Source organism: Panthera tigris, chromosome C2 (assembly GCF_018350195.1).
Source record: "Panthera tigris isolate Pti1 chromosome C2, P.tigris_Pti1_mat1.1, whole genome shotgun sequence".
Classification (NCBI taxonomy): Eukaryota; Metazoa; Chordata; class Mammalia; order Carnivora; family Felidae; genus Panthera; species Panthera tigris.
In genome coordinates, this window is record NC_056668.1 from 3,133,693 (window position 1) to 3,273,317 (window position 139,625).

The 139,625-nt window shown below is 54.6% G+C and overlaps 3 protein-coding genes across 12 annotated transcripts in view; 1 reads left to right on the forward strand and 2 right to left on the reverse strand.

Annotated features, from left to right (window-relative positions):
• Positions 1 to 9,186: 9,186 nt before the first annotated feature.
• PKNOX1 (PBX/knotted 1 homeobox 1) lies at positions 9,187 to 67,663 on the reverse strand. Of its 4 annotated transcripts, none has more exons than XM_042998704.1 (12): positions 67,560 to 67,663; positions 43,046 to 43,113; positions 41,304 to 41,411; positions 38,037 to 38,164; positions 35,122 to 35,293; positions 33,185 to 33,355; positions 28,834 to 28,930; positions 27,788 to 27,885; positions 21,048 to 21,176; positions 16,206 to 16,282; positions 13,598 to 13,770; positions 9,187 to 11,380 (listed from the first exon to the last, which is right to left on the reverse strand). In XM_042998704.1, the coding sequence occupies exons 3-12, from the start codon at positions 41,352 to 41,354 to the stop codon at positions 11,169 to 11,171; spliced, it is 1,308 nt and encodes a 435-aa protein (XP_042854638.1). In that variant the 5' UTR covers positions 41,355 to 41,411; positions 43,046 to 43,113; positions 67,560 to 67,663; the 3' UTR covers positions 9,187 to 11,168. The 4 variants fall into 4 exon arrangements, with proteins under 4 accessions (XP_042854638.1, XP_042854635.1, XP_042854636.1 ...); XM_042998701.1 differs by having other exon boundaries at positions 28,834 to 28,933; XM_042998702.1 differs by lacking the exon at positions 67,560 to 67,663 and adding an exon at positions 45,391 to 45,408 and having other exon boundaries at positions 28,834 to 28,933.
• Positions 67,664 to 96,090: 28,427 nt separating this feature from the next.
• Positions 96,091 to 108,170, reverse strand: NDUFV3 (NADH:ubiquinone oxidoreductase subunit V3). 3 transcript variants are annotated; one of them, XM_042956571.1, is made up of 4 exons: positions 108,062 to 108,170; positions 106,515 to 106,635; positions 98,326 to 99,411; positions 96,091 to 96,320 (listed from the first exon to the last, which is right to left on the reverse strand). In XM_042956571.1, exons 1-4 carry the CDS (start codon positions 108,107 to 108,109, stop codon positions 96,157 to 96,159), a joined length of 1,419 nt encoding a protein of 472 aa, XP_042812505.1. In that variant the 5' UTR covers positions 108,110 to 108,170; the 3' UTR covers positions 96,091 to 96,156. The 3 variants fall into 3 exon arrangements, with proteins under 3 accessions (XP_042812505.1, XP_042812506.1, XP_042812507.1); XM_042956572.1 differs by having other exon boundaries at positions 107,992 to 108,077; XM_042956573.1 differs by lacking the exon at positions 98,326 to 99,411.
• Positions 108,171 to 121,179: 13,009 nt separating this feature from the next.
• Positions 121,180 to 139,625, forward strand: part of WDR4 (WD repeat domain 4) — a 22,811-nt gene continuing 4,365 nt past the window's right edge. Inside the window, exons 1-9 of one of the 5 annotated variants that reach the window (XM_042956406.1) lie at positions 121,180 to 121,244; positions 123,292 to 123,357; positions 124,494 to 124,585; positions 128,976 to 129,247; positions 129,905 to 130,017; positions 132,812 to 132,872; positions 136,430 to 136,528; positions 138,132 to 138,196; positions 138,933 to 139,116. In XM_042956406.1, the coding sequence (XP_042812340.1) occupies positions 129,233 to 129,247; positions 129,905 to 130,017; positions 132,812 to 132,872; positions 136,430 to 136,528; positions 138,132 to 138,196; positions 138,933 to 139,116 (537 nt within the window). In that variant the 5' untranslated portion in view covers positions 121,180 to 121,244; positions 123,292 to 123,357; positions 124,494 to 124,585; positions 128,976 to 129,232. Of the gene's footprint in view, positions 121,245 to 121,381; positions 121,517 to 123,291; positions 123,358 to 124,493; positions 124,638 to 128,014; positions 128,156 to 128,975; positions 129,248 to 129,904; positions 130,018 to 132,811; positions 132,873 to 136,429; positions 136,529 to 138,131; positions 138,197 to 138,932; positions 139,117 to 139,625 lie in introns of those variants that run through there. The other 4 variants (XM_042956404.1, XM_042956403.1, XM_042956405.1 and 1 more) reach the window with 4 other exon arrangements.

The window sequence follows — 139,625 nt, forward strand, 5'->3', positions numbered from 1 at the left end:
TTACGGTACTAGACTGTGGAGAAACATCCACGCGTGAGTGGCTCTGCGCAGTTTAAGCCTGTGTCCACGGGTCGGCTGTGGAAGAAATTCAATCACAGTGCAGGATGCAACTAAGCTAGGAGGGAAGGCGGCTTAACTAAGGTCATGAAGGCCTGAACATCGATCTGTGCAGAAGTTACAAACTACATAGAAAGGACAGTTGTACTGGGGGGCAGGGCACGTAAGCTTCACCTTCCGATGTCACCAGTTAAATGAGCAGCACCATGAAGGCTTTGGAAATCCGCGGGCAGATCCCACGAGCGGCCGCTGGAGGCACCGAACCTCTGGGTGGCCAGGAAGGCTCTGGGAGCCGCTCTTTTCGTTCTAAGTCATCACCTAGAACTGTTTGACTCGTATCGGTGCATAACTGGTTAAAAAAAATAATCTTTTTACACAAAGCTGGTAAATCCAGTTTCTGGACCACAGGGAAAATATCTTGCTCGTATTTCTGAAACTCAACAGTGGCCGTATTAGGCCTCTGTGGGCCAAGGAGCGGGAGGAGAAGACAGCCCTGTCCGGTGGCCCGTTCTGAAGGATCACAAGATTCCCAGACGGGCCGGTTTACTTTCCCCCCAACAGTGCTGGTATTGTTCCCTTTCATAGCCTGGTCCCCTACACCACGGAGCGGACCGTATGCCGATGCTCGGCGTGGAGCCCAGAGCCTCCCCTCCGCCGTCCGCCCCAGCCCGGGCCTGACTCGGGGTCTGCACCGGAAGGCTGGTGGGAATAAACGTCCCTGGGGGCCCCTCCACCTTGTCAGGAGCCCGCCTACCCCTGCTGCCTACTCGGTGGCAAAAGACTGTGGCCCCAAGGGGCCTGCTCCCTCCCTCCTTCCCAGCCCCAGGAGCAGACCCGGTGGGCAGTGCCCGTGGCCGCAGGCGGTGGTTTTGGGGTGACTTCATGAGCTTCCCAGCTGGGCAGGGCCGTGGCGTAAGCAGCAGGCGTGGGCTCAGGAGCTCCCGCCAGCATGTCCCTGGCCGTCCCCGCTGTCACCTTCAGACGCTGCTCCTCTGGGGCCGTCCCCCGTGGAGCAGCGGGCCTTCCACAACAAGCCTCCGGTTGGCTGGCATGCTTCCCCCCGCCGCCCCCATCCCCACAGCCTCTGGCACAGAGCAGCCCGGGTGCCGCTGGACACAGTTCCCTTGTCGTCCACACCTTGTCTCTAAGAGGAAGGCTCCTACCTGCAACCCTGGGCCTGGGCAGGGAGGGGCCACGCTCAGCGGGGCTGTGGCAGGAAGCCCCTCGCGCCGGGCACGGCCGGCAGGGGTCAGCACAGGCGGCTGCCGTGCCGACTGGACCAGACGCGGGCACGGCCACGCCTGGCTGCAGGGAAGCTGGCGTATGGGGTCTGTAGTCGGCCGCGGGCCCAGCTTAAAATGGCAGTGGGGGCGGCTAGTCCTAAGGAGAAAGAAAAATCAAACGTGAATGCTGACCCCCCCCTCCCCCCCCCCGAGGGCTCGCTTTCTGCTGGAACCCCCGAAGTGACAGACGTGCCTCGGACACTAGTGTCCCGGCGAGCGAGCCGATGGAGCTCCTCGGGTCCAAACCCGGGATCCGCCCCGCACGGCCGGCAGGCCCCTTCCTCCCACGGTCACTCCGGGCCGTGCCCAGCAGGCGTGGTTCGCCTGGTCTCTGGTGTCTCTCCCGGTGGGAGACAGAGGCCGCCTTCCGAGCTGCAGACCAGGGAGCACCGATCGCTCTCCTGTAGCCGCTTTGCCGCCACATGTGGGCACCTGGCGAGCTCGGCATCGGACGCACCACCCGGAGCCCCTGCAGGACCTGGGCCGGTGCGTGGGGGCAGCGCAGCCACGTCCACGGGTGGGGGCGGCCGAGCGCCTTCCGCCCCCTTCCTGGTGCGACCAGCTGTGGACTGGCGGCCAGCCTGAGCCGGGTCCTCTGGCTTCGGCACCCCCGGAGTCTGGCCTTCCTGGCAGTTTCCTTCTTGCTGAATGAGCCACGACTGCGTCTCTTCCAGCAAGAAGCCCGGAGAGGGGACGTTTCCCCCACGGCCGCCTGGGGGTGGCCGTATTCTCGGCCCTTCTGTCACAGCTGGGTGCACGCTGGATTCCCGGAGCCCAGCCTGTGGGAGGAGGGGCCGGCTGTCCTCCACGATGGCCCGGCAGGTGCTGGAAGTAGCCTCTTCCTGGGTTTTGTCGCCTTGGCTTAAGATACCATCAGTGACACTTCACTCCTCGGGAGGCTGGCCTGACAGCTTGCCTTCTCATGTTCTCAGGAACACAGGCCAAAAGCAAGCTTCTTCCTGATCTACTGGATTAGTGACCATCAGGGGGAGAAAAGGCCCACGGTGGGGGGTGCTGGCCACCGCTGACCCCTAAGTGGGCAGGTATCTCCCCCTGTCCCGGGCATGGGCCTCTGCCACTCCCGGCAGGGGGACGTCGGAGCAGCCTTGGGGGGGGGGGGAGGGGGCAGCCTGACAGCACAGAGACACTAACAGCTCGTTCTGCGCCCAGCAGACGTTACCAAGCACCCCTTCACGCCAGACACGGCTCCAGGCCCAGGAATCACAAAGGCCTCCACACCGGACCCCCTGGTGGGTGGGATCAAGGACCGACTCCTGCTGCCGAGAAATTGGCGGGTGAAACGAGTGCGGTTTATCCACGTGGCGGAATATCACCCAGCCTTAAGAGGGAAGGACCTTCTGACACACGATATGGGGACGAACCTTGAGGACATTGTGCTCCATGAAGTAAACCAGTCACGGAAGTCACACTCACAGAGGCACCTAGAAGGGTCAGACCCATAAACACGAAAAGTAGAACGGGGGCCATCAGGGGCCAAGGGAGACGGATGGCGAGCGGGCGTATTTAATGGGGACTGGGTTTCAGTTTGGGGAAAACGGAAAGTTCTGGAGATGGACGGTGGGGATGGGTTGCACAACAATGTGAACATACCTAACGCCACAGAACGGTACGCTTAAAAATTTAGTTAAGACGGTGTATTTATGTTATGTGTATTTTACTACAATGACAGAAAAGAAAAAGCAGGAAAAGGGTTGCAGAGAGCGGAGAAGCAGGCTGAGCTGATGCCCACCGAAAGGGGACATTTGAGACTAGAAAGTTGTATGAGGCTGCCTAGCAGCGGATGGCAGGGAAGAATCCTATTTAGGCTTCAGGCACAGCCAGTGCAAAGGCCCCGGGGCAGAAATGTGCCGACAAAGTCACGACAGGCCCAAGGGACCAGGATGAGCAGGGGAGAACGTTCCAGAGCCGAGCCAAGGAGCTGCCCCTCATTTTGGGCTTGGTGCCTGTCTGATGCAGGAACACTTTTGCCTGGTCACGGACAGACCGCCTCCCCAGAGCAGCGCCCTCACCACAGGCCGGCTTTGGTTATTCGGGTCAGCTCGCTGGTCTGGAGGTCACGCGTGACAAGTCCCACCCACAGACACATGTGCGCTAATGCTCTGCACTGGGTGAGTCCCCGGCTTCCAAGGTCCCGGAGACGGTGTCCGGGCTGCTGGCTCTTACAGCAGAGGCCACGGGGTCAGGAGAACAGAGGAGCTTTAGAAGCCAGCGGGCACGGCCAGGGTAGCCTGTCGATCCCTCTTAACCCTTTACCGGAACCACCGGGAGAGCGGGGAGAGGAAGGAGGCCTGGCCCGCTGACCGGGCAGGGTGAGGCAGACGCCAGCAGACGATGCCCCATCAGGGCACCACCCACCCTGGCGCCCGCTGGGGTCCCCGAAAGCTGGCCTTACGGCGGGAGGCCCGCTCTGGCTGCGCGGCGTGTCCCCCGGCTACCCGGGCAGGGTGCTCGTGGGCGCTCCACCAGGGCACACGCTCACCGGTGAGCAGGGACCCTGCGTGCTGCCTGGTGGGCGAGCTCGGCGGGCAGTGTGTTTGCAAGCTGATGGCCTCAGGATCGTTTGAGCCGTCTAGATTTTTTAAATTTAAAATTAAGTGAGAATTTAACGTACAGTAACAAATACGTGCCAGGTATTTCTAATTTAGTGAATAAAATCAAAAGTTGCATTAAAAAAATTTTTTTTAACATTTATTCATTTTTGAGAAAGAGACAGCATGAGCGGGGGAGGGGCAGAGAGAGAGGGAGACACAGCATCCGAAACCGGCTCCAGGCTCCGAGCTGTCAGCACAGAGCCCGACGCGGGGCTCGAACCCACCATCAGTGAGATCCTGACCGGAGCCGAAGTCGGACACCTAACTGAGCCACCGAGGCGACCCAAAAGTTGCATTTCTAAACAGGTATTTACTCCACTAAAAGCTTACACCTTTAAGCAAAGGCAAAGGCAGATGAACCACGTGTGACGACCCTGAGAGACCGTCCAAGGCCACTGACAAGACGGGAGGGCCGGGGGGCACAGGGACGGGAGGGCTGCTGGAAACCGCGGAGGCCGCGGTCAGACAACTCTGGGTGACCCAGTTCTGACGTCACGGCGGGAACAAAACCTGGCCCAGGCTCAGAAGGGTCTCACTCAACGGCCAACGGCCCAGGAGGGCACGCGGGGCTGGAAATACCGCCGAGGCCACTGGGGAAAACTGTAAGCAGCCACCAGGCCCCGACACTGCAGAAAACGAACACTCCCGGGCAAAGATTCAGGATCCAAACGGTTACAGGACGTCCACTCGACGGGCAGCGAACCGTGAAACAACCTCTCCAATCCCAAGTGACGATGGTTTGCAAGCCGCGTTTTCCCCTTCCGGATCCCGGCGTTAACTGCTGGGCCTCCCGAGAGCTGGCGACGGACCACACACACGGGGTTCGGACAAGGCCCCGCGTCCCCGGCTTGGGACGTGCGTGTCCTGACAGGCCTGCCTCTGCCTCCCCCCCCTCCCCCCCGACCTGTCTTCCAACCTCACTGTCCATCCTGTTGCCACCCTGCTCCCACTCCAGGCGGAGAGGCCCCGAGAACGTCGGCCTGACAGCACGGGCGGCGGGTAACCCACTGCATCCTACGTCTCCTCGCGCTCGGGGCTGCGGCTGTGGGGCTACCCGGTGACTGGATCCAAAGAGGGACAAACCCCTTCGGGGCGGCCCCCCTTCAGCAGAGCACCGGGAGGGGAAAGACGAAACCCGGACGTTAGGGGCCCGCCCCCCCGGGAGGCCGTGTTCGCTCACAGGGGTGCTGGGGGGCAGGGCGGGGCCCGGGGAGACCCCCACCCGCCAGCCCGACCCTTCCCTCACAGGGAGCAAAGGCCCTAATCCACGAGGGGAGGAGCCACCGCGCCCCCTGCAGGCCCTACTTCTGGCCCGAGGCCCCCTGCCTCCCAAGACCGTTCCCCGACGGAAGGCGACCTGCCGCAGAGGCGCGAGCGGGCAGGGCTGAGAAGGGGGGCCCTGCGCCCCGGGACGTGCCCGCAGCAGAGGCTGAACCCGGAGGACCCGGACCTCCACCTCTGGCCTCGCCCGGGCTGGTGCTGGGGGCAGGGGCAGGGCCTCGCCGGCTGGAGGGACGTGGGGGTAAAAGGCTGCCGCGGAACTGGACTCCCCCTGCCCTGCACGGACGACCCGACAGAGGGGGAGGCCCATTCCCGGGCCCCGAGGACGACCGCCCTGGTCCCCCTGCCCCTCCACCGCCACGCGGCCTTCCGTCCGAGTCAGGAGGCCCGACCCCCTCGTCAACCGAGCCAGACCCGAGAACACCTGCTTGCCACGCGCACCTGGCTCATCCGCCTACAGCCCTGCACCCACCACCCCTCACCTCTCCCCGGCCCGGGCGCCCAGGATGTCTCCGCAGAGGCCCTCAGGGGACCCTGTCGCGGCCCCCCGGCCGGGCCTATGGGACGGCGCACACCGGGAGGACCCCGCGACGGCGGTCCCGGTGAGGGGGGTCCTACCCCCAGGCCACAGGCCCCCATTTCCGAGACGGAGCAGCTTCAAGCCCTAGATCCCTGACTATGGTGAGCCACCGGCGGGCTGGGCAGTGTTCACACTGGCCCTTCGGGGACCTGCCCACGACGTCCCCTGCCCTGCTCTGGGTTGCCAGGCCTCTTCGTTTTGGCTTGCAGGACTCTCCCCTCAAACGTAAACGCGGACTCCCCGTTGGTTGTCGATGTTAGAAAAGAAAAACGCTTCTCTCAGATTCCCACCTGCTCAGTGCACAGCGTCCTTCCCTGACACAAACGCTTCCTCTGGATCCGGCCAAACCCACTGGGCCATTTACGTGTCTGGGGTCTTAAAAGGCTTCCCACGAGGTGAGAAAGACGCCCCTCATCATGTCCCACCGACCCAGCGCCGTCCCCCCGCGGCCCCCGGACCGCTGGCGTCGGCCCTCCCCCCACTTCTCTCCACCTGCCCTGATCAGCGACCTCCTGGGGGCCCAGCCCGTCGTCCTCCACACGCTCAACTTCTCCTTCTAGAAACACTCCTTCCGTGGCTGCTCTGCCTCCAGCTCCAGCCGTGTCTAACAGAACTCTGGTCTCGAGAGCTCGGGTCTACACTGGCAGCGAGCGTAAACGGTTACAGGCCTCACCGCTTCTTTCTGACATGACCGCCGTGTTAGTATCAGAGGAAACTGAGGTGACGTAAAGCAAAATATTTTAAAACGTACCTGATTTCTTTCTACACGCCATTCTCTAAAAACGTCTAAGCAACTAAAGCCATCGACATCTTTAACACGTGCCTTTTCAACCACACTGCAACTTAAGAATTCCTCGTTCATATTAAAGTCACCACCGGCTTTTGCAGGCTGACGTCCTGGGTTCGTTTAAATGACGATGCGGGACACGGAACCACCTGTGCGAGATCCTGCCTCCTACATGCCGTCTGCGTGGAAAATACCGGTCGGTCCAGTGCGCCACCCCAGGCAGGCCTTAGCTGAGAGCAGGCGGGCCACCTCCTTGGGCGGCTGGGCCTGGGCCTGGGGACAGGGGGCGGGACCAGGCCGGTGGGCACCCCAGAAGGCAGCCCCGGGCCCGCCGCCTGCCTGGGGTCCTCTGTCTCCCGGTCCCACGTGCCTCGACGGCTCTGCTCTGCAGCTTTGCAAACTCGAGCGTAAAAACGGTTCGGAGATCTTAGGCCTTAGTGAGGACGGCAGGGCCTGTTGTAAAAGGGCAAAAGTAATTGCCGCTGAGAACTGCTTCTCAGAACGTCTAGAGCACAGCACTCGGGCCAAACACCATGCGCAGAACGTAATGACCTCTGCAGAGAATAACCGAATGCAAACATTGATCCAAACAGGTTTCTTATTTTCAGGATTCGCCACGTCACCACTCACTTACTCATCTCTCCAGACAGACGGATAGGATTTTATTAGTTACAACATTTTCGACAGGAGGGGAGGTGGGTGGGCGGAGGGGCTAGATGGGTGACGGGCGTTAAGGAGGCACCTGTTGGCACGAGCACCGGGTTTCGTATGGAAGTGAAGAACCACTGGGTTCTCTTCCTGAAGCCAAGACTGCAGAGTATGTTAACTAACTTGGATTTAAATAAAACCTCGGAGGAAAATAAATGTTAATTTTTGAGCTAGAATAAACCTTATAAACCAATCTCTTCCTTTTACCAACGAAGCCCTTGAACCCTCAAGGCGTCAAGGACGGGGCCAAGGTCTCACCTGGTTAACAATTCATGTCCGCCTCTCACCTCTGACCTAGTGGAGCCGGAGAGAGCACACAGGGGCTCGACTTGCCATCAAATTGCTCAGAACGTTTCCTAAAACGACAGACTTCAGAGCCGGCTCGTCGAGTCACCCGCAAGGCTTGCGATGAGATGCACTTTTTAAAAATACTTGAGTCTGCTGACCTTAGCCTCTAAGCATAAACAGTGTGGGGGGAGTTCAAACACACTGGCCTACGAAGAAGAAACCTTGCTGAAAAGGCTTTAATGTGGCGCTTCGACGTGTCCAGGAGCGGCCGTGGGTCATTCCACAACACGCGCTACGTCACCGACGAAGCATTTTCCCATTACCGTCAAAATAATTACATTTATGATAAACCACAGCAAAAAACAAACAAAAGCTTTCCAATTCTTTCCCGGAACGCCAACAACTAATGGAACTGAGCAGTTGAAGAAGATTCCAGAAAATGCAAATGGCCCTGAGTGCTCCAGTGCAATCCTCCTTTTCCAACAACGTGCAGGGGTCACTACGAGCCCCGCGTCACCAGCAAAACCTGTCAACAATTTGAATGTTTTCCTTAAAATGGAAAAACAGCTCACGGTGACCCCAGCTTTACAAAATAACACATCCACGAAGCATGTTTCTATTTTTAATTTTTTTGCTTTGATAAATCAATTGCTTCACAAAAATCCCCTTTCGAGACAACAATCCAAGAAAACATATTGTTACAGTATTCACATTTTAAAGATTGTCAGTTCGTAGACCGAACACAACTAAAACAAAGGCAGATTGCTGGGTTATTTCCGTCCCTAACCGCCGGAGGTGGGCCTCGCCCACCGTCCAGGTAGGGTCGAGTTTGTCTAAAAGGCAAGGGCCCCGAGCCGGCTCACACAGGTAAGGGCCGCACAGAAAAGGCCGCCGCGACCCGCAGGTGCGCTCTGGTACCACCTGCCGCCCCACCGTGCGTCCCGGACAGAGACTGAAACGGACGTCACTACCTGCAGCCAGAAAACGGCAAGCCGGGTCCGGCGGCGGCGGCGGCTCGTCTGGGGACGGCGAAGCCGCGGGACGGGTAACGACATTCTTACTCTGGGTCTGGGGACACATCCGGAGCGTCCTTCTGGCGGGAAGTCAGGATCGAATCTGCTCCGTGAAAATGAACGCTCGAGGGAGTCCCATTTTCAAAGGTTCTCTTGAAGGTCCGAGGGCTGGAAGATGGGGGTTTATAAAATGCAAACCGACGACAGACACGCCGGGCAGCGGTTTTATGAACCGAAACGGCTTGCCACGCCAAGGTTGTCTCCGAGCACCTCGGTTATTTGAGGGGAGAGTAGGGGGGGAAGCTCGGGCCTGTCCACGAGCGCCCTGTCTCTGGACGGCTTATCCTAGTCCTCCGAACCCGGTAAGAACTTCGAGCCTGAGGAAACCGGCTTCAGCCGCAGGGAGCGCGGTGCGTCACCGGGCACGGAAGGCCGATCTCAGGCCAGCGAGGGCAGCGGGACCCCGCACGGCCCCCGTCTGTCTCCGGACGGGCAGTCTGTGCAGCCCTCGACTAACAGGCTCCCGCAGCTCAGTGAACGTGACCCCTGGGGCGGCGGGGGGGGGGGGGGGGGGGGGGGGGGCAGTGACCTGCCTGTGAGTCCACATGCACCCAAAGAGCGGGCAACTAGAGGGACTGTGGGGGGGAGGAAGGTGGCTGGCTGGTGTCCACAGCTCCTGGTTTCAAGAAGTCCAACCAAGTTCGATTTAGGTCAAGTTAAAATGATCTACGAAACTTGTGTAGGCTTACTGAAAATGTTACAAATTGTTTATAAATAAGGAACGCAACTGTTGCTTAAAAGTGTTGTTCTCACTGCAAAAGAGTTTACTCTGCTTTTTCTTTTAAAGCTCCTGAAGTATTTTTCAAAGAAAATTCTATGTATTTCTTACCGCCTCCTAAGTTACCTAGGAAATAAGTCTTCTGTGATTAACTGTAATTAACCAATTTGGGGGGGGGGGGGGGATCAGTTCCAGAAAAAATCTGCCCCAGCTCCAGATATCCTGCAATGTAACCTTGGTCCGTAACTAATGACGGCTGTTGAATCTCCAGAACTGGCGACCTTCCCAAACACCAAACCACCTTTTAGAAACACGAACACTGGGCGTCCCCTTTAAGACGACACAAAGGCTTGATGAGACAAGGTGGCTTGTCTTCTGAGCAAAAGCCCCACTTGCAAATAAATGAAAACAAAGGCAACAAAACCCAGTCTACTCTTTTGGTCTGCCTTGTCGCCGGGAAACGGAAGTCCTAAAATTACCCCAAACCTCATGTGATCAAGTCGGGGTTGGGGGTGGGGGTGGGGGTGGGGGCCCGGGAATCCCAAAGCGACGACGTACAGGGAGAAAATACTGACCCCGGGACCGACGGCAGACGCGTGTGAGCTGAGGCCGGAGAGCCCGCCCGGGGAGCTGTGTCGCTTTGGGGACGTGTTAATTGCGTAACAGCGCGGGTGCTGGTTACCGGGTCTCACTCTGGGCCGGTGGCACAGAGAACATCTTATATTAGTTTATAATAAACATTCTATGCATAACATAGGGCTGACTAAAAACTTCTAAAACAATACACAGCTAACTGGCGCAGTAACCATTTAACTGTAGTCGAGTTTAAATTAGACTGACGTGTGTGGTCACAGCTTCGGACTACTGGTTACCACCTCACTTAACTCACCTAAGTCCTATTTAGCAAACACCTTTAGATACAGGTTCAGATCAAGTGTGAAAGGCAATCTGAGCTTTTACACATACACTGAAGTCTGGAGGCGTCAAAATTTCATTAGACACTTGTTTCTTCTATGGTGCTACATGTCAATCACTCCCCCGGGACGGTGGAGAACCGTGGAATGCTAGCTACCTTTGGGCAGGTTCACTAAATTTGGTCAGTTCAGAACATTCCAAATTGAAATAGTAAGCACGTGTGTTTCTTCTCTAGAAATTTTATCCTCAATATAGTCATAATCCAATTCATAGCGAATTTATAAAAATAGCTTTTTATCCAATAATTCCAGCAAGGTAAAAATAGGAGTTTCTTTTCATATATAGCAAATGAAACAGGCTCACCAAGTCCGTGGGGACCTCGGCGTATGTCCACCAGAGCACGCTCACCACGGGCCACACGCACTTTGTTGCCGTGGGCGTCTACCTCGCACTGGCAGTTTTAAGGTGCAGAAGCTTCTCTCCAATCCGTGGGCGACACAAATCAATCAGCCCACTGGGACCTGCTTCAACCACAGAACGAAATTAAAACTGCATAATTTTCTAGAAAATGGCAGCACTATTCCTTAACTAATTAGGGGCTCACGGGGGTGTCTGTCATTCATCACATTTTTAGCGTTAAACCTTTAAAGAATCTCCTTAAAAACCCGCGCACGCACACACGCACACACACGCACACCGGAAAGTCGCCGCGCCCGCGAGGGCGCTCTCGAAGCTCACTATGAAATACAAAAGTGCATTCTTCTCCATCTACGTATAAAACATGTCAGAAATAAAAGTGTGTAAAATGTTTGCTGTGCAAACTGTAAAAAGTCAGGCCCGCCCCGCGGTTCTGGGCTGTGCCGGCCCTACTGCAGGGAGTCACTGTTCTCCAGGACCAGCCCGCTGATGTGGGTGGGGGCGAGCGCGGCCCCGCTGTCCCCCGTGCTGTCCACAGACTCGTCCTCGCTCTGCTCCGCCATCATGACCTGCTGTACCGCCAGGGTGGCGCCGTCCGAGGACAGAGACTGCAGGCTGTCCACGTTCATGCTCACGGGCGTGGTGATCGTCACGACGGCTCCTGCGGCAGAACGTTCAGATTAGCGCCCGCCCAGGGAGACGCTTCGTGACCCAGCCGGGTGCCCTTCGCTCCTCTGACCTCGTGTCGGGGCCCCCACGCGAGTCTCTGGGACGATCGCCAGGGGTTAGGAGACGTCACACCCTCCTCCGCTAATACGCGGCGCAAGTTCCTGGTCTGCAGGCGGTCCGTAAGGGGCTATACGGACGCGGGTGTGCAGGGCAGAAGCAGGAGCCGCAAGGGAACAGGAGACCAGGACGCAGGACAAGGGACAAGACGAGGAGCAAGAAGACAAAGGCAAGGGGCCAGGGTCGCAGTCGGGGAGACCGTGTGACAAGGGGAACAAGGAGGACCCTGGGACACGCTGGTCCCCAGCAGCCCAGGGGGCTCACACGCTCGTCCCTGAAGGTCTCCAGGAGCAGCGACAAGTGACGACGGCAGCGGGAGACAGTGTCGGGCGGTAGAATGTGGGAAACGCTTTTAAAGAGATTCACTCATCCGTCCTTGCCCCCCGCACAGTACGTCACGTCATGTCACAGATGCGCTGGGAGCATATACGGGAGACTGGTGATAAGGACGCTTTCTGGAGAAGATCAGAAGCCAAGACGGGGCAGAAACTTACTGGTCACTGGCAAGTCTTGCTTGAACTTCTCCCCCAATACACAGGCACTGCCTTTTCCAAGGCCGGAAGGAGGGAGCGAAACCTAATACTAATCCTAAGTAATTTGGATTAAAAGACAAAACAAGAACTGGAAATATAAATTACTTAAACCTAAGGCCACCGCATATCAAAACCCAAACGATGAAGCTTCAAATGCACACACCGGCCCTCAAGGAACAGAACGAAGCGCGATGCACAGCCCGCTGCGAGGGGCCCGTCCCAACCGCGAGGCCGGCACATCTGTGGACAGCCGGCTCGTCCGTTCGGTGGAGGGAGGTCCGCACGGGCGGCCGGAGACAATCAAGCCCCGGGGAAGAACCAGCTGGAAAGATCGGAAGACGATGCCCAGGCCGGGCGGGTGGAGGGGCGTGGGGGTGGGGTGCCACCCGAGGTCCGGCCTTGGTTGCGGGGGGTCTGCCCAGGACTGAGCACCGCTGGTCACCAAACGAGGGCCGATCACCGAGCAGGGCACGAGAGGGTCCCTTCAGGGCTGGAACAGAGCTCGGGAGCCTTGCCCCCGTGCAAAAGCACCCGCCCCAGCAAGGTGGCATTCACAAGGCCCGCCATCCAGTCCAGGATCACCAGGCAGGAAAACCACCCACAGTGAGCAGAAAACCGGGTCACCGGAAACCAGCCTGGGGCTGATAGATGTTAGAACCAGCAGAGGAGGCCATCAAAGCGGTTGTTGTGACTGTATGCTACGAAGGAGAGCCACGAGCGCCGCCAAAGACTGTCCCGAACTTCCGGAAACGCGCACTAGGATGTCTACCTTGAGACACGCCCGTGGTGGGACCGGTGGCAGCTTAACCACGGGAGAAAAGGTTAGCGAAGCCCCAACACAGACGTGGAAACTATCAAAACGGAAACGAGAGACGGAATCCCAAACCCTAGAAAGAACAGCAGGACAGACGGGGACCTGGGGGCCCGGAGGGGGCGGGGCGGGGGGGGGGGGGGGGCGTCAGAAAGTGTTTGAAGACGTAACGGCCGCGAACTTTCCTCGGGAACAGCAAACTGCTGAGAAAAACAGGAAGAACGAGACAGTGGGGACGGGCTGGGAACACCACCTACACACCGAGAACCAGACACACCCAGACAGTCCACACCTGGGCAAGGCGTGCCCACGGAAAGGTGCTTATGGAGCATGCGGGGACGGGGGCCTGTGATGAGGGAGAGGGACACCGTCAGAGGGGACCAGCCACGGGGGCTCACGGGGAAAAGGGGTGAGATGCCAGGTGGTGGGGCTGGCAGAGCTCCATCCTGAGCTCCGAGCTCCCAGGGACAAGAAACACGAAAAGGGGCAAAAGGACAGAACGCACAGGAAACCGGGCCTCCCAGACGCACCACGCTCCGTACGCGATGCCTCCCTCACGCGTCACGCGCGAAACACGGCAGCCGCCGCGACCCAAGGCTCAAGGCTGCCACCGCAGTCAAGGCCGTCCCTGCCCACACCCCTGCTGCCCCCAAGCAGCCAGGCCCTCCCCCAGCCTCTGGGCCCCCCCCCCCACGGCCCCCCTCCCCATCCCTGTCCCCACCGCCCCCCCAGCCCCCGCGAGGCCCACCTTCCGACATGGCCAGCTCGCTGGGCGGCGGCTGTGCAGCTCCCGAGGCGATGGAGTCGGGCCAAAACCTCTGGACCGGTCTGTTCTGAGCTGTCTTCTTCTTAGTTTTTGGGGTTTCTGAGCAACTGGAATCCAACATGGGCTGAAGAATCCGTCTTCTGGCGTTGATGAACCTGGGTGTGGAGGGCGACACCAGAAGCGGTCACTGGGACAGCAAACGCCCCTACAGGGGAGGCGTCAGAGCCAGCCTGGACCTCAGGTGGCCCGCGCACCTCTCCCCCGGCCCAGCGCACGTGGATGGCAGGTGGGGCGCCGGTGTCCCCGGGGAGGGGCCCGGAGAGCGGCCACACTGCACACCCGGGGGTCCTGTCCCGCCCGGACCTCGTGGTCACCTCTAAGCACGGCTCCGGGGCCAGACCTGCGACCCTGCACGCCGCTCACGACGGGCTAGTCCCAGAGGAACTAAGTTCCTAGGTCACTAACCGCCCCCACCACGAGGCAGCTCAGAAGCGACTCACCACCCCCGCGGGGACCCGACCCCTGACCCCGCACGCGCACAACCACTGCTGCGGGAGCCTGAGGTCGGCAGGGCAGGCGGCTCGTAAGCGTGTGGACGGAAAGCCTGCACCCCTGCCGGCACCTGGGAGGGGGCTCTGTCTCCCCGCGCCCCCCCCACCTGCCGTGACCGCAGCCTGCGGGACGCCCACGGCCGCTGGCGAGCTCGGACCGCACGCTCCGACCGGGCCACAGCTGCACTGGCCGGGCCTCCTCCAGGAGGACAGCGACAGGGGCTCACCTCTCGCCGCAGCCCAGCCCGCTAACCCCCGCAGCGGGACCCTGACAGCAAGAGAAAGCCAAGCACCAGCGGACACGCGGGCTCTACTTCTGTCCCGGTGCTGTGCCACCACACGCTGCTCTCGGTGCCCCCGACACAGAGCAGAGCTGGGCCCGGACCAGTGACAAGGTCACTTAGCGTTAAAATCCTAACGGTCCTGGGTGCCTGGCTGGCCCGCTCGTGATCTCAGGTCGTGAATTTGAACCCCACGTTGGGGGCAGAGATTACTCCAATACAGTTTAAAAAATATAACCCTCGCGTTCAAAACCATCTACAATTGCAGGAAGATACGCTCTAAAAACAGAAACAAGCAGGAGCGCCTGGGTGGCTCAGTCGGTTGAGCATCCGACTTCGGCTCAGGTCACAATCTCACGGTTCGTGGGTTCGAGCCCCGTGTCGGGCTCTGTGCTGACGGCTCGGAGCCTGGAGCCTGCTTCGGATTCTGTCTGTCTGTCTGTCTCTCTCTCTCTGCCCCTCCCCTGCTCGTGCTCTGTTTCTCTCTCAAAAACAAACATTAACCAAAATTTAAAAAAAAAAAAAAAGTTGAGGTCAAACCTTCTAGACAAGACAATTCTGCTAACAGAGCTCAAGGAAGTCAACCCTGAAGAAAAGTGGGAAGGCCGGGCAGCGGCAAAAGCATCACAATGTGCAAACAAGTGTCTCTAACATTCACCCCCAACGGATCGACCACTGGTAGGACCGAACCGAGACAGGACGTGTCACACGAGGGGACAGGAGGAAACGGAGCGTGTCCTAGGCCGTCACGAACGTCACAGCGACAACACGTGTGAAACCTCCGTTTCTGCTAACGGCATTTCAAGATTCCACAGGAGACAGTTCGAGGACTATGGTCTATCACCGGCTCCCAAAACCGCAACAATGGCCCACGGCAGGATACCGGAGATGTTTGGTGCGGTACCTGAGCACACGTCCCGCACAGACGACTGCGTATGCCGGGAGACCCCGTCACGTACCCCGGAGCCCACCTGACCTTCAGGTGTAAGCTCTAACGGTATTTCCGACTGATAGCACGTGTGCTCTCTTCTCTTCTACACGGGCCCGTTCTGTAAGCTGGACTCGCGTCCACACGTGCGCGCGTGAACACAAAGGACACAAGTGACAGGCGCACAGAACGGAAGCGCGCCCCTGGAGCCCAGCGCCATTGCTGACGGGAGCAGCCCTGATTTCCGGGACATGCGGTCAGGGCTCAGGCGTCCATGACAGTACGCGACACCGGGGTTAGAACAGGAGGACGTGTCATCAACGAAGTCGACCTGTCCCAGGCGTGTCCCTTGTAGGGCCCCGAGGTCCCCACAGGACCCCGCTGCGGGTGGGACCACCACCTGGACCCCCACTCAGAGCTGAACAAAGTGGCACAAGGCTCCCAAAGGTGGGAGAGCCACGGGGGGTGCCCCCGAGGTCAGGATGCCTCGTGGCGGCCGTCACCACCCGGAGGAGGTTACCCACGAAAACAGGCCATCGGCACTGAGTGTGGGGGCTCGGGGCGAGAAACACGGCGGGGACACGCGAGTCTCACTGCACAAGCAGCGTGTGGGCAGAGGGTCCACTGCGAGGGCCACTGATCCCCGAAAGCTGAGAGCGTGCGCTGATCTCTTCCCAAGCCTCCCGCCACCGATCCCAGTCCTGACGACAGCGCTGCTGGTCACGAGAACTCAGGAACCTTCAGCCAAATTCCGCTATTCATTAGCGTCCGTACTTTCAAGGGTTCTATCGCGCCGACTGGCACGACCCCGGGGAGCGGGCGCATCTTACCAGTTGTTAACTTGGAGTAGTGTCAAATTTGTCTGAGCAGCGATCTGTTTTTTCTCATCTTCTGTCGGGTAGGGGTGCTACGAACAAGAAGAAAAGTTACCGTGAACCTCGGTGTTTACACAGGAAGTCCGGCTTCTCTGGGTAGCCGAGAAACGCGTGAACAGTCCTTAGTAAGACCGCTAAGTAGTGAGGCGCCTGGGCGGGCGGGTCAGTGGGTTCAGCGTCCAACTCCCCCCGATTTTGGCTCAGGTCGTGATCTCACGGTTTGTGAGCCTGAGCCCCGAGTCAGGCTGACGGTGTGGAGCCCGCTTGCAATTCTCTCCCTGTCCCTCCCTCTCTGCCCCTCCCCCTGCGTGCGTGCTCTCTCTCTCTCTCTCTGTCTCTCTCTCTCTGAAAATGAATAAACATTAACGAAACGACTGGTGAGCAGCGACAGTGTTCTGCTAAAACGCCTTCAGCCTCACAAACTTGTCTTAGAAACGTCCCGCACAGAATGCAGCGTCTCCCAGAGCCGCTCAGCGCCAACGCGGCGGTTGGGGCACAAAGGCGGGCTGCGACAGCCGGAGGCTCACAGACGGCACGGGTGGCGCCCCCACCGCCAGGAGCTGCGGCCACCGCGGGGGTCACTGTCCCAACCACGTGATACGGCCGCTAATTTAGGGACCGCCCCGCCGAGGGTACGTTAGGAGCACACGCGCGGACACAGGCTTGAGCTCTGACCCGGCCAGGCGGCACGGACATCAGGCTGCACGTCCTACAGAAAACCGCTTTCCTCGGTCACTTCTGAGACACGGCGGTCATCCCCATTCTACAGACGAGGAAACTGAGGCAGGAGGGCACACGCGCTCCCCATCCGACGGCTGGGTAAACGGGAGGGCGCGGGGAAGGGGCAGGGCAGGCTGTTCCAGGCCCGTCCCGCGGGGTGACACGTTTCTGTCACAGGTGTCGTGAGGAGACACCGACAAGGGGCCGCGCGGACGGCTTTTCGGGAGCCGCCCCGCTAGGTCAGCGTGTGCGGTCAGCGGACCGAGCCACCGCTGGGGATGCGCGGGTCTGCTACGTCACTCCTTCCCTTGTGATTAGTACCTTTCGCTTAAAAAAAAACAGCATTAAAGCAGAAGTACCTACCAAAAGTCACAGAGGTCCCAAGGGAAGGTAATTCCCACCTACGGCACAAACGGTTTCTCCAGGACTGATTACCGTCTGCACGCAGAAACCGTGAAGACGTCTACTCTCAGACCTACGCGCACCCACGTCCCTTGTGGACGCCCCGGGGCCCCGGAGAGCACACGGGGGGCAGAGGCTCCCGTGAGTGTCACTCGGTGGGCGGGAGTCACGCCGGTGGGGCGCCACGCTCACCCCCACGGCGGGCCTGCTCCCTCAGACGACGGCGGTTCGATCGGTCGGCCCACGGCACACGGCCGGAGGCAGAGGCCGTGCAAATGCAAACACCGTACTTGCGGGGCGCCTGGGGGGTTCGGTGAGTTAAAGGCGCGACTCTTGATTTCGGCTCGGGTCATGATCTCAGGGTTCGTGGGTTCGGGTCCCGCGCTGGGCTCTGAGCTAAAAGAGCAGGGCCTGCTGGGGTCTCTCTCTCTCTCTCTCTCTCTCTCTCTCTCTCTCTCTCTCTCTCTCTGCCTTTCCCTCATTCTCTCTCTCTCTCTCTCTCTCTCTCTGTCTCTGCCTTTCCCTCATTCTCTCTCTCCCTCTCTCTCTCTCTCTGCCTTTCCCTCATTCTCTCTCTCTCTCTCTCTCTCTCTGCCTTTCCCTCATTCTCTCTCTCTCTCTCTCTCTGCCTTTCCCTCATTCTCTCTCTCTCTCTCTCTCTCTCTCTCCCTCTCTCCCTCTCTCTCTCTCTCCCTCTCTCCCTCTCTCTCTCTCTCTCTCTCTGCCTTTCCCTCATTCTCTCTCTCTCTCTCTCTCTCTCTGCCTTTCCCTCATTCTCTCTCTCCCTCTCTCTCTCTCTCTGCCTTTCCCTCATTCTCTCTCTCTCTCTCTCTGCCTTTCCCTCATTCTCTCTCTCTCTCTCTCTCTCTCTCTGCCTTTCCCTCATTCTCTCTCTCTCTCTCTCTCTCTCTGCCTTTCCCTCTTTCTCTCTCTCTCTCTCTCTCTCTCTGCCTTTCCCTCTTTCTCTCTCTCTCTCTCTCTCTGCCTTTCCCTCTTTCTCTCTCTCTCTCTCTCTCTCTCTCTCTCTGCCTTTCCCTCATTCTCTCTCTCCCTCTCTCTCTCTCTCTGCCTTTCCCTCATTCTCTCTCTCTCTCTCTCTCTCTCTGCCTTTCCCTCATTCTCTCTCTCTCTCTCTCTCTCTCTCTCTGCCTTTCCCTCTTTCTCTCTCTCTCTCTCTCTCTGCCTTTCCCTCTTTCTCTCTCTCTCTCTCTCTCTCTGCCTTTCCCTCTTTCTCTCTCTCTCTCTCTCTCTCTCTCTGCCTTTCCCTCATTCTCTCTCTCTCTCTCTCTCTCTCTGCCTTTCCCTCTTTCTCTCTCTCTCTCTCTCTCTCTCTCTGCCTTTCCCTCTTTCTCTCTCTCTCTCTCTCTCTCTCTCTGCCTTTCCCTCTTTCTCTCTCTCTCTCTCTCTCTCTCTGCCTTTCCCTCTTTCTCTCTCTCTCTCTCTCTCTCTCTCTGCCTTTCCCTCTTTCTCTCTCTCTCTCTCTCTGCCTTTCCCTCATTCTCTCTCTTTCTCTCTCTCAAAATAAATAAACTTAAAAAAATAATAAATAGAAGCTGATAAAATCAAAGGGGGCAGGAAACCTAAGTGCTTTCACCAAAAACAAAAGAAAAGACAAAGAAAGCCATCACACAGCAGAAAACGCTATCCTAGCGTATTGGGAACACCACCGGAGAGGATGCGATTTCCGAGACATGAGGGCAAGAGAGACAGAAAATGCTTCATGGGGGGGAAACAGAGGAACATTTCACTTCAACCTTATCACAGGGTTTACTGTTGCACAAATCATTACGACGTTAAAGGAAACTTAAAAGAAAAACACCGATTCTACCACCCGTCTGTAGCGTGACGACCATGCATCGGCTGTGAGATCACAGTGGGCTCAGACGTGGGTACGTCCCGCCCTCAGTCCCTGCCACCTGCCCGAACCTTCCTGGCGCCCCAGCCCTCGCTGCCGACTCGACCAGCTGTGTAACGGTCCGGCAGACGGGTGTGTCCTAAACCCCACGCCCAGTCTTCGCGTCCGGATACCCAACATCGCTGTGCCCGTCATCCATAAAGCCTCTCCTCTTGACGTGAAACCTTTCGGGACACGTTTCCAGGTGTGGCCACGCCGCTCAGAGACAGCACTGTCCTCTCTGACACGTGTTGCCGTGTCCTGCAGGCGGGGGTGGCCAGCGGAGAACAGGACAGCAGAGCAGGAGGGAAGCGGGGGCCCGGCTCCCTCAGGGCCTTCCCTCCAGGAAAGGGAGAGGGGTCCTGCCCCCCTCCCCGCCCCGACTGCTCAGCGACATCACATGCCGGTTCAAAGCCTCGAGCCGGCTGCTACTTTGGACCGTCACCTCCCGGGTAGGGAGCCTGACGCCAGTCAGAGAAAAGGGGGTGCCACCCGGCCGCGGCAAGGGCCAAACCCCAGAAGACGCGGGATGACCGAGATGGACGCTGGCCTCGTGGCTCACAGCCGGGGTGAGGACGGAGACCGGTCCCGGAAACAAACGCAGGCCGCGGGCCCAGGCAGCGGGCTTCCCGAACGGTGGATGCAGGGAAAGGGCGCGAGGAGCCCTGGGTCCGACAGGCACCTCGCTGACAAGCACGGCGCGCTGGGACGCGGACGGGGAGCGCGGGGCAGGGAGGAAGAGGCCGGGCAACCAAAGGCACGAGCAGGCGCCCATGGCAGCGACGGAGAGGGGCAGAGCCAGCCCACGGCCACGGCGATCGGGGGCGCGGGCGCTCCGTGCGGTCGCGTGGAGGCCGGGGCCGCGCGGGCAGGGGGCGCGTGCACCAGAGAAAACAAGCCGGGATGAAGGCACCCGGCCGCGAAGCTGGTTCCCGAGGCTTCCGGGCAGCTCCCTGCTGGACCTCCCGACCTCCCGTCCCTCCTCACTACACAAAGGCCCCTCCTTCCGCCGGACGTGGCTGTAACGCAGCACGTGGTGTCCACTTTCCCACCTCGGTCTCGCCACACGCTCCCCCGAAAGCCAACCTGGTCGCTCCCGGTCCCGGCCAGCAGGCTGGGCGCTCACTCCTGGAAGCTGCTCCGGGCCACACGCCTCCCGCAGGCTCAGGGGCACGCGGGCTGAGGGTGTCCCCCGCTGAACGGAGCAGCGAGTACGTGCTTCCCGGGAGGGGCCACCTTGCGGAGACGACGCGGCCGTGACCCAGGGGAGGAAACAGGCGCGCGCACACAACGTGGATGGGCGGGTGCTGTCTGTGGGCCCCACTCTGTGTCACGTGCGCCCCCCCCCCCCGTCCACATCGCCATCTTCGACCTTCCCACCTCTTCCTTCCAAGTCCAATACGTGCGACATCGCGCCGCCTGCCCGGGTGTTGCCCCGACCCAGCCTCTGCCTGCCCGCCTCCCTAACTGACCTCACCCCACCTCACCCCGTCATCACTCACGGGGAGCTGGCTCTCACGCACGCACGGGACTGACGTGAGCTGAAGGGATTCCCTTTTCACCGGGGGTGCCCTCCTGTTTACGTCACTCGAGGGGGGGACCTCCGGGTTTTGGTAACCCTCCTTCCGTCCCGTACTCCACCCCGACGTCTAGACGGTCGACAAAAGACCGACACTTCACGCCGGGCCTGCTCGCGCCGACCCGCACATCTTTCCCGGGAAGCGCGCCAGAAAGCGAGCAGCTCGGGGCGCGGCTAGCGGTGCGGCCACTTGCGTTCTTACCCCTATGTGCTGGAAGAGCCAAGACCTCATCACGTTGGTGGCATGCTTCGGCAAAACGCCCCTTTTATTCTTGGACGAGCCGTCATCTTGATGCAAGATGCTGAGGTCTTGGTTCAACTGTAACTGGAGCTTTTAAACAATTGAAAAGAAAATGTTAGAAAGCACAGAAAATCGTGACACGTCCAACTGGCCCAGGACCTCGGATGGAGACCACAGCCAAAGATCTACGGGTAAACGACTTGTCGATAGCAGGGGCACGTGCACTGGGGCGGGTGCAGGCTATTCGGGGCGGGAGGAGGATCCCGGGGCATTGCGGCCACGGGCACGGCTGTCTCGCTGTCAGCGGCCCCTCATCTGGCGAGGCAGGTGACACGGGCACCGGCAGGTCCCCGGGGTCGCTCCCCTGTCGACACGCCAACCCCACGGCCCTCTCATCCACTGCCCGTTTTCGCCTTGCGTCCTCTGGTAAGGGACGTGACAGAACCCCGCTCGCCCAGCCGAGAGAGCTGTCAGGCAATCGACGAGAACGGGCAGGAAGGCCTGGGGCTGGAGATGGCCCGTCGGCCGAGCAGGGGGCAAAGGCACACACAGGAGCAGACAGAAGCATCACAGAGCGAGGGACGAGGGACCGCCGGCGGCCCAGACGGCTCCACAGCCACGACAGATGCTCCCACCCCCCGCGGAGAGCAGGGAACACGCTCTGTCCGTTGCCTTTCAAAAGGAAGGACGGGCAGGGCTCCGCGAATGTCCTGCACACAAACGAAAGAGAGATCTGATGTCTGTAAGGACAGGCCTCAGGCCCCGGCAGGTCCCAGGCGCCGCACCTGATGCCCAGCACGCCCGTGCGGACGCTGTCATCAGTGCTCACGACACGGGCAGGGGACGAAAGCGATCACCACTCACCAGGGCCTCACACACACACAGCAGAGACCTCTCTACTGTTGCACTTGAATTTAGAACTTATGTATGAAACGGACTCCACAAGAAAACGAACATCAACTTCAATGTGATGCATTCATAGACACCGTTGATTCACCATGACCTGAGCCGAAGTTAGATGCTTAACTGACTGGGGCACCCGGGTGCCCCCACAGACACAGTTTAAAGGATTTGGAACTCGGGGCGCCTGGGTGGCTCAGTCGGTTAAGCGTCCAACTTCGGCTCAAATCATGATCTCACTGTTCGTGAGTTCCAGCCCCGCGTCGGGCTCTGTGCTGACAGCTCAGAGCCGGGAGCCTGCTTTGCATTCTATGTCTCCCTCTCTGTCTCTGCTCTTGCTCTGCTCGTGCTCTCTCTCTCTCTCTCTCTCTCTCAAATATAAACATTAAAAATTTTTGAAAAAAAAGAAAGGATCTGGAACTTTACTTTGGAGAGGTCACCGTATTATCTGTGCTTCCTCTGGATTTATATCACTTTGGATACATTCTTTAAAAGCCTCAACAATATCATCTAAACAGAATTTATGACTTAAAGGAGACGTTAAGACACTGACTGTACCTAAAATATCTTAAAACCAAAGACTGTTATCCAGGGCCTAAGAGTTTTCGGAAACAGGTTTCCTAGTCGGAGGCTGAAAGCGGGTGGTGTCGAGCGCCCTCTCCGTGCTCCTACGCGGGCACAGGGAAGAGCGGGAAGTGACCTTCCAGCAGGAGTTCCCAAGCACCAGGGGCCACACTTCAGCTTGTCGCCTTATTGGTCTCAATTAACGTGTCATGTCCCTCATGAAGCTTGACGTGGGCTCAGTGTCGCTTTTCTTGTGCAGGGCTGAAGCAACCGTGGGCTCAAAAATAGGCCCAGTGACGGCTGGCCGTGTGACCGGACCCCACGGATGGCGTCAACGGGGTCTGAGAGGGCCGGCGAGGCTGCGTGAGGAAGCAGACCGAGGGCCTCGGAACAGAGCAGCCGCCGGCCCTGCGGGGCTCCGGCAAGGCCAGGGACTGGACGGGAGGGGGGTGAAAAGCCTAGGAAACCGGCCGGAAGTTTGCTCAGGAAGCAGAGAGAGCCCCGGACCCTCCCCGTCATTCTCCGCAGATGACCCATCTGTCCCCCGGCCCGCAGGAGACGGAGGACGTGTTGAGCGCAGCTGGACGGTGGGAGCGAGGGGCAAGGAAAGCCTCCACGCGACACGGGAGACCCCAGCCCGTCCCCGCCCCTGCCGCCAGGCCTGTGCCCCGAGCGAGAAATCTGAGAGTCCTTCTCTGGAGTCTTCTTCCCGAGTGAAGAAGACGCTCCGAGGCCGGCCAACGGAGAGGCCCGCTTGCCGCGGCCCACGCCCCACGCGCACCCAGTGGCTTCCCAGCGGCTCAGGTTCCGGGGACAGGCAACTGTCCCCAAATATCCGAAATCCTCCATCTCATGGAACCGGACAGGGCTGTGCTGACAAAATTATTCGGGCAGAGAAAGACAGACATCATATGACCTCACCCGTATGAGGACTTTAAGAGACAAAACAGGTGAACCGAAGGGAAGCCAGAATAACATAAAAATAGGAAGGGGGACAAAACAGAAGAGACTCTTAAATACAGAGGACAGACAGAGGGCTGCTGGAGGGGCTGTGGGAGGGGCGATGGGCTAAATGGGGGAGGGCGCATTAGGGAATCTCCTCCTGAAATCACTGGCGCACCACATGCTAACTAACTTGGATGTAAATTAAACGTAAAATAATATTGATAATAATTTAAAACATAAGTGAAAGTCTCCATCACAAAAAGCAGACACCAGCGTGAACGAACGTTGAGGCGCAGAGGAAGAGCGAGAACACAGAAGCTAAAGACAACTGCCGCCACCCTTGGGCCAAAAACGGGAGCTTCGACGCAGAGCACAGAGGCCGAGGAAGGGTCTGGAAAATCCCTGCTCTGCTGAACACTTTGAACTTCGAGGACGGGCGGAAGGCGGTGGGGGGAGGGGGCGCGGAGAGAAAAGTCAGTCTCTGAGAACGAGACAATGGGAGCACAAACACACAGAAGTCCAGAGACTCTGTTCGGAGGGTCCGATGCTCAGTTAGCAAAGGCTCTAGAAAGAGACTGTGCGTGCCGGGGAGGGGGCAGGGCCGTCTCGGGAGACTCCGAGCACACGTCCCCGACTCAAGGACACGAGGTTTCGGGAAGGCGCTGCAGCAGCACGGAGGAGAGAAGCATCCGACGGGAGACAGAAGACGCTGGCCTCCTCCCCAGGCGATGTGGCCACGAGGGCACAGAGACGCCGTGGCCTCCAGCCCCGGTGACAGTCACCTGCATCTCGGAACTGCACTTGGACACAGATTGCATCACGAGACGGAAATATAGTCATTCTCAGGTTTGCAAAGTCTCAACAAAATGTACCTCCCAGCATATTTCCTCTGGACGTTTTCAAAGTGGGGAATAAAGCTAAGAAAGCAGAGGGTATACGCTGCAAGAGAGGGGACTCCTGAAGGTGATGCCAAAGGAAAGTTCAAGAACATGCCCTGTGCCTGGCCCAGAGAGAGAGGCGAGCCCCTGCGAGCAGGAGACGGAGAGCTTCTGGGGGCACACAGCTCCGATGTGCCTTCTGGAAGGCAGGGCGTAGGGGGATCAGCACGAGGGTGTCAGCCACGGCCCCACGAGCACTCGGCCGGGGACTCAGCAATGCAGCGGTTCGCTCGGGCAGAAGCAAACACATGACCCAGAAAAGTGCTGTGATCACAGTTACACACTCAGCTCGGCACAGACCCGTATTTACACAGTCAGGGTAACATTAACACCGAGCAGGGGTGCGGCCACAAGGCCAAACACACAGGGAAGATGGGGGAAAGCCAGAGCGAGCAGGGGCCCCTGCCACGACAGCGAGCCCAAAGCAGGTGTGGAAGGGGTGACTTAGTGTTTAGAAACGGGGAGGAAGACAGCAGAAGGAACGACTGTAAGATCAGGAAGCAGGTGCCTGACACGAGAGGTGGGAACAGCGGGCGGGAAAGGCGGCGGTTTGCTCCAAGCCTCTCAGCACCCTTGACGCTGAGCTGGGCACGCAGCTCGATATCAACTTGATTTTTATATCAAAGCAAAGTGAGTTAGAGAGTAGAATGGAGGCAAAAAACCTTGTCACAGGCCAACCAATAGCAAAACCCTAAAATATACAAATAACGATCGTACAAATAGACTCTCCCAGGAAAGGAGAGGAGATCAATGAAATCCCCTGGTTACTTCTCTTTTCTCAAAAAAATGTTTTTAGGGGCGCCTGGGTGGCTCAGTCGGCAGGGTGTCAGACTTCGGCTCAGGTCATGATCTCGTGGTCTGTGAGTTCAAGCCCCGCATCGGGCTCTGTGCTGACAGCTCGGAGCCTGGAGCCTGCTTCGGATTCTGTGTCTCCCTCTCTCTGCCCCTCCCCTGTTCACTCTCTCTGTGTCTCTCAAAAATAAATTTTAAAAATGTTAGGGGCGCCTGGGTGGCTCAGTCGGTTGGGTGTCGGACTTCGGCTCAGGTCGTGATCTCGCGGTCTGTGAGTTCGAGCCCTGTGCTGACAGGGCCTCTGTGCTGACAGCTCGGAGTCTGGACCTGCTTCGGATTCCGTGTCTCCCTCTCTCTCTGCCCCTCCCCCACTCACACTCTGTCTCTCTCTGTCTCTCAAAAACAAATAAATGTTAAAAAAATTAAAAAAAAAAAAAACACTTTTAGAAGTATAAACACCTTTCCATAGAGACGCCCTACGAAGAGGGCAAATCCCACCTCCTGACGGGCACTAAGTCAGAATGCGGCCCATGGTGGCGGACTCTCTCCTGGGCGAGTGTGGCCGTGTTAAAATCCCCCGTGTGTGCACCCGAGACCCAGACAGACACCGGGCAGGACGGGGCGTAGGGGGCAGCACGGGGGCGAGCGTTACGAGGGCTCAGCCGTGACGGCCACCGCACTGCCGCTGAGATTCACCTGGGGGTCATACTGGCCAGAGCAACCACATGAGCCGTGACAGTGACCGAACGAACCGTGACAGTTTCCGACACAAGAACAGACCCCGTCATCGGTAAGTTGTCACCCTGATTATCTGCAGCCCAGAAAGAACCAGCCCCACCCCCAAAAAAGGAAAAAGAAAGAAAAGAGCCCAGAGCAGCCCAAATAGCTACAAAAAGAAAATCGTATGCACCACCTCATCCAAAGCACCTGCACCCAAGCCCTCGGTCAATCTGGTCACTCTTCTGTCAGAAACCCGGGCAGCCCGTGTCTCTGGCCTCCCAGCCCTGCTGACCTAGAAGCCATACATGGAGGAGGGGGACGGGGAGGGGACAGGCGCACGGTGGGCTGCAGGGCCACGAGGACCGGAACAGAAACAGCTCACAGGCAGCAAGAAAGGGGGCTGCGTTCGCCAGCCCGCCTCATGGGGCTGGGGGCGTCACAGGCGAGAGTCTGTGTGAGAAGGGGTTGCGCTGAAACACACATTTGCTAGTTAAACTAGTCCTGTGTGTGTCTAAGAAAATTCAGTTAAGCAGCAACTTCCTTCTTAAGCATCAGGACAAATAAACCTCTACTCCAGAAGGAAGGCAGCGGACTCTAAGGTGTCTTTCTCTGAGAGCGGTTCACGCTGGCACTGGGACGCGCTCTGCCGACCAGGTGCCGCCCGTGTTCACGGCTGTGGCACATGGGGAGCTCCAGGGACAGCGGGCTGGATGGGGAGCCCAGGGACAATGCTGCTGGGGTCTAGCTCCTCCTCTACCCCTCGCGGGCCCAGATGACAAGGCCCCCAAGCCCAGCCCAGCTCAGCTCTGCCCGTGAAGCGAGAGGCGGCAAGTCCCGGATGGGCCGGGCCAGCCCCCGCCGCCCAGGCCCTCTCGCATCTGCTACCTGATTAAGGGAAACACGAACGTGTCCAAGGCTGGGCTGCCAGCTGTCAGTAAGGCTGCAGGAAACATCCGTGCTTCCAGGAAACAACGAATCTACGTTCTTAGTGTGAGCTGCTAACAGAAATGTGGTCTTTCTGATTTAAACCGAGCTGCGTGTAAATGACAAGACTGTACGTGTGTGTGTGTGTGTGTGTGTGTGTGTGTGTGTGTGTGTGTGTCTCCACAACTTAAAGGGGGCGGGCAGTCCACCAAGTTCAGCCTCCCCTACCACAAAGGCACGGAGGGCGTAGGTCGACTGCAAGGTCACAGCGCGGAACAGCATTTCCACCTGCTGCTTCTGCCCCTGAGGCGGCCTCCTGTGCTCTCGAAGCTGGTGTTCCCCAGGAGGCGGGGGGCCAAGTGGGGGGCGGTGCCTCACTGGGCGCCTTGGAGCGGGGGAGGGGCAGCCCCGGCTCAGCTCTCCCCTCCGGTGGGTGGGCGGATGTGAAGCGCGCACCCCGGCCACCCCACCGGCCACCCCACCGGCCACCGGCCACCGGAGGGCGAGCCTGAAGCGGTGCTCTGGCCCATCAGGTGCTCAGCAGGAAGGCCTCCGCAGGGTCTGAAAGACCTGCCTGCTGGGTCAGCTGTGGACCTCCACGGGGGCGGGAAGAGTGCGTCTACACTGCCTCAAGTCTCCGGATCCAGAGACAACTACACCACCCGATGCTAAACTGGACAACGGGGTTGCTTCGCGGAAGGGGTTATGGAGGACCTTTCTGCCGCTTCTTCGGACTTTCTGGACTCCGCAACTTTCTTACGGTAAAGGAAACGGGGAGTAAAACAAGAAACGGGGCTGACACTGAGCTGAACTGGGGACCGGCACGGTCTTCAGGCAGAGGAACACCCACGCCTGGCTCTCCCGTGCCCGCACGGCCCCGCTCGCCCCCAAGCCCTCCCCCCGGAATGGCACACGCACCTGGGAGTTCTGGATCCTGATGGTGCCGGGCGACAGGGCTTGTGTCACCACCTGGCCTTGAGGAGTGACAACCGTGACAGGCTGATAGACCGTGCCACCTCAGGAAGGAAGAGATCAAAACGCTCTTGAGTCTCAGTGATATAAAACCACATTCTCCATACACTCAACGTACATCACGAAAGGAAAACAAATCTGTGGTGTGACGAGGTTTTTAAGCCATGTCGAACGATCAATACCCCGCTGGCGGACTTGTCACCATAAACTATTAAAACGACCGTCCCGGATGAGCCGCGCCCCGGGAGGGGGGCGGGGGGCGGGGCACCGGGCAAGGGGCAGCGAGGCGTCCCATCGCCACGGCGCTGTCAGCCGCTGTCAGCCGGGGCGGATGCTGCAATTCCCTTTCTTTTGCTCCATTTCCCCCACAACCAGCACATGTGAAAGGACTTGGCCAAGGGGGCGAAGGAGTTTTCATCACAGTATTTTGTTGCTCGAACGTGCTTCCATCCTCCTTTGGAAGCTTCCCTTCGCACTATCCTGCGAGGGTTTCTCCCCGCCCTGCGTGCCCCGACTCCGTCCTCACGATGGCTTTGTATCTGCGATGCTGGAGACGCGCCAGGGACCTGCAGACTCTGTCCCCTCCCCGTGATGATTTCTGCCGTGCAAGTAACACCAAGGCTGAGAGGGAGTTTTGTTTGTTTGTCAAACATTAAGGGCACGACTTAAGGTTTCCCAGATGCTGCCAAGAGTACAATTAAAAACTAGGTTATCTGCAAATCACAACTCAGTTTTTGCTATGTATTTTCAACTCCCATATAAAACCCTTCTTCCCCGAAGTTTTTGGTAGGGACGCACAAGTTGCATAAAATATCTGTTACTGAGAATGAAAACAAGAGACGGGCCTTCAATTCTAAGGGGTCTAGTTTTGCCACCCCTGTCTCAGGAACTGGCGTTAATCAGCAATTGCACTGACGGGCTTCTCCGTTCTCATATAAAGGACTTTTGCACAAAAGCTCAAGGAAAGAGTGTCCTTTTCTCTGTCAGCATACCTGCCACTGTTGCCATGGTGACGTTCCCCTGCTGCAGCGCGGATGCGGGCACCACGATTCCTTGGGGGCTGAGGGTGCCTGAGATGGCACTCTGAATCTGCTGTGAGTCAAAAACACACGGTGAGCAGTGAGCGGAAACACAAAAGCCACGTTTAAAACTTTAAACCAAGTGGCATGGTGCCACCACCAGAGAAGGCCAGGTGCTCGGGACAGAGACGCAGAGGACAAGCCTTCCGGAAGGCGCGCCTTCCTTATCTGCAAACCAAGAGACCCCAGACTGAACCGCTATTAAATACGACCGTCAGCACCGAGATTCCAGCTTCGACCTGGCTCCCAAACGGTCATCTTTCGTCTCATCATATTAGACTCGCCTCGAAGCCCTGGAGGCGTGACGAGGAAGGCCGGGAGGACCTAAGGTCATCGCACAGCCTTCCCACTCCGTTGGCTCACTCTAGAGCTTTCCAAGAACCAGAGTCCCCCTATAAAGGACGCCACAGGCTCAGGAGGCTCCACGTGGTGCCAGAGAGTCACCTGCGGCCGTGGCCAGCTCTGTCCCCTCACCAGAGCACGGAGCACATCGGCTCCCCCCCCCCCCCCCCCGCTCTCCCCGCCCCCGCCTCGGGTGTTCAGGTCCGTAGAGTGCTAGGTCTGGGCCTGGTCTGCAGCCGGTTGCACAGAAAGAGCGTAAGACCACATCGAGATCCCAGCCATCCCAAGTCAGGTACAAATGGGCTGTGACGGCTGGGGCAGGTGGCCGGGAAGGGGGCTCTGTGCCGGGCGTCTAGGCACAGGGTCTGGCACGCCACCGGCACGCAGGTATTTGAGCAATTAGATGGCATCGGTGCGAAAACCCGAAGACGATTACTCTGCAGGCTGCCGCACCGATCCGAGTGCGTGTCCGAGCTTTGGTAGGGACACACAGCATCTGCCACATGAACTTGGTTAGAATAAAAATTAATTCATCCTAGAAGAAGAGGGACAAAATGAAACCAAAGCAAGCAGAAAGAAGGGAGTAATAAAGATCAAAGCAGAAATCGATGAAACTGAAAACAGAAAAACAACAGAGAACAACCAATGGAAAAAAGAGCCGGTTCCCTGAAAAGATCAAAATACTGACAAACCTGCTAAGACAGGAAAAAAGAGAGGTGACAAGTTGCCAGCACCAGGAAGGGGACGGGGGGGGGGGGGGGGCGCCACAGGCCCTGCAGACGCCGACGGCAGGAGGGGCTCTGGCGACAACTGGGCACACACACATGTGACGTCTAGACAGAAGCCAACACGAAACACACCATCCCAACAGCCCGGTAACTGTTACAGACGCGGAATTTGTAGCTCGAAAACTCAAAAAAGAAACCTCCAGGTCCAAGTACCGTCACTGGAGAATTCTATCAAACACGTAACGAAGAATTCACACCAATTCTACATAATCACTTCCAGAGAACAGAAAAGGAGGGAATACTCTTCATCTCATTTTGTAAAGTCGTATTATTCTGATACGAAACCTTGGCAAAGACTGTAACAAAAAAGAAACCACAATCAGTATGGACACGCAAACGTCTCACAACATACAGCAAACAGAATTCGGGAACCTATATAAAAAGAATTAATGTGCTGCGACCAAGTGGTATTTAGTCCAGGAATGTGAGGCTTGTTCGATATTCGAAAAATCAAGTAACGTGATCTACCTCCATGTTAACAGAAGAAAGGAGGAAAATCACATAATCACATCAATTCATGCAGGGAAAGCATTTGAAAAAATTCAACATAATAAAAAAAAAACTCTCCGGAAAAAAAAAAAACAACAGGAATAGAGGGGAAGTTCCTCAACTTGATGAAAAGCATCAAGAAAAAACCTTCCAGTAAAATTATAATTAACAGTGAAAGGCGGGGGCACCTGAGTGGCTCAGTCGGTTGAGTGTCCGACTTCAGCTCAGGTCATGATCTCATGGTTCGTGGGTTCAAGGCCCACATCAGGCTCTGTGCTGACAGCTCAGAGCCAGAGCCTGGAGCCTGCTTCAGAGTCTGTGTCTCCCTCTCTCTCTGCCCCTCCCTCACCCGCACTCTGTCTCTCAAAAATGAATAAATGTTAAAAAAAAAAAAAAACAATTAAAAAAAAACACCAAACATCGGAAGGCAGAATGCTTTCCCCCTAAGACTGGGAACAGGGCAGGACGTCCACTCCCACCAACTGTATTCAAGATAGCACTGGATGTTCTAGACAATGCAGCAAGGTAAGACAAGGAAATAAAAAGCATACAGATCAAGAAGGAAGGAACGGACTATTCCTATCTGCAGATGATTCAACTTAACAAGTAGGAAATCCTAAGGAATCTCTGAGAAGGACCTCCTAGAACTAACAAGTGAGTTCCGCAAGGTCGCAGGATACGAGTCAGACACACAAAAATCAACTGTGTTTCTAAATACTGGCCGGGACACTGAAGTCGAAGCTAGAATGCCATCTATGACTGCTCAAAAAAATACTCAGGTGTAATTCTAAAAACACACGTGTAGGACTTATAAGGCAAACTTACAAAACGCTGATGAAAAAATCACAGAAGAGTAAATAAATGGAGAGACATATCATGTCTGCGGACCAGAAGAGCCAACACAGGAAAGATGTCGATTTGCCCCGAAACGATACACGGGCTTATTGCCATTCCTGTCAAAATCTCAGTAACGTTGTTTTGTAGATACAGACAAGATCACCTCAAAATTTACACGGAGAGGAACTAGAATAACTGAAACCATTTTGAGAAAGAAGAATAAAGTGGGACGATACAGTCTACCCAGATCTGAGACTTACTAAATAGCTCCAGGAACCACGGCTACACGGTGGGAATACATCCAGCAGCGTGACAACAGAGGGGACAGAAACAGACACAAACAGACCGACATTGTGACAGTGTCACAAAAGCAACTCAATGGAGGAACTTCCAGAAGCAGCCTCCACCTAAACCCTCACGCTTCGTACAAGAGTTAACTCAAGATGGGTCGTGGACCCAAATGTGAAACACACCACTTGCAGAAAAAGGACTGGAGAAAATCTTGGGGCTCCAGGGCTCGGCAGAGTTCTCAGACTTACCACCAAAAGCACAGCTCATCAAAGGAAGAGCTGATATGTGGGACTTGATCAAAATTTAAAACGTTTGTTCTGCAAAAGACCCTGTGAAGAGGATGAAAAGATCAGCCACGGACTTGGGAGAAAATATTTACAAACCACACAGCCAATAAGAGACTCGTTATCTAGAATACTCTCAAAATAACAGTTAAAAAAAATCTAGAAAACGGGCAGAAGACACGAACAGACGTTCTACCAGAGAGGATCTCCAGATGGCAACTAAGCCCACGGAAAGATGTCGGCGCCGTCAGCCATCAGGGAAGTGCAGGTTACAAGCACACGGACCACCGCCTGCCGCCAGAACGGCTCAAGGGCACCAGTGCTTCCTGTGGGTGGACCTTGAGGCCACTACGCTCCGCAAAATACGCCAAACACAGAAGACAACTACTGTAGGATTCCCCTTACATCAGGTACCCAGACGAATCAGGTTCATAGACACAGAAAGTAGAAAGGTGGGAGCCAGGGACTGCGGAGGGGAGAAGGGGGACTTAGTAGTTAACAGGGACAGGCTTTCAGTGTGAGAACGTGGGAAGTTCTGGAGACGGAGGGCGGGGACGGTGCCACGACAGTGTGGACGTGCTTCAGCCACGGACCTGTGCACGTAAAAACGGTTAAGATGAGGGGCACCTGGGGGGCTCAGCCGGTTGAGGGCCGACTTCGGCTCAGGTCGTGAGCTCGCGGTTCACGAGTTCGAGCCCCGCGTCGGGCTCTGTGCTGACAGCTCGGAGCCTGGAGCCTGGAGCCTGCTTGGGATTCTGCGTCTCCCTCTCTCTCTCTCTGCCCCTCCCCCACTCATACTCTGTCTCTGTCTCAAAAATAAATTAAAACGTTTAAAACAAATTTTTAAATGGTTAACATGGTACATTTATGACACGTGTACCTTACCACACTTTTAAGAAATAATGAACAAAAAACATATTTTAAAAAAGAAGGAAAGAAGTGAACGGTACTCTATCCCCAGAAGGATGGGATCCGGGGCACGGTACACAGACCGAGGCCTCACTTCAGTGGCTGCGTGATGTCCGGAGGGACTGTCTTTCGGGCTTGAGGGAATTCACTGCCAGCCCAGGCCAGGCTCAGAGATCTAGAAACCTCTCTGGGCAGGACGGCCGTAGACGGCCCAGACGTTCTGAAAGGGCTGTCGGTCTCCGGACTGACGGCGACGAGCAGCCGTCCCCTTGCGGACAGGACGGTAACCGAGGAGCAGAGCGGGGCCCAAACATATGTAAATACCTGGGACTGGACGGGGGAGTACGGGCTTCCAGGCTCCCCGCTCAGAAGGGTCTCACTGTTCATTTTCGTCTTTAGACAAGCAATATAGCGACTGCAGAAGTCTTTGCAGAGCTCGTTAACCTTTTCCAGCTCAAGAAGATGAATGCGCAAAACCTGGATTGCTTTCACCATCTAGAAGCAGAGACAACGAAGGCTCTCAGACAAGCAGGCAGGAGCACAGCGGCCCGTTGGTGCCACCAGCACGGGACCGCTCCCTGACTGGCCCGAGCCGCGTCACCACGACCGTCTGCACCGCTGGGGACACAAGGGGAGTGACGTCAGAAATCAGGCCAAACAGTAAGTCACCCCAGCGCCGCTGACCTTTCGTACTTCGGCTGCATCCGGTGTGTGGGGACCCAGATGGTCCCAGGGCCGCCCTCGGGGAGTCGCTGCAGCGGGAGACAGCAGGGCCTCGGCCCGGCCCCACGGCCGACCCGCATCACAACCAGCGAGGTGCTTACCTCCCGCTTCTTCGTCTGCAAATGGGGAGGAGTCCGTGCCCACCGCATAGGCAGCTCTTCATTTGGACAAAAGTCCAGTTAACCGACTCTGCCCTTTACGGATTGTGCTTTCGGTGTCGAGCCCGAGAACTCCCCGCCCAGTGCCAGATGCGGGCTTTTACGATTTTCCCAAAAGTTTTACAGTGACTATGTCAAGTCACTAAGTTCTGGAGTCACCTGCCCCACAGCGGTAGATAGCGGTCTCGGATAGAAACCACCACTTGCCGTGAATCCACAAGCCGGACCCAGCCCCTCCCCCTGTGACCTGGGTGGCAGCAATTCACATGTATTTGTGGACCGAGAGTGACCACGAACCAAACTCTGCCAGGCCCTGTGCTCGAACACCGGTCAGGAGAGCCCGGGGCCACTCTGGCTGTACCCGCGGCCCACGCACTGATGGCTGTATGACAGAGATTCAGAGGCGGAGAGAGCTTCTGAGTCTCACCCCAAGAGGGCGGGTGCTGCTAGTCCCATTTCAAAGATGAGGAGACTTACTCAAGGTCGGACAACTCATTACAAAATCCACTAGGCAGTGAGGGCTGAATGTATAATGAGAACCTTAAAGAGCAACAAAGATCCGGGCAATTTATTCAGGGAAAAGTTTTCTAAAGATGCTTTTCTGCTGCTAAGGGCCCTGACTAGGGCTCGGGGCTGGGAGTCAGCGTGCTCTAAGGAAACCCGGTGAAGGAGCAGGCCCCCGGCCACAGGCTAACGGTTCTCCACCAGCACAGACAGGCCCCGCTCCCTTCGGGTCCGGCACTGACGTTCACTCCAACAAAGTGTCCGCTCCCTTGAGAAAGCACACACAACCCTGAACCTCGGGGCCGGAGCTGGAAGGAGGGCGCCAAGGTGAGACCAACTGGCTTCGAGCAGAAAGGCCGAGGGAAGCAGCGGGGAGCCTGGGAGCCCTTTGGTAAGCCTGCCTCGCTCCGTTCGCGGGCCTCCCCGAGCGCACGTACAGCCCTGCCTCCCGCCGCAAATACCAGCCTCAAGACGGAGCATGAGGTCCGTCTGTCTCGGAGAAGAAGGTCGTGTGTCCGTGACCAGGGAGAGGCCAAGAACTGAAGCGGGGCCCGGACATGCTGCCCGAGCAGAGCCCGGCGCGTGAGCACGCCGACTCCGGCGGACGTTACAAACGTTGAGGAGAGAAGTGGATCCCCGGCCCCTTGCGATGCAGGCTCAGGTCCTCTCCTTGGGTTCTTACATAAGGTCACTGGAGAAGCTGGACGACGTGGGGACACTGAGGTCACACACACAGGAAGCGATTTCTCGAACTGTGCGATGCTCCCCTTTAGCAGAACCACGTTCTCAAGTTCTAATTGGAAGCTTAACATTTATTGGTCAGATTTGAAACTGGGAAGCAAGAAGACGTAAGAATAAAACGTTTCTTTTACTTACTAAATTGTCGGTTTCCGGGTCTTCGCAAAAGAAGGGTTTTCCTTCTTTCTCTTGCTTTCTTACAAAATTTTCAATATCTACATCAAAACTGGCAGAGGTCGTGCCTTCTGAGCCCTGGGTAGATTGTTCGCATTTTTCGAACAACAAAGCTAGTAGTGGAAATAGTGGATGCCTGGGGGGAGAAAAGTTTTAAACGTATGTTCCACATTTTCAGGAGAATATTTTAGTATGTACGTATGCACTGGCTTATATAACAGCGTGGCTGAGAGACAGTTTCTGCACGAAACAACATCCACTCTAAAGTGGACAATTCAGTGGTGTTTACTATACTCACCACCAAGGCAATTTTACAACATTCTCATCGTCCCCCAAGAAACCCTATTGCCATTAGCAGCCACTCTCTGTTTTCCCCCAAACCCCAGTCCCAAGCCGCTGCTAATCTACTGTCTGTCTCTACGGATTTGTCAGTTCTGGACATTTCGTATAAAAAGAATCATGGATGGGAAAGCAAGCTGGTGCAGCCACTCTGGAAAACAGTGTGGAGGTTCCTCAAAAAACTAAAAACAGAACTACCCTACGACCCAGCAATTGCACTACTAGGCATTTATCCCCGGGATACAGGTGTGCTGTTTCGAAGGGACACAGGCACCCCCATGTATAGCAGCACTATTGACAATAGCCAAAGGATGGAAAGAGCCCAAATGTCCATCGAGGGATGAACGGATAAAGAAGATGTGGTATATATACACGATGGAGTATTACTCGGCAATCAAAAAAGAATGAAATCTTGTCATTTGCAACTATGTTGATGGAACTGGAGGGTATTATGCTAAGCGAAATTAGTCAGAGAAAGACAAAAATCATATGACTTCACTCCTATGAGGACCTTTAAGAGACAAAACAGATGAACATAAGGGAAGGGAAGCAAAAATAATACAAAAACAGGGAGGGGGACAAAACAGAAGAGACTCATAAATATGGAGAACAAACCGAGGGTTGATGGAGGGGTTGTGGGAGGGGGGATGGGCTAGATGGGGAAAGGGCTTAAGGAATCTACTCCTGAAATCATTGCTGCACTATATGCTAATTTGGATGTAAACTTTAAAAAATAAAAAATTAAATAAACAGATAGATAGATAGATAGATAAAAGGAATCACAGGATACGTGCCCTTTGGCCTCTAGCCTCCTTCACTTAGTGACACCGTTTTCAAGGACCATCAGTGCTGTACCGCGTATCGGTACGTCATTCCTTTTTATGGCTGCATGATACTCCACTGTGTGGAGAGACCAGTTCTACAGTTGCAAGTTTTACCCTGAGATCTATGCTCCATCTTGAGTCAACTTCTGTATAAAACGTGAGATGAGGTCGAGGGTCTTCTTCCAGCAGGTGAACGTCTGACTGTTCCAACACCGTTTGTTGGAGAGGCTACCTCCACTCCACCAAACTGTGTTGGCACCTTTGCAAAGGTCACATAAATCATGTTTTTGCACACCTACTTCTGGACTATCCGTGACGCTGATCCTAGCCCTTCACCAGCATCACGACATCGTCATTACCGTAACACCCGAGTCAGCCTTGAAGCCCGACTGTAGTCTTCCTCTTCAACACTGTCTCAGCTGGTCTAGTTCCTTCATCTGCCATGTCAAATTTAGAACTGGCTTATCTATATGTACAAAAATATCCCACTGACACCTTAATCGCAATTGTGCTAAACCTGCAGATGGATTTCAGGGGAAATGACGTCGGTGCTGTGCTGACTCTTGCAATCCATGAACATGGTATGCCCCACCACCTAGGTTCTCTCTGATTGCTTGCGTCAGCATTTACAGCTTTCAGCATCAAGTGTCTGTGTTTTGTTAGATTTACACCTGTTTTGGTGCTCTTGTAAATGGTATTGTCTTTCTAATTTCCGTTTCCAATTGTATATTACCGGTATAGAAATAGGATCTGTTTCTGTGTGTTGCCCTTGTAACCTGTAACCTTATTAAACTCAGTTCTGGGAATTTTTTGGTGGAGTCTTTGGGATGTTTGATGTAGACGATCGTGTGGTTGGTGCACAAAGCCAGTTTTATCTCTTCCTTTCTAAGCTGGATGCCTTTTCTTCCTTTTTCTTGCCTTACCGCACTGGCTATGACTTCCATTACAGTACTGAACAGGGGGAGGCCAAGTGGACATCTCTGCCTTATTCCCAGTCTTACAGAAAACAGTCTTTGGCCACTAAACATAATGAGAACTATAGATTTTTGGAGGTTGCCCTTCATCAGGTTAGGAAAGTTTCCCTCTATTACCACTTTGCTGACAGCTCTTAACCATAATTAGCTGTTGACTTTTCTGTGTCAACCGATACGAGCGTGTTGTGGGTCTCACTGGTTGAACTTTGACTAGTGAATCAGTCTTGAGTTCCTGGGATAAACTCTACTTGGTCACTGCAGGTTACTCTTTTTATATGTCACTGAATTTGATTTGTTAATACTGGATTAACTATTTTTACGTGTAAGTTCGTGAGGCACACTGGTGTGTACTTTTCCTTTCTGTATTGTCTTTGGCTTTAGTATCACAGTGATGCTCAATTCATAAGCTGAGTTGGAAAGCCTCCCCTCTTCCTTTTTCTGGAAGAGACTGTGTAGACTTGCTGTTTTTTTCTTCTTTATTTTTGGTAGGATTCCCCAGTAGAATTGTCTGGGCTCGAAGATTTCTTCTTGCAGGGTTGACTAAAATATAGATTTAGATTCCAAAACTTTTTTTTTAAGGTAGTAGGAATAACATCTTAATTCGAGAAACTGCTCACCCTAGTGGTTATCACACCATACCTAATGCTCTGCCTAGCTGCCAGCTCCAGCATATTCCATTTAACAAGTTTCTCTGCTCCTCTTACCCCTACTAAAACCCACGCGCATCACATCTCATCGCTACCTATAAATGGCCTGCTTGTCTGCGTCCATTGGTGTCTGGGAGCCCGCCGGGGGAGGGCTCACTCCTTCCACATCCGGTTCAGAGCAGTTGGGATCTTGCTCCGTTTTTAACTCTGTTACTACTTGCATCTGTGAAAGGAGGAGGAGAGTTTTTGTTACTAAACACAAAGTAAACTGCTACTAAGTATTCTCTTCTCAAGCAGAAACAAGGGGACTGGTAAAGTGGGAGACAGTTGGATGGCTGGCCAGAATCCATCAAAATTACCACCAACAAAACTCCTTTGAGTCTGATACGTTTTGCAAATGGCTAAAACAACGGTTGAGTTTCCAAATCATCTTGAAAACTGAGGGCCGATATCTGTGAACTGTGTGCGATTTTCAAAAAATGTGCCACCTCCAGAGTGCCGAGGGGATTAAGTCACCTTACTGTGTGTGTCTCTTCCTGCCCTAAACCCTCACACTGAGCAACATCACAGCTTGAGAGGTAGAAACAAACAGTCCAAACTCTTCCTATCTTGTCACGAAAACAAACGTAGTCATGGCAGGGCTGAAACTCTCCCCTATCTATTCTTAAATTTCAGGAATACGTCATCTATAAACACTTTGAAAAAAAAGTCACTGTATTTAGAAAGTAAAGACTGGCGGTGTTTAAAGAAATAGCATCTAGGTATTATCATTTAAATTGCTTTAAACTAAGGGGCGCCTGGGTGGCTCAACTGTTTGAGCCTCCAACTTTGGCTCAGGTCGTGATCCCACGGTTCGTGAGTTCGAGCCCCGCGTCGGGCTCTGTGCTGACGGCTCGGAGCCTGGACCCTGCTTCGGATTCCGTGTCTCCTTCTCTCTCTGCCCCTCCCCACTTGCACTGTCTCTTTCTGTCTCTCAAAAGTAAATAAATAAATGTAAATTGCTTTAAACTAGCTATTTTGGTTTGTAACTTAGGTGAAAAGTCTTTAAATCCTTAAACATAAAGAATTCAGTTTACAGAAAAAAAATTCCAACTTGCTGGGGGGCTCTGGGGGGCTCGGTCAGTTAAGCATCCGACTCTTGCTTTCGGCTCAGGTCATGATCTCAGTTGTTAGATGGAGTCCCAAGCCCGACTCTGTGCTGACAGCACGGAGCCTGCTTAGGATTCTCTCCGTCTCTCTCCCTCTCTGCTCCTCCCCCGTCTCCCACCCCCACCCCGTCTCCCCCCAACCCTGTCTCCCCACCCCCGCCACCCCGCACCATGCACTCACTTGTTCTCAAAATAAATATTTTAAAAAACTTAAAAAAAAAAACCTTAAATTGCTGCAGTAAACTTGTAATTATCCAGGAGCAGATTACCAGTGCCCTCAGCTGCTTCAGGACCGGAACCCACCTGCCCTGCCGCCAGCTGCCATGACTCTGCGCCCCGGGGAAGCAGCTGGTGGGGACACTCGGGGAAGGGGCTCGTCCCCAGGCAGGGAGAGAGCCTGCTCCCTGCCATGCGACCCCCCTGACAGCTGGGGGTAGTCGCCCACCCGGCGAGGGAGCCCCTGTCCTGCGGTGCAGGCTCTAGTCTGTCAGCCCAGATGTGCAGGGAGACCCGTGTCCCACTGCCTTCAGATGGCGCAGCGCGCCTGGGAAATTGTTTCTCTCTTGAAAACACGAAGCGCTAAAGCAACTAACAAGCCCAATCGAACACAACCTTTCTGGAGGGAAATCCGACCGTATTATAAACAAGCATCAAAAGATGTATTTCAGGTCTTCGGGTTTGTTTGTTTCTTTCTTTAATGGTCGTGAAGGAAGGGAAAGCTCGCTGTCCAAGTGTGGAGGGGAGGCAGAGCCACACCGTGGGACAGTCAACGCGTAACATAACGTTCACGAGTTTTGCGTGTCGTGGGAAAGAGCTTGGCTGTTAAAAGCGAGGCTCTGTCCCTCCCCGTGCCTGGCACTGCACAGGAAACGACCCCATCAGGGCACCAGGACACCCGCCTGCCCTGCGGGGGGAGGGGACTCGGAACAGGATCTGCCAGCAGGTGATCAGTGCCACAAAGGAGAACCAGGTGCAAGCAGGGAGGGAGCAGGGAGCAGGCTTGGGGTGGGGGGGGTGCCGGGCGGGCAGGGGAGTCTTCCCAGGAAGGATTTGCGCAAAGATCTGCCAGACAGGAAGGCACTGCCCCCCCTGCTGCTTGAGGAAGAGCCAGGGCCAGGCCCAGGGCCACAGGGCAGGGATGCGTGGGAAAGAGGGGTGTCCCCCCCCCCCCCCCGCCGGGCAGCGTTCAGCACAGGGAGAGTAAGGGACAACCTCAGCTTGATGTTTTAGAAACAAAATCACTTGGAAACATCGCGGGGCTTCCGGATGCAGAGAGCAGGCTGAAAGGGACCCCCCAACTCAATTCCTGTAAGAAGCTCAGACCCTGAGACATTTTTCAAAAGCCCACAAAAACCAAGTCTGTGCCACAGGAACCAAGCCAGGAAGGGCACGAGACCGGCCACCCAGGAGAGACATGAGGGAGGCCACCTCAGGTCCTGGGCGCCCACCTGGAGCCTCACTGAGGCGGGGCTGTGACCTCATCTGGGGGAGGCCACCGAGCCTGATCAGTTGGTCGGGCCCACTAACTAGGATCTTCAAGTAGGGAGAAAAGAGAGCCTCTGGGCATCCCCGCAACGCCTCCTGAGCGCAGGAAGCAGGGACAAAGGCAGGCTGGGAGGCCTTCGCTGCACGGAGCTCCAGGGAGACGGGGGTGGCCCCCACCCCCACCATCAGCAGAGGCCCCCACCCCCTCCTCCCGAGCGCTTCGGGGCACACAACACAAAACCCGGCCTTCCCGCAGCTGCAGCTGCGAAGGCAAGCCAAGGCCACGGACAGTGGGAGGGCGGTCAGGACACCACCCACACGGTGTCAGAGACAGCCGTCCGGGCACAGCCGTGCGACGTGAGCAGACGGCAGGGCATCCGCGCCGCGCCGTCCATCGGGACGGTGCCCTCTGCCGCCCACACCACGCCTCCCGCTGAGCTCAGCAACCTGGGGCCCGGCTTTTGGCAACGGCACCCCGCTTTTCTTTGAAGGCAGCGAGCCTCGCTAACACAGACACTAACAGGGCACGTCCCCGCGAAACCGTGACTTGGGGACTCAAAAGCACTGGCGGCCTGGTGTCCCCGGGGGAAGCGACGCGAACGGTTCCACGGCTGGCCTCTCCGGGCAGCAACACGTACGAAGCGCAGGGTGCACTTGACATTGGACCTGCAGCTCGATGGAACCGAAATGTAACTAACTGAGAAAGCAGAATAAAGCCCCAGCGCTCACTTGTTGCCCGTCTTGGTAGCTGTCTATGCTTAGTGTCTGTGTAGCCATCATGGTTAATGGGCTTTATAGGAAAACATCAAATCATCTTGAGTCAAAAGCAAATGGCGTCTGGGGAAACAAAAGCAGAAAAGCGTCAGTTAGTAACTGCAGGGCACTCTGGGCCCCCCCTTCCACGGCACCCGGGTACTTCTCAAAAACACGTACTTGCGCACGGAGAGGGAAACCCCACCCTGGCGTTGCCGTGAGCCGACCCCCCTCAGCACCACCCCACTCACTTAGCGGTCACGTGTTTGTACTTGCCCCGGGCCCGGACTGGCTTTCAGGTTTTAGCCACCTGGGTTCATTCATCCACTCAGCCAACAAGCATCTAGTAACCGTCTACACACGCAGGACAGCGCTGTGGGCCCTGGGGCACCACAGCGAGTTGGTGAGGCTCGGCTTTCCTGGGGCAGCCAAGGCCGCAGGGGTGTGGGGCGGGGGGGGGGGGGGGGGGCGGTGGCCACAAATACAGGGAATGTCAGAGAGCACACGTGCAGCGGGGGGCAGGATGCAGGGCCAGCTCTCCCAGCCGGGTGATGGGGCGCCCTTCTGGCCACGCGCCCTGGACACAGAGCCCAGCGACCGGGGGTCCGGAGACCGGACCTCAGACGGGAGCGGTGGAGGGCACGCCCCTCACACAGGTGTGATACACAGGTGGAAAGACGGTTCATTTACTTGAGGACAACGCAAAGTGACTCGTTACAGCGGCAGGGGTAGGGGTGGGGGTGGGGGGCTAGGAGCACCTGCACTGTGGCATGGGAACCGGTAACGTCCTGGGGCGGCCAGAGAGGCTCCGACAGCCCAGGCCGTGTGGACAAGGTCACGAGGTCAAGGGCAGTCATTCCACTTGCTCTGCCCTGGCTCGGCCACCGAAGGTCACCGGGGGAAGCGACGCTCTGGGAGACTGTGCTCACTGGAAAAAATCCAGTCGAAGACCAGCAAGCCGGGGGCGGAGTGAGAAGCGTGTCCCGAGGCCCAGCCAGAAGGAGCAGGGTGTCCAGCCCACGGCCCGCCCCAGGGGAGGCTCTCCTGGGGGGCCGTGCTACCCCGAGGAGCCCGAGTAACAGGGCCTCCCCCCTGCCCAGGGAGCCGGCATGAGGTGGGGGGCTCACGACGTGACCTCATGAAAAGCCAAGGGGCAAACGAGGTTACCCTCCTTCCTTCAGCAAAGGCTCCTGTCTCAAGCCCTGTCCTGTGCACTGGCGGAGCGTGGGTCCGGGGCAGACAGGCACAAACCGGTCACCGTGCACACAGGTTCGGGTAGGGGAGCCGGGGGGATGGGCACACAAAGCAGTCACCGTGCACACAGGTCGTGGGGGAGAAGGCGGAAGGCACAAAGCAGTCACCGTGCACACGGGCGTCAGGAGGCGAAGAGGTGAGGGCGACCAGGCAGGGACACGGAATACGTGGGGCAGGACTGCTACAAGTGCCCGTGGGAGACACCCAGAGGCAGGGGGACGGGAAGGAGCCGGGTGCAGTGTGTCTGGAGGACAGCTAGCGTGGCTGGGCAGCGTGACAAAGGAGAAGGGGAAGGCAAGGGAGCGGGAGGCACAGGACCAGGTCCCACACACCCTCGTGGGTCACAGTCCCCCGCGTCAGGGGGACAGGGACCCACGGGAAGGTCTGAGCAGCAGGGTGACGACACAGGGGCACAAGGACAGGTGTGCAGCCACAGACAGGCTGGGGGCCGTGGGGATGCCCACCTGAGCAACTGGCCGAGCAGAGCCACATGTCCCGGACTCAGCAGTTGGATCAGAGCAGGTTCTGTGGCCTGGGAGGAGAGAGCAAGAGTCGGGACGTTTTAGGTCCTACAGGTTCTCAATAAATGAGTCTGTGCCAGAAACGCAGACTTGGTGGGGCGCCTGGGGGGCTCAGTCGGTTGAGCCTCCGACTTCGGCTCAGGTCACGATCTCGCGGTCTGTGAGTTCGAGCCCCGCGTCGGGCTCCGTGCTGATGGCTCGGAGCCTGGAGCCTGTTTCAGATCCTGTGTCTCCCTCTCTCTCTGCCCCTCCCCCGCTCATGCTCTGTCTCTCTCTCTCAGAAATAAACATTAAAAAAAAGAAAAAAAAAAAAGGAAATGCAGACTTAGTGACCATCAAGCATGGCTGGTGCATGTAGGGGCTGAACAGCGTCCTCCAGGAGATGGCCAAATCCTAGCCCCTGGGCCCTGCGAATGGGACCTTCTCTAGGAAATAGGGTCCTTATGTATGGAATTATGTGAAGGATCTTGAGATGAGATCATCCCGGATTTAGGGGAGCCCTAAATCCAGTGACTGGTGTCCTTTAAGGGTGGGAGTGGGGAGAACAAGACCCAGGGCCTACAGAGGGGACGCCATGTGAAGACAGGGTGACACTGGAGGGACACGGCCACAAGCCAAGAACGCCTGGGGCCACCAGGAGCTGAAAGAGGCAGGAGGGACCCTCCCCTGGAGCCTTCAGATTGCAGGTTGATTTCGGAGCTGCAAGAAAATCCGTTTCCGTGGCTTTCATCTACCCGGGTGGTGGGACTTTGTGTCGGCAGGACACCGAGACAGTCTGGAGAGCCCCCAGATTGGCTGAGTCCACCCAGGGGGGACGGGGTGGGAATGTGGGGCACCAGCCCAGAATGGGAGCCGCGGCCAGCGGGACAAGAGCAGAACCAAGTGGTGCCGCTGAAACGGTGCAGGAGGCGGGTGGGGTAAGGGGCGTTGGCCATGTCAACTCGGCGGCTGAGCACGGCCACCGGGACCTGCAGGGGTGTGTCCGTGGGCCGGGGAGGGCAGGAGAGAAGGGCGGGAAGTGGCAAGCCCACGGCTCGACTAGGAACTCCTATGAAGCCGCCGCTGAAGTTGCCCTCTGTGCCCCTGGCACCCCCGATCCTGAGACGCGGGCACACCTGTCACTGAGCGCCTCCCAACCGTCTGTGCCTTGACCAAAGGCTGGCCCTCCTCCTGGGCTCCCCCTCCACCCCCGGCCGCCGGCCCCAACCTTGATCACCGGCAGGGCTCGGGTGAACCTCGGGCCTTCCCCCTCCTCCCCTCCAGAGTCCACCTTTCAGAAACGCAGTCCTGGCGAAAACCCCCCTGCAGGGCAAGTCCCTGGCCAGCCGTCCCCTACTCGGAGCTGTGTCCACGTCAGGGAGCACCCGCCTCGTCCTCAGGCCGCACGGTGCTCCCCCTGCGCTCCGTCCTCCTGGGGGCCTGGCCGGCACCCGCACGCGCCCCGTCACCACGTCACCGTCCCCAGGCGGCCCTGCCAGTGCCTCGCCCTCGCCTGCCGTGCGCAGCTCTCCGGGGACCCGCCGTCCACCCCGGGCTCGGCCCCGCGGCGCCTCAGGGTTTCTCCCGCTACACGGTAAGGGCCGGCGAGGGCCCCGTCCTGCCGCGTCCCCCACGACCGGCACGGCGTCTGGCCCCGCCCCGAAGCGCTCACCGTTGACGGGGCGCGCGTTGGACACGCGAGTCACCCCAGCTCCGCGGGCCCCGACACCCACGTGTCCTCGCTGTGCTTTTGAGCCCTTCCTCCTGTCACCGTTACTTCCGTGGCCGCCGGAACGAGAGCAGCTCACGGCGCTGCTCCGACGGGGGCTCAAAGAACAGCTCTGGGGGGGGGTCCACGTCCTCAGCGCACTTCCCGCCAGACAGACAGTCGACGCCAGAGCCACCCTCCCTAGGGAACACCTGCAGGACGGGGCAGACGTTGCGAGTAACCCCCCGGTCACACGGCTTCACCCTCCCGGCCGCGGAGACATCGGGTGAGGCCGTGCGGAAACGCGCGTCCGTGTCGGGGCCTCCTCCACGCCTGTGGTTTCACGCAACCCCACACGCACGCGGCGAGGGGGCGCAGGCGTCGCCTCACAGACGAGCCGACCGAGACCAGGAGACTCGGCCGGCGGGTGTCGGGGCCAGCACGGGCCCGGCCCGGGTCCCCGGGGGCCCGTCTTCTCGGAGCTGCGCAGCCACAGCGGGGAGGGAGGCAGCCCCCCCTTCCCCCAGCCATCTGGACGTCTGACCGCTATTCACGGCGGAGAAGGAGTGGTCCGCAAACGTCCGTCTAAAGAATAGCTAACCTGAAAGCGACACCACCCTCCTCTCCGCGGACGCGTCGCCCCCCAGGCCGGGCCGGCCGCGAGGCTGAGCCGGGAGCGGCCTCCGTCAAACGTCACCGAGGCACGTCCGCCAGGACGCGGTCCGGCGCCGAGCTTGGCCGACAGCGCGCAGCCCTCCATCACGGTCCGGGGCCAGCCGTGTCGGGAGGCCTGCACGTACGCTCCACGGGACGGCGTCAGAACGGCCCCTGGCTCTTATGCAGGTACACCGTACTCCCAAAAGAGGGTGCGGGGCCCCGCGTGGGCTCCCAGCTCCGTCGGAGGGTCCTCCCCTGGGCGAGCCCCGCCGCGCGTGCAGGTGAACACGTGGCCCTCGGTGCGCCGCCCGCGGGGACTCGGGCACAGGAAGTGGCACCGATCCGAGGCCCTGCGTCCCTGCGCCGGCCCGCTCCTCTGGAACAGACGGGACGTTCGGCGGCGGCGAGGACGCGGGGCGGCCCTGCTTCCACCCGCGGCGCTCCCCGCACAGGCCGGCGGCGCCCTGCCCTCAGCTCTGGAAGCGCCCTCCCTCACTGGGCCAGGAGGAGGCCGCCCCCCCTCGGGCACGGACCCACGGACCCACGACACAGCGGATGGACGAGCCTCTTCCTGCAACACCCCACTGACTTCCTGACTTAAAAGGTACACTTCCTTGGGTTTGATAAACAGGCAGATGCTTTGTGAGACTGGGAAGACACACGGATACACGGGGAATAAGCACAGGACAGTCAGTGACAGAGAAGGGGCCCCAAACACAGACAGGGAACGGCTCGGGGGGACCGCGCCCTGCTGGAAGGGAAGTGGAGCTGTCGGTGTGAGTTCCTGTGCGTTCAACACACACACACACACACACACACACACACACGTGTGCACCTGCTTCAGCCCTGTCTCCCGAGAGGGTGGAGAAGCAGCGACACCCGGTACCACCCAGACCCTGGGTGATAAATGTCACTCCCCAGAACGAAGAATCGGGGCTCCGGAGAGCAGTGGCTGACGTGATCCCAGGGCTGGGGCAGGGAAGGCACAAGGTGACCCGGAGCCTGTGCTCAAAAATTACGGGGACACGCCAGAAGGAGTCAAAGCAGCTTGCAGAAGCTCTCACGGGCCAAACGTGGGACAACGGGCAACGGGTATGACAGTACTCGAGAGAAAAACAACAATCGGTGAGTCCAATGAGGTACTCAGGAATCAACCTAAGCAAAGAGGCGAAAGGCCTGACTCTGAAAACTAGAGGAAGCTTTCGCAGGAAATCGGAGGGGACTCAAAGAAGCAGGAAGACCTTCCGTGCTCACGCGCTGCAAGAACAAGCACTGTGAGAACGTCGACGCTGCCCAAAGCCGTCCGTGGTGATACGCGCACAGAAACGAAGGACAAAGTGGGGGAAGGCACAGCTCTGAATTATGGCGCGGTCCATCCAGTAGGCAGGGGCGGATGCAATGCCGTCGGGCTGGCGACAGGCACAGTAACCCGAGCCTCGGGCGGGACTCCTCGGGGAGGCCCGCACGAGGCCCCGAAGAGGAAACGCACCTGATGTCAGCACACCTGCCCTAACGTACCACTGATTACACGGGAAAACGGTAGCTTCCCAGCGAAGACACCCGGCAGGCAACACGTAACCAAACGGTGAACATTCCGATAATCAGTAAGGAGACAAAGGAACATCACAGCCCTCCCGAGAAGGACGCCGAAGACTTGGGAGGAGTCCTGCCCGATCCCGAGGCTGCGCTCACCGTCCGAAACTGAGGGGCAATCTACGAAGTGACTGGCCCGTAAGCTTCCAAAGCGGGAAGGTGCAAGAGGCCGATAGACTTCTCCAGTAAGTGAAGCCACAGGTGTGTGTGGTCCTCAACGGGGGCCTGGGCCCCCCAAATGCTCTTTCCTTTTTGCCGGTAGCGAGACAGTAGCTCATTCGTGAGACAACCGGCAAAGTTTACACAAAGTCAGAGAAGGTAAGAGTATTTTACCAGTCACTTTCCTGATTTTGATAACTGTGCTGTGGTTAATGAAGACAGTATCCTCGCTTTGGGACGCATACGGAAACACTGGGGGGCATCACATCTACAACTTACTCTCTCAAATGTACGCACACACATACGTGTGTGTGTGTATATGCGCACATGTGCACGCACACACAGTGAGAGAGAGAGATGAGAGACCGGGCATACGTTTGGTAAAATGGGAACCCTGGGGAAGGTACGTGGCAAGTCGGTACAGTTTTTGCAACGTCTCTGCAAGACTGAGATTCAAAGTAAGAAGTTTTTAAGTTTAACACTTGTAGGGGCGCCCGGGTGGCTCAGTGAGTTAAGCGTCCAACTTCAACTCAGGTCATGATCTCACAGTTTGTGGGTTTGGGCCCCGCGTCGGGCTCCGTGCTGACAGCTCGGAGCCTGGAGCCTGCTTCCGATTCTGTGTCTCCCTCTCTCTGCCCCTCCCCCACTCGTGCTGTGTCTCTGTCTCAAAAATAAATAAACATTAAAAAAAATTTCGTCTTTCAGTTTAACACTTGTAGGCTTATAAAAAGGATGAGGGACTGTTCCGGGCTCAAAGAGCCCGAAGGGGCGACAGCCAAATGAACACATGACGAACGCCGTGAGAGGCGACGGAGGGGCTCTGGGGGGCCACACGGAGCGGACAGGAGCCGACCCTGGAGACAGGGCTGCTGCCCACGTGGCAGTGCTGCTCCTTCCCAGGAAGCACCTGTCAGCAAGGGCTGCGACGTTTAGGGGTGTGGCCACGAGACGCGCACCTTTGAATGGTCACCAGGCGCTCCCATGCGGCCAAACACGCTGTGGCCGGAGTCAACAGCTGATGAATCCAGGTGGCGAGGGACCCCCCCTGCCACTCGTTCAGCCCTTTGGTTTCAAAACAGGGGCACCGGGGCGGCTCAGTCGGTTAAGCGTCGGGAGTCTTGAGCTCAGCTCAGCTCTTGATCTCAGGGTCATCGAGTTCGAGCCCCGTGTTGGGCTCTGCGCTGGGTCTGGAGCCTAGTCGGTTAAAAAAAATGAAAAAACGTCCATAACAAATACTGGGGGAAAGTCAGAATTCTATTTCAAAACCATCTAGACTTACAGTCCTTCTATCAGACCTTGTTAAGACTACAACGTCTGATGTAAGTAGCACAGCCAGTCTAAAGGGAAAATTGGGAATTTGTGCCACAAGCTTTGAAAATATGTGCTCTACAATAGAATACTATGCAAGGAACTTTTTTTAATTTCTTCATTTTGAGAGAAAGAGAGAGGGAGGGAGAGCATGAACAAGCGGGGCAGGGGGCAGCGAGGGAGGGGGCAGAGAGAGAGGGGCAGAGAGAGAGGGGGAGGGAGAATCCCAAGCAGGCTGCGTACTGTGCTCGAGGAGCCTGATGCAGGCCCCGAACCCACAAACCGTGAGATCCCGACCTGGGCCGAGATCATGATGGGACGCTTCACCGACCGAGCCCCCCAGGCGCCCCTACGCAAGGAGTTGTTCACAAAGGGTCACTCTCTCCGACTGACACACTGCTGGGTGAAACCAGGGGCGGGCGGGGCAGAGTAGCAAGGTCACCCACAGGTCACCCACGGGACAGGATACCACAGGGTCGCAGGAAGGTGCCAGCAGGTGGCGCCATTTGCCCAAGAGGTTGAAAGCGGCCTCGGACACGGGGCGGGAGCCTCGTGCCAACGTGTTGCTCATAACTTTTGGAGCCCCCTTCCAAATTCCACTGCCCAGCAAAATGCCCCACCACCCCCGGGCGGCGGGGCCGACTGGCACCTGCACGCGGGCAGGCCAACAGCCCCAGCAGAGTTCAGGCCTCGGTGGTTCAGGAGGGGGCAGTCTGCTGGCTGCAAGCCGGCTCTGCGGCCCGCCAGGCCGCGCCAGGCCCAGGACGGAGTCTGAGTGCCCAAGTGAAAGCTGTCATTACCCGCGAAATAACTACAGCATCCAACCCCAGGACGGACAGTCAGCAAGGCTCCTTTTTACCAAAAGCTGGTTTTGCTAGGCATTTTGTAGAAACCAAGGCTAGCCGGAGATTTAGAAACAATCAACGAATCCCTATTTCTTCCCTCCATTACACAGAAAGGGAAGTTCCTATCAGGTTCACACTCAACACCGCCTTAACTTCTTAACGCACAGAGCTCCAAAATCCAAGTTGAAGAATGGCCAGCCCAACGTACGTATGATATCGTGGCGCTGAGCCGTTGGAATAGCTTTGCCTGGTTTATTTCTGGAAATTTCATCCCATAAAAAAAGGGCACGTCACGCACTGAAGCTGTCACTTTGGTGCCCGCTCAAGAGATCTGGCCGGACTAAGACAAGTGAGGAAAACACAGCCTTCTGATTCTCACGTACAGAAATATTACAACTCACTAGTCACGAAAGAGATACAATCTCTCAACGGATAATCCTTTCTCATCTAGCGATTTAAATTTAAAACAAGAGTGCTACACTATGTTGGCAAAGATGGATGAAACCCGGGGCCCAAAGGGGTCCTGAGCCTCCCGAGCCGTGTGACTGGTGTGCAGAGAAACCTGACCACGTGCACAGTTGGCCACAGAACACGGTACACTCCTCTCAACGCAGTGTAAATGCTGCACAACACTCAACGTGGCCCAAATCCACAGGCAGGCATTTTCGTGTTTGCAAACATTCCCATCCAGGCTGACGGGATGCAGGGTTTAGTCTTTCAGAAAAGAACAGGTATAAACAGATTCGTTGAATCCCACCGAGCATTGAAGTCCTCTGTGGATGGGTCTGGGAAGGGTCCTGCGGGCTGGGAGGTCTGCAGAGGCCACAAGCGAAGGCCGGGGGTCGGGGGCAGAGGGCAGGCCCTAACAGGGCCGTAGCCTGTCCCCTGGCATCCAAGCCACAAACCCCCCCTTTCCCCCCCCGCCGATGTGGGTCCCACAGGGGAGCACCTGCCAGGCTGGGAGACTCAGTTACTGCCAGGGAGGTGGCTGTGAGGCCTGTGGAAGATTTAGATTCGAATACTTTTATGTTAAGTCTCAGAATAAGCTATGTATTTGACCTTTAGGGTGTTTGTAGTATTTAAGAAAATTTGGCAAATTAATGTTACATATTAGCCGGGACTCCAATATAAATGTATAATTAAGCTTCTAATTTTAGACACGATTTTTTTTTTTTTACTTTACTGAAAAGGTATAAAAGAGACATTTATAGAGATTATCAACATTCTTTAATATTTTTTAACATTTATTTATTTTTGAAGGAGAGACTGAACAGGGGAGGGGCAGAGAGAGAGAGGGAGACACAAAATCCCAAGCAGGCTCCAGGCTCTGAGCTGTCATCACAGAGCCCGACGTGGGGCTCGAACTCACGACCTGCGAGATCATGACCTGAGCCACCCGGGCGCCCCGAGAACATTCTTGATCTACGCAAGCACAGGGATTGCTGGGCACTCTCGTAGCCACTGGGAATACAGCAGGGAGCAGAGCCAAGTTCCTCACCCCACAAAGGTCACTTCCGGACAGCCAGGTTTGGAAAGAACTTGACATTCACCACGTAGGTAATTTTAAATTACTAGACCTACCTGAGAAAGTTTTACTTGTTTGGCCAGATGTTCCCCGTGCCTAAAATGACAATTAAATCCAGTACACTTAACACCATAGGGGCGCCTGGGAGGCTCAGTCGGTTGAGCACCTCGACTTCAGCTCCGATCATGATCTCAGGGTCTGTGGGACTGAGCCTTGCGTTGGGCTCCGCATTGGGTGTGGAGACTGCTTAAGAATCTCTCTCTCTCTCTCTCTCTCTCTCTCTCTCTCTCTGTCTCTCTCTCTCCCTCCCTCCCTCTGCCCCTCCCCTGCTTTCTTTCTCTCTCTCAAATAAATAAGCTTAAAAAAAAAAAAAAGAAGGAAAACTATGGCTCAGAATGTATAAGGGAAGTTAAAGTCTCAGTCAGGTTAAGCATCCAACTTTGGCTCAGGTCATGATCCCATGGTTCATGAGTTCGAGCCTCTGTGCTGACAGTGCAGAGCCTGCTTGGGATTCTCCTCTCTCTCTGCCCCTCCCCTGCTCATGCTTTTTCGCTTTCAAAATAAATAAATAAAAACTTAAAAAAATTAACCTCAAATAATCTTTTCTATGCTGAAAAGCCTCATTTCAAAGGGCATTCAAAACTTACAGCAAGAAATGCTAGATGCTGACAATGTTTTTAAGCCACCTTAATAAAAAATGGAAACACTGGGAATGCAAGCTGGTGCAGCCACTCTGGGTGCAGTACAGAGGTTCCTCTAAAAACTAAAACTAGATCTACCCTACGACCCAGCAATTGCACTACTAGGCATTTATCCCCGGGATACAGGTGTGCTGTTTCGAAGGGACACATACACCCCCATGTTTATAGCAGCACTATCAACAATAGCCAGAGTATGGAAAGAGCCCAAATGTCCATCGATCGATGGATGAATGGATAAAGATGTGGTATATATACACAATGGAGTATTACTCAGCAATCAAAAAGAACGAAATCTTGCCGTTTGCAACTACGTGGATGGAACTGGAGGGTATTATGCTAAGCGAAATTAGTCAGAGAAAGACAAATATCATATGACTTCACTCATATGAGGACTTTAAGGGACAAAACAGGTGAACATAAGGGAAGGGAAACAAAAATAATATAAAAACAGGGAGGGGGACAAAACAGAAGAGACTGAAATACAGAGAACAAACTGAGGGTGGCTGGAGGGGCTGTGGGAGGGGGACGGGCTGAATGGGCAAGGGACATCAAGGAGGACACTTGTTGGGATGAGCACCGGGTGTTATACGTAGGGGATGAATCACTGGAATCTACTCCTGAAATCATTGTTGCACTAGATGCTGACTAACTTGGATGTAAATTTTAAAAAGTTAAAAATAAAATTAAAAACAAAAATGGAAACAGAACCTTCATGTCCTCCCCAAGGGATGGTGACATCAACTACAGTCACCCGTCATCGATCATCGACAGGATGGTTGCATCCCAGAGCAGCCTGGAAAGGGCTCCCAGCAACCCGTCCGACGGGAAGGCAGGGCACACGTTTGCTGTGCACCTGACCGTGCCCTTCCTTCCGTCCGCAAATATTTCCCGGAGCTCTTCTCGGTGCCAGGCTCTGCTCTGAGTGCTGGGGGTGGAAGGTCCTGGCTGTCAAGAAACCACCTGATAACTGTGTCAAGCGGGTATCTACGGGTCAACGTGGGGAGAAGAGACGTCTCTCAAGCACCGGGTCACCCCACCCAGGAGCACCTCTCTTACGATGTTTGACGGTCTCTGTGGAGGTCTTCTGGACTCTTGGGGAGACTGACTCCTAAGTAGCTCACGTCTTCCTCTCGCTGCCCAAAGTACCTCATTGTCCTTGTGCCTCCGGGCGGGCCGCTGGACGGGAAGGAAGCACGCCCGGGGTGCGCAGGCCAACCTTGCAGCCGCCCACTTGGCCAGCGGCTTTGCTTCCAGCAGCTCGCGGAGAGTCTGCTCACTGTTCTCGGAACACGTCAGTATCCCAGCCAAGATCCGCGGTGCCTTTCAGAAACTCAAGGGACCTGTTCTCACACGCGTGCAGAATGAAAGTCCGCGAGTAGCCGTACTACCCTTAAAAGGTCTAAGAAACAGCGACGTCGGAATACCCCACTCGGCCACAGCAACAGCAGAACGGGCAAACACGCAGGCCAGCGGAACAGAAGAAGTAAGACACCAGACTTGCCAGGGCCCGAAGGAAAAGCACCCCCCAAAAGGCACAGAGCTTTGCGGCTTTGACGCTTTTACAAACATCCCGCAACTCGCTCAAGTCCTGCAAGGCGCTGGTGAAAGGGGCCACCGTCCAGGCGCCCGTGCACACGCACAGGGCGCACGCCAGCGGCACGTGGCCCCTTGACGACCGAGCCGGTCGCCGCAGAAGCACCGCAAGAGCAACTCTGCACACGGCTCTGCAAGAACGGGGCTCGAGCCTCCGCGCGACGGTCCTACTCGTGCAGCCCGTGCCAGCGCACACACGCGCGGAGAACTCGTTCTCAGACGCTCGCCACTCATTTTGTGCAAGGATGACAAGGGAAACCGAGAGGAGAAACGTCATCTAGAGTCTGCTCTGCGTTGCGGCCTATGTGAGGCACTGTTTTATTTTTTAATGTTTGTTTATCTTTGAGGGAGAGACAGAATGTGAGCGGGGGAGGGGCAGAGAGAGAGGGAGACACAGAATCGGAAGCAGGCTCCAGGCTCGGAGCTGTCGGCACAGAGCCCGACGCGGGGCTTGAACCCACGGACCGAGAGATCGTGACCACGAGAGCCAAAGTTGGACACTTAACCGACTGAGCCACTGGAGCCCCTAGACCTATGTGAGGCACTTTTTTTTTTTTAATGTTTATTTATTTTTTACAGAGAGACAGTGCGCACAGGGAAGGGGTAGACAGAGAGGGAGACGCAGAATCCAAAGCAGGCTCCAGCCTCCTAACTGTCAGCACAGAGCCCGACACGGGGCTCAAACCCATGAGCCGTGAGATCGTGACCTGAGCCGAAGTCTGACGCTTCACCGACCCAGCCACCCAGGTGCCCCTACGTGAGGCCCTTTTAAAACACATCCCCAAATTCGCTGATTCCTCCCGATGAGTGTGGGGTTCTGTCCCCTGCTCTTGAATCTGGGCTGACCTTAGTGACTCACTTGGAACCCCGAGAAGGCAGTAGAAATGCTTTGAGGAAACTCCCCAAGACTCCAGCCCTCAGCCATCATGCCGCCACCGGCCTGGGTCATCCTAGCTGAGGACCCCAACGCTGTGGGACGGAGACAGGCCGTTTCCGCTGGACCCTTTCCAAATTCCCGACCCACGCAGCCGCGGGCGTAACCAAATGGTTGTTTTGCCCCCACCGACAGGGCGATCGGCTTCACGCTAGTCGTTAACCAGAACGCTCTCGCAGATCATTCGTAGCAGGGTCCTCAGAGGTTGCCTACTTCCCTGAGGTCGGTCTCTGTGGCTCCGAAGCCCCGCTGTGTCGTTGACATGTTATCTCTGAGAACACAGTGACCCTGCGTCTAACACAGATGTAGAACCCGCAGGGAAATCGGTACAGGAGCGGGCAATCTTACAACTTGGATGCAACAATGTGAATGTTAATTCATTAATGCCGTGAATTCAATCTATGAATTATGGTGTCAGTCAAAATGGGAAACACGGAGAGCGGATGAAGGTGGCGGTCCGTGGGCAAACAGGGGTGCCTTTCAGTGACAAGCAAGGATGTCACGCGGGATGCTGCACACCCATGTAGCTGCTCCGTGAACACGAACCAGAGTCCAAAGGAGAGGAGGGCTCAGGTGCAGAAGCCACGTCTCCCACAGTGCAGGCGTGAGAGTCCGCCAGCCCCAAAATACCACAACGCCAATGACTACAGAGGACAGAACTCCTACCTCGTGTTTCATCAGCACATGGAAGAAATACACAAAGTAGCAAATGCACGTGGATAGCACGTGAAGGATTCTGGGTACTACTCACGAGCACGTGAGGGTTAAACTGTGGGGTGTCACAGACTCCAGCTGCAGCCATGAAGATCATTCTCCAGAATTTCACTTTGGAGAAGAATCATCTAGCGTGTATTCACCAAGTTGACAGGAACGATCACCTCACGGAAGAGGGGGCGAAGGACCCCCCTCAAGTCTCCATTTCCTGACCTCCAGCCACGCCTCCAGATCTTTGTCCCAGGGCCACTCTTCCCAAGCCCCACACCAAAGCCCATTCTCCTCCCCGCAACCCCGGTGATGGGCTTCCTTAAGGCTTGCTTCTTTCCCTCTGGTTGCCAATTTTCAGAATGATGTGCTGCTTCCCCGGTGGTTTCCACCGGTGACCAGTGAGGCTGTTTGCAGCACATTACGATCTCGGTGGTTTGAACAGGCAGAGTGAGTACAATTTTACATAAACGTATCTATGTTTTCATGTTACAAATGACCCCATCTTTGGCCAATGCAAGCCCCTTTAGTAACCTCCTAGAGCCCTTAACACACCCTACGAATTCTCGACAGCTCTTTGCTTTCAGGTAAAACAAGCTACTCCAGGCTCATCTTGTCCATTTTCGGCACCAGACTCTGACTTTGCCATTCGTTCGAGGGGCTCTGATTCCTTTCGGTGAGAAATGATACGTAGAGACCACAATCCAGGTGCTATGGGTGCTCACTGCTCCTGGGTGCTCACTGTGTCCAGGCCTCTGCAGGAGACACAGGAGATGTTTTCCCATTAAAAATTTTTCAGGGGTGCCTGGGGGGCTCAGTTGTTTAAGCATCCGATTTTGGCTCAGCTCATGATCTCACGGTTCGTGGGTTCGAGCCCCGCGTCAGGCTCCACACTGACAGCTCGGAGCCTGGAGCCTGCTTCAGCTTCTCTCAACTCGCTCTCTCTCTGCCTCTCCCCTGCTTGCACATATGTGCACACACTCTCCCTCCCTCTCTCTCAAAAATAAACATTTAAAAAAAAAAAAAAGACAATCTTAAAAAATTTTTTTTTTCAAAACAAGTTAACACTGATATCTACAATTCAAATTTGGGATTACAGGGTATTTACCTAACAGCTTTAATTTCATATTTGTGTATCTTTTATTTGCCCTGAAAACCTTCACCATGTGACATAATAACATACAAATTTTTGTTTCACTAATGGTTGCTACAATTTAAACACAAACTTTGATCTAACTCACACGGTGGTTCCTAGTGCCTTTTAAACAGATACATCATTGGCTACTTTCTCAACTTCATCTAAAGTTGCTGGTCTGTACAGGTTTTCTACCTCCAAGGTCCATTCTGGTCTCTTATACCTTCTTCATAAGCCATCCACAGTTCTTCAAACTTATTGCCATCAAATTGTACGCGGCGTATTCTTATTTAGAGATCTTCATACGTGCTGTTATATCCCTTTTGGAAGTACTGTGCTCTCATTTCTTTTTAATCAGATTTGCAAAACGCAAAAATAGATTTGCCTCTATTGTCTTTGACTTATCTTATTCTCCTGGTTTCTTGAGTTGAAAGCTGCATTCGTTTACTTCTCTTGTTCTCTAACACATTTAGGTCATACATTTTCTTTCTCCCGAGAACTGTTTTTCCTGATCCTAGGATTTTGGCATGTAGCCCCCTCTGCCATTCCCTTACAGAGAGTCTGAAAGGAGTTTCTGATCTCCTCTTTAACCCAAGGGATACAATGAGGGGGGTCTTAACATTCTCAGGGAAACGTTCTTAGCTACCCTTTCACTCTTAAGCTCTAACTAGGTTGCATTATGGTCTGAGAATCTGGCCTACAGGATTTACTTTTTTTTTTTTTTTTAATTTTTTTTTTTGACATTTATTTATTTTTGAGAGACGAAGTGAGACAGAGCACAAGCGGGGGAGGGGCAGAGAGAGAAGGAGACACAGAATCCGAAGCAGGCTCCAAGCAAGTGTTCAGCATCGAGCCCGACGCGGGGCTCGAACCCACGAACCGTGAGATCATGACCTGAGCTGAAGTCGGTCACTTAACCGACTGAGCCACCCAGGCGCCCCCAGGATTTACTTTTTGAACACTTGGGATTTTTCTTTGTGGCCTGTATGTAGCCAGTTTTGTTAAATGTTCCACATAAAGGAAGAAAATCTGTGTTTTGTGGCACCTGGGTGGCTCCGTGGGTCGAGCGTCTGCCTCTTGGTTTCGGCTCAGGTCACGACTCCGGGGTCGTGGGACTGAGCCCCGTGTTGTGTGTGGAGCCTGCCTAAGATTCTCTCTCGGGGCGCCTGGGTGGCTCAGTTAGTTGTCTGACTCTTTATTTCGGCTCAGGTCACGATCTCACGGTTCGTGGGTTGGAGCCCCGTGTCGGGCTCTGTGCTGCTGGTGCGGAGCCTGCTTGGGATTCTCTCTCCGTCTGTCTCCGCTCTATCCCTGCTCATGCCCTCTGGCTCTCTCACCCTCAAAAATAAACTTTATTTTTTAAATTTTTATTTATTTTTGAGAAAGAGCGGAGGAGGGGGCAGAGAGAGAGAGGGACAGAGGATTCAAAGTGGGCTCTGTGCTGACAGCAGACAGCCCGACGTGGGGCTCGAACTCACAAACCACAAGATCACGACCTGAGCCAAAGTCCGTTCTTTGTTTAACCAACTGAGCCACCCAGGCTCCCCTCAACATTTTTTTTTTTAATTTTTATTTATTTTTGAGACAGAGAGAGACAGAGCATGAGCAGGGGAGGGGCAGAGAAAGGGAGACACAGAATCTGAAGCGGGCTCCAGGCTCTGAGCTGTCAGCACGGAGCCTGATGCGGGGCTCCAACTCATGAACCGCGAGATCATGACCTGAGCTGAAGCCGGACACTTAACCGACTGAGCCACCCAGGCACCCCAACATTTTGTTTTTAAAGATTGTCTCTCCCCCTCTACCACTCGCACACTCTGTCTCTAAAATAAAAAGGAAAAGAAAAAAGGAGAATCTATATTTTACGTTTGTTGGGCGCAAATTCCTGTACACATCCGGTGACCACATCATTTATATCCTTTATAGCAGCGGCTCTCAACTGGGGATGCTTTGGGTCCCCAGGGACACTTGGCAAAGTCCAGAACTCTGGCTATCACAAGGAGGAGGATGGGTGGCCACTGGCGTCTAGTAAGTGCAGGCCAGGGCTTCTGTGAAATACCCTACAGTGCACAGGTGGCAAAGAATGATCTGGCCCCAAACGTCACCGGGACCAGGTTAAGAGCCCCCTCCACACCCTTTCTTCTTCCTGGGTCCTTGGCTGGCAACTTGCAGTCCCTTTACAGCCACCCTTCCCCTGTACACGTAGAATGGTCTGCTTCTCCGGTTTTGGAGAGTATGACTCTGTCTCACTGTCACATTAAGTGTGCGATCATTAACCGTGCCTTTGAGTGACAAGACGTGCTCAGAGCTCCGTAACTTGAGCCTAACTATGTCTGGTTCAAAGTTACTAAACCTGCTTTCTTTCTGTTAGGACTCATATACATTCCCATCCCTGTTTCCTACCTTCTTGTGTTCTGGGTGTATCACTTACATACAGTATTTTTTTAATGTTTATTTTTGAGAGAGACAGAGCAGGGGAGAAGCAGAGAGGGGGAGACACAGAATCGGAAGTAGGCTCCAGGCTCCGAGCCGTCAGCACAGAGCCCGACGCGGGGCTTGAACTCACAGACCACGAGATCATGACCTGAGCCAAAGTCACATGCTTAACCGACTAAGCCACCCAGATGCCCCTATTTCTTTTATTAAAAAGAATTTACCTTAATAAGAATAAGGCATACTATATATGGTCATCCTAAAAACTATTTAAAAATTTTTGTTTTATGTTAATTTATTTTTGACAGAGAGAGACAGAGCATGAGCGGGGGAGGGGCACAGAGAGAGGGAGACCCAGAATCGGAAGCAGGCTCCAGGCTCCGAGCTGTCAGCACAGAGCCCGACGTGGGGCTCAAACTCATGGACCACAAGGTCACGACCTGAGCCAAAGTCGGACGCTCAAGTGACTGAGCCACCCAGGCGCCCCTAAAAAATATTTCTAAAAAATGTTCAATGTTTTTTTATTTTTGAAGTTAAGAAAGAGTGTGAGCAGGGGAGGGGCACAGAGAGAGGGAGACCCAGAATCGGAAGCAGGCTCCAGGCTCCGAGCTGTCAGCACAGAGCCCGACGCGGGGCTCGAACTCACGGATCGTGAGATCACGACCGGAGCCGAAGTCAGACGCTTAATCGACTGAGCCCCCCAGGAGCCTTCACTTATATGCAGCATGTAGCTGGATCTCCACTTTTCTCCTAAATCTGGAGTCATCATCACGTGGGAGGTCTAAACCCACTGACATGAACCGCAGTTACGGACACGTCCAGACTTCCTCACGCCAGCTCGTGTCCGTTGTTTCTTAACCAAGTAAGCTTCCTTGTCGTCATCTTCTTTTTCCCACGCTCCTGTCTTTAAGTACACCCGACGTGGGGCTCTAACTCACCACCCTGAGATCAAAAACCACACGTTCCAGCAACTGAGCCGGCCAGGCGCCCCTCTTTCCTCTCCGTTGAGCGAAGCTCTCCCTCTGGCGCTTTGGGAATTACACCCCTACCTCAGGCCTCTGCTTCCCCACCCCTTCCTCCGATCGGCACTAACCCACAGGCCCCGCTTCTCCAACAGCCCTCATTCCACCAAGGATGGAAGCGCCCGCTCCCCGGACGCCCACACCGGAATCTGCCCTCGGGACCGGCAGGGACTGTGACTCTTTGTCCTTCGAGACTCAGGGCTGGTTGCGCACACACGACAGTCTGGGAAGGCAAACGCACCCAGGATCAGCTTACAGTGTTTAGCCCCTTAAGAGGAATTCCAGGGCATTTAACGGTTAAACTTTATGGTGGGTGTGTTCCTGTTGGCTGTAAATGCTTCATTCCCAGTTAACGCCACATAAGCTGTATTACACCACGTTTACACTGACAGTTAGTACTCTGCACACTCATTAGTACCACGATGCCCCCGTTTAATGAGGAACCACATCACACATCGCAGAGCACAGTTCAGTACCTACTTTTCAACACCTGATTGTCCTGACTAGTCTGGACAGATTTCAGATCATTTTAATGACACCCTGCCGAGAATACACAAAGGGAAAATATTTAAATGTTTTATTTGCACCGTAATCATCGCTTTTGGTATTATTCCCTACACGGAAAAAAAATCACATTAGGAAAACATTCTCTTAAGCTTGGAAGACAGAGATACCGGGAACGTTCCGCTATGTGCATTGCACTCCATGCAAATTCTATGAACTGAATTATCCACTTGGAGAACAGCTCACATAGAATAATTTTTTAGGGGCGCCTGGGGGGCTCAGTCGGCTGAGCGTCCGACTTCAGCTCAGGTCATGATCTCACAGTTCGTGGGTTCGAGCCCCACGTCGGGCTCTGTGCCCACAGCTCAGAGCCTGGAGCCCGCTTCGGATTCTGTGCCTCCCTCTCTCTCTGCCCCTCCCTTGCTCGCACTCTGCCTCTCTCTCAAAAATAAACATTAAAAAAATCTTTTTTAAAAAAAAAGTAACTTTTTAAAACAGGGAAAATAACAGACACAACGAGAGAGATTTTTAAAGTTCAAAACAGTTACAGGGAACGTGAGGACGTCCTGGGCTGAGGCGACAACTGAAACAGAAACCCAAACTCGAAATAACAACAGGGCAGGTGTACCCTCAGGCAGGCTGACCTCAGGGTATCCAGAGGATCAAACGGTCCAGGAGAAAAACAACCGTCTTAAAAGAGGTGAGGATCATTCAGTCCCTTTTCTTATTCCTTTTACGAAAGAAGAAACCCTGAAAGAGATGTGGAGACAAAAAAGCAGGCGGAGATTCTAGGAGGAAAACAGGAGCCCCTACAGCCCGAAGGGAGGGCGCCCGGGTCCAGGCCCCGGCCCCCTGCCCTCGGCCCCCTCGCCTGGTGCTCCGGAGCCCGGCGGGCCGTCGCCGGGAGCGCCGCCCCACCAGGGAGCCTTCCTTGCTCCCCCAGGGGCATCAGGGGTCTCGGAACAAGCGCTCCTGGGCCAGGCGGCCGCGGCCGGCAGGAGAGAGAATCCGACACCGTCTCTGACTTCATCAGCGACGCGAGGTTCCCCAGGGCTCAGATGCCAAGGAGAGAAAAACAAGGGAGCCCAGAAGCGACAGGAACTCGTCCTGAAAGCAGGCTTCTAGATTTAGCTCCCAGCGCGTGGTCACGTGGAGGCCTCCGCGATTCTAATTCTGGCCGGGGAGCTATTTACACAGGCCGGGTTTTCACAGGGTGACGTCGCAGACCGGCCCCAGCAGGGCCCAGTCCCCCGCGGAGCTAGCCCGCCCCCTCCCTTTCCTCGCTCGTCTTTCCCCGACGGTTATGCAACCCGATCGCCTGCACCCAGACCGGCCTCCACGCGGTCCGGCCGTGAACTGAGGGAGGTCAGCAAACGTGTTCCGCGGGGGCCACGTGGTGCTCCCTCGGCTTTGCGGGCGACCCACCTTCTCTATCACACAGTCTCCTTTCTTCTCGTGTGACCCTCAAAATGCAGAGCGCGCGGCCCCAGGGCCGGGCGAGGGCGGCCCGCGGGGGGACTTGGCCAGCGGCCTGTCGTTTGCCAGCCCTGGCCTAAGGCCCAGCTGTCCGAAGAGACACATGTGACGCTTCAGAGATCGAGCCGTCCTCTTTGTGACCCGTCTAAAAGCGGCGAGCGCGGCCTGGGGGGACATCAAGTGTTCTGCGTTTTCCGGTTAATCCGCAAACAGGCCTGTGGCAGGAGCCGCCACCGCCACCCCGTCCCCCCACCCCGGCTCCCACGCGTCCTACAGGGTCCACTCTCCCGGCCGGACAGGTGCGCCCGCTGCAACTAACGACCACGAGGAACACGATCGAGTCCACCGACAGAGACCAGACGTTCTAGGGGGACCTTAGCTTTGTTGTCTCCGGGAGCGACGGTCACAAAGCCAGAGACACTCGCAAACTACGAGTCCCTTTTGCTCGTTTTTCTGCTTACTACTATTTTCCAGAAACGTGTCACTGAGGATCCCCTTTCAAACCAAACCTATTTATTCAGAAAGCTCAGAAAGCTCTCAAGGAATCCGAGACAACTGTCAGATCTTTTCCCAGATCTCTTTCAGGAAACTAACTGTATGTCGCTCCAATTCAAGGCATCTTAATTTTGTGTGTGGGGGGGAGGGGGGGTCTTCAGGGACCGCGGCTCGGCCACCTGTCCACGTCCACGCCACACTGGCTCACATCCCCCCCACCCCCACCCCCGGGAGGTATTCAGTCAATAACTCATTCTGAAGAAAACATCTGTCAAGAGATCACTTTATTTTTCACACAAGTTTTGGGGAGATACCTCTTTAACATTCAAATAAAATCAGGGGCGCCTGGGTGGCTCAGTCGGTTAAGTGTCCAACTTGAGCTCAGGTCATGATCTCACACTCCGTGAGTTCGAGCCCCGCACCCCGCGTCGGCGCTGCACTGACAGCTCGGAGCCCGGAGCCCGCTTCGGATTCTGTGTCTCCCTCGCTCTCTGCCCCTCCCCCGCTCGCTCTCTCAAAAATGAATGTTAAAAAAAAATTTTTTTAAAGAGTTAATGTTTTATGAAAAGTAAGAACCCCAGCTGTTCAAGGCCAGGACCCTTTCACATGGACAAGCCTTTTCCCGGGGCACCGTATGCTCCAGGACAGAGCACCGCAGAAAGGGACCCAGGGGCGTTACCCCTCCTACTCAGTGCCCTGCCATCTGGCTAGCACTGAGCTTAGTAGGCCAGAGGATGACGGAAGAAACACAGAGGAAATATCAAAACCTAAATGCTCAAAGGCTCCGCAACACCAGCCACAGCCATAAAGCAATACACGGAAAAAAAAAAAAACAAAACAAAAAAAAAAAAAAACGAGAACTGGGGGCTCCTGGGTGGCTCAGTGGGTTAAGCGTCCCACCCGGGATTTTAAATCAGGTCATGATCTCACGGGTCATGAGTCCGAGCCCCAAGTCGGGTTCTATGCCGGCAGCCTGGAGCCTGCTTGGGATTCTCTCTCTCTCCCTCTCTCTTTGCCCCTCCCCTGCTCTCTATCAAAATAAATAAACTTTAAAGAAAAAAACCAGAATCACAAAACTGTGTGAAGATGTTAGCTAAATATTTTAAGTGAAAAATATGTGAGTTATGTAGGTAGAAACATACATAATAATACCGACGAAAACTCAACCACAAAATAACTGACTAATACATGAAAATGGACACACAGCCCATTAAGCTCAAGTTCCACAATATACATTTTGGGGAATGCCGTTTTAGATCAGTTCTCACCCAGGGGTGACTTTTGTCCACATTTGTGACTTCTGTGACATTGGCAGTATCTGCAGACATTTTTGGTTGTCACAGCTGGGAGTGGGGGTCCCAGTGGCATCCAGTGTGTAGAGACCAGGAATGCTGCTGACAGCCTACCGTGCACAGGACAGCCTCCACGATACAGAAGTGCCCGGCCCCGAGGGTCAACAGTCCCGCAGTGTCACAGAACTGTCTGTGCTTGTGCTGCAAGAAATTCTGCCGAAGTACATCCTGGGGGGTTGGGGGGAGGTATCCATAAACACACACTTTAGAAGAACACAAAGCTGGGTGCCTGGGCGGGGGGATCAGTCTGCTAAGCGTCCGACTTCGGCTCAGGTCATGATCTCCCGGGTTTGTGGGTTCAAGCCCCACATGGGGCTCTGTGCTGACAGCTCAGAGCCTGGAACCTGCTTCAGATTCTGGGTCTCCCTCTCTCTCCGCCCCTCCCCCACTTGCACTCTGTCTCTCCCTTTTTCTCAAAAATAAATATTTAAAAAAAATTTAAACATGCAAAGCTAAATTTGTAAATTTTTTAATGCAAAAAAAAAAAAAAAAAAACAAACAAACCTTGATCAACTATCTCAGACAACATAAAACAAGGTATATTGAGAACTTACCAAGCTCTCATTAAGGCAATTATTTTTGCAAAAGTCTGGCCAGACTGTTCTGAGTGGAATCTGCATCACAGTACCTACCAGTTCATGGTCCCTTTAGAGGGACCCGGCCCCACTGCAGTTGTGGGAAGGCAAGAGCCCAGCCCTCCCAAGGACGGGGTGGTGAGGGGCAGCACCCAGCCCGTGGGGCAGCGCCTGGAAGGTGGCGGAGGGAAAGAGCCCAGTCACTCTCCCCGTGTACCCTGGGGAACAGGAAGAGCACGAGGCGGGTAGGCTGTGGGGAGAGAACTTGCAATCAACAGTGTGCAGGGCCGGCAGACAGTGGGGAGCGACAGTCTAGCTGAACCGAGAAAGGCCCAGACTCGCGCCCAGAGTTCAAGCTGTACTTCTGTGAGCCCCAAAGCCCGGCACTAGAGCTTCCTGGGGTCCCGCCAGGTTCCTCTTTTCCTTATTCCTGTGTAACCCCCTAAGCCCCCCGGGCTTGGGGGCAGCCCGGTCCCTGCCACCTGGGGACCCGACCAAAACAGCTACTCATTCTGGGTCAGTCACAGCTGGCAAACAGTTACAGCACCTGCAGCGAGCGTGCCCTGCGGCCTCTCACCTGCACAGGGGTGCTCATTCGGCCACAGAGGGCACAGAGGGCACATGCCTGCCGGCTGACGGGGAATCACACCCTCCCCCCAGACGCACCAGCGCCCCGTGCTGAGCAGCTGACCGTGCAGGCAGAGAAGGCAGGGCAGGCCGTGGCGGCTGACCTGGCGGACGGCTGGGTCCTATCATTTAAAGGGAAGACTCGCGACCCTAAGATGAGTGCGAAATTTTACTCCCAGGCTCTCAGGCGTGCAACCTGGGAGCTCAGCTGCTTTCAAGATTTTTGAAAACACCGTAGAACCTTCTCCCTACAGAATCCAGCACAGAACGAAGAAGCTGTTGTGTCCCCTCAACGCCTGCCCCCGCCTCCCACAGAACCACCGGGCTTTGGAGCCACTGGTTTCCAACTACCTTGCCAGACAGCACGTTTGCTGTGACACCACACAGCCTTCTGTGCACGAACTTTCCAGAAACAGCGGTGGGGCTGACACGCCACAAGGGGCGGCTGTTACTATGGCAGGGGCGGCCTCACGTTCCCGGCTTTGCAGCCAGGCCTTTCCAGCAAACGACCGGGCTTCCCGGCCCTTCAGCGTTGATTCTAACAATTTCCAGGCTGAACTCTCCCTACACGGTGCTTCCACCGTCCGAGACAAAACGGTAACTTATCACAGTTGCGAGCCCTCCCAACCCGTGTAGGCGGCACTCCCCACGTGGCCGCTGCAGCTCCCGGCCCGTGGGATGCCCCCCGCCCCCAGACGGCTAAGCCTGGCGTCCCCTTCCCGCACCCTTACTTCCTCACCCCCTTTGCCAACAGTGCAGCCACTTCAGGAAGGAAAACAAGGACACGTGCGTAGTCCTACTATGGGTGGGTCTAGGGTAAACTGACTTCTAGTGCACCGGTTCTGACCTTGGTCTGTGAACCTGAGTGAGAAAATGCATCACATCTTCGTTTGCAGTACCCTCTGGCTGAAATTTAGCCCCCACTCAATTATGAAGAGAGACAAGAAATCCCGGGGGTTTAGCACCACCTGTGTCTTTTCCACCAACAGAAACTACAGATATGCTCACAAAGCACCAGAATTGCTACAGAAATGCCAGACTGCTCCGAAAGTCACTAACGCCAGGGCCCCACCTGGTACCAAGTGAGGCAACGAAGGGCACATCGGCAAGTCAAGCATCAATTTGTTTCAATACCTTGGTAACTATTTCAATATGATATATGGGCTCCGTTCTGGGTCCTCTTTTCTCTAGGAGGAGCCCGGGGGGAAGCCCAGAAAAGGCCCCAGGACACATTCTCCCCCCCCCCCACCCCCCTCCAGTGGCTTCAGGGTTTCTTCTCAACAGTTTCAAATGCTTCAACAATTTGCAACAAAAGTGAAAGTCACAGCTACAATGTTACTATTCAAATGCAGAGTTCTTATGTTGTTACTTTGGGGAAAGTTACAATGTGCTACACACAAATGCAAATGTGTGGAAACCAGTGGTCAAGATCCAACAAAATGTGTCTGTATTCCTATCTTTAACCACCCCGCTGACACTGAAATCTTAAACGCTGAATGTTAATCTTTCAAATCCGTTTTCACCCACACATCTCATCAATTCCAATTTCCACTTTTAAATCTCTGAGGCGGGAAGCATCCTACTTCTGCCTAAGAATGCGCCCGGTTAAGTGACGTCCTGCAATGGTGCACTGTGGACTCAATCAAATATTCTAGATGATCCCCAGATCGCTCTCCACCTCAATAAACTAAAGACATGAAAGGCAGATTTGAGGCCGGCGGCCACCCTCCAAATAATTTGCCCACAACTACCTTTGAGTGCATCACCGATCACTGCACTGGCAAACGGTTCCCTTTCGCTTCAATTCTCCCTGAGAATATTTAGAATGTACCATACAAAGCATTATATAATTTGCCAAAGAGGATGTGTTACATAAATGTATTAAATATTTCCTTTTTCAGAATACGCCAGAAAAAAATCATAAACTCACGCCCAACTAAAACTCAGGATTTTATTCACCCCGAAGTGGAACGTACTCCCTTCCTAAGGGGAAAAAAAACACAACCCAGTAGCTGTTACAGAAAGCGAACTCTTACAGTGCAAGTAACTACTTTCCCCTTATCCACGCCGACCACATCCCGGTGCTTTCGAGTCTGCGATCCAAGCCACAGACGCACGTGTGCTGGTGCACAGGTCCCCCCCCCCCCGCCCCCCAGCCACGCGGAGCCGGCTCCAGACGCGACAGCACGCACGCGGGCCGCACTGGTGGGGTCTGGGGACCACCGACAGAACGGGGCACTCCAACAGCCACGGCGATGAAATAAGGCAGACTCAACTTTTCCTAATTCCTCTCCAGTGACTCACGATCTCTGGCTGAAGGAATGTGAGCGCCAGCGAGCGGCCTCACCGTGCCCCGCACCTCCAGGCATCCACTTCCCCCCCGTCCGACCACTACCAGCCACACATCTGGAGCACCCTGCCCTGGGGCAGGAGGGCGCCCGCCCCGGCTGCCCCCGACGTCCGCCTCCAGGGGGCTCCAGGGGGCTCCAGGGGGCTCGGCGCCCCCGCCCCTCGCACCCCGGCGCCGCTCCCTGCGGGCGCCCCCACCGCCAACCCCGCCTGCCCCCGCCTGCCCCCGCCGCCAGCCCCGCCCAGCACCCCCGGTGGCCGCGGCACCGAGCGCGGGGCGCGCGCCCCCATCCCGGCCCCGCGAGCGCGCCCCCCGGCCGCCCTCCCCCCCACCCCCACGCCCCGCGCGCGCCCCCGCGCCCCCCCCCGCCGCCGGCCCCGCCCCCGCGCGCCCCCGCGTCCCCGCCCGCGCAGGGGCGCGCGCCGCGCTCCGAGAGGGACGGTTAGGAGCGCGCGCCTCGCAGCGGGCCCCGCGCGGCACCGGCGGCGCCTTCCAGAAATTTCCGCGTCCCTCAACCCACACCGAAAAACAAGCGGGGCGCGCCCCCGCGCCGGCCCGGCGGACAGCGCCCCTCCCCGCGGCCTCGGCTCCCCTCCCCCACCCGCGCCCCCTCCCCGCCCCCTGCCCCGGGCGGCGGGTCCGGCGCGGCCCTCCCGGGCGGCGGCGGCCCGCGGAGACCCGGGCGGCGGCGGCGGGGCGGCGGCCGCGGCGCCTGCGGGCCGGCGTGATTGATAGGGACGGGGCGGCGGAGCGGCGGCGGCGGCGGAGCGGTTGAGTGACAGCTTACCTGGGTGCCAATCTTCATCACACTGACAAGCGGCTGCAGCAATCGGGACCCGCAGTGCCGCGCCCGCGTCCAACCGTCACGCCGACGCTGGGCCACGCGACACAGCCTCGCTCAATGGGAGGAGGGCGACGCCGACGCGCGCCGCATCAATATTCAGGGAGGGGGCGGGGCCTGCCGCACCCGGGCCCCGCCCCGCCCCTGCGCGGCGGCGGCGCGGGGCGGGGCCCGCGCACCGGGGGCGGGGAGCGAGGCGGGGGCGGGCGGCGGCCGGCCCCGCCCCCGCCTCGCGCCCGCGCCGGGCCCCGCCCCCCAGCAGGGCGCGCCGGCGAGCGAGGAGCGGCCCGCCCCGCCGCGCGGGCCCAGAGCGCCGCCTCATGACTATGCATCGAGGGGCGTGGCCCGGCGCGCGCGCACGCCACGCCCCCTCCGCCGGCCGTCGGGCGGGGCGAGGTGTGTGGAGCGGCCTGGGGTGGGCGGAACCATCCGCCGCAGGGCCGCGGGGAGGGCGGGCTGAACCATCGCAGGAGGAGGCGCGGGCCGCTCTGGGCGCGACCCGCGGCAGGTGGGCCCCCGCCGCCGGGCACCCTGCGCGCGCCCCTTTGTGTGCGGTGCCCGGGTGGACGCGGGCGCGGGCGCTGCCCCGGGGACGGGGCCCCCTTCTGCTCCCGCGTTCCGCCTTGGGTCCACCTGTCCCCCCCCCCCCCAGCCCGCCCCGGGCGACCCGCGCAGGCCGGAGTGCGGGTGAAGTGGCCTCCCTTAGGGGGACACGAAAGTTGTGTGTGTTGGGGGTGGGCTTTCGGGGTCGGGTGCGGGGCGCCCGCAGACCCCGCGGGCGGAAGGGCAGCGCCTGCCCGCGTGCAGGCCGGGGGGTTCATTGTTGCGGAAACAGTCCCGGCGAGCGGGGAGCGCGGTGCCCACCCAGACCCGGCTCGGAGCAGGGCCGCGCACCGGCGCCCGCGCTGCCCGGGGAGCACGCCAGCCCCGGGCTGCGAACGTGTGGCTGGAGGGCGCCTGGGCCCGGGCACCGCTAACGGCGCGCGGCCCCGGGCCAAATGCCGTGTGGCTCGGTGGGACCGCGTTTTACAGAGAGAGGGTTGTGGCCGGGCCCGCGCCGGAGGGCGGCCAGCGAGGGGACCCCGGACCAGCTAGGCAGTGTGCGGGGCCCAAAGCAGAGCGGAAACGCAGGGTCCCTCGCCCAGCAGTCACCGAGGACTTGAGGACAGGGGCAGGAAGAACTTCACACCACGTGGGCCCGGCTGGGCGCAGGCCTGTGCGACTGTGCCGGTCCCACCAGCCGCCAGACTAGCCCTGGCCTCTCCCTTCCCCCTCCCCCTCGTCCCGGTCCCGGTCCCGGTCCCGGTCCTGGTCCGAAACTTTGTGTTCTCCTCGTGGTTTTGTTTTTAGTTACCCTGGAGTTTATTTTAACTAAGAAGGAAAGGTCGAAATGTTTTCATGCAATGCACATTTGGTTCTTTAAATAACAATCGTGACAAAGAAGGAATTATGGAAGGCTGCGCTCGTGGTCCCTACAAAACAGCAACATTTTGGATTGTATGTAATGTAAGGAAACGCCTCAAACACTGTTGGAAATGCTGTAGCCAATACCTAGAGGCCTCAGGTGGGCCTAAGAAAGAGAAATACCACACTGGAGCTACCCAATTTCTTCAAAGTCCCTGAGCAAGAAAAACGACATTGAACTCCCCTACTGATCTGACACAACTTCTATACAGTACCTTGGCTTCAATCCAAGAGCACGGTAAAGTTAGATGACTCTCCCCACCCCCCACCCCCGATTTTACCTGGGAGTGACCTTTTTAATTTTTAATTTAAAAGCAGGCAAGTTTGGGGTGCCTGGTTCAGAGTTGTGCTGCCCACTCAGCCTGGAGCCTCTTCCGATTCTGTCTTTCTCTCTCTCTGCCCCTCCCCCACTCATGCCTCTGTCTCTCTCTCTCTCAAAAAAAAAAAAAAGATTTAGGCAGGTTTGACACTTTTATCCTGATGTCACCAATGTTAGTATTTCTTGGGGTCTCGGGAAGACTCCTGTTCTGTGCGGCGGATACAGCACGGGCTGGAGCGCCCACTGGCCAGAGTGCTGTGTGCTTCCCTCTAAGTCCCGGGCATTGGTCTCCAATCCCATCCCCCCAGCCACCATTTCTGCAACGATATTGTGGACCTTGTGGCACCTGGGTGGCTTGGGGCACGTGGGTTAAGCGACCGACTCTTCATTTCAGCCCAGGTCATGATCTCCCGGTTCTTGGGTCTGAGGCCCACATTGGGCTCCACACGGTGATGGCACAAGGCCTGCCTGGGATTCTCCCTCCCTCCACCTCCGCCCCTCCCATGCGCGCTTTCTGTCTCTCAAAATAAATAATAAAAAGAATACTGTGAGCCTCGTCTACGTGGAAAATGAAATCCAGCTCCCATTTTCAAAACACTTGTCTAATGTTTCCACAAATATTTGAATAAGATCTAAAATGCCAAGTTCGCTTTCTGAAGAATCTACACGGAAAGAATACAGTGTTACATAATGTCTATAAATCCGTTTGCTGTCAGATCCTCCAGGTCACGTAGGGCCGGGGGATCTTGGAGAGACGTGCTTCCCCTGGTTGGTGAAGGTGAGAGTCACCTTGATCCAGCGGAGCCGGGCGCAACTGGTGGGCGCCCGGGGCCAGGGAGGGGCCGGCCTTTCTCCCCACCTGCCCCCGCCCCCTGGCGGACGAGCTCAGCAGGGGTCCCGGGACCTGGAGGGAGGAGCTGGGTGTGTGGGGTCACGTGAGAGCCCATACCAGTCACAACGTCCACGAGGCCCAGGCCAGGCCCACCCACCCTCTGGCCTCTGTGCCCCGGCCTCTTCACCTGTACCCCCTTGATCTGCTGGCCTTTCCTCCTCTCACCATGCTATCTCCAGGGAAAATACGGCAAGAGCCGGGAGCGCCATCAGTGATCACCTCCAGTTTCTGTGGCCTTGTGGCTCACACATTTGGGAGTGGGAGAGGACTCTTCAGGCAGAATAAAATCAGGCCTGGGGCTCTGGGGGACAAAACTGCCTTCCTTCCCTTCGCCTCCACCCACGGCTTCCACCCTAACGTTGAGGGCCAGGTGGTTTCCAAACGAACATTCGCAGGTAAGCGGCCATTCCGGCTATTTTTCCATTTTTTTTTTCTTTTTAAGTTTTTAATTTATTATTTATTTTTGAGAAAGACAGAGAGTGCGAGCAGGAGAGGGGCAGAGAGAGAGGGAGAATCTCAAGCAGGTTCCACGTTGTCAGCACAGAGCCCAATGTGGGGCTCGAACTCGAGAAACCACGAGATCATGACCTGAGCCAAAAACAAGAATTGAATGCTTAACCGACTGAGCCACCCGGGAGCCCCTCAACTTTTTTCTTTTTTTTTTTCTTAACGTTTTTTATTTATTTTTGAGAGAGAGAGAGAGACAGTGCGAGTAGGGGAGGGGTAGAGAGAGAGAGGGAGACACAGAATCCGAAGGAGGCTCCAGGCTCCAAGCTGTCAGCACAGAGCCCGACGCGGGGCTCGAACTCACAGACCTTGAGATCATGACCTGAGCAAACATGAAGAGTTGGAATCTTCAGGAACTGAGCCAGTCAGGTGCCCCTCCATTTTTTTTCTACAGGTTTGTTACTATTATTCAGTAACAGTAACAGATATTAGTAACAAATACTAACATTTGTTACTATTACCAAGGACCATGTTTAAGCGTGTGAAATGAAAAGCCACCTTCCACGAGAAATTGCTCGTGGAAGTAGTCACCTGACTGGGGCGCCTGGGTGGCTCAGTCGGTAGAGCGTCCGACTCGATTTTAGCTCAGATCATGACCTCGCAGCCTCGAGATCGAGCCCCGCTTCGAGCTCACCGCTGGATGTGGAGACTGCTTGAGATTCCCTCCCTCTCCCTCGGCGCCTCCCTCTCCCTGCTCTCAAAGAAAGAGCGAAACCTGCAGGTGACAGCAGGTGCCCTCATACCGGGAGGCGGTGGGGAGCAGGACGCGGTCGGTGGGGGTGGTCAGGGGGGTGGAGCAGTGCTTTGAGAAAAGCCACACGGAGAGGCAGAAAGAACCGTGCCAAGGTGCCGGCCAGCCTGCCGAAGCGGTGTCCAGGCTCGGTGGGGACACGTAGGAGAGAGGCAAGACTCGGGCCCTGCGGGCAGAACCCGTGGTCCGGTGTGCAAAGCAAACGGCAACGCTACGAGGGCACAGAGGTACCCGCTGCGTCGCGTGGGGAAGGGTTTGAGGTTCAGGCTGGGGGGGGAAGGGAGGGGCAGGGCTTGAGCTGTCCTTCCGGAAGGGCGGGGATCTGGAGACACCGGTAGGACACATGAGCTCCAAAGCCACTCAGAAACACGGGCAAGTCTCTTGGCTTATTAAGGCGGCCAGTGTGAGCTGTCTGAGCTGCCCGGGTTCGCATGGGCGGGCAGGGGCGGGAGGTCACCAGCGATGATGGGATGCAGCCATGGGGACGAGCCTTTATAAATCAGGGGCGGGCCCCTGGGGGGCCCAGTCAGTTAAGCGTCAGCCTCTTGGTTTGAGCTCAGGTCGTGATCTCACAGTACTTGGGATTGAGCCCCGCGTCGGGCTCTGTGCTGACGGTTTGGAGCCTGCTTGGGATTCTCTCTCTCTCTCTCTCTCTCTCTCTCTCTCTCTCTCTCTCACAAAGTAAATAAGTCAGATCACATCACTGCTCCGCTCCACCCCTCCAAGAGCTCCATCAGATCCAGAGTAAAAGCGAGTCCTTACAAGAGCCCACGGGGGTCGACACAGTCCTCTCTCCCTGCACCTCTGACCTCAGCTCCCTTCACCCTCCCCTTCACCCCAGCTGTTCCTCTCACTCCCCGGCCTGATTCAGCGTCCGGGCATTTGGGCTGTTGCCTCCTCCCTAAGCTCTTTCCAAAGATATCTGCTTGGCTTTCTCCCTCACCTCCCTGAAGCATTTCTCAAAATCCCTTTCTCATGAGAAGTTTAAAAGTGCAAACGCCCAGCTCACTCCCTACCCACCCCGCCCGGCTTCCTTCTCCAGCACACTTGTGTAGCTACATGCAACGTACCGTGTAACTGTATTAACTATGCAACTCATTCACTGTGTCTACGGTTCAACACACACTCCACCCCCCACGTATATACAAACTGTAGAATGTATACTTCAGAAGAGCAAGAATTTTACTCTGTTTTGGTCACCGATGCGTGCTGAGCACCTAGACTGGTGCTTGGCAAATCGATATTGACGGAATGCTTGAAGGAATGTTTCTGGGACAAGATGTATTGGAAATATGTTGCTTTGTAACAGATCGTCACAAAACTCAGTGGCTACAAACAGCACACATTTATCATCTCACAGTCTCTGCGGGTCAGGAATCCAGACCTGACTTGACTGGGCCCGCTAGGACTGGGGTCTCATTTGACGGCTCGACTGGGGACGGATCGGTGCCCAAGCTGAGAGGAGCCCGTGAAGAGCTCAGGCCAGGATGCGGTGGCGGGGGTGGGGGTGGGGACCCACAGACGATCGTTCCTAAGCTTTGGTTTTTTTCAAGAGAACAATTCCAACGATGAGGTCCTAAAAGATTAGGCGTCACTGTCCTCACCACCAACACGTCCCCCTCAAGCATCCCAGCAAAACGTCCCAGGGAAGTGGCAGCCACAGCCAGATTTGGGGCCGATCGGTGTTTTAAAAAAAAAAAGTGACGTTGGCCCAAGAAGGAATCGTGAGTCTCACACACACACACCATCGGCATCTGCCAAACGCTTTACTGGACGAGGAAACTGGTGAGACAGGACAACCAGCTCACGGGAAGGCGTGAAGGACGGACACGTTGATGGGTCAGGAATATCGGAGCGGACCTGCAAATTGCGCAGAACTGCCTCGGGAGGGGAGCACGGGGTGAGGGTCGCCCCCACCACTCCATCGATTTCGTGTCCACGGGCAAAAGCCGTGTCCATCGTCGTCTACCCTCTGCAACTGGGACTGCAGAACAGCACAAAGGCAACGAAAAGCTAGGACAAGGGGACGTCTGGGTGGCTCAGTCGGTTAAGCATCTGACACTTGATTTCAGCTCGGGTCATGATGCCACGGTTTCGTGACTTCAAGCCCCACGTGGGCTCTGCCCACAGCACGGAGCCCGCTTGGGATTCTCTCCCCCCTCTCTCTGCCCCTCCCCTGCTCACTCCCTCTGTCTCTCTCAAAATACATAAATATATTTTTAAAAACCAATTTAAAAACTAAACGCTAGAAAGAGGGGGGGGCGCATCTGGGTGGCTCAGTCGGTTAAGCATCTGCCTTCAGCTCAGGTCATGATCTTTCAGTTTGTGAGTTCGAGCCCCACATCGGGCTCTGTGCTGTCAGCACAGACCCTGCGTCAGGTTGTCTGTCCTCTCTCTGCCCCTGCCCCGTTCACACACTCTCTCTCTTAATAAGTAAATAAACTTAAAAAATTATTAAGAGGAAAAGAAAAGCTAGAAGCAGATAAGCCGGAGGCTGAGCTCCACAGGATGCAACCTCCCACCGGAGACACGCAGGGATCCTTCCTGCTTATTCCAAGTCTCCCTATGCCTGGCACAGGGCCTTGGGAGGGCAGCCGTGACTGAGTGCCACAAACACGGCCGCTGAAACAACAGAAATGCATCCTCTGGTCGTTCTGCAGGCCAGCCGCCCAAGATCAAGGTGTCAGGTCAGGAACTTCCATTCTGCTCCCCGGGAAAATGTCTACGGAGCACGCGCTCCAGAGAGGAGCAGTGCTGGGCCCTGGCCTCCAGGGCTCACGTCTGGCAAGGCCTGCTCGCCCGTGGTGCCAGCCAGCGCTCCCGCACGCCGCCCCGGGCCCCAGCCAGTGAAGAGCCTGTGTTTGTCCCTGCCACCTGCCCCGCAGCCACCCCGTCCACGTCCAGACGCTCCTCCCGTGTCTCCTATTTCACAACAGTTGTACCTTCCTGGTGGCCTCGGGGTCACGTCGCGGCGGCTGCCCAAACCTCAGAAAGCTGACGGCCTGGAACCTGCTCCCGGGAGGGCTGGGCTTTTCTCCTCGGAGCCAGACTAGAGCTGGCCTGCTCATCCAGAGCGACCCTGATGCTTTCTTGCAACCAGTGGCTCCCTGAGACGGCTTCAATGCCCCCTACGCTTGGGCCGCTTTTTCTTTCCTTTTCTTTTTTTTATGTTTATTCGTTTTTGAGAAACAGACAGACAGATAGAGTGAGAGCAGGGGAGGGGCAGAGAGAGAGGGAGACCCAGAATCCGAAGCAGGCTCCAGGCTCCGAGCTGTCAGCACAGCCCGACGCGGGGCTCGAACTCACAGACCGCGAGATCACGACCTGAGCCGAAGTTGGACGCTTAAGCGGCTGAGCCACCCAGGCACCCCTGCATTTCGCTGATTATTAATGATGTCGAGCAACTTTTCATGTGTTTGTATGTCTTCTTTAGAAAAATGTCTGTTCAGATCATCTGTCCATTTTTTAACTAGATTGTGTGGGTTTTTTGTTTGTTTGTTATTGTGTTTTATGAGTTCTTTCTATATTTTGGGGTGTTAACCCCTTATCCGATATATGACTTGCAAATATCTTCTCCCATTCAGTGGGTTGTCTTCTTATTTCGTTAATGGTTTCCTTTGCTGTGCAGAAGATTTTGTAGTTTGATATCGCCCGACCCGTTTATCCTTGCTTTTGCTTTTGGTGTGAGATCCAAATATTTATTGCCAAGACTGATGGCAAGTAGCTCACCACCTATGTTTTCTTCTAGGAGTTTCATGGTTTCAGGGATTGTATTCATGTCTTTAGTTCGTTTTTAGTGAATTTTTGTGCAGGGTTAAGATAGTGGTCTGGTTTCGTGTCCTTTTCTTTCTTTTTCCTTTCTTTCTTTCTTTCCTTCCTTCCTTCCTTCCTTCCTTCTTCTTTCTCTTCCTTCCTTCCTTCTTCTTTCTCTTCCTTCCTTCCTTTTTCTTTCTCTTCCTTCCTTCCTTTTTCTTTCTTTCTCTACCTTCCTTCCTTCCTTTTTCTTTTCCTTCCTTCCTTCCTTCCTTCCTTCCTTCCTTCCTTCCTTCCTTCCTTCCTTTTTCTTTCCCTTCCTTCCTTCCTCTTTCTTTCTTTCTTTCTTTCTTTTCTTTCTTTCTTTCTTTCTTTCTTTCTTTCTTTCTTTCTTTCTTGCATGTGGTCATCCAGCTTTCCCAGCACCATTTATTGAAGACACTGTCTTTTCCCCAGTGTGTGTTCTTGCCTCCTTTGCCTTCATTGATCTTATGTGCACAATCTTACTTCTAGGTTCTCTGTTCTGTTCTACTGATCTGTGTGTCTGTTTTTATGCTACTGCCATACTATTGTGATGAGTATAACATTGCAATATAGTTTGAAATCAGACAGGATAATATCTTTCAGTTTGCTCTTTCTCAAGATTTCTTTGGCTATTCAAGAGCATCTGTGGTTCCATACACATTTTAAGATTGTTTGTTCTCCAGGCGCCTGGGTGGCTCAGTCGGCTAAGGGTACGACTTTGGCTCAGGTCATGATCTCGCGGTTCGTGGGTTCAAGTCCCAGGTCGGGCTCTGTGCTGACAGCTCAGAGCCTGGAGCCTGCTTCGATTCTGTGTCTCCCTCCCTCTCTCTCTCTCTCTTTCCCCCTCTCCCCTGCTTGTGCTCTGTCTCTGTCTCTCAAAAAAAAATGGATAAAAATTAAAAACATAAAATAAAATAATTTGTTCAACAAAAAAGATTGTTCTCTTCCATGAAAAATATTATTGGGATATGGAGGGGCTTGCACCTGATGGGGCACGAATGTGTAGATTCCTTTGGGTAGTGTGGACACTTTAACAATAATAACTTCCAATCCACGAGCACAGTGTGTCTTTCTATATCTTTGTGGCTTCTACAATTTCTCTCATCCCTGCCCTATAGTTTTCAGTATGGATTTCCTTCCTTTCTTCGGCTGAATAGTATTCCATCGTCTGGATATTCTATATTTTCCTTATTCCATGGACACTTGGGTTATCTTCACCCCTGACTATTGTGCATAATGTTGCCACGAACACGGGTGTACAAAAAAAATTTGCTTTTAATTTTAAGTTTTATTTGTTTTATTTTGAAACAGAGAGAGAGTGCATGCACTCGAGAGCAGGGGAGGGGCAGAGAGAGAGGGAGAGAGAAAGAATCCCAAGCAGGCTCCGTGCTGTCAGCACAGAGCCCGACGCAGGGCTGGATCTCACAAACGGTGAGATCATGACCTGAACCGAAACCAAGAGTCTGGTGCCCAGCCGACTGAGCCACCCAGGCACGCCAGGAGGTTAAGTTTATAATGTAAGAAATGTCCTAAATATGAGGAATTGGGAAATTTAGACTTGAGTTTCCCCAGAGCAGTTGGAACGAGTCCCGCCCTGTGCCAGTCTGCCCTGTCTCGCTTCCCAGCTGGTTTTCAGTTCGTGAAAGCCTATGGTATTAGAGAGTAAAACCAAAAATTTGCTTTTAAAAGGTTGTTTATTTATTTAAAATTGCAGGGACACCTGGGTGGTTCAGTCAGTCAAGCATCCGGCTCTGGGTTTTGGCTCAGGTTGTGATCTCACAGTTCATGCGTCTGAGCCCCGACTGGGCTCTGCACTGACAGTGTGGAGCCTGCTTGGGATTCCCTCTCTCTCTCTCTCTCTCTCTCTCTCTTTCTCTCTCAAAAGAAATTAACTAACTAACTAAATAGAATAAAATAAAATTGCATTAAGAGGGGCGCCTGGGTGGCTCAGTCAGTTGAGCATCTGACTCTTGATTTCAGCTCAGGTCATGATCCCAGAGTTGTGGGATCGAGCCCCACATTCAGCTCAGCGCTGCGGGTGGAGCCTGCTTGAGATTCTCTCTTCCTCTGCCCCGCTCTCCCACTCACACTCTTTCTCTCGAAAACAGAAACTAAAATAAAAAATAAATTAAAAAGAACGTCATAAAATTTGCATTAAGAAACCTATTCCAGGGGCCCTGGGTGGCTCAGTTGGTTAAGCGTCTGATTTCGGCTCAGGCCATGATCTGGTGGTTTATGGGTTCGAGCTCCGTGCTGACAACTGGGAGCCTGGAGCCTGCTTCACATTCTGTCTCTCTGCTGCTCCCCAACTCATGCTCTTTGTGTCCCCAAAATAAATAAACGTTAAAAAAAAAAAAGAAACCTATTGCATATTATTCTACGATCACACAAAGTGTATTTTATGAAAAATAATTCTCAAAATTAGTCAGAGGAGTGAAATTGTTTCACACTTTTGCAAATCCCCTTCGTGTGTAGCTTAGGAGAAGCGGGCTGGACTGTCATGTCTGTTTCTGTGCTCAGTCGGTCGTGATACATTGTTTCAGTTGACCCCAGCCAAGAAACTTTGGCCTCGGAGGCGGGGGCCTGAAGTTGGACATGGGAGGAGTATTTATACGGATACTCCACTAAAACCACAGGTAGACATTTCTGAGAGGTCTGTGACCAAGGGGAGCCTGACGCCACATCGACGAACGTTTTGTGCCATTGGCCTGAAATCCATTGCTCTCTCTGGCGCTTCCAATGGATGTGTTGCCCACACATGATCTTGTCACGCGGCCACTGGGTCATCTGAAAAGTATTCATCCGCTGACATACACATACAAGTGTTGATACACCTCCTAAGGCAGCGTAAGAAACCCACAGCTGTGAACGTCCCCACCCGCCTCACGGAAAAGTCCCCAAGGACTGGGACGGGATCACAGGTGATCACAGCGGGGAAGTCAGCTCAAACCATCAAAGTTTTCCCCCAGGTGATCACTGCATTGGGGCGGGGGACCCTGCCTCCAAAGGGACTTGGAGGGCACCTCCCCTTCCTCACATGGATATTAAATAATTTTTTTTTAACGTTTATTTATTTTTGAGACAGAGAGAGACAGAGCATGAACGGGGGAGGGTCAGAAAGAGGGAGACACAGAATCTGAAACAGGCTCCAGGCTCTGAGCCATCAGCACAGAGCCCGACGCGGGGCTCGAACTCACGGACTGCGAGATCGTGACCTGAGCTGAAGTCGGACGGTTAACCGACCGAGCCACCCAGGCGCCCCTCTCACACGGATATTAAAAGCTGCTTATTCAGTGGTCAAGACTTAACAAAATTAATCAATACATTCTGCCCCATCAAGGACACCTGTCCTGTTTTGACAGCGAGTGGGCCCGGGTACAGAGCGCGGTGACCAGCAGTGGGTTTTGGTGCCATGCCTGGATGCTCCGCGCTGACGAGGCGCATGTGACGGGGGAAAGGCAGGTGGCATCTCGGGGCTGTTCGATTTCGAGTCTATAATCTGATAGAAGCCGGTTCTTCCAAGAGAGCATTTCTTGATGGAATCAGTGAACAGTCGAAACGCGATCGACGTGAGGACAGACGAGGCCAGCGCGTGCGCTCAGGTCTCGAGGGATTCAAGAGGATCTGAAGTCCTGCGAAGCGTGTCCTCGCCCTGCAATGGAACTAACGTACCGGTCAGTAAGAGAAACATGACTAAAAATCCCCACGTTTGGGGGAACTACGTAACACGCTTGTGATAAAACACGCGTAACAGAAAGTTTGCCGTTTTGACTACTTATAAGTGAGCGGTGACCTCGGGCGCTCACTGCCGAGCTCCGGTCCCACCGCTGTCCGCAAGGTGCTTCCGTCTGGGGAAGCAGGGGCCCCGTGACCCCTGAGCAGTAGCCCCCGGGCCCCGGGCTCCTGGTGCCCACAGCTCTCCTTGCTGTCTCTGACACCTTCCAGGCTCCTCCCACGAGAGGAATCACAGCCTTTGTGCTGGTGTGACCGGCTTATTTCAGTCGATGTGGTGTCCTCTGGGTTCATCCGGGTTGTGGCACAGCTCAGAACTTCCTTCCCCTTTAAGGCTGAATAATATTCTACTGTATGTTTAGAAAGAGAGAAGCGGGGAGAAAGAGAATTTCTTGACCAGGTCCATGATCCGTCAAAACGTAATCACCAGCAGCAGGCAACAGCGGGCCAGCAGGGGATGAGGCCACACTACAGAACAGAACAGAAGCAGGCTGGGGTCACGGACACACAGCGGACCGCGCGGGGGCCAGATGCATGTGCCCCCGCCTTAAGGGAGGCTGCTAGCGTGCTCCGACAGGTTGAAGGAAGCACAACGAGCAGGAACCGTGAAATGTCCCCAGTGTGTGCAGCTGGCTGTGGGCGTGGGCTCTAAACCCAGGCAGGATGCTGAGTCCTGAGCTTTGGCACCCGGGATGGTCGGTTTTATATGTCAGCTCGGCTGGGCCGTGGTGTCCGGATGTGTGGCCCAACACCAGTCCGGAGGTGGCTGTGAAGGTATCTTTTAGATGGGATTAACATTTAAGTCAGTAGACTTTGAGTGGAGTAGATTACCCTGCAAGGTGTGGGTGGGCCTCATCTCATCAGGTGAAGGTCTTGAGAGCAAAGACAGGTCCCCCAGGAGGAAGGAATTCTACCAGCAGACGGACATTGGTCTCGGACTCAAGCTGCACCAACTCTTACCAGAGTTTCTAGCCTGCTGGCCTGCCCTGCGAGTTTCAGACTTGCCAGCCCTTGCAATGGCATGAGCCAACTGCTTAAAACCTGTCTACTTTATCTATCTGTCTATCTATCTATCTATCTATCTATCTATCTATCTATCTATCTATCTCTCTATCATCTAAAATCTCCGTCTTATCAGCTCTGTTTCTCTGCAAGGCCCTAACTAACAGTGCCCCCTTTCATTTCTATTTAGGTCTTAACAATGGCACCTTGAGGCCATCGGGAGAGCAGCCTCCCTGCATTTATTTATTGCCCCGTGGCCACCAAAGCTGCTGGGAGATGGGCCTGGAAGGCCTGTTAGCCATTCACCCCCGGTTCTTCCTGGAGGGATTATGTGGTTGAGACTCAGCTTCAGAAAATGTGCCTTCAGGGGCCCCTGGCTGGCCTGAGTCAGTAGAGCATGTGACTCTTGATCTCAGGGTCGTGAGTTCAAGCCCCACATAGGGTGTAGAGATTACTTACAAATAAAATCTTGAAGGAAAGAAAGAAAGAAAGAAAGAAAGAAAGAAAGAAAGAAAGAAAGAAAGAAAGAAAGAAAGAAAGAAAGAAAGAAAAAGAAAGGAAATATGTCTTCAAATCCTACCTCCTGCTTCCTGTCTGCCCACAGCGGGAAGGTTGCCCTCCCGCTTGTGGAAGTCCCCAGGACTTAGACGCTCCTGTCTGGAGGGGAGTGCGGGGCAGAGGGGGTGGCTGCAGCCGTCTCCAGCCTCCCTGCCCACCAGCTGGCCCACTGGCCCCTGCAGGGACCCAGCTCTGCTCTCGCTCGTCTGGGTGGGGGCGGCTACAGATGGGTGTCCGGGGGGTGGAGCTGGCCCTCCGCCCTCCTGTGCTCGGGCGGCACAGAGTTAGCACAAAAAGACACGTCATGCCAAAAAATGTTTCTTTTTCTTCTTGCCCCTCCTTCCTGGCTGTTTTCCTAATCTTGCCAAAATGATTACCATCTCTCGAGACATCAGGGAGCAGAGCTGCTGTTTCTGCAACATCTTCTCAATGAGGGGAAAAAGAGAGAACAAAGCCTGGGCCGGACCTCGTGCGCCCGTCAACAGCATGCCTTCCGTGGCGGCTGTGTGTCTGTCTTGCTTGCCACCGGTCATACGAGACACACACTCTTCTTTCGTGGCCTCCACGACATTACAGGTCTGCAAACAAATGTACTTGGGTTCTGCGCAAATCCTAGCCGCGATGCACGGAGAGATTAGAGAACAGACTTGTTTCTGGAAAACGGAATGTGCCTAATATGGGTCTTTGGAAGGTTGTTTAACAACGGGATGGAGGGGCGCCTGGGTGGCTCAGTCGGTTGAGCGTCTGACTTTGGCTCAGGTCATGATCTCGCGGCTCATGAGTTCGAGCCCCACGTCGGGCTCTGGGCTGATGGCTCGGAGCCTGGAGCCTGCTTCCGATTCTGTGTCTCCCTCTCTCTCTGCCCCTTCCCCGTTCATGCTCTGTCTCTCTCTGTCTCAAGAATAAATAAACGTTAAAAAAAAAAAAAAATTAAGGGGGAGCCTGGGGGGCTCACGTTGGTTAAGCGTCCGACTCTTGGTTTCAGCTCAGGTCATGATCTCAGTCTCCGTGCTGACCGTGTGGACCCTGCTCGGGATTCTTTCTCTCTGCCCCTCCCCCACACGCTCTCTTTCTCAAAATAAATAGACTTAAGACATCTTTTTAATTAAAAGTTTTTTTGGGGCGCCTGGGTGGCTCAGTCGGTTAAGCGTCCGACTTCGCTCAGGCCACGATCTCACAGTCCGTGAGTTCGAGCCCCGCGTCGGGCTCTGGGCTGATGGCTCAGAGCCTGGAGCCTGTTTCGGATTCTGTGTCTCCCTCTCTCTCTGCCCCTCCCCCATTCATGCTCTGTCTCTCTCTGTCTCAAAAATAAATAAACGTTAAAAAAAATTAAAAAATAAATAAATAAATAAAAGGTTTTTTTAAGTTGAGGTCTTGAGCTGCAGAATAGTTGTGCATACATTTGCCCGCTAGTATTAGCAAGACCCATATGGCCTTTCTTGGTGGCTGTCCTTTCTGGAAGCAGTTCTAGAGCCCTGCTGAGCACATGTGTGCTGCCCCCCCTCCTCCCCGCCCCCCCCCCCCCCCCACCGCAGGTCTTTGAGGAAACCTTCTCTTCCTTCCAGGGGGTTTCACGCCAGATAACTCTCTCTACACTATTCTAGAAAGCTCAGGGGGTTGCCAGAGGCCAACAGCAATGTCTTTGCAAGTCCGCTCCTTCCACGGAGGGACACGTGTGTTCATGTGTACTAACGTGCAAACCTCAGCAGCCCGCTTTTCATGGCTCTGTCTGCCACCCCGCACCTCAGATGCTCTCCTCCCAATCTCCACCTCGCGTTATGGGGGCCACGGCCTTTCTCATCGGCCCGCTAATTCCCCAAACTGGGTAAACCACCACCTGGCGACGGGAGTCGCGTTGCTGGAAATTGACCAGCTTCTCTCCATTCGGTGTGTGCGTCTGCCTCTGGGAACCGGTGATTTATAAATAAAAATTTATTATTTATCATTTATGAGCCTGGAAATGTGACACATATGGAGCTCCGGAAATAAATTGTCAGCTACTGGGCAACATATTTTTAATATATTGCGAATTTATTTCCTACATCACCGATCTGCCCAGATGGGCTTTCGGTTTGTCATACTCACATGAAATCCGCCGTGCAGCCTCCGACACTTTGAAAGTTTTATCTTTGTGTTTCATAGCCGGTCTTCCCATGGGCCCCAATCTATTTTCTGGCTCCCTGTCAACGATACCTCCAGGGGTGATACGATAATTTGAGGGCCACAGAGTAATAACTCAACGTGTTTATGTGGCATCCTTCTCCGAGACGCAAAGGTACTCCGAGGACAGTGCTGAACGTTAAGGCATTCCTGCGTGGCAGACAGGGGCAGGTGTTATTGTTGTGGGCTTCTCTGACTTATTATTTTGGAGATTTTCACATGCACAAAAGCGGGGAGAAAAGTGTAACAAACCTCTGTGTGCCCATCGTTCAGCTGTCAAATCATTAACGTTTCCCACATCTCACTTCCTCTCCGTCTCGTTCTCTTTTCCCCCTTGAGTAGCTTAAAACAAATCCCAGATATGCTGTGCCACTGGTGCAGGAGAAACTGTCATCAATCCCATTTTATGGCGAAGCAGGGGCACCATGAACTTAAGGATCTCACCGGAAGCCTTACGCCGAGTCTACGGGGAAGACAGGCACCAGAAGTAGGTCTCGGGGTGCCTGGGGGGCTCAGTGGGTTACGCGTCTGACTCTAGATTCGGCTCAGGTCACGATCTCGCGGTTTGTGGGTTCGAGCCCCGCGTCGGGCTCTGTGCTGACAGTTCGGAGCCTGGATGGAGCCTGCTTTGGATTCGGTGTCTCCCTCTCTCTGCCCCTCCCCAGCTTGCACTCTGTCTCTGTCTCTCTCAAAAACAAATACACGTTAACACAGAAGTTTTTTTTAATTAAACAAACAAACTAACAACAGAAGCAGGTCTCCCTGCATCCCGACACCGCGTTCCTCAGAACAGAAGCGGGCTGTGCCTCACAGTGATCTGCTTGGTTACATATGAAGCATGCCTTCTACTACACGGTGTCAGCTGTGGCAAAGATGTTTGAGCAGATTAAGAACACAGACGGATTTATCTCAGTCCATAAATATTTAAATACGTTAGAAGAGTTTACTTCCTGAAACTATCAGAGTCCCTGTAAAGAATTAACGACAAGCTAAATCCCCCCAAGTTCATACATTTAGTCAGAGAGCCATTTGAAAACCCGGGCATATGGAGTCATAAGGAATAAACGTGTGACCTCTTGGTCACTCGCAGCTCGGAACATATTGCATGTGTCTCGTGCTGTTGCGTTGGCGAGGCCGACGTGCCCGCCAGGAGAGTTCACGGCCAACGCCATCTCCCGCGAGGACATCTTAGATGTCTGGCTTCTCTCCTGGGCACCTAGGGCCATCAGGGGAGCCTTGCCAGACGCTTTGGCACCCTCTGGTTTCCCCCACAGGAGAGCGGCTTCCAGGTGGCTCCGTGGGTCCCCTGCTGTGCCACTGGGAAGCCTGAAGAATTTGGCAGGTTTTTGTGGCTGGTTCCTGGGAGGGGGACTCTCAACCGTCAGACCGCATCCAGGTGTAGGCCAGTGGGGTGGCTGATGGCCCCTACGCAGCTTCGGGACGGGCGCCCTTCGTGCCACAAAGACCAACATGGGTTAGAGGGTTGGGACTTTGGGTCAAGTGATATCAGGCTGAACTTTGGATCTCCAGGGAGGAGAGGGGGCTGGAGACGGAGCTCCTGTGCAGGGGCTCGGCGTGCCTGTGTCACAGCCCGTCACAGGAACTCCAGACCCAGACGCTCAGGTGAGCCTCCTGGCTGGGGACACAGGGATGTGCTGAGAAGACAGCGCACCCAACGGTGCAAGTCCCGCCCGGACTTCACCTTGAGGCCTCTTGAGGCAGATCATGATCTGTACCCTTTATGGGAAACCTGGAACCATTATTCTAGTGCTTTCCTGAGCTCTGTGAGTCGTCCTAGCACATGATTGAACCAGAGCAGGTGGTAGGAGTTCCCGAGTTTGCAAACAGTTGGTCAGAAGCAGGAGTGGCCTATGGGCGCCTGGGTGGCTCAGTCAGTTAAGCAGTCAACTTTGGCTCAGGTCGTGATCTTGCTGTTTGTGGGTTCGAGCCCCGTGTCGGGCTCTCTGCTGACAGCTCAGAGCCTGGAGCCTGTTTCGGATTCTGTGTCTCCGGCTCTCTCTGCCCCTCCCCCGCTCATGCTCTGTCTCTCTCTGTCTCCCAAAAATAAATAAATGTTAAAAAAATAAAAATATAAAAAACAAGCACGAGTGGCCTGGAACCCCAAAGTGCTCCTGGCAGCTGGAGTGAGGGCAGTCTTGTGGGGTCTGCGGGGTCAGCACTAGCCCTGGGAGCTGGTGGCAGACTCGTACCGCCTGTCCCAGTGCGATCACCCCGAGTGTGCACCTCGGGCTGGTCAGCGACCAGGCCCGCACCCGGCCCCTGACCTCAGAGCCTGAGGGGCCCGGCCAGGGCTGCAGGGTGGATTGGGGATGGGCCACCTGTGATAGCCTTTCTCCCTGTGCTACTGCTTTCTGTTTTCAAACAGCTGTGTTAGATTTTATCCTCGAATAACACACACATTGTTAGAAGATCAAATACAGACGCAGATAAATAAAAATATGGAAGCCGAGACGCGAAGACACTCGGTGTCCCTGCAGACGCCCACTACGCCCTGGAAGAGGCTCCCTTCTGGACTCTTCGCAGCTCTCCAGCGGTTTGAAGGGGGAAGGCACTGGCCCTCTGTTCCCCCTTCTCCCTCCTGCTCTGTGCCCTGGGGGCCACCTGCACGCCTCCTCTGGCCTCCCAGTGGGTTGGCCAATGAGAGAGGAGGCGGAGGAGAGTGGGGCAGGGCTCAGGCTGGGTCCCGGTGTGTGTGTGTGGGGGGGGGTCTCCTGCTTCACTGCCACACTTGCAGTATTCACCTGCCTCCTCCGCTTCTGGGAACCGCTCCCTCCCTCTGCCCTCTCTCCATGGGCTCCCAGCTCTGGACAACCCCACGTTAGGGTGTTAGGGTGCTAGGGTCGAACACCGCGGCAACCTGTGCCCGCAGCTCGGAGCCAGCGCCTGGATGAAGTGTCTTCAGATCCCTCAGCTCGAGTGCCCTCTGTGTCCCGCGGGCCCAGCCAGCACAGGGAATGGGGAGGGGGTGGCAGAAAGCCGCCACGGGAGAGGGGGGAGAGGCGGCTGGGGCCCTTCGGGAGCAGCGGCCACCTGCCCAGCACTCAGGGCTGTCACAGAGAGGCCCGGGGCGGTTCTGGTCAGACGACAGGCCAGGTGAGAGGACAGGTTGGCGAAGGCCACGGAGGAGAGAAGGCAGGGGCCAGACCCTCGGCTGGGCAGGCCGGGCCATCCTTGGACAGACTCTCCGTGCGATGGGTGCCCCTCATTCGTCGTGGGGAATGTATGGGCCTCAGGCCTCTGAAGTTTGAGACGTGGAAAATCAGCATCCATGAACACACATAATAGCAAATGCTGCAGAGGGCTTGGGCGGCTGGCCACATCTCAGCAGCTCGGTCACCACACGACACGCAAAGGTGTGGGGTAGCATGGTGCCTGCGTCCCTCCAACACCCCAGAGCAGAGTTTCTCAAAGATCCCAGATCCCAGACCTTCCCAAAGTCTGGGCATTTGTCACAATGCACATTTTTTTTTTCCCCCAAGGAGGCTTCATGCTCTGTGCAGAGACCAGCGTGGGGCTTGAACTCAGCACCCAGGTATCGAGACCTAGGCTGAGATCGAGTCTGACGCTTAACCGACTGAGCCACCCAGGTGCCCCCCGAAACGCAGATTATCGATGCTGACGACAGTGAGCTTCAGCTGATCCCCCAGAAAGCCGCGACCTTGAGAACCCCCGCTTCCCCTGCCTCTGCCTCAGGTAAGACTCTCTGTCGGGCCTTTCCCTCCCTCCCACGTGACCCACGAAGATGCCCGTTTATACACAGACTCTGCTATTTCCTGTCCTGTGTCTCATCAGTGGCTGGCTGAGATTAGCCCCGCCCCCCCAAACCAGTTACAGCTGGACACGGACACATTTCCACCCCGCGCACTGCGTGGGCCCTGGACCTCAGACCCACGAGTCCCACACCTGTAACTAGCGAGACCACCCTGCCCAGACTCTCCGTTCCTGCACCGGGCCCCCTCCTTGTGGCAGCGGCCGCAGAACGTCAGCCTGCTTCCTTGTATGTTTCGTGCTGGCAGTGCGCTCCCCGGGCCCAGGAATCAGCATTTCCACATGCACCTTTGGGTGCTTCCTACAGCATCACGCTTGAGCAGCTGGGCTCTGGAGCCCTGGGCACCCAGGGAGCACCGTGAGGGCGGTGTGGCCAGGCCCACACTCTCTGCATCGGCAGGTGAGGGTGCCGCGGGCACCACCCCGAGGGAATCAGCTGTCCACACTGCTGGCGGTTCTCCAGTCTGCATCCAGGGGCCACTTTGATTTGCCCCGGTGTGTGTGGGGGGGGGGGGGGAGAGCGGGACTTTGTAAATGGAAACAGACCAAAGTTAAGTCGATGGGAAGAATCTTGAAGTCAATAGTTGGTTTTTGAAAGCAGCTCACGGGCCGGGGTCCAGTGTCCTTTCTTAACCAGCAACTCCCCGCTCGGCGTTTTCTTGGTTTGTCATCGTCGCCCCTGCTGACAGTGAATGATTCCCTCCCTGGGAATATCACAAGGACTGTAGTCGCTGCCAGAATCCTTTGGCACAAAATTCCTCTGTGAGTCAGAGCCCGAGGCCATTAGTGAGAAAGGGACAGCTGCGGGCCGCACATCTGTGAGTCATTTGAAAATTTTATGAATAATAAAAACTATCCATTACACAGACTTATGCATTATATATTAACCCGATACCTCCACGATTGCCCTATCAGCGGTCTCCTCTGGCACGCACGTTGTTTTCTAACGACACTCTAGCTCCAATAATAAATTCAAATATCTAGAACGTTGCTCTCCAGTAACACGACATAAAATTTCCCACTCTGCATTGTCAACACTCCAAGAACAATAATAAGAATAAATACGGCAGTCACTGAACAGAGAAGGGAGACATGGAGACCCCCCAGAATGCTACGAGCATAGAAAGAGAATTATGGTTTTAGGTTAAATAACCAGGAGGCTGAAAAATTAAAAAAATAAAAAATAAAAAAACCCCAGAGAACATCGAAAGATGCTGAAAAATAAGCCTTAAAGATAGTTGAACCGCCAGGAGCCCCATAAGCTGCCCCCTGAGTGTAGGTGACCTTGGTTTGGGACTGTGTGTCTGGTGATATCATCAGGATGCTTTAGAGGACCCAGCAGCACAGTGAAAGGACGGAGGGTGGAAACCGGAAGCCGCGGGAAAGAAAAGGAGCCCCTTTAAGTACCACTCAGGGCAGGCAGGGGCTCATTGTGTGTGGGGCGGTGGGGGGATCTCGCGGAGAGACCCCTCAGCCATGGGACCTGCTCGCGGGCCCTTCCGGTGTGCGGGTCTCCACCCCCCTCACCCCTGTGTCTGGGTCAGTTTTCAGGAATACCTTTTCCCCCATTTCTTTTTCTCATAAACTCTGTAGTTAACATTTTCTCCCTCGGAAAACAGCTTTTGGTGGTACAAAGCTTTGCCTACTTCCATGCATTAAACCTACATTTTTATTCTATACCAGAACATCCTTTTCTTTTCTGCTTTCTCCCTCATTCCGGCGGCAGTGACTTGCCATATGTTCCAAAGAAGATGGTGTTTTATTTTGGCTTCCCCTGGCTGGCTCAGAGCTGAGGAGGATATATTTTAAGCCCCACACTTAAAAATAAAAGGCTTGGCAAGGCTTCTGATGAACTAAAAACATCAAGATATACTTGTAACTTGGGCCCCGATTAGTTTAGATTTCGTAAGATTTCAAAACCAGTGCTTAGAAGAAAGAAAGAAAGGCTAGCGGGTGCCAGCGTGGAGGGATTGGTCCTGCTCCTGGGGGGCAGGGCTGGTGTCCCGGGACAGAGCATGGCCCTCAGCCACTTGGTGCCCTTGCCAAGGGGATCCAGGTGCCGTCAGGCCTCGACTGCCGAGGACAGTGCAGAGAAGCTTGCCCCTTCGATGCATTTGCAATCCGCTGGTTGCCTGTTTTAAACTTTTTTTTTTTTTTTTTTTTTTAAGTAAGCTCCAGGTCCAGCACAGAGCCCAATCGGGGCTCAAACTCAAGACCCCAAGATCAAGACCTGAGCTGAGATCAGGAGTCGGACGCTTATCCGACTGAGCCACCCAGGAGTCCCAGCTGGTTGCCTGTTTTAGACGTAAGACTGGCATGGCTGTCCCTGGTTATGTTCTGTCCCCAATTTGTCCCATTGGCTACGTCCCCGCTGGACTGGGGATCTAGCGGGTGGGGACAACAGAAGAGACATTTCAACCTCTTTGGGTAGGAAGAGCGGCTTCTTTGTGGAGCCCAAGAGCCCAGTTCTGGGCTGCCCATTCCACCCACAGTGGCCAAGGACGGCGGTCCATTGCCAACATTCCGGTTTCGTTCCCGGCCTGACTTCGGTGAATACTTGATTTGTAAGTGCCAAATCCCGTGTAAGCGATTTGAGAGGCTGCACGAGGCACACAGCACAGGTGGTTCGCAGGGGACGAGTCTGTGCCCCTCCTGCCCAGTGATGTTCCCAAGGGCCCGCCGCTCTCTCCCCAGCAGCCTACTCCCGCCGTGGGAGGCGGCCTTGACTTCTCACCCATCCGGAAGCCTACCTGGCTGTGTTGGCCCAGAGACGCACGAATTTCCAGGGCACCATGCAAAGAGGCAGCTCACGATGTTGGAGGAAGCGTCTGTCATGAAGGTACCGTGACCCCGCGGGGGGAGCTCTGTCTTCCCTGGTCTTAGGTACGCATTTCTGTTAAGAATAGGATGTGGTGTTACACCCCTGCGTCGGGGTGCCGCGCATCTGGGGCCGGGGCAGTGAGAGGAGCGGTCAGAGGCGGCTGGGGCTCTGGCACCTCGCGTTAGGGAGAAGGAGGGGGTCCTCAGACAGCAGAGCAGACAAGGAAGAACCCCCGAGGCCGCGGTGCCCTCGCGGTGCTGTCCGGCTATCACAGAACTCGACCAGTACTCGACATGTGCAGCAAGTGGGCTGGGAACGCCGGCCTCTTCTGCAAGTTTCACCACGAGGAAGCCCGTGACGAGCGCATGCGCCAGCCGGGTCTCAGCTGCACGTTCTCTGGGGTTTCGGGGAGACGGGCTGAAGTCCACGCTGACTTCTGATGGGTCGAGGGAACATCCTCAAGTAAAGAAACATGCTGGAGACGACTGACCGTTTTGTGGGTTCTCCGGACTTGGGGGGAAAACACGGGCAGCGATTTTTGCCAACCGAGGACTGGATGCCACCAACCCACACTCGCTTTTTGGGTGGGCGATCTTGCCTGCTGTCACTTGTCAGTGGTGTCGCTCGCTCCTGCCTGCAGGTCCCGGTTAGACTTAGATCAACGTCATGGGGAGTGCGGTGCCTTTTAGTGTGTCGATGCACTTGGCCACCGCGAAGGCCAATCACTAAGTGGGGACACTTAACTCCTGCCCAGTGGGGGGGAGCTCCGATGGGGCCACAGGGACAAGCTTCAGGCCCCTCCCTGGGGACCCAGGGCCAGGTGGGGATCCAGCTAGGGATCCCCACTTGTGGTCACAAGGTGTCAAATTTGCAAAAGTGAGACATTTGAATACAATAGCTTCAGACCACAGCCTCTTTCCACCCCAGCTCGTCTCTCACAGGCGCTGGAGTGGCTGGGAGCAGGTCGGGACCCGCCCCAGGGGTACGCTTAGTTTCGGTTTGGTGGGATGTAGTTGGGGGTTCACAGTGACTTCCCTGGTCGGTGCCGTCTGGTGTGGACCGGCTTCCGGGCACACTCCTGCTTTCCACCGAGCGGAATCGCCAGGCACTCTGATGTGCAGGTGGCGACAGAGGGGATCCCGTGGTATGGACACCATGAGATTGCGGACATTGCTGTGCTGATGTCACGTGGCCAGGGACGCGTGGCCTAGCTGTGAATGTGCGGTGTGGCCACAAACACGTGACGCGGCCAGGTCCGGAGGGGTTTGGCACTGAGTAGCTGCGGGTGAGGGCGGGTTTTGAAGTGCGTGGAACAGAAGCTACTCGGGGGGAAATCCTTTCTTTCTTTAATCCTTTCTTTATTTATTTTGAGACAGCGACAGAGAGCGCGAGCTGGGGAGAGGCAGAGAGAGAGAGAGAGAGAGAGAGAATCCACTTGGGATTCTCTGCTGTCAGCGCAGGTCCCGATGCGCGGCTCGATCCCACGAGCTGGGAGATCGTGACCTGTGCTGAGACCGGAGTCGGACGCTTAACCGACTGAGCCACCCGGTGCCCTAGAAAATCCTTTCAATCAGGAAAACTCCCATCAGAGGATTCAGTTTCCATCCGTAACGGGACAGATGGAATTCTGTCGAGAGCGTCCTCCTCGCGTAGCAGAAGCAGCTAAACACGGGCCTTACTTTCCCCTTTTTGATAGGAGCATGTGAAATAAAGTTTATCAGCATTCACTACAAACAGCAGAGACATCTGTGTGTGGTCACACGTCTATGCATCCAAACCACCAAAAAACCAAATTTCAACCAACCGCGCAGGAGGAAAGATGGCATTATCTTCATAGCCAGCAAAATAGTGCTATGAAATTGTCATGAGAAGAAGCAGTCAAAAGTAGCAGCCCAAGGTTATTTTTTTATTAGCTGCCTGACACATAGAGGCGTGTCAAGTGGTTAATTAAAACATGTTATCTTTCTGGATTTTGTGAGGTTTATAGTATCCACCAACTTTTAAAATTTGTAAGCAATTTTTTTCATTCTCTATAATATCCACTTTCACGTTTGATTTTGAATTCTTTAAAAAAAAGTTTTTTTAATGTTTATTTTTGAGGGGGGGGGAGGGGCAGAAAGAGGGGGACACAGAACCCGAAGCAGGCTCCAGGCTCTGAGCTGTCAGCACAGAGCCTGACACAGGGCTCAAACTCATGGACGGTGAGATCACGACCTGAGCCAAAGTCAAACGCTTTAACTGAGCCACCCAGGTGCCCCTTGATTTTGAATTAAGTCTACATTATTTTTATTAAAAGAGCTTGCCAAATTTCATAGCTTCAGGCCCCACGAAACCTGAATCCGTCCTCAAAAATTGGTTTATACTTTCTTTCCTTTTTTTTTTTTTCTGTTAATTTTCATTGAACCCCTCCTAGACTTAAATAATATTCATTCACGGATTTAGGAACTGAAAAAAAAAAATAGTTTCACTACACTTCACTAAGAAATTCATGTCCAGGGGCCCCTGGGCGGCTCAAAGTGTCCGACTTCAGCTCAGGTCATGATCTCTCGGTTTGTGAGTTCGAGCCCCGCGTCGGGCTCTGTGCTGACAACTCAGAGCCTGGAGCCTACTTTGCGTTCTGTGTCTCCCTCTCTCTGTGTACCCTTTCCCTGCTCACACTCTGTCTCTCAGAAATAAGCATTAAAAAAACTTAGAAATGCATGTCCAATAAAATTTACTTTTTAAGTTTAGAAGCGTTCATTAAGGGGTGCCTAGATGCCTCAGATGGTCAAGCGTGGGACTCCTGATTTTGGCTGAGGTCGTGATCTCACAGGTTTGTGAGATCAAGCCCCGAATTGGGCTCTATGCTCACAGCGCGGAACCTTCTTCGGATTCTTGCTCTCCCTCTCTCTGCCCTTCTCCTACTCATGCTCTCTCTCTAAATAAACTTTAAAACTTCTTCATTTTTTTTTTTAATGTTTATTTTTGACAGAGAGACAGAGCATGAGCGGGGGAGGGACCCTCAAGCTGGGGTTAGGGTCCTATTAAGAGACTCCAGAGAACTCGCTCGCCCCCTCTCTGCAGTGTGAGGGCACAGCGAGAAGGTGGCCATCGGCAAGCCAGGAAGAACCTCACCCGCTGCATCAGCCAGTACCTTGATCTTGGACGTCCGCCTCCGGAACCGAGAGATGGGACACTTCTGTTGTTTAAGCCCCCCCAGCTGTGGTGTTTTGTTATGGTGGCCGAGCTGCCTAACACAGAGCCCAAGCTTCAGGATTCAGCCCCCATCCTCGTTACGCGTCCCCTCTCAAACCGTGACCTCCGGCAAAGTCCTCGTCCGGGCCTTTGCGTGGACCCACCCACCCTGACACCTCGAAGACCACGCCGAGGGTCTCCCCACCATTGCCTTGTGCACCTGGGGACTTGCTGGTCACCTGGCGATCTCTGGGTTAAACATCTTGCCCCACGGAGCTCTCTCTGGTCAACACCCAGCCCCAAACAGCCCCTCTGCTACCAGACTCGGCACATCACCTTGCCAGGCCTTCCACGTGCCTCGTTCCCAAGGCTGGAAACTTGGGAGAGCTCGTCCGTCCCTACTGTCTCTGACCCCACGGCCCAGATGCAGGCCTGGCATATGGTGGGCATCTAGACCCGTGTTGATTATAGGCCCGTGAGAGTGACATTGCTCTGAAAGGAGCACCATTTTAACTGTTAACTTTTATACCCTAGTCTTTGTTCCAACTCCTTGCTGGAATAAAGGTAGGAGACGAGGGCGGGAGGAGGTAGAACCAAGGGTGGTGAGCACCTGAAACAGCCCTTGTTACTTTTGTTATTTGAGAGACAAAGAGTGTGCGAGCAGCAGGGAGAGGGACAGAGACAGAGAGAGAGGGAATCTTCAGCAAATTCCACACTCAGTGCAGATCTGGACACAGGGCTCGATCCCATGACCATGGATCATGATCCGAGCCAAAATCAAAGAGTTGGACACTCAACTCACTGAGCCACCCAGGTGCCCCTAGTCAGCCTTTTTATTTTTTTTTCAATTTTTTTTTTAACGTTTATTTATTTTTGAGATAGAGACAGAGCATGAACAGGGGAGGGTCAGAGAGAGAGGGAGACACAGAATCTGAAACAGGCTCCAGACTCTGAGCGGTCAGCACAAAGCCCGACGCGGGGCTCGAACCCACGGACCGTGAGATCATGACCTGAGCCAAAGTCGGACGCTTAACTGACTGAGCCACCCAGGCGCTCCATCAGCCTTTTTATTAAATGACCCATGGCAACCCCTTCAATCTGGGGCCCCTCAGGAAACCCTGCTCTCTGCCATTGCATAAGGCCCACAGCCAAGAATAGGTTAAACATTTTTTCTTAATGTCTATTTATTTTTGAGAGACAGAGCATGAGTGGGGGAGGGGTAGAGAGAGGGAGACCCAGACTCCAAAGCAGGCTCTCGGCTCTAAGCTGTCAGCACAGAGCCCGACGTGGGGCTCGAACCCACAAACCACGGGATTGTGACCTGAGCCGAAGTCACACGCTTAACTGACTGAGCCACCCAGAGACCCCCAGGTTTAGCATTTTTTAAAGGGATGTAAAAGACAGAAAAAGACTGTTCAACGCTGCATGTGGCAAACCCTGAAATATTTCCTATCTGGCCCTTCGCAGGGAGTGTGTTAATGCTGCTTTAATGGAAGAAATGGCTTTGTACTGTTTATATGTCACACTTCATCCCCTAGGGCAAAGGAAGTTCTGTGGTGCTGGTGAACTCATTTTATAAACCTTCCATTGCTTCCTACGTGCAAGGTACGGGATGCTCCCAGAAGGCACTGGGTGCGAGTCCTGAGCCGATGGGCACTTTCTTGGGTCTCGGATGCCAGTTGAGATGGGTGGGAGGACTCCGACTGTTAAAACTCAAAGCACATACTTGGAGGAAGAATCAGAAAGGCCACACCGTAATTTGCTGGGTTTCAGTTATTAACCAGCTGCCAGTAAACATTAGGACAAGAATTCATAATAAGGACTGGACTTCTGCTTTGTGTATAATGCCCTCCAGTCTGAGGGTGTTTATTTGTTAACAGGTGTAAGAGAACAAATGTCTAGAAAGATGCCAGGGTTCAGGTGACAGGGAAAATACAAAAGGAAATGGGATAATTGCTTTAACTTGAACCTATTAAACTGGTTTAAAAACCTTGTGGAAATGGAAGCAATACCAATGTTTGTGAATCACGTGCGATTCATCAGACCGGTTTCTGGAAATCCATCTTAAGGAGACAATATGACACATGGCAGGAGTTACAGCCGCCCAGATGTTTCTGGCAGCGCTAGGAGAGAGCATGGGGACGAGCTGGGGTCCCAAACCACACTCGGTGGAGAACCGCCCCCATCGGCTCGCGAGGGCTTTGGGGGTCAGAGAGAGAGGATAATTTAACAGGGCTGGTTCCCAGGGAAAACTTCATGCAGACGAAAATTTCTTCATCCAGATCGTTCCGTCGGGAGAATCCCCAGCCCCTGCAGCACGTGCGGTCGGGGAAACGCACCGTGGTTGTGCCCCACCCCCCGCACAGGTTCTGCGGGCCACGGTTTGCAAAGCCAGGTATCACACGGGCACAGCCGGCAGGAGAGAGAACTGTCTGCATGTCGTGGGGCGACCTCTCTGAAGCCACCACCACCGGGGAGGTGTGTGACACATCAGCGATGGCCGTGGCCCTAGGGGTTTTCCATTTTCTCCCTTTAGGTAAGGTGGCTTTGGTACTTTTCTGATAAAACAATGCGATCAGGAGAAGCTCGCGGAGTCGCCAAGCGTCTCCCCCGGCGGTAATAAACTCGGAGGCGGATGATGACAATACTAGGGTGACAGACACGTGGAAAAGAATTCCATGCTCCACACTGTGTGCTGTAGACTCGAGGCCAGGGACCAGAATGCAGATGAAGGGAGGTGATGCCCTGGGGTCTGGGCAGAGGAACAAGGGCCATGTGAGAACAGAGCAAACCACGGCTGGGACACCAGCGGGTAGACAGACTTCTGCCCTGACAAACGGACGCACCTCCCACCTCCGCTCTCGTGGTCTGGTGTAACCTCACCTCCACTGGTCTCCGAGCAGACAGTTCACCTCGTCTCCGCAGGGTGTGAGTGCAAACACACAGCCTGACACACACCGCTTACGCCCCGAGGCGTGAGCAACGTTATCCCGAGCCCTGGCAGACCCAGAAACCCTTCGTAGCAGAGGAGTCCGGAGTCCGCCGCAGCCATCCGGGGGCGGAGCTGCTGATGGGCCCCACAAAACTGTAACCCCCCCCCCCATCCCGCCTGAGTTTACATCAAACACCGAATTCTGGTGAACGAAAAGGATTCCATTCCCTCTCTAACAATAAAGTGCTAGAACCTAATGTTTTAGTCTCTTTGCAGAACAGGAGATAAAATCAGTGAAACCCTATCTTCGACGATCAGAAGCTAGGTCTACCAAATCAGAAGTCCTCAGCACACGTATGGGCACCTGGCTGGAAAGCAGACGGACGTTAAACTGACCAGGGACTCGGCACAGCGGACACACGCTGATGGAAAGCCCCTACGGCTCTCTAATGCTACGATCTGTGCGGCGGACCCCAGCTTTATAAAGAGAGGAAAACCCCTTGTGCACAGACGTTTCTGATGCCCGTCGAACCAATGGTCAGAGCAGGGTCGCTAGCTCAGGGTTCACCGTACGAGGGACACCGATCACACACGAGGCCTCACGACCGGGGCGGATTTTATTTCTGTAGCCCAGACAACGGGAAGTTACTCTCTGAAGGGGGCGCTCAGTGGCGAGGGGACTCCCGTCCTGACGAGGGCTGGGGCATCCTGAACTGGGACAGGTCCAGGTTGAGGTCTAAGAAGGTGTACGGGGTATAGTCGTGGTGCTGCAGGTTCTTGTAGGTGGCGTCGTCCAGTGGCTCCGAGGCGCTGGCGGCTTGAGCGGACTCTGTGGGGGGAAACGCAAGGCCCGTGAGAACGTGGGACGGGCGGCGTTCCCGCGGGGCTCAGCTCTCAGACACCGCGCACCCCGCATCCTGAGATAAACTGTCTAACTAGGGAAGCCGGTGAAAGCTACAGGATCCTCAGACGCAAAATAAAGGAATCAGCCGAAGACGTACTCTAAACCTCGCAGCCGCGGCGGTGGGAGCCGCTGGTTCTTACGAGGCGTCTGAACAGCCTACTCTGTACGCTCCCCGGCCCGTGCCGCGCAGAGCTGTGAAAATGCCTACGACAAGGATGCAGGGACTTTCAGGACTTGAGGGTGCAAGAGAGACAAGCAGATCTACAGGAGTAGGAATAAACTATTTGCAGAAAAAAATTTTCAAAAGCAGAAGCCAGGTGAGCCCTCTAAGTCTCTGGATACACGAAACTAGACTCTGTCTGAACAACGTAACAAAGTTAAGGGGAACTGTAAGTGAGATGCAAAGTTTTCAACTTTTTTTGAAAAAGCTGCTGGAATACTTTTGATTCAGGCTAAAACGTACAAGCTAAGTTGTATTTCTTGACGTGGAAAAAGGACATTGGGTGATCTAAAACTCAAAGTGCACAGCTGAAGCAAAAGAACGCAGCTCTCCTGCCCTGGGACGTCCGCGCAAGGGCACACGGCGGAGCCTGCCGGGAGGCCCCTGCACGGCTACCCAGGCTGCGCAGGAAATCATCTAAGCACACCTTCCACCATTTGAATTCACACCCAAAGCTCTGTCTGTCATGTCTTCGGCTGTGTTAAACAAAAACGAGGACTCATGCAGAGCTGACACCTTCCCGATCTCGAGCAGAGAGACTCCCCACGTGGTGCAGGCACAATGGCGGATGCAGGGAAGGTGTTAGCCGGAGGGAAACGTAGGCGCAGGGACCTCGGGGCAGGAACCCGAGCAGAGGACTGCTCAGCGACACCACACGGGGGCTGTGCTCCTGGGCGGCCTCCTTACCCCCCAAAGGGCAAAGGGAGTGCGAGAAAAACAACAATGGTTTGCTGTCGTCCTCCTAAGTTTTGGTTTTCATCTCCAATTTGTAGCATCAGGAACTGCATCCTCCAAGTCTGGACAAGGCTGGCACTTTGTGTATTAACGAAAGACGGAGAAAACGGAAGAAAGAAAACACACAAATTCTGTCAACGGAACGCAACCGATAACGATTAGCACATAATGGACATCAGGCAAAGGCGGAGGCTTTAGGAAGACTAAGGAGCAAGTAAGAAGGGGCCGGGTTTGTTAGCAACGCAGCATTTTACAGACACTCTGCGGGGCCCGGCTCTGAACCCGGGGACGGCCCTGCCGGCTTCGCCACGACTGCCTGCAGCATGTGCCTTCATAACGTTAGATGCACAAGTCGGGAGCATAATAGGAATAAAACCCTAAAAATCTGTGATAGCAAATAGCCCTTCATAAAAATTCAATATGGAAAAACAAAGCAGCCCATTGAGTTTTTGGGTAAATCAGAGAAGGAAACGTCACCCAGCGGAAAGAAGACTAAAGCCGCCCTGTGTCACTTACTGCGGGACTTCCCAAAATGCGTATTTCCCCTCCGGTCTAAGAAACCTAAAAGCAACACCCCTCGTATCCCCCCATACCCCACGCCAGGGGTAAGCACGGCTCTTCGCTGTGGGAGTGAATCAGGACCCCCTTCCCGCTGACCAGAGGCCCTGCGAGCCCATGGACACCTTCCAAAGCGAAGGGGGCCGTGAAACCACTAGAGCTGAAACATCACCCTGGCCGTGGGACAGCCAGGAGGGCCAAGCGCACGCTGTTTCACCACAAAATAAACAGGAAACGCCCCAGGGATGCCGCGCACAAGGCGTGGGTCCCTCAGGAGCCCGGCCCAGTCCTCTGCCCGCCGGAGGCCGCGCTGCAGGTGCCTGACTACCTGGACCCCTCCTCGGGGCGCACAGGCCTCCGAAGGCCCACCACCCGCCCGGGAAAGCAGGGCTCTCGAGGGCGCAAGTGAAGGTATACCCTGGGTGCTGTCCGGCCCTCCTGGAGGGGCAGGGTCTTCCGCCATCCCGGCCCCGCCCTCAGGCTCTGGGCCCGAGGCCTTGTCCTGGAAATCGCCTTCGCTAGGAGCAGGAACCGGCTTCAAACTTCGGACTGGCGCCTGACCTTCCAGGGTCTCTCCCGCGGCCTTCAGGGCTCCCTCTATCACCTGCGCCCCCAAATTTACTTTGCTGAACAGGGGAAAAGCCACCTCCCCACCACGCTCTGCTGCGTGTCGGCCCCGGTGTCTCTCGCTGGCCTCAGGAGCGGCTGGCGGCGGTCTTGCTGTCCCGGTTCTTTCCCGCCACTGAACGGGCGCCTGGCCGCCGGCCGGCTGTGTAGACAATCCTGACTCTGTCTGAGCAGGCGGGACTTCTTCGACTTTAGGCAGCCTTTGGCCTTCTTTATCGGTTTCACTTGATCTAACGATTTTCTGGAATTGCTTTTCCTTGACGTTTTGTTTCATAAACTCTTTATCTGCTGGTGACTTGGGTGTTGTGGTTTTGCGTTTTGTGTCTTTTCTGTCCTCTGGCGGCTTGATGGTGCCCCCTTTCTTCTTGGCCGGACGGGGCCTCTCGGGAGGGGGGACATCTGGCTGCGAGCGGGGCTGCTCTTTGGCGGCTACTGCAACTCTGGGGGCTCCATCTTCGAGGGGGCGGGACGCCTGCGGTCTGGGAGGCCCTCCTCTGCCCCTGCTCGTCCCCTGGGGGTCAGCTGTGGAGCTCTCCCCCTCCCCCTCGGAGTCGGAATCGGAGGAGCTGGACGAAGAGGACGATGAAGATGAACCATCTCCCCTGCTCTCCCTAAGAGCTTTTGCATCCGTGCCCTGCTTCCTGAGTGGAGACGGAACTTTCTGAGGCGTCTCTACGACAGTCTTTCGCGACCGGAACTCTGGAGCCCCTTCGGCTGTGAATAGCATGCTGCCTTCGGGGCCGGGGCCGGGGCCAGCTACCAGCCCGCCCGGACTCACAACTGACGGGTGAGCACGGGGTGAAGACAAGTTTTTAGACAATTCGGCTGCTGTTGGGGTGGCTACGAGTTGGCCCCTCTCCTTTGGTTCCACTACATCTAGGAAATGGCATAAAGAGGAACGTTATTCTCAATATTTTGTACAACAATCCAAATTCATAAGTCACAGACGGCTCGTTAAATAAGAACTTGCTATTGTAATATCTTCAATGTAATCATCCTAAGGAATGTTCCATGGGAACTCACTCTTAGGTCAAAGTCAAGCCGCCTGAGAGAGAACAGTAAGAAATGTAGGTCATTCCTTTGCAGCTGAAAAATTAACAAGCAGCTGTTTTTACCAACAGGAGTAACAAACTTGTCTCCGCTTCTCACAATGCCAAATTCTTTGATGCTCATTTTTAAACGACTACTTCACCCAAAGTTCAAATCGTTAAACCACAAAGATATTTTCCAACAACCACTGCAAGCTTTACAAATGTGTACTTTCTTAAATCTTTAAGAAAACTGATGCCTCTCGAATATTAAAGAAGTTATCCACGCTGGACGAACCTGAACTTTCTGAAAACCCAGAAAGCACAACTAGAGACAAGAACCTGGTTTGGGTTTGGGTCCGCACACACACGTGTTTAAGTGTTGCAGGGTACCGGGAAGAGGATAATGTCGTTCAAATCAAGGTGCCCTAAGGAGGAGAAAAGCCCTTCAAAATCAGAAGTCATTCGGGGATCTCCTCGGCCAAAGGCAAGTATTACATGACCAAAAGAATCTAAAATAAATTGATAACGAGATATATATACATGAACAACAGGTTTTAAGGTGTAAAAAAAGGAAAAGGGCTAAAAAAAACCTTTATATTTCATAGCATCAATTATTAAAAAAATAACATTGCACAGTAAGTTGATTAGAACTAACTTCATTCAGTTTTCTCAGGTGGTAAACCCTTTCTAACCCTGCAGATTTAAAGAAAAATATAAGACAAGTTTTTATAAATTAAAATTACTTTCCAAATCTAAAGCCGAAATTACACACATTACAGACGAGCAAATTCTAAATGCAGAGACTTCACTTTCAAGTCTAGGGGGTCTGTCTACTTTATACTGAAAAGATCTGAATCCTGCTTCTCTCAAGTGGGAAAAAAAAACGTATTCCTAAGATCACCATCTTACCCGTATCCAAAAAGGGTTCTAACTGGTTTCTGAGCTCAGGGACCTACCCATGATAGATTGACAGAAAATGACCCAAGAAACCCGAGGAAACACCAAAAATCAGAAATGGGCCGGAGAGGAAACCGGGCGGTGCGAAAGGGCTTGACCGGGCAGCCAGAGCAGAGGGGACTGTTTACATCTGTCACCTCCACCCCCTCCACCCCCTCCGTCAGCACCTTCACCCCTACCTCCTCCATGCCACGTCGGAAGCTGTGGCTACGTGCCAGCCCAGAACCTGCCCTCCGCATGCTAGGCGGGTGCTGACCTAACTTCAGGACTCTCACAGAGCCCCAGGGTCACGTGAAACCTCAAAATGAGGCAAAGGAATGTAGGCACACTTGAACGCTCTGCTCTGTCTCTGTAAAGCATACCTGAATCAGCTCAGCGGTTCCTAGCAGGCCGTGCCCGCCGCTGTGCCCGCTCACCTGTACCATGCACCACGTTTACGCTGGGCATGAATGCTCCAAGTATGAAAAATGAACTAAAAATAAGGTGTCTCTTACATGGGCTGTTTTGAATAGAAAAATTACAATTCCTGAATCTTCCAAAGTGTGTGGTGGAGATTTAAAAACTGCAAATAAGTGATCGGAACTACGTTACAGGCTGAGTTATCACCCACTGACAATGGAAAGAAAACTTCATATGGGACTAACGTTTAAAAATTCTCTTTGAAGAGGAAATTCCTATTATACGACATAAGAGCATTTTCATTATTCATGCTAAGTTACTGGGAGAATTCCAGGGAAAGGCCACTGGACCAAAACAAAAATGCATTCTCCTTTAATTGAGAGTCAATTTCTGGCCCAGTGCAGCACGGGCCCAGCAACCGCCCCCCCACCCCCGCGACCCCCGAAGGAAACTGCCACATGGCTGGGAGCCACCACCGGCAGCTGCTGTTGCAGGGTGCAGGGCGCAGGGCGCAGACCGAGTGTGGCCCCGCCGTGAGGTGCAGAATGACGTCACCTGGGAAACAGCACTATCACCTAGAGGAACGAGGGCTCGCACGTTGACCTCGCCTGCTGGTTTTGACAAAGTCGCACACTTTTGGCCAGAGCGGGACGCCCACATACTGTTTTAGTTTGATACTGACCTCCCTCGAGAAACAAATCTACGAAAACACGAAACCACCTAGGGAAGGCTGGCCACGCAGGCACATCTCACAGCACAAGACGGCGACCTCCGGGGCTGTGTCTACTCTGGCGGAGAGCGGATAAATGACCACGGCCCGTGCACGGTAAAGGCGCACAAACACTGGTCACCGTGCAGACGGAGAAGCCGTACTGCGTCTCCACCTCCTCTCCAACTGAACTTAGCTGCACTTCCCAGGTCTCTTTTCTGCTGGGGCGAAAAGTGAGGCCATGACCTGCACGTTTTTGGTGGTCTCCCTAACACAGGCACAAATGACGATGGTGTTTGAAATGGATTAGCCACCTTAGTATTCTTCCAGATCTTGGGGCACCTGGGTGGCTCAGTCAGCTGGGCGTCTGACTTTGGCTCAGGTCATGATCTCGTGGTTTGTGGGTTCGAGCCCCATGTCAGGCTCTGTGCTGACAGCTGAGCCGAGATCCTGCTTCAGATTCTGTGTCTCCCTCTCTTTCGACCCCTCCCCTGCTCACACTCTGTCTCTCTCTCTCTCTCAAAAATAAACATTTAAAAAAAAAAAAAAAAATTCTGGGGCGCCTGGGTGGTTCAGTTGGTCAAGCATCCGACTTTGGCTCAGGTCACAATCTTGCAGTTTTTGAGTTTGAGCCCCGCGTCGGGCTCTGTGCTGACAGCTCAGAGCCCGCTTCCGATTCTGTGTCTCCCTCTCTCTCTGCCGCTTCTCTGTTCACGCTCTGTCTCTCAATAATAAATAAACGTTAAAAAAAAAAAAAGTTAAAAAATTCTTCCAGATCTCGTCACTGGGTCACAAAACCAATCTCGGAACCAAAGCACATTTCGACACAACAGGAAGGAGCACAGTTACTCAAATTTTATGTGAACTAAAACTCTTTTACATGTATAGGACTATAGAGTTGCTTGTCTGCTTGCTTGTCTGAGGACTGAGACTTTCTCAGAGGCAAGACAGCACGGAGAAGAAAACTACAGATGGTGGGGCCTTCCTGCCCGGGTTTACATCCGGCCGCACTACTAACACACGAGTGGCCTTGGGCAGCTCACAGGCCTCTTCCCTCCTCCACTCTCATCTAAGGCAGGGAGACGAGTACCGCCTGCTCACGGGTTCTGAGGACCAGACGGCACAACGTGTGCCGGGCACTGCTGCTTAGAAGTAAACACGACAAATCCCTATTTCCAGAGATTCCTCACCTTTCAGACTGAAATGAGGACTTCCGGAAAGACCCTTGAAAAGGCGGCACAGGAGTCTTTAGTCAATGACTTAGTACTGACTGTTGCCATAGTGACTGGACTGAGCGGACCGTCTGGAGGGGCACCTGTGAGGAGACCCTGGGCCCTGACATCTGCGTTGGTGGCTCTCCTCAGGAAGGAAGCACTACAAGAAGCTGGAGTCCCAGAAGGAATAGGGCAGAACGTCGTCTGGAACCCCGGGGTCCTGCCTCTGAGGCAGGCACTTTGCCTAGAGATGGGACCCCAAGGGTGAGCGCACAGGGCCAGATCTGCATGCGGGAAACTTCCGTTAAAGCTCCCAAAGCCAGGGAGAGCAGACAGGGCTTTAACCTGGGGCGTTAATGGGCCAGCAGCAGGCAGAAAGCATTTTTCGCTTGACCAGTCTCACGAGCGCGGACATCTCTGGCAAACACTGAGGCCTATACATGTCGGTTTAGAAATTCTTTTTCTTCATACAGGGATTATAAGTACTTTTAGATTACACACAGATCTCACACGCATTAAAGACAGCGTAGTTCGCAATACTGTCTTCCCACCTGAAAGCACTCTACACTCAATCGACACCGCACACCCATATGCCCCTCACAGGGGCCTAGCAAGGCCTGCGTGCTGACCCCACTCAGGCGGGGAGGAACCTCATCCAGACTGATGACTGATGAACAAACTACACAGGCCCAGGGCCAACTCCTAGGTCAATGTTCCCTGCTCATAACTGCGCCTAAAACTGTTACATAAACAAGCACCCTATTCTACTCACACATAGAAGCATGTTTAAGAAAGGATCTTCGGGGGCGCCTGGGTGGCTCAGTCGGTAAAGCGTCCGACTTCAGCTCAGGTCGTGATCTCACGGTCTGTGGGTTCAAGCCCTACATCGGGCTCTGTGCTGACAGCTCAGAGCCTGGAGGCTCCTTCGGATGCTGTGTCTCCCTCTCTCTGTGCCCCCCTCTCCCCCGCTCGAGCTCTGTCTCTCTCAAAAATATATAAACACTGGGGCGCCAGGGTGGCTCAGTCAGTTAAACATCTGACTTCAGCTCAGGTCATGATCTCACACTTCATGGGTTCAAGCCCCACATCAGGCTCTGTGCTGACAGCTCGGAGCCTGCAGCTTGCTTCGGATTCTATGTCTCCCTCTCTCTGTTCCTCCCCCACTCACACTCTGTCTCTCTCTCTCTCTCTCAAAAATAAAGATTAAAAAAATTTTAAATATATATATAAACATTAAAAAAAGGGGGGGGAATCTGACTCTGCCACAATATTTTAAAATCCATTAAGTCAGTTTCATAAACCTATGATGTAGGATTGCAGATACAAGACTAAGATTCACCAAAGGCATCAATAACATTAGTAATGAGATTCACTAATCATCAGTAAACACTGAAAGAATGTCAGAAATGTGCATGTGTAATGCAGAATTTAACTGACATTCTGGCTGTTCGCATTAGTTTTTTAAATTATATTTATTTTTTGAGAAAGCATGTGCGAGAGAGAGAGAGAGAGCGCGCGCTGGGGAGGGTAAAGAGAAAGGGAGAGAGGAATCCCAGGAGAGAGGAATCCCAATCGGGCTCCATTTCATCAGCGCAGAGCCCAACATGGGGCTCAAACTCACGAATTGCGAGATCACGACCTGAGCTGAAACCAAGAGTGAGATACTTGACCAACTACGCCATCCAGCTGCCCCAGAAAAAATTTTTTTTTCGTGTTTATTTTTGAGAAAGAGAGAGAGAGAGAGAGAGAGAGAGAGAGAGAGAGAGAGAATCTGAAGCGGGCTCCAGGCTCCGAGCTGTCAGCACAGAGCCCGACATGGGGCTCGAATTCATGAACCGTGAGATCATTGACCTGAGCCGAAGTTGGATGCTTAACTGACTGAGCCACCCAGGGGCCAGGTTGTTAACATTTTTTTAGGAGTGATCATGGCACTGTGGGGTTTTTTGTTTTTGTTTTTTTTTAATGTCAACAGTGGTTGGTGGGTGGTGGGATTATGGGTAAATTATTATTTTTTTTTAATGTTTATTTATCTACTTACAGAGAGAAAGGTAGTGGAGAGGGGCAGAGAGAAAAGGAGAGAGAGAATCCCAAGCAGGCTCCTTGCTATGGGGCTTGATCTCACAAACTGGGAGGGATCATGACCTGAGCTGAAATCAAGAGTCAGATGCCCAACGGACTGAGCCACCCAGGTGCCTGGCACTGTGGTTATATTAAAGAAAAGAAAAGAGAAGAGAAGAGAAGGGGAAAAAAAAAAGAGTTCTAATTTTTAAGGTATCGATTTAAAATCTTATAAAACAAAACAATTGGATTTAAAAATGTGGCAGGTACAGGAATGAATTAAACAATGTTGAATTCAGGCCTCCAGGCAATGAGACACCATCAGGAAGGTGTGTTTCCTCAGCTGAGATCACAGGGTATGAAATGCAGTCAGGAGGCCAGCACGGGCAACAGGGTACCAATATTCTGAAACCTACCCATGTTTTGGCGTGCACACCAAGGAGGAACAAAACAATGTCTAAACACTTTCAAATATTCAAACTGAGGAAATGGTAAATGAGGAAAAATGACAACAAACTCAAATTACCATTCTGAACCACATATAAAGGTTAAAGATTTGCAAAGAGACTGTACATATACATCTTCCTTTTTTTTAAAGATTTTATTTTTTTTAATTTTTATTTATTTCTATTTTTTAATGTTTAATTATTTTTCAGAGAAAGAGACAGAGCATGAGGGGGAGAGGGACAGAGAGAGGGAGACACAGAATCGGAAGCAGGCTCCAGGCTCTGAGCTGTCAGCACAGAACCCGACGTGGGGCTCGAACCCACGAACCGTGAGATCATGACCTGAGCCAAAGTCAGACGCTTAACCGACTGAGCCACCCAGGCGCCCTAAGATTTTATTTTTAAATCAACTCTACACCCAACGCGGGACTTAAACTCACAATCTTGAGATAGAGTCCCAGGTTCCGCTGACTGAGCCAGCCAGGCGCCCCCTATTAATAAGGAGCAGGGAGTAGAGAGTAAAATTCCCACAAGTATTTAAAATACAGTGTCGCACATTGTATTTTCCTTCCATGAGGATATGCTATGTTGGTATTCAGGAAGGAGAAAAAAAAAAAGTAAAATCCAGCAATAAAAGTCAAAATGACTCTGGACAAAGCCGGACAGAGATCAGACATCGTGCTTCATCAAAGTGAGCGGTAATGGAAAACGGTTCCTGCTCTTAACTCCCTCCCGACGGTCATGAAAGGAGGCCCGCAGTCCAGGACGGTGGCCCACGAAGCCTGGGAAGCTAATCTGTGTTTCTGAGACACTGAGAAGCGTCACAACTGGGGGGGAGAGAAAAGCAAGGTGGGGCTCAGGGCTGCCACGGGAGCACAGCATCTGTGTCACGGCCATCCGAATGTCCCCTTGCCACACATCAGAGCACAGCACTTAGAAAACACAGACAGAACTGGTTCAGGGCTAAATGCTGAGTCAAGGGCTGTTGCATTAGTGATGTGTTTGGTCTAAAATCTGCCACAGATCCGATGTCGGATTACAATCTGGACACGGCTGGAGATGAAGAATCGAATTATGTGGTTAGTAAAACTCTTCACGCCTGGAAAGCAGACTGATTTGTTTACTTTGCATTATTCTCCCCTTGGGACTATCATTAAACTCTTACTTTTTGGTGGACTTTGCTTCTTGGGATTTGGTGGCAGTCCCTTTTCGCTCTTCCCTGATTCCGCAGAGAGAGACACCGAGGGAGCAAGTCCTCGAAACACTCGTGCGTCTAGGAGCATAGTCTGACAGAGGATGAACAAATATGGACATTTTAGAGTCATGCCATTTGGAAGCTATTGCGACCTATAGACGTTATATATCATTACATGCATTACATGTACTATATAACGTGTTATAACATAGCATTCATGTCATATTTCTAACGGTTATTACAATTTTCATAACATATGGAAATTTTGGAAAATACAAAAAAAGTTGCAAGAAAGAAAACACATGACAGTCACTATGAACTATGTAACTCCAAGAAAAGTCAAAAACAGTTTCTCCTGTGCATACTTCTTGTAGCCCCCAACTACTATTTAACCTACCAAATACTCTGGTTCTTTGTATAAAGTGTTTTCCTATACTTAGAACACCAACTAGAAGAAATACTACCTGGGAGCCTGGGTGGCTCAGTCAGTTAAGCATCTGACTTCGGCTCAGGTCATGATCTCACGGTTTGTGAGTTCAAGCCCTGTCAGGCTCTGTGCTGACAGCTCAGAGCCTGGAGCCTGCTTCAGATTCTGTGTCTCCCTCTCTATCTGCCGCTCCCCTGCTCGCTCTCTCTCTCTCTATCTCTCAGAAATACACAAGCATTAAGAAAAAATTAAAAAATAAAAAGAATAAATACTATCTGGCTGTTAGTAATGATGCAGGTGGATCACTGCTTCAAAACCACATACAATGTATCATAAGTGGCAAACCTAAACTGATAATTCACTCAACATGTATTTACTAATAGCTGCTATGTGCTAGGCGCTTTTCTAGAAGCTGCATACAGAACAAAGGTGCCTCTCCTACATACACGAAGGTAAGAATATATCTCTTTATGTTTATGACTATAAGTACGTGTGAAAGCTGAAAAAATTATTTGGAACCAGGTGTTTCAAGGACTAAACGGTGGACTCTCGGAAACAGATCTCCCCCCATCTGCACGCTCTATCTCGCAATGAATAGGCAGTGCTTTTGTAAGAGACTTTTGCAAATTTAAACGCAGTGCAATGATCTCACATTTTTTCTACACGTAAAAAGAAAGCCCTCTGTCTTCCTCTCTTTTCCCAGACAGGATCATGTAAGCGGGCATCTTAGTGGCTGGCAAGTAAGTTACCGGGTCACCCAGGTACCTCAGAGTCCCCTCCTCTCCCCTCCGGGCTACCTAAGGGGTCAAGACGCGGTCCTCAACGTCTCGGAGCGAGCGCGGCGGCGCAGGACACCTGGGAGCCCTCGCACCTGCCCGCGACCTTGGCACCGCACGCCGGGGGCTCCCCAGGAGATCGGGGTCAGTGTCCGTTCGCCGCCCCCCCACCCCCCACGGCCCGCGGCCACCTGCTCCGGCCCAGCGCCCTCTCTTCCACCCCGGAACCGCGTCATGGGCCCACCTGGACGGCTGGAGGTGCCCCTCGCCCCGGCCCTACGCGGGCTCCCGGCCGCCGGCCCGGCTCCCTTTACCTTCATTGCCCCCGACCGTCCTTGCCGCAGCAGAAGAGAGGCCGCCATGACTGTGACGCACGGGGGCGGGCCTGGCCAGGCAGAGGTCGCTCCAGGACTGACTCGACAGCTGCGCGCGCACCACCGGCTGACGGCCCGCCCCCTGGGCCGAAGGCACCAATCACAGGCAGGGACGGGGGCGGGCGGAGCGGGTCAGAGGCCGCCGGGCTGCGCGCGCCGAGGCCACGCCCCCGTGGAGCTGCCAATCACAGGCGGAGCTCTTCGCGCCCTTGCCGCCGGGGGCTGGACAAGCGCGTGGCCGCCGAAGAGGGTGTTGCCGTGTCCTTGTCTGCGGAGGGCGGGCGCGGCCATCCTGCAGGCGGCCGAGGGCACGCTTTGGGGCCATGAGGGCACCTGTACCAGACCTATATGCAGATCAGGAATGCAAGCTTCGTTTTACGCGAATGTTTATGGCTTGCGGTGCAAAGACTTCCCCCAAAGTAGGGCATGATTGTGGAGCAGGCGTAGTCAGTCATTGGCCCCCTTCTTCCTCTATTGATCATGACTCCCTGCCTTGCCCTGTCCAGCACCCCTTGGAAGGTGAACCTGCCCACACCTCCGACCCCACCTTGACTAACTGGACATTCATTCAGGTGGCCAGATAAATGGGCAGAAACAGGTCCCCTCAGACACTTATCAAAGGGGACTTGAATCCAGCGAGTGCAACGCAACCTGCCACCTGTCACCCAGGGAGGCAGACAAGACAACCTTAGGTCTTAGGGTGATAATGAGAAAGGATTCCTTTGTTTCCATAGGGAGAAAAACCTTGGTGAGAGAATTATCCTTTACTCAAAGCAAATTAACCTGCTGTCTCCAGCGGAAAGTTCACGCTTGTGTTTGTGAACTGGATGAGGGGGCATAAGGCCAGTGGAGGGCAAAGCACAAGCTAAACCCACCCCCCCCCCCCCAGATGGGATGTGTGTGACATTCCTCAGGCACTCCTGGCTGCCTAAGAACAAAGGGAAGGAAAGAAAACAAATGGTTAACTGATGGAGATCACAGTCCTGCAGGACATGTGTGTCCATCAGTTTACCAATGTCTTAGTAAATTACAAGATAAAGCAATCTAATTAATAGCCTAACCTCCAGAAATGTATACACTCAGTTTCTAGGACCGCTAACATCACCCTCCCCTCCCTAGTGATGTGGGGAATAGGGCAGAAGGAAATGGCAGATAAAATTAAATTCCTTTATAACCTACAGCCCCTTGGCAAATACTTGAGGCAGGCAGAGTAAAAAGTTTTTCCAGGAACCCCCTACAGTCTTAATGTTAATGCTTTGCTAAAGGGAGAAACAACCATAACTTGACAATAGCTAGGCCTCCAATATCTTAAGAGTCCTCTTTCACATGTCAAAGTCCTTTTGGAGGCCTTTTTTCCTTACCCTCCCCCCTCTTCAATTCCCTTGTATATAATCAGTCACTCTTCACAACCCCAGTGCAGCTCTTTCTGTCCACAGGTCCTGTCCCTGTGATTTCATAAAATCACCTGTTTGCACCAAAGACGAGTCAAGAATTCTTTTTTAGACGCCACCATCACTCCCAAACCTCATCAAAGCGTGCTTTCTTTAAAGGTGATCAAGAATATTGAGGGTGATGGGGCACCTGTGTGGCTCAATTGGCTAAGCGTCCAACGTTGGCTCAGGTCATGATCTTGTGGTTTGGGAGTTTGAGCCCCGCATCGGGCTCTGTGCTGACAGCTCAGAGCCTGGAGCCGGCTTCGGATTCTGTCTCCCCCTCTCTCGGCCTCTCTCTCTCACTCTCTCAAATAAACATGAAGGAAAAAAAAAAAGAATATTGAACATGAGGAGTCACAGCTGCCACTTGGGGAAGCTTATCTGGAATGGGGAAATCCTATCGCCCTCCTTCAAGAGATCTGGAGCCCTCAATTTCCTCCCATCGGCAGCAAGCACAACCCTCTAAAGGTAGCTGAAGTTGTTAAGACTCAAGAATAAAATGAAAGGCCTCCCTTATTGGGATCAGTGTGGTTACCAGCCAGAGTGGCTTGAGGAGAGGGCACTTATAGTTGAGGGGAGGCCTGGGGAAGAAGAGACACAAAAGTGGGGAGGGGCCATGTTGATGGTTTTCAAAGAGGCAACGTGATTGTGTGTGAAGGTAACTATGGCAACAGTGTGGAGGCCCAGTGCCTAAGCCTGGAGGGGGCAGGGCCTACTAGGAAGCTAACGGGTAGGGCAGTTGAGGTGGGCCTACACGACATTTGGCCAAAGGGAAGAGAAAATGATGAGGTTTTTGGGGTGACGGTGGGGTCCAGAGCCGATGGCCAAGAAAGAATTCTTGAAGACGCCCTTGGTTCACAACAGTGGTTTTATTAAAGCACGAGGACGGGACCCTGAGGAGAGACTGGTTAGGTACTATGGGGCTGGGGGAGGTAAAGTCCAGAGGAAGTTTCCAGGAGGATTTTCCTATGCTAAAGAAGACTTCCGATACAGGAGGCCTAGCTATTTTCAAACTGGGGTTGTTTGCCCTCTAGCAAAGCATTAGCAGCAAGACAGTAGAGAGTTCCTGGAGAGACCTTTTACTCTGGGCCTCAAGTAGTTGTCAATGGGCTGCAGGTTAGAAGGAAATTTAATTTTATCTGCTATTTCCTTCTGCCTTTGTTTTCCACATCAAAAGGACTCGGCAAGAGGCAAATACCTATAAGGTGTTGCAAAAAAATCAAAGAAACAGAGGCCAGAGAAGGGTCGGTGCTTTTATGAGTATTTGTGAGGAGGGATTACATCATCTTTTCTAATCATCTGGAAAACTGTATACTAGATTCTGTTTCCCCAATCCTTAATAATCTGCCCGGTCTTGCTGTACCCATCACCTCTGCCTGGAACTCTGGCAAGTACTGACTCAGCATTTTTAGACAAAAACCTCAAAAGCTTATGTTTGTCTAGATTTCTTTATTAATCACATAAAGTTCGGGGTGCCTGGGTGGCTCAGTCGGTTAAGCGACCGACTTCAGCTCAGGTCATGATCTCCATGAGTTCGAGCCCCACGTCGGGCTCTGTGCTGATAGCTCAGAGCCTGGAGCCTGCTTCAGATTCTGTGTCTCCCCCTCTCTCTGACCTTCCCTCGTTCATGCTCTGTCTCTCTCTGTCTCAAAAATAAATAAACATTAAATTTTTTTTTTTTAATCACATAAAGTTCTATCTAAATTACTATAGATCTCCCTTAGCTCTCCTAAGGGCAAGTTAAACTTTCAATTTTTTTTAAATTTATTTTTTGGGAGGAGGGACAGAGAGAGAGGGACAGAGAGAGAATCCCAAGCAGGCCCGGTGCTGTCAGTACAAAGTCCGATTCGGGGATCAAGCTCACAAACTGTGAGATCATGACCTGAGCCAAAATCAAGAGTTGGACACGGGGCGCCTGGGGGGCTCAGTCAGTTAAATGTCCTACTCTTGACTTTGGCTCAGGTCATGATCTCATAGTTTGTGAGCTCGATCCCCAAATCGGACTTTGCACTGACAGCACGGGGCCTGCTTGGGATTCTCTGTCTCCTTCTCTCTCTGCGCCCCCCACCCCCCCCCTCATGTTTTCTCTCTCTCTCTCTCAAGAAAAAAAAAATTGGACACTTAAGTGACAGCCACCCAAGGCACCCAGACAATCCTAAAGCTTCTTTTTAAGATAACTAGGAAATGGAACATTCGTTGGACCCAAACCCTGAACTCAAAGGTGTTTAGGCCAAAAAGGAAAATAAAAATACTCAGGTATCCTACCATCGTTACCCATGCCTCAGCTGTGCATTCTTGCCTAACACATACATTCTTTTTAAGCCACAAAGAAAATGCATTATGTCATTTTTCTGTGTCAATACAACTTAATTATGTGTTGTAAATTGAAAAAAAAATTTTACAAAGCTTTCAATAACACTGTGGTTTTAAATATTGTTTAGGGGGCGCCTGGATGGCTGAGTCGGATAAGCATCCGACTTTGGCTCAGGTCATGATCTCGCGGTACATGAGTTCAAGCTCCGTGTCAGGCTCTGTGCTGACAGCTCAGAGCCTGGAGCTTGCTTCGGATTCGGTGTCTCCCCCTCTCTCTGCTCCTCCCCCCGTTCACACTCTTTCTTTCCTTCAAAAATAAATAAACATTAAAAAAATTTTTTTTAATATCTTTTAAGATGACCATATATAGTATGCCTTATTCTTATTAAGGTAAATTCTTTTTAATAAAACAGATACGGGCTCCTGGGTGGCTCAGTCAGTTAAGCGTTCGACCTTGGCTTAAGTCATGGTCTCATGGCTTGTGAGTTCGTGCCCCGTGTCGGGCTCTGTGCTGACAATTCAGAGCCTGGAGCCTCCTTCGGATTCTGTCTCCCTCTCTCTCTGCCCCTCCCCCACTCATGCTGTCTCCCTCCCTCTCTCTCTGTCTCTTATAAATAAACTCAAAAAATTTTTGCTTTAAATTAAAAAGTTAAAAAAATAAAAGAGAGGGGCGCCTGGGTGGCTCAGTCGGTTAAGCGGCCGACTTCGGCTCAGGTCATGATCTCGCGGTCCGTGAGTTCAAGCCCCGCGTCCGGCTCTGTGCTGACAGCTCAGAGCCTGGGGCCTGTTTCAGATTCTGTGTCTCCCTCTCTCTCTCTGACCCTCCCCCTTTCATGCCCTGTCTCTCTCTGTCTCAAAAATACATAAATGTAAAAAAAAAATTTTTTTAAAATAAAAAAAATAAAAGAGAAAAACAGGTAGTTCTGCAAACAGGAAAAGTAAATTTAAAAGGTTTTTTGGTCAAGACAAAATAAGGAAATAGGGCAAGTTATAAGTGAAATTGTGCTATAAGCCCTAACTGTGCTTTAAAACACACGTGCTGGGGCACCTGGGTGGCTTGGTTGGTTAAGCGTCTGACTTCGGCTCAGGTCACGATCTCACGGTCCGTGGGTTCGAGCCCCGCGTCGGGCTCTGTGCTGACAGCTCAGAGCCTGGAGCCTGTTTCAGATTCTGTGTCTCCCTCTCTGTCTGCTCCTCCCCTGTTCATGCTCTGTCTCTCTCTGTCTCAAAAATAAATAAACATTAAAAAAAAAAATTTTAAAACACATGTGCTGGGGGACCTCTGTGGCTCAGTCAGTTAAATGTTCAATTCTTGATTTTGGCTCAGGTCATGATCCCAGGGTGGTAGGACTGAGTCCGAGTAGGGCTCTGCACTGAGTGTGGAGCCTGCTGAATATTCTCTCTTTCTCCAGAGGGCCTGGGTGGTTCAGTCGGTTAAGCATCTGACTTCGGCTCAGGCCATGATCTCAGGGTTCAGTTCGAGAGTCTGAGCCCTGAGTCAGGCTCTGTGCTGACTTTGCAGAGCCTGCTTGGGATTCTCCTCTCCTCCCTCTCTCTCTCCCCAAAGTAAATAAACATTAAACAAAAATTCTCACTCTCCCTCTGCCCCTCTTCCCTACTTGCTCTCTCATTTTCTCTCTCTCTCTAAAATAAAATTTAAGTAAGTAAATAAATAAATAAAACACATGCACTGACTTCTGTCTCTGTGATGAAGTTTTGGGGTGATGGGGGGGGGGGGTTGTGGGGTCTGGCGTTGATGGCCAAGAAAGAATTCTTTGTTTCCAAAAGGTGATTTTATTAGAGCACGGGGACAGGACCTGTGGGCAGGAAGAACTGCACTGGTAACTCATTACATACCCTCAGGTTGGGTGGGGGGCGGTCAAGGATAGAGTAAGTCTCTAAGGACTTCTGGAAGCAAGGTTTCCAGGACCTTGAGGGACTAGCTGTTTCTAGGGAAATGCCATTTATTACTGTTTAATGAAACCTCAGTCACGAGCCCCTTCAGATCTATATCAGGGGCCAGAAGCTTGGAGTAGGGTCGCCAGCGTATATCTTGGGGGAGTTGAGATAAAGGAAGCAGACTTACAGGGTCCTCGAGGTTGGGACAATGTTAAGGCAAGATTCCCTTTTGCCCCCAGCAAAGTGTCATCCTTGAGGCAGCTGAGCTCCTGGAGGGGGGTCACTCTGCTGTCTCAAGGACTTGTCAATGGGCTGTAGGCAGTAAGGGAATTTCATTTTTCATTTGCCTTAGTTTCCCCACATCACCATGGCACGCACTTAAACCCCTTTCCTTTGTTCTTGGGCCCGACAGGACTGCCTGAGGAATGTCACACGTATTTCACTGGGGTGTGTGTGTGTGTGGGGCGGGTGATTGCCAGCCTGTATTTTGTCCCTCAGCTTGGCTTATGCTCCCTCATCATCTGGGAGTGTCTGGCCGCTAGATATTATGAAAAACCGTTGGGCCACAGAACATTTCACGATGCTGGGTAAAACATCGCAGGCATCATGGCAAATGATCAGTTCTGTTGTCTCTTGTCCACGCTTGCTGGGCACTGATGCCCTTGCTGCCCGTGTACTTCTGGGCTCCTGTCTGTGGGAACTCCCAAGCCCTGGCTGAGTGCCCCCTCCTGGGTTGATGTGGTTTGTGTGTCCGCCAGGCGCTTGTGAGGACTGCCTATCTGGGTCTAGTGTGATCATTTAAAAAAAAAATTTTTTTTAATCTTTATTTTTGAGGGGGGGGGAGGGGTAGAGAGAGAGAGGGAGACACAGAATCAATCGAAGCAGGCTCCAGGCTCTGAGCTGTCAGCACAGAGCCCGACGCGGGGCTCAAACTCATGGACCACGAGATCATGACCTGAGCCGAAGTCGGATGCTTAACCGACGGAGCCACCCGGGCGCCCCGAGTGTGATCATTTTTTTCATAGTTTGGAATGTCTAGGACCACAGGAAGTGTGTGTCCCCAGGGACCTAAAAATGAGCAAGAAACCACAACCAGCCACATTGCCCTGGGAGCATTTGCTGATCTCTGTATGCTAATATGTTGGTTTAATTGCTATCAAGAGGAGACAGGACCGGGTGCCTGGCTGGGTGGCTCAGTAGGTTAAGCGTCTGACTTTGGCTCAGGTCGTGATCTCACGGGTCGTGATCTCACGGGTCATGATCTCACGGTTCATGGGTTCGAGCCCCGGGTCGGGCTCTGTGCCGGCAGCTCGGAGCCTGGAGCCTGCTTCGGATTCTGTGCCTCCCTCTCTCTCTGCCCCTCCCCACTCACACGCACACACACTCTCTCTCTCTCAAAAATAAATAAATAAACGTTAAAAAAAATGAGGTAGCAGTCACTTCCTCTGAACTCTGCTAACTGCCTTTGGTACGGTTCCGGTCAGTCCTGCTAGGGATTCCGGGGCTGTCTCAGACCTTCCGTGGACCTGCCTCCCCCACATTTCTTGCTCCCCCTTGTGGCTGATTGTATGCCTCCTCTTCACCCCGCAAGTGACCAGGTTGAGTGCCGACAGCCTTCCTCTTGTTTCCCAAAGGTGTTGTTGAAGGTCAAGTTGGTTGTCTCTCCTCAGCTGTCAGACTTGGGCCCATTATGCGTGCGTGCCCACCGTTTGCCAAAGCTCCGTGTCGTTGCCATCGGGAGTGTACTCTGGGGGTGTGTGCGGGTGAGGTGCACAGAGCCCGGGGGGTGCCGGTGGGGGGTCTGCGGGCAAGGTGTCCCTCGTGGCTCGTGGGCAGTGCAGTTGGCAGTGTTGGGGTCCGTTCTTGCCCCTGAGAGTCCTATCTGCTGCTCTCCCAGCCCTTGCTGCCCCAGTACTCCTGACTCAGTCCTCTGGAAGGGGCAAGAGAGACACGGGTGTCTTTGGCAGTATCTACCTGGACTCCCACAAAAGCTCTTTCCTTTGGGGGGAACTAACATGGCGTTTTCCAGGGGCTCCCAGGCCACGGCCAAGAGAGGGTGGGGCCACTTCACGGCCAGGGCAAGCTCCACGGCTGGGACCAAGGTGTGCGTGCCTACGACCCGACCCGGGGGTGGGAGAGACTCTGCTGGGGTTCCTTGGCATACGGGGCTGGGCCCCACAGTTCCCACAAAGGCTCTCTGTGCAGGGACGGATGCTAACTTGTTGCTGAGTGGGGGGCACGACGAAGGGCATCTTGTTCAGCCACGATGCTGACACCCCCCCCAAAGTTTTCACGGGCATCGTGTTGAACAAAGCACCACCCGCTGGCTTCAGGGAACTGGACAGTTTAAGTGAAAAAAGGCCAGTGGGCCTCCAGTTTGCTAAGAGCAGTAAGAGTGTCAGAGCTGCTTAGAGTGCACATTTTTCTTTTCTTTTTACAAAAATTTTTTAAATTTATTTTTTAAATTTACATCCAAGTTAGTTAGCATGTGGTTCAACGATGATTTCAGGAGTAGATTCCTTAAGCCCCTTCCCCATCTAGCCCATCCCCCCTCCCACAACCCCTCCAGCAACCCTCTGTTTGTTCTCCATATTTAAGAGTCTCTTCTGTTTTGTCCCCCTCCCTGTTTTTATATTATTTTTGTTTTCCTTCCCTTATGTTCACCTGTTTTGTCCCTTAAAGTCCTCATATGAGTGAAGTCATGTGATGTTTGTCTTTCTCTGACCAATTTCGCTTAGCATAATCCCCTCCTGTTCCATCCACGGAGTCGCCAGTGGCAAGATTTCATTCTTTTTGATCGCCGAGTAATACTCCATTGTCTATATATCCCACATCTTCTTTATCCATTCTTCCATCGATGGACATTTGGGCTCTTTCCGTACTTTGGCTATTGTCGATAGTGCTGCTCTAAACATGGGGGTGCGTGTGTCCCTGAAGGGCACATTTTTCAAAGCGAGCAAGAGGGTGCCGGACAAGGAGCGATCTCCAAGAGGGCAGAGGCCAGAGGCATGTTGGGGTAGGGCCTAGGGAAGTGCTCCCAGCAGGCCGAACTCACCCTGATCAGAGGACACTCCCCACTCCTGCGGTCCTGAACACGTTGTCCCAGTGGATTTAGGGATTGCTGCGGACCAGTGATCGCTCTGTGCACTCCCTCTCCCCCTTTCCAAATGCCAGCGTTCACTGTGGCTGTCCTTTCCCCTGTGGCCATTGTACGCCGTGTGGGGGCCGGATAACTGATATGTTTAGTTTATGGGCCTGGGCCACATCCGACCTAGTGTAGGCCACGAGACCTTGCCCTTTGAGCCGGGTACTGGTGCTGCATGAGACTTTTGGGGATCTTGGGAGGAGGGGAGTGTTTTTCCGGTGGAGAGGTGTCGATAATTGAGGCCAAAGGGCGGACTGTAGTAGAATTAGCTGCATAAATGGCATCGATTCTCCACCCCTCCCTTATCCAGGCCCTTTTTTGTTCTTATTTATTTTGAGGGAGAGAGTGAGAGCATGCACACCTGGGAGAGGGGCAGAGAGAGAGAGAGAGACAGAGAGAATCCCACACAGGCTTCTCACCATCAGTGCAGAGCCCCATGAGGGACTCGAACTCATGAACCTCGGGATCACAACCCGAGAGGAAATCAAGAGTGGGGACACTTAGCCGGCTGCGCCACCCAGGCGCCCCGTGTCCAGGCCCTTTGTAATGTGACTCTGCAGCTCCTATCACCAGCAGGGGAAGTTTATTTCCCCTTCTTCGGATCTTTTTGCCCTTGTGTCTTGCTTTGGCCAATAGGTTGTGTCAGAAACAACTGCCCACCAGCCCCACACATGGACCTCACAAGGCCTGCGGGCTTTTTCTTGAGTGTGCCCGCCATGTAAATAAGCCCCAGTGCCCCTCCGAGGGATGACAGAGAGACGAGCTGTGTCCCAGCGCATCCTAGACCAGCTAGTTCTCTTCCAACCAGGTGGCAGGCCACGGGCACAGGAGCAAAGACCAGCCAGCCCAGAAGAACCACCCAGCTCAGTCCAGACCAAATGGCCAACCCACGGAATTGTGAGCTGAATCAACCATTACTGTTTCAAGCCACAAAATCTGTTGCTGTATGTTACTTGTTAGATATTTACTATGTATTATTATGACAACGGAGAACAGATACAGTTGCTAATAAGCTACCAAAACAGTTACTAGCTACGGTTACTGTTAACAGCGCAGGCTCCTTTGAGAAAATTACCAAGGAAATGGTACAAAACCAAATGGCTCTCCATTTTCATCCAAGCTGTAAGTGACTGATACGCCCTCATTGATTTGTAAATTTCAGAGAGGTTCAACCTTGGTTATAACTTTAGTAGCTACATTAACAAATTATAAAAGAAAACAGCCAAATTATACCGAACTGAAATTTGAGTTGGGGGTTTGGGATAAAATGCTAAAGACATTAGGTAGTAAAATAAATACCAACACATCATATTAATGCCGAAATAGTTTACACGTATAGATAACAGTAATGACGCTAGGGGCGCCTGGGTGGTTCAGTCGCTTGAGCATCTGACTTCGGCTCAGGTCGTGATCTCACGGTTCGTGGGTTTGAGCCCCAAATGGGGCTCACTGACGTCAGCACAGAGCCTGGAGCCAACTTCGGATCCTCTGTCCTCCTCTCTGTTTGCCCCTCCCCCACTCACATGCGTGGGCTAGCTCTCAAAAATAAATAAACATAAGAAAAAAAAAAACAACCCAGCAATGATGGTAAAAACCACGTAACACTTTCACAGACCTACATTAACATCGGATAGCACGCAACAAAATAAATTTGTGTGGCAGCAGAAGAGACACAAAAAACTGTGAAAGTAAAAATAAGCTTTAAAACCATTTCAATTCAGACTTGATTAAAATTACAAAGAAAAGGTTTGGGTTATCATGGAATTTGATGAGGAAAAGGATCTTTAAGCAAATAAATCTTGTTGGTACAAGTACTGTACGAATTCAAAGTATGAGGCACATGGGATGGTCAGGTACAGTTCTTTAAAATCTCACTGACACATGCTCTGTATCTTGTGAGGTAATGCACGATTTCTCTTAGTCTTTGTTATTCAGTCTCTACAGTTTTTGTTTTTGTTTTTTAGTTTCTACAGTTGAAAAAAATTGTACTTATTTTTCAAGGTTGTAACTTAAAACACAGAAGGCAGTCACACTTCCCTGGGCACTTCAAATAGGTACATTATAGCCAATTGTATCTGCTAGAATGTGTATTATGGAACCTTATAGAAGATGTAAACCATAATTGTAAAAGAAGTCGAATCTGATCATGAGCCTAGTGATGCCTGGCCCGTCTAGGATCTCTGTGGTCTTATTATTGTCCTGCCCAGAATGGAAATTGTAAATTCATTTGTATGCCTGAAAAATATCCCAGACCATGAGTATGGGCTTTCACTGTGCCAGCTCGAGTAGTCAAACAGAAATGATTTTTTTTTAATGTTTATTTATTTTTGAGAGAGACAGAGTGTGAGTGGGAGAGCGGCAAAGAGAGAGGGAGACAGAGAATCTGAAGAAGGCTCCAGGCTCTTAGCTGTCAGCACAGAGCCCAATGTGTGGCTGGAACCCATGAACCCTGAGATCATGATCTGAGCCGACTGAGCCCCCAGGCTTCCCGATAGAAATGGTGTTTATGGCAGATTCCTTTTCAGAAACATTGAGGTGTCCTGCTTCCACTGTGGTCACTGCCCAGTGGCAACCCCTCTAGTAATCCTCCCTTGTAATGTTTTTGCCTCTTCTTCCCCTTCTCTCCAGCCCTGTGTCCTTTGTCCCATGATACACAAACTCTCTTCCATTTTGTGCTTCCGTGAAAATCCCTTTTACCTCATTGCTTTCAAGGCAGCCTGGCTTCTCTCAAGCTTTCTGCTTTGCCAACAGCAGCCACCTTTGATTTGGGTGTAAATTCATCCTTGTTTCATACAGGAGGTCGGTTAGGGCCAGCATCCTTCTAGTTTCCTGTACCTCCTTCCTGTCATAGGTCCTTCACTCTTTTGTAACAGTAGCTGCTCTTTTAAGACAAGTTACTCCACTCCTGTGGAGCAAATATTGGTTGAGCACTGACTTCTCACCAGGCATTGTGTTGCAAGTTGGGAAAACCAGTGATGTGCAAAATTAGGCATCTGTAGTCTGGAGAGACAGTAAGCAAATAGTCAGGAATGCAAAGGATGGAAAGGCAGGGAAGGTTTCCCTGATTAAATGATGTTGCCCCTGAAATGAAATCGGGTGACTGAAATTTACCGGTTACAGTAAACAGATGGAGCGCTGGGGAGAACATTTCAGGCAGCAAGAATGGCATGTGCCAAGGCCCTGTGGTTAGTGAGTGCCTTGTGCCAATGGAAGGAAGGGCAGTGATGGCTAGAGCACCGGGAATGAAAGGGCCTGGTAGGGAGAGAGGCTGCTGAGTAAGTGGGGGCCAGACCACAGGCACTCTGCTAGTGCATGATTAGGACTTGGACTTTGGGGGCGCCTGGGTGGCTCAGTCGGTTGAGCGTCCGACTTCGGCTCAGGTCATGATCTCACGGTCCGTGAGTTCGAGCCCCGCGTCCGCCTCTGTGCTGACAGCTCGGAGCCTGGAGCCTGCTTCCGATTCTGTGTCTCCCTCTCTCTCTCTGACCCTCCCCCATTCATGCTCTGTCTCTCTCTGTCTCAAAAATAAATAAACGTTAAAAAAAAAATTAAAAAAAAAAAAAAAAGGACTTGGACTTTGGTCTTTGCCACGAGAGCAGTGAGAACCCACCTGTTGCTGTTGTGTTGTTGTTTTTTTGACGTTTATTTTTGAGAGAGAGAGAGATAGAGGGGGACGGAGGACTGCGCTGTCAGCAGAGAGCCTGACGTGGGGCTCGAACTCATGAACAGGAAGATCATGACCTGAGCTGAAGTGGGATGATTACCCGACTGAGCCACCCAGGCGCCCTGCCACCTGTTGGTTTTAAGATGAGATCTGTGATCTGCCAAGACCTCTCTGGCTTCCGCGTGGAAAGCCGATCTGTGGGGACACCGGCAACTGCGGGGCCCGGCAAGCCGCGGGCCTGGGCGAGCAGGGGGATTTGAGCGACTAGACGAACAGGGTGGGGTGTGGGGCGGCGCGTCCTGAGAAGCCACCGCGTCCGGCTGGTGAACGGTGACGCCACTCCACGAGCAAAAGGCCACGGGCAAAGAAAGCGCTCTCCCCGGGGCGCCCGCGGCGTACCTCCCAGGGAGGTGGGTAGGCTCCCGGCCAGCGCCTGAGCGCCCCTCCGCGGGCCCGCCGACGCCAACGCGGGACAGGCGGGGGAGCTCACACCCACCCACCTCTGGAAAGAGCGGCTACGAAGAGCCCAGCAGGTACCAGCAGGACCAAGTGCCCCAGCTGCAGCGGAGAAAGATCCGGAACCGGCCCTGCCCAGGAAGCAAAGAGCAATGCTCAGCAAGCGTGCTCACGGGAGCGCGCGAAACCGATCGGCAACGGATCCTGGCCGGGGTGGGAGGGGGTTGGGGGTGGGTGGGGAGGAGAGGGCACCTTGTGCGCATGCCCGGGGCCTCCGGCGCCGCGGGGGCGGGCCGAGCGCGTCACCCCGCGGCGCCTTACGTGACGTCATTGCCCGGCGCCGGCAGGAAGTGGCTCTGGGCGGCGCACGTGGGGGGTGGCGCGGCGGGAGGGCGCATGGCGAGTTCCGCGGGGCTGGCGCTGTGCGGGCAGACGCTGGTGGTGCGGGGCGGCAGCCGCTTCCTGGCCACCTCCACTGCGAGCAGGTGAGGGGGCTGGGCCTGGAGCGGGGAGCCCCGGCTGCGGGCGCGCGTCGGGGCCCGGAGGGCCCGAGTCCCTGGCGCCGCCGGGCCGGGCCCGCCCTGGCGGGCACCCCCCGCGAGCCCCTCCGCCTCCTCGGCCCGCGCCTCCTCTCAAGAGCCGCCCCCGGTGCGTCCCGCCGCCGCCGGCCCGGGGCCCCGTGCGACTGGCCGGGTCGGCGCCGGACGCTTCTGGTCGCTGCCCAGGCCGGATCCCGTGAGGTGACGCGGGCCAGGCCCCGCGGTTTCGGGGTCGTGGCCACACCCGCTCTGGGGGCCCTGTGAGGAAGGCGGCCTCTGCCCTCTTGGCGAGAGGTGCCCTACCCTCGGGGAACGCGCTGGGAGGGGGTCCCGGGCGCACTCCTCTCGCCTCCCTCTGCTTGTCCGTGCCGGCTCCCTCGCCCGCAGCCCTAGACCCCGCTCTTGTTCTTTCTTTGGGGCTCTAGGTGTCGCGCGCGCCTCCCCAGCGCCTCTTCACAAGGCTCTGCACCCTCTTTCTCTAACTGCCTGCACCCGCTTACACGGCACCCGAAATTCTTAGCAATAAGTGTTAATCAAATAGTCTTGCCCCAGGAGCCGCATGGGTATTAATGGTCCGTTTCGGCCCGTGCTCCTTTCCTAGGGTAGTTCGGATTCATGCATATGTCCGTCAAATGCAAATATAGCCTCTGAGCTTTGTTCAAAGCCTGGTATCGGAAATCCCCTTTCAACGTTGAGTTCAGTTTTCACAAAAAACTTGCTCATAAACCTGTGGTCTGTTCCTGATTTTTTTTTTTTTTTTTTGGAGACTCCTGGTATCCTAACACGTGCCACTGGGAGACATGGGTTTTTTACACTTGATATGCTTGCTTTGGTCTACGCCTTTTGAGGAAATGTGCTGGTGGCACAGTTTTTGCCTCGGAGAAGTGTTTCTACGTCACAGTGTTTGGTGGGAAAAGAGTCTGAGCGCAGTCACTTTAAAGGCTGTGCCCTGTCTATGCCCGGGCACTGGAACGGGGGAGATGGGCATAAACTGAAGAGAGCTTAGGGTCTTGAGGGAAGATGGGTGGTGACTCCTGTACTGGTAGGTGTTTGGCGGCCATGGGAGCTCTCATGGGTAGTTGAGACGTTTTTAAAAGGTGGCAGTTTTATTACAAAAACTTTTTTAAATGTTTATTTTTGAGACAGAGATAGAGCTTGAGTGGGGGGAGGGGCAGAGAGAAGGAGACACAGAATTGGAAGCAGGCTCCAGGCTCTGAGCTGTCAGCATAGAGCTCGTCGCGGGGCTGGAACCCCCCATGAACCGTGAGGTCATGACCTGAGCTGAAGTTGGACGCTTAACTGACTGAGCCACCCAGGTACCCCTTAAAGGTGGCAGTTTTAAATTTGCATGCAAGAAACCCCCAGAAACATCAATGTAATTTCTTCTGACATAAGCATCTTGCATTGATTTTTTTTTTAAAGTTTATTTATTTACTTTGAGAGAGAGAGAATGCGAGTAGGGAGAGGCAGAGAGAGAGAGGGAGAGAGAATCCCAAGCAGGCTCCATACCGTCAGCGCAGAGGCTGATGCAGGGCTCGAACTCAGAAACCAGAAGATTATGACCAGAGCTGAAATGAAGAGTCTGAGGCTTAACTGACTGAGCGGCTCAGGCTCCCTGATAAGACCCTTAATTTAATGATTATAAGATTACTTATGTTCTAGGAAAAACCCCGTGTTTTTATTAATAAAGTGCTCTTTTTAAAATCTCTGTTCTTCCTTAGTGATGATGACGTCCTCTTCGCATATGATTGCAGCACGGCAGCAGAGAAGTCACAAGAAAGTAAAGGGTGAGGTAATGGGGGAGGCTCATCGGGCCTGATTATGGAATTATTGGGACAGAATAGCCTAAGAAGTAAATGATCTTCTTACTTACTGAAGTCTTCATTTCTTTTTTCTTTTTCTGTTCTTTTTTTAATGTTTATTTATTTTTGAGAGAGAAAGTGTGAACAGGAGAGGGACAGAGAGAGAGAGAGAGAGAGAGAGAGAGAGAGAGGGACAGACGATCCAAAGCGGGATATACGCTGAGAGCAGCAAGCCCCACGTGGGGCTCGAACTCATGAACTATGGGATCATGACCTGGGCAGAAGTCGGAAGATTAACCGACTGAGCCACCCAGGTGCCCTTGAATTCTTCATTTCTCTTTACCCTGCTGTGTGGATAAACCAGGTACCACCTCCGGAAAGAAACGTGGAACTAACTTTTAAATTTGGCATTAAGGATATTAGGATTTTTCTAAGTATTTTTAATTAGTTTCTGTGCGTAATTAACTTTTTTATAGTCATCTTGAAATACAATGGGATTTTAATGTTTTATTTTTATGTATTTTGAGAGAGAGAGAGAGATAGAGAGAGAGAGAATCCCAAGCAGGCTCTGCTCCCGAGATCATTACCTGAGTTCAAGATCGTGACCTGAGCTGAAATCAGGAGTCCGATGCTTAACCAACTGAGCCACCCAGGCACCCCAACATAGAATGGGATTTTAAATGCTTTGAAGGCAGGTGTATGAAGTTAGCTTTAGTTAATTGAAAGATCAGGAAAGCAGAATGTGATAATTTTGTATGGTGTTCTTTTTTTAGTAGAATTGGTCTTGCGGCTCATTAGGAAAAAAAAAAGCTGAAAATAATCCTTGGCTCTAGTCTTAGATCCCTTCATGTCCATGAGGGAGTGGGTCACGTGATCTCTGAGGGTCTTTCCAGCTCCGCTCTTTGGGTTCTGGTGTGTGTGCCTGTTTAATGAGGTTTATTCGTTAAACATTCCAGCTGTTTTGAACCTCCCTCTGTCCCCTTGATAGGTCTTTATATTCTGGTTACGTGAATCTCATACCGTTTTCTGCCTCTGTTCGTGTTGTACGTGAATGAGGCTAGCCTGCAGGGAGGCCGCCTTGTTTACTCAGGTAAGCCCTGACCTTGTCCTCTCTTTCTCAGGGAGGACGGGCAGCCCGCGGATAAGGGGAGTGACACGATTCTGGCGTCCACCTTCTCCAAGTCTGGCAGCTATTTTGCTTTAACTGATGACAGTAAGCGTCTGATTCTTTTCCGTACAAAACCATGGCAATGTCTGAGTGTCAGGTATGAAATGCTAACGTTGAATAATTTGATGTTGAACGCACAGCTTACACTTGCATGCCCGTAACCATAGCGACAGTGACCTAGTAATAAGCAACTAACACATAGTCTCAGCTCTGTGCCAGGCACTGTTTTCAGGGTCTTACGTGTGTTAACTGATTTAATCCCCGAAACAGCCCTGTCTGTGTGTGTGTGGGGGGGGGGGGGGGGCGGGGTCTTGCCCTTACCCACATCCCTGGCCGGAGTCCAGAAGCTGATCCTCATCAGCACCCAGGGCAGAGCCGGGCCCTGAACCTGGTCGCTCTGGCTCCAAAGTGCGGGCCCCTGGCCACCGTGGCATCCTGCTTTCCAGCACCCCTCCAGCCCCGTGGTGGCAGAAATGGAGACTCACAGCGGGCGCCCCGAGAGTGTGAGGGGTTTTGTGTACGTTCAGGCACCTGTGCCGCAGTTGAACTTGGCGGGATGTAAAGTTAGCGTCCTGATTCCCAAGTACGTGAAGAATGTGTGCGAGCTCAGTGTTGATGGGGGAGGGTGTCAGCGGCCTGGTGTCCTTTGGCCTTAGTTGTCCCTCTGGAGGTCTCCGTCAGTGAGTTCCTCGAGAGCTTCCTTGTTTTGTGACCTTGAGGGCTTAGAGAGGTGGGGGATGCTGACGCAGGCCCTGGGCACACGTGATTTTCTGTTACTCTGACGGGGCGGTGGTGAGTTCTCTGCTTCCTTCAGTGGGAGAAGGCTGGGATTCTTTGATGTCTGTGGCGGGGACGGAAACACCCACCCGGAGCAGGGCCAGCCTCTCTGTCCCCTCAACTTTGCCCCCACCCCCCCCAACCCCCGCGCAGGCTGCTCTGCTTAACTGTCCCTTGACAGTAAGAGAGAAACGCATGCAAGCTACGTACCCGTTGAGCTACCCACCGACCAGGGTTAAGGGACTCCACCTGGTAGCTGGTTCACATCTGTATCGGGGACAGCTGTGCTTTTTATTTTATTTATTTATTTATTTATTTATTTATTTATTTATTTATTTATTTATTTATGATTTTTTAAACGTTTATTTGTTTTTGAGAGAGACGGAGACAGAATGTGAGTGGGTTAGGGGCAGAGAGAGAGGGAAACAGAATCGGAAGTAGGCTCCAGGCTCTGAGCTGTCAGCTCAGAGGTGGGGCTGCACTCACGAGCTGTGAGATCACGACCTGAGTCGAAGTCGGACGCCCAACCGACTGAGCCACCCAGACGACCCCCCCTTTTTTTAAATTTAAATTAACTTAAATTTAACTTAGTTTAATTTTATTTTTAAATGTTTAATTTTTGAGGGAAAGTGCACACGCATGCACACGTGAGAGGATCAGAGAAAGAGGGAGACAGAGGATCCAAAGCGGGCTCTGCGCTGACGGCAGAAAGCCCGATGAGGGGCTCGAACCCATGAACCTGGAGATCGTGACGCTTGACAGACTGAGCTCCCCAGGCGCCCCAGCAGCTACGCCTTTTAGAGTCCTGATTGATCTTACTTTCAAAGAGAAGAGTGAAAAGGCAAATTCCAGGTGGCCTCTGTACGGGGGTGTGCGCTGTGCTCAGGGGAGCCCTTCGCCCTGAACTTGGGACGAGGGGACGTCCGCACAGCCTGCCACCACGCCCCTGCATCCTGTGGTGGAGCTTGCCCTCGACCGAAGGGCGAGCGCCCGGGGCTCCTGGCGGGGCTCTGGCCGTTCCCCAAGGGCTCCCGGGTGCTGCGACTTGGTTTTGTGTCTTGAAGGTGCCGTGTTGGTGATTACCTTCCCGTAAAGATCTAGGAACACTCAGGGTCGGCAACGGTACGCTGGCAAACGGTGGCTGGTGTCTCGTTTTTTTCCCCCCTCTAATCGTATTTGGGCTGTTGGTTTTTACGTTGATGCCAACAAAGGACTGTTGCAAACGTGCATTAGGTGTGCAGGGCCTCTCGTGTCGCGGGTGGGGTACAGCGTGCCCTGCAGACGGTGCTTGCTGGCAGTTAGGCGGGACCCCACGGGACTCCCGTCCCCTCTGTGTCAGCCGCCGAGCGAAGGGCGCGGGCCAGATCACGTCGCGGTTCTAGAGGCTGCGTTTTCCACGTTGCCTCGTCCTACGCCTTTACCCTGAACGCAACGTAAGGTGCGATGCTGCCCGATGCAGCACCTGTTGTGCTTGGTGGGGGTCAGGGCGGGGGGTGGCCCCGACAGATGGACCCTTCCTCAGAAAAACAGCCATCCCTGACCTTCAGTTCGGGCTTGGGAGCGTCCTGGACTCGCGTGTTTGACCAAGACTCGTCACAGCTCGGAGCTCTCCAGTGGCCTTAAAACCTAGCCTTGGAGGGTGTCGAGGAAAAGCCCAGATGGGAGTCGTGGGTAGCAGTGATTGTTTTCAAGGTTTCAGTTCAGGATGACAAAGGCCTGGAACTGAGGCCGGGTTTTCTGAACCAAAAATGAGGACACTTGGCGTGACATGTTTTCTGTTTTCTTGGTGAGAGATCTTACGTAGGAAGTCATACCGTTTCGGGAAATAGATGCATTAAAATCATACGAGTATGCGGAAAGGCAGAGCCCTGGGAAATGAGATTGTTTGCTGCTGGAGGTGTGTGGTGTTGGGGAGCTTGGTATCCTTGGGGCCCCGTGGGGCCCGGCGGGCTCAGATTTGTTGAACAAGCATGGCTTTCTGGAGGGGGGCTTGGGTGGGTCCCAGCCCAGCGGGGGCATCTCGGGCTCAGCTGCTGGACCAGGATAGTGGCCAGGGGAGAGGCCAGGCTGGCCTTGGGGGGGCGTGAAGACAGGAACACTGGGCTGTGTACCTCATGACTCTGGAGGGAAGGGAGAGACCCCGAGGACAGGTGGGGCCCTGTCCCCCCTACTTCCGGGGGGCAGCTGAGTGGCCAACCCATCTGCTGTCCTGTCTTGGGATCTGCCCCTGCAGACCCTCACCCCCACCTGCTGTGTGCATCCTGGAGTCCTTACAAGGACGAACTTAGCCTGAGAAGATAGAAGCCCCCCACCCCACTGGCAAAAGACGAAGTGACAAGATTGCGGAGCCGGGCCGTTTCTGGGCTGATCAGGAAGAGGGGCAGTGGGGGTTGCCCGTGTGAGTCCTGCAGGGCCGGCCCAGGCCGCTGCTCTGGAAGGGTGGCCGCGAGGCAGCTGCGTAATCGCCCTTTAGGAGCCGCGGCGGCGTGTACGTGAAGTCGCGCCTGGAGAGTTCTGCTTAATCTTGCCCGGAGCCTCACCGTCTTTCTCTGTTTTCTCCGCGTTTATGTCGTCACTCGTCCTTTCTTAGCTCCCCTGGCGGGCGGAGGGGGAGGTTCGGCTGCTGCTGGCGGCCCTCTCCCCTGCGTTTTCTGTCCTTTAGTCCCTCAGCTCCCGAGAAGCTGTGACGTCCTCGTTCGGTCCTCGTGTCGGAGACGTAGCTTGCTTGAGCTTAGGTTTCCATTTCGGGCTGACATCTGGAGCGCCAGCTGCAGGGCGCCGTGGGGGTGCACTCGCATCGCCTCTGGGGACAAGGGAGGGCAGGGACCGCAAGTGCAGGTAAGGCAGATAAACGTGATGTCTGCGTCAGGCTGTGGCGCAGGTGGGGTCTCACAGAGCCGGAAGTGCAGGGACTTGCCTTGTGGACAGCGAGTAGGAAGTGTAGACGGAGGGCGGGAGGAAGCTGCAGAAACCCGCCCCCGAGAGTGGGCGAGACGCTGGGTGACCAGGACCCCGGATGAGGCGGGCGTGCGTGCGCGCGCACGCGGTAATGTTTCTCGGGCTGGCGCAGCGTTGAACCAGTTTCCAACCCGCGGCTGTGACCGACCTGGTGAATCGGCTCGGGGTGTGAACTGACGAGCGTGTGAACTTTCACGGGGCCTGAGCCGGAACTCAGACCTCCCCAGCCGCGTGCCGGGGCCGCCCCCGTGGGGACGGATGGCGCGTGCGTGTTTGCGGAGGGGTGCCGCACCCCGTCTTCGGGACTGTTGTGCGAGCGCAGGAGCAGTGCGGGCGGGTCCAGCCCGGCAGGGCCCCGGGCTGCGGCGTGGAGTCTCCCGGCGCAGGGGGCCCGCGTCGTGTGTGTGCTCGCGGTTTCGCCCAGAGCACGTTGGGTGTTTTCTGAAGCCGACCGTCTTCTTCCTCGACACGTGCGGTGGAGCTGCTGGGTCGAGGAGCAGGTCTTCGACATTTTATTAGGATAATCTTCAAGCACAGCAAATTTGAGAGGATTTCATGCTAGACAGCCAGGTATCCACCGCCCAGATTCTGCCATCATAAAAGCAAAAATATCATTTCAAAGTGAGATTTGTCTAGGACGTAGGCTTTGTTTCCATTTTTTAACTGCCTTGCTTTTTCGGTGCTGCTGTGGTACCCGGAGGGGGAGATGCTCGGCGAGGAGCTGACGCGTGTCCGAAGAGCGCGCGGCTGGCAGGCCCGTCGGCCCTTCCTGTGCTGACTGTGCGAGCCAACTGTGGGCGTCTCTGGCCTTCCAGGACCGTGGTGAGGAGGTGCACGGCCCTGACCTTCACAGCCTCCGAGGAGAAACTTCTGGTGGCCGACAAGTCTGGAGACGTTTATTCCTTTTCGGTGTTGGAGCCACAGGGATGCGGCAAGCTTGAACTTGGGCACCTGTCGATGTTGTTGGATGTGGTACGTGGGTGGTGTGCTAGTCAGGTGGGGCAGAGCAGAGGGTCTGACGAGGGTGAGGCCGGGTCTGCGAGCTCGGCCGTCGGGGGCGTGTGGGTTCTGTAGAAGCTCTGCAGACCGGTGAGCGGGCGGCCTCACGAGTGGGACTTAGGAAGGTGAAGCGGCCGGTGAATGCGGACGGGCCAGCGGGGAGGCGTCGGGCTGGTCCTGGAAGTGAGGGACGCCCGGGTCGCGTGCAGAGGCGGAGGAGGGCCGTGGGAAGAGCAGGCACCGTCTCCAGGCCTGGGCTTGTTCTCCGTGCTTTACGGGCCTCACCTCCGTGTCCTTGAGGCCCCTCAGCCGCGACCTACCCCACCGAGGGGCCTGGTGAGGGCTGGGGGCGGCCAGTAGGAGGTGGGACTGGGTGGGACCCGAGGACGTTGGCAGGAACAACGAGGGAGGGTTTCTTGAAGGAAAGACCACCAGGACTGGGTGACTGGGTGGCCATGGGGTCACAAGGAGGAGGAGGGAGAGAGGGGGCGGGGAGCGGGTGCTGGAGGTCGAGGGGTGGTGCGGGCGGTGTGTGCGCGAGGACACCTGGGGAGCACCGGGAACGAGTCCCGGGGGTGGGGGTCCCGGCTTCGGCCACCCTCACCTGTCCTTTGTCACCCTCGTGCGTAGGCCGTGAGTCCCGATGACTGCTACGTCCTCACCGCCGACCGGGACGAGAAAATCCGGGTGAGCTGGGCCGCGGCACCGCACAGCATCGAGTCCTTCTGCCTCGGGCACACGGAGTGAGTCCCCTTCCTGCCCCACCGGAGGACGTCTGGGACGCACAGGCGGACTTCTCGAGAAGCGGGGGCACCCGCTCTGTGGCCAGGCCTGCAGGAGAGGGACCGCCGCGTGTGTGCAGCGCTCCCCTGGGCGGCTCCCTGGCGAGGCCCCATCCGGTGCTTGCTTCTGTCCGGGGCCCTTCAGAACCTTCACCTCTTCCTTCCCCTCCCTTCCCGTGTGTTTCGGGGACCGGTTTTCTCGTTAGCACTGGGGTCTCAGACCCCAGCACGAGGGCACCACAGATGGTGGTGGTGACGCTGCCCACGGGAGCCAGCGTGGCGCTCAGTGTTAGAGGACTTTCCTCCAAGCCCGCCGCCTCCCGCCTGTGACCGCTCACCAGTGGTCCCCACATTGGCCTCCAGGCGAGGGCTTGTTTCTGGAACACTCCTTTCTCTGCTCCGACACCCGCCAGGGCCCGGCAGTGGTCGGTGGCCCGTAGGCTTGTGTGTGGGGGACATACTTTCGTAGTTTGAACAGCCCAGGACTTAAATCTGAACCTGGGCAGTGGTCTTTCCTTTGCGACCTCTTTTCTAGGGCAAGTGAGCTCTCTTTTAGTTGAATTTTGGCATTTTGCAAGGGAGGCATTTTCAAAGAATGCCGGTCTTCTCGGGGTCAAGGCTAATTACAGTGTGTGCTCAGGAGAAGCCCTTAGTTTCATTTGCTGCAGTCTTTTACTTTAAGGAAAAAAATTTTTTTCAATGTTTATTTATTCTTGAGAGAGAGAGACCGAGTGTAAGCAGGGGAGGGACAGAGAGAGAGGGAGACACAGAATCCAAAGCAGGCTCCAGGCTCTGAGCTGTCAGCACAGAGCCCGACGTGGGGCTGGAACTCACGAACTGCAAGATCATGATCTGAGCTGGGATCGGACACGTAACTGACTGAGCCCCCCAGACGCCCCAGTTGCAGTGTTTAAAGTACATTATTTGAGGCTGCAGAAGACGTTGGGACAAGTTGATTTAATTCTGCAATCGCTCCTGTTTCCTTGGTTTTGAACGGGATGTAAAGAATGACCTCTGGGAAGGTGGATGGTTCCCGGATTTGTCGCTCCTGATAGCTTGTGTGGGCTTTGATTGAGTTCTGTGGTGATCCAGCGTCCAGAGTTCCGACCTGCAAGCCCTCGGGCCCTTTGTTGGCTTCTCCCTGGGGTCTGCTGCTCCCCACCCCACCCCACCCAGCACACTTCTGCCTCAGGGCCTTTGCTTGTGCTGTGTTAGCTGTCCCCACTTGGTAGAGCTCTCCTCCGTGCTCTCCTCCACTTCTTCAGTGTCCAGCTGGATGCCACCTGCCTTCTCAGGAAGGCCCCCTCCCCTCATCCTGTCCTGCTCTGCTTTTCTCTTAGCCTTCACTGTCCAGACAGGAGCCACGAATCCTGAAGTCTGAAGGGAGATGTGCTGTTAGTGTAAGATACCTGATTTTGAAGACTTTGTACGAGAAAAGAACGGAAAAATAGCTTGTTACTAATTTTTTTCTTGATTGCCTGTTGAGATGGTAATATTTTGGGTGTTACCGAGTTAAGAGTAGCTTCGGTTACTTTCATCTGTGTCTAATTTCTTTTTTTAATGTTGACTTATTTTTGAGAGAGAGACAGCGTGAGCAGGGGAGGGGCAGAGAGAGAGACAGACACACAGAACTTGAAGCAGGCTCCAAGCTCTGAGCTGTCGGCACAGAGCCCAGTGCCGGGCTTGAACCCACGAACCATGAGATCATGACCTGAGCAGAAGTCAGACACTTGACTGACGGAGCCACCCAGGCGCGCCACATCGGTGTCTAATTCTTAGATGGGGTCCCTTGCAAATTTGAGTCACGTGGCTGGAGCCCTGTTTCTGTTGGGCTCTCTCCCGGCCCATCTCCTGTTGGCTCCTGCAGCCTTCGTGGGCTGTGCTTACTGCTGTCCCCAGCCCTCCGCACGGCGGCAGGTAGTAGGTGCTCAGTAGGTATTTCAGTGAGCGAATAAGTGGTAAAAATAGATGAAAAACAGTATTTTTAAGCAATCTCTGCAGCCAGCACAGGGCCAGAAGTCACAACTTGAGATTAAGTCGCACGTTCTGCCTGCTGAGCCAGCCAGGTGCCCCAAATACAAATAGATTTTTAAGACTTTTGTGTAAAATCTGTAGAAACGGGTTTCCACCCGCTTCGTCTTGACTCGTGGAGGTGACCCACGGCGTCCGTAACGGACGTTCTGTGCCGGGGGAGTGCTGGGGCCAGCCGCCTGGGGTCCCCGGGGGCCGTGCGCTGGTGACCACCATACAGCTGGTGGGAAAGCCGGGGAGGCCGTCTCCCTCGCAGGGCGAGGCTGGCTCCAAGGTGGGCTTCTGGGGACGACCGCGGGCTGAAGGACGGTGGGTCTGTGTCTGCCTGCCGACCACTGTTGCTCCGTCCCACGGATCCCACCCTGAGGCCTCCATCATCACGGACCTGCAGGGGAGGTCTCGGGCTGTGAGCGGGGCGGCTCGAGCAGCGGCACAGAAACTCCTGGACCTTTCCAGCAGCGCGTCTGGGGAGCGCGTCCAGGGTGGGGAGCGCGGCCGGGCCGGGCCGGTCCCTCCTGTGGGTTGTCATGTTGTTGGGCCCTGAGAATGACGCGGTGTGCTCCCCGGCTTGCTCGGCGCTGTCCAGCTCCCTGTGGACCCTCCTTAGTTTTCCCCGGGGCTCGGGGGCATGTGGGACAGGGCTTTGGCGAGGACAGACGGGCCGGGCGGGTGTCAGAGCAGCGTGCCAGAGCTCAGCTCACCCTCTGCTTCTCTCACGCTGTAGGTTTGTGAGCCGCATCTTCGTGGTGCCCGACCACCCCGAGCTGCTTTTGTCCGCATCCGGGGTAAGTGCTCGGTTCCGTGGTGAGCACCTGTGGGCGCCTTCCAAGCGGGGGACCCGAATGGGGCTGGGGGCCCGTCCTGGTGCTGGGTCTTGGCTGTTCTCCACTAGATGGTGCTTGTTTTCCCAAGTTTGGAGCTGACCCAGGCTGCCTCCTTGCTTAGGGGCTTACATTCGGCAGGGGGGGGTGGGGGGGTGTCCGTCCCAGGCTGCCTCTGTGTGTGTGTCCGTGTGTGTGTCGGGTCTCAGGGTTGTCGTCTTGCTGGAATAGCATCGTGACCTCCGGTACAACAGTACCTGAGTCCCAGGGGGACCTGGGTTCCCCCGAGATACTGCTGCGCTTCACCCTGTCCCCCACCCTGTCCTTCGGGCCGACATCTGGCCTTGGTGGGGGGGGGGGGTTGGTTAGTAGTGAAAACTTTGGTGTCCGGAAGGTGGGACTCGAAGCCTGGATAGTTTCGTCGCCAGAGACCTCTTTGCTCTGAGGAAGATTTTTGCCCAGAGAAGGTTTTGAATTACTGATTGCGTCTGATTCTTCCTCTCTTCCCAGAAGCCCTGTCCTGTCCCTCCTCCTCTGTCGTCCCTGCTCCTTAGCATTCTAGGGGACTCGGGTGCCTGGGTGGGCTGCCCGGAAGGCTCCTGGCCCTCCTGAGTTCGGGCTTCCGGGTGGGAACAGCGGCCTCCCTGCCGTCCCGCAGACACCTGGCCGCCGTCTACACGTCTGTTCTTTGTTGCTTCACCACGTTTGCGTTCTGCTTTCTGACTCTCTCTTCCTCCCAGCTGTGCTTGGTCCTGTGATAGCAAACGGAAGAAAGTAGGTGTGGCTAGAGTTCCCAGAGGTGGCCGGTTTTTGTGAATTCTGCTGTACCTACACCTCCCGGTGTTTCTCACAATAAAACAAGCATCCGAGCACATAGAAAAGTAGAACGAACACTTTTGACTCTGGCACTGGCTTTGTCAAGTTCCGTGTTTTCTTTAGGAGCGTGTTTAAAGATGCGGGAGAGCTCTGCCCACCCTGTGCCCTGCCCTGTGCAAGGTGCAGTTCTCTTCATTATTTTTGAAAAATTAAAAAAAAAATTTTTTTTTAATGTTTATTTCTGAGAGATGGAGAGAGACAGAGTGCAAGCAGGGGAGGGGCAGAGAGAGAGAGGGAGACACAGGATTCAAAGCAGGCTCCAGGCTCCGAGCTGTCAGCACAGAGCCCGATGTAGGGCTCAAACTCATGAACTGTGAGATCATGACCTGAGCCGAAGTCAGACGTTTGACTGACTGAGCCACCCAGGCGCCTCTAAAGATTTTATTTTTTAAGGGATCTCTGCACCCAGTGTAGGTCTTGAACTCACAACCCTGAGGTTAAGAGGTGCATGCTCTGCCGACCGAGCCAGGCTGGCGCTCCTAGTGTTTATTGTTATTAGAAACACACGCTTACAAAGTGACATTCCGCTGTGAGGCCCCCAGTGAAAACTGGCACTGGCTCCCACTGCCCCTGCGAGGTGCATCCCCGGCCTCTTTGCCCTTTTAACTTCCGTTCTGAGTGTCCAGAGAACAAGAGTGATTGAGAAACAGGAGAACACGCGCCCCCCCCCCCCCCCCCCCCCCCCGTTTCCCTGCCCTGCGGAGGGTGGTGACGCTGTCTTGCTCTTGACCCCTTCTTTCCTGCTGCCTCCGGACGCCCCTCATGTTAGTTCACGTTCTCTGTCCCTCCTTTCTCCCAGGGGTGCCTCTGAAGGTGGAGGGAGGGTGGTGTTAGGAAGCCGCCTTTCTGGAAACACCCCGAATCCTCCGCCCCCGCCTGGTGGGTAGGTGGGTATCCGAACTCCAGGTTAAAGCTACCCCCCGCCGCCCCCCACATCTCACGTGAGGGTTTGCGTCCTCTCTGTGGGATCCGTTCCCCCTTCTCTGGACGTTTTGGGGGCCTCCATGCCCCGTGCTCTGGAGATGGGGGTCAGGGCTCTGACCAGCGATGTGGTTAGCGCCCCCTACCCCTATCCCCGCCCGATTCGAGACCCTCCTCTCTCCTGGGGAAGAGTCCTCACTCTCAGGTGTGCTTCTCGAATGGCTCGTTGTCTTTCCCTTGACATTTCCCTCATGTTCCTGCTTCTGCTGTGGGGACGTCTCCGCAACTTAATTTCCCAGTGTCCTGTGGGCTGTGAAGTTCTGCTGTTACCATTGGTTCTCGGCAGCCTTTCTGGTGCCCAGAACGTTCTCCCCTCGCAGTGCCACACCGAGCGCAGGGCCTTTGACCCCCGAGATCACACGTTTGCGTTTCCTTCACCGTGTGTGGTGTCTGCCTTTTGCAGGGGGGTGTCCGTGTGCGTTGGGGACAGGGCAGTGGCCAGCGTCCCTCGAGTCCAGGGTGTCGGAGTCGGGCACCTATAGCCGTGGGTCACCTCTCTTCTCCCGGTGGTCACGTTGCCCAGTCTTTGCCCTCCTGGGCGTCAGGCCTGTCTGCCTGCCCCGGGAGGTGACCAGGGAGGGCCAGTGGTGTGGTCCCTTACTCTGGACCCGGACGGGGACCCCGCGGCTCTGCGGGCAGCAGGGTGGGGAGTCTGGCTGCTCTGACGGACCCCCCGGTTGTGCTGCTGGGCCCGGCCTGGTGCGTCGCATCTCAGCCCCCTACGGCCTGTCCCTCCCTTCAGCTCCTCCCGGGTGGCCTCACGTGACTGTTGTCTTCATCCTCGAGGGTTCATGCTTCTGAAGCCTCCCTTTCTGGTCACTGGGGAGGGACGCAGGGGCGGGCGTGTGTGTTCACGGCGGCTCCGTCCTCTTGCCCAGCGCCCACACACCCCTGCTCTGACACTCGGGCAGTTTGTCGTCCGTCCTTTTCTCGTGGTGGCTTAAAACCTGCCGTGTGCGCTGTGTGGTGGCGTCTCATTGGGGATGAGTCAGCGTTAGGTTTTCAGGTGCGCGTGGGCCTGTGCACGCGTTTCCAGCGACGGGATCTAGCGCACGGGTTTCCTGGGCGGACCCGACGGCTCACCCGCGCTTCACTCCCTGCTCATTCTCCTTAGACGCGCGGTTCTTCGCGTGTCCCGTCCCTTCAGCGAGCGCCGTGACCTGCATTTGTTAATACGAGTTCTTCCTCTGTCGTGTGTGTCTGCGGGGCGCTGAGGCCTTTGGGTCGCACATCAGTTTCCTTACCGGCCACACAGTTGACGGTCTCACGGGGAACAAATGGACGCCCCCTTTTCACTGTTCCTAAACAGGGACGTGGGACCGTCCTCGTGCTTGGCCCGACCCGTGTTTCTCCTGTGCGAGCACATGATTGTTGCGGTGTGTGTGTGTGTGTGTGTGTGTGTGTGTGTGCGCGCGCGCCCGTGTGTGCGTGCTCCGGCTCCAACCCAGCCGCTGTGGTCCGTGATGTCTGTACGTGACGGGTCGTCTCGTGTCCTTTGCCCGCTTTGCCATTGGGGTCACGTGTTTTCTTAGTGGTTGCGTGACTGCGGGCAGAGAGCCTTTGTGCCGGCTCTGCTGAGTCAGTGCCCCCCCGCCCCCCCCCCCCCCCCAAGCAGGCCCGGGTGTCCCCGCGAGTGCACACTGACCTGTCCTTGCTGTGTGCAGGACCGCACCCTGAGGCTCTGGGAGTACAGAAGTGGCCGAGAGCTGCACTGCTGTCACCTGACCAGCCCGCAGGAGCCGGCGGAGCCCCGGGGTGACGAGGTAGCGTCTGGGTGTGGGTTTATTGGACTTTGCAGGGCGTCTCTCCAGTCCCGGGGATGCCGTGAGCCAGAGCCACTGTTGCGTGGGAAACGGCTCTCTGCCGTCAGCACAGACTTGTTCCAGCTTGGGAGAACGCGTGTTCTCCTTGAGGGCGCCCGGTCGTGTAAGTAGGAGATAATTTGTATTTCGCTGTACGTGCATTGCAACACCCGCTTTACAGAAGTGCCTCTCCCGATCCTGCTTGGAAACAGAAAAGACAGCGATGCTTGAGCAGAGAACTTAATTAGTATCGTGACCCTCCCCGTACCCCTGGGACGACACACTGGCCAGTGTATCCTCAGGTCAGGTCACCTGGGCCTTTGGTTGTGAAAGATTTTCAGGGGAGAATGTGTGGGCGGCCCTTTGGGGTGTTCCGGATTCCGTGCTCATGGGCACTCAGCTCTTTGATGCTTCCCAGCTGGTGCCCTGCACGGCTGAGGTCCAGGTTGGCCACCTGAGGACAGCCCCACCGGTTTTCCCGGAGGCCCTGCTGGGCCTGGCAGGGAGGGAGCAGTCCGCTCTCGTGGCTGTTCAGGCCCGCAGAGCTGGCCCTCGGTGTGGTTTCTTGATGACCAGGATGTCCTGCCTGTCACTGGGAGCTTTGCAGTTTCCCCCGGAGCCCCCACATGGCCCCCCCGCCAGCCTGCAGGAGGTCCGCGTGAGAACTGAAGGGTTCTTCTGCCTCATCCTGGGACTGCTCTGTAGCCGCTGCCCTTACTCCCTCTCCGAAGTGGGCAGGCCAGGCCTGACCACGGGCCAGAGCCTCAAGGACCCCTGGGGCCGTGGCCACCCAGCCGAGTGGCTGCCTGGGCCTCCGGCTCAGCCGACTCTGCTGCTCTGGCCACCTGCTCGTGGTGCCTTCTGCTCGGGTGCCTGCCATGCTGGTGCCCCGTTGGAGGCTGTGGCGAATAGAGGCCTGATTTGTTCCAGTAACTTTTTCATATTCGTGCTCTCTGAACCTTCTGACGCTCTGGGACAGTGAGGTTGAGAGAGGACCCTGAACCAGCAGGTGTCTGGCCTCGGGCCTGGCCCTCAAGACCTGCAGGGTCTGTGGACCATCCCCGCCCCTCGGCTCCTCACCTGCCTCCCTGGAGTCCCCCTCCCACATGGCCCAGCCCCTCAGGCCAGGCTTGGTGAGCACCAGACCTTTCCCTCCACTTCTCCCGACTGGCGGGTGTCTGGTGCTTCCCTCTCCAGGACCAGGGGACCTCGACACCGTTGTGTCTTGTTAATAATTCCTTGTGTTCTCTGCTGCCCCCTGGTCTTGCTTTCTGACCAGTTCTGTTGGCTCCAAAGACACTGCATGGGCTCCGGAGGGAGGGCCAGAGCCACGGAGAGGCTTCTCCAGCTCTCGTGGCACATCGGAATTGTGTCATGGGGGTCTGCCGCGTCTTCCTTTTCTTTCACCGATTTCCAGAAAATTCTAGGGCCGTCTCTTTTTCCTTCCTCGACCGTGGTGGCAACCGTCAAAGTCTTGCCGCGTCCGATCTCGCTTTGAACAGAGTAGTCTGGGGCCGGGTCCCTGGCAGCTAGCGTGCATTTACGTTGCTGTGCTCCCTTGCAGAGGTTTGCCGCCTCCAGGATCACTTACCGGAGCCAGGACGGCTGCGTGGCGCTGCTGTGTGACTGGTGAGCTCGTGTTGCTGCGGGGCGTCCGTGGGCCCCTTGCTGTGGGCTGGCCCTCCTGTACGCGCTGCTCGGTTCACGGGTCTCCAGCTGTGCCTGAGAAAATCTGTGCCCGAGGGCCACCCAAGAGTTGTGGAACGCACCTCAGTCAGTGCCTCCTGAGGGCCGGGCAGGTCACGGGACGACCCGCTGGCCCTCCCGAGGGCTCCGGTGCCGAGGGGCGCCGAGGAGGAGGATTTCGGGGGCGCGTGCCATCTGCGGGCGCTCTAGCATCTCTATGCGCCGCGTGGGCGTGTGGTGTGTCTGCACATCTCGTGTGTCCTCAGGACAAGCCTGCCGCGGGCATCTCCGCTTGTTTTACAGCAAGGATGCGGGTTTAGAGCGGGCTTAGAGCGGGTGGGAGTGCCGGTGCGTCCCATGCCGTCCGGCGAGGCGCAGCCGGACGGTCACCTTCTCCACCTGTTTTGTGCCGCACTGGTTCCCTAGTGTCGCAGGGCAGGCTGAGCCAGAACTGGGCGACCTGTACTTGCAGCGACCCTAGGTCCTACGGCTCTGTGGCCCGGAGGCGGCTCGGCTAGGTGCGTCCGGCTGGGCCACTCGTGAGCCTGCAGCCGAGAGGTTGCGATGGCTGGGTCCCTGTTCGGGGCGACCCGGGCACGGCACTAAGCTGTACACGTCGAATGATACCACGTGGGCCTGGTCGTAGCCTAATACAAGTTCTCTCTCTCTTTGCGGAAAGTATTCCCGCGGTCTACGTTTTCCAGCTCGATGCCGCCAGACAGCAGCTGGTTTACAGACAGCGGCTGACGTTTCGGCACAGAGTGTGGGACATCGCTTTCGAGGAGGGCCGGGGACTGTGGGTCCTGCAGGACCACCGGGAAGCCCCCCTCGTGCTCTGCAGGCCTGTGGGCGGCCAGTGGCAGGTGAGGTTGCTGGCCTTGTGCCTCTGGTGGGGGTGGAGGGGGTGACGGCTGTGCCCCCTTCCAGCTCGATCGTGGCTCAGTGCTGGGGGGGGGTGTGGCCGGAGGACTTGTGACGTGGGTTCAGGGAGCAGGGATGCCCAGCCAGCTCTTCTTTTTTTTTTTTCCTTAATGTCTGTTTATTTTTGAGAGAGAGAGAGAGAGAGAGTGAGGCAGAGTGTGAGGGGGGGAGGGCCAGAGAGAGGAAGACACGGGATCGGAAATAGGCTCCAGGCCCTGAGCTGCCAGCACAGACCCCGACGCGGGGCTCGAACCACGAACCGTGAGAACATCACCTGAGCCGAAGTTGGACGCCCAACCGACTGAGCCACCCAGGCGCCCCCCTCAGCCAACTCTGTTCATGTCACGATGCCTGTAGTGGTTTCTTTTGAGGGGGGGGGTAGTTGCCATCATCGGCATATGTTCCTTCTGACTTTTCTGGTCACGTGTCTTTTTAGCAGAGGAACTGACAG

What these genes read in the sequence shown, in the direction of transcription:
- PKNOX1 (XM_042998703.1), bottom strand. Translation starts at nt 41,354, where the DNA reads ATGATGGCTACACAGACACTAAGCATAGACAGCTACCAAGACGGGCAA. An exon ending in ACTCCCCCGTCCAGTCCCAG is followed by an intron (nt 28,934 to 33,184) that starts GTATTTACATAT and finishes TTTGACTCACAG; the next exon opens with CAGATTCAGAGTGCCATCTC. An exon ending in CACCATGGCAACAGTGGCAG is followed by an intron (nt 27,886 to 28,833) that starts GTATGCTGACAG and finishes TTCCTTCCTGAG; the next exon opens with GTGGCACGGTCTATCAGCCT.
- NDUFV3 (XM_042956571.1), bottom strand. Translation starts at nt 108,109, where the DNA reads ATGGCGGCCTCTCTTCTGCTGCGGCAAGGACGGTCGGGGGCAATGAAG. An exon ending in GAAGCAAAGTCCACCAAAAA is followed by an intron (nt 99,412 to 106,514) that starts GTAAGAGTTTAA and finishes GCCATTTCCTAG; the next exon opens with ATGTAGTGGAACCAAAGGAG. An exon ending in AGGGCCGGACAGCACCCAGG is followed by an intron (nt 96,321 to 98,325) that starts GTATACCTTCAC and finishes TTCCCCCCACAG; the next exon opens with AGTCCGCTCAAGCCGCCAGC.